The sequence below is a fragment of the Schistocerca americana genome, chromosome 4 (assembly GCF_021461395.2).
Source record: "Schistocerca americana isolate TAMUIC-IGC-003095 chromosome 4, iqSchAmer2.1, whole genome shotgun sequence".
NCBI lineage: Eukaryota > Metazoa > Arthropoda > Insecta > Orthoptera > Acrididae > Schistocerca > Schistocerca americana.
In genome coordinates this window covers 480,752,200-480,880,693 of record NC_060122.1, presented here as the reverse complement: position 1 = coordinate 480,880,693, position 128,494 = coordinate 480,752,200, and the positions used below count along the sequence as shown (strand labels likewise).

The following is a 128,494-nucleotide window of genomic DNA, read 5'->3' as shown; positions in this document are numbered from 1 at the left end:
TGCCAAAGAAGTCAGCAGATGGTCATAAGAAGTTTAATTCTGCTGTGATTATTAACATCTTAATAGTAAAACAGTAACTGATGTGTACCTCATACCCAATATCACAAAATGGGAGAGTGCTGGTTTAAGGAGTGGTTACCATCAGCTGCAGGTGCTTCCAGAGGATCTACCAAAGACAGCAGTCATACTCCCCTAAAGTCATTATCAATACTGAAGATTGCTATTTGGGTTGAAGAATGTACCCAGTGCTTGCTGGATGGAGAACTGAGAGAATTAAAACCTTGGCAATGCTTAGTGTACCTCGACGACATAACTGCGTTCTTGAGGGATATGAAAGAGCTCTGCATCCTTCACTGAGTACAGATATGTGTCATTTTATCTTTGAGGAGACAAGGTAAATAGGTCCTGTAATTAGCAAAGAAGAGCTGTGAACAGATCCAAAGTTGGTACAGGCAGTTCAGAATTTTCCAGTTCCTAGGATGGGTAAAGAGTTACAACTGACTTTAGGGTTCTCAAATTATTATAGGAAATTTTCTGAAGGTATTTGTAGATATTGCACAGCCAGTCTCACAAATGATAAAATGTGTGAAATTCGAGTAGACAAAAGAGTGCCAAGCTGCGTTTGGGGGACAAAAGAAAGCTTTGACATCAAGCCCAGTGTTAATTTTCTCAGATAAAAAGGGGTTTGTGCTGTATGTGGCACTTCCAGTCAAGCATTACAGAGTGAAGAACATCCTGTGGCTTATGCATACTGACAGTGGAATAATGTAGAAAATAACTATTCCAAGATAGAGAAAGAGATGCTCTGTTTAATATATAGTGTCACGCGTTTTTGGTATTATTTATATGGAAAGAGTTCAAAGTAATGAACCACCATGCAGTTCTAAAGTGATTGTTTGGGTTGAAGAACACTTCTGGCAGTCTTACAACGTGGGCATTGAGCTTGAGTGAATTTGACTATGAAGTTGCACATAAGCCAAATAAGAAGCATATAAATGCAGATTTGTGAAGCAGAAAAGTGGCAGTAATGTAGGTGCTGGGACATGGCCTTTGTGAGCATGCATGATGCAACCACAGTTCAGCATGTGTGACGGCCTGTTATACAAGAGAATTAGATTGGGACCACATGCAGTGTTGCCAGCTAAGTTCAGAAAGAAGTGTTAATGGAAACACATGACCACTTCCTACCTGGGAATGGTGGTCAGAGGACAATGAACTGAGGAGCAGCAAAACGGTACTGGTGGTAGGGGAGGACATAGGGTGTAGACCAATATGTAAGGAATTGTGAGCAGTGTGCACGGAAAGCAGACGTGAGCTGTAAGTGAATACCATTACAAAGGATTCCAGGAGTAACAAAACCATTTCAAAATGTAGGGATGGATGTATTAGGTAAATTTAACCAATCTCCATAGGGAAACCGTTTCGTTTTAGTGGTTATTGACCACTTTACGCGGTAGATGGAAATGATCGCAATCCCAAATCAACAAGCAGTGAAGGAGGTGCAAGTTGTGGTTAACAACTGGTTCTTCAAATTGGTGTACATGAGATGGAGGGGACAACTTTCACATCGAGCGTGATGAAACAGCTGGGTCACTTACTATGCATTCGGAAATTAAGAACTAATCCACTGCATACACAAACCAATGGGAGAACAATGGTAAGTTGCTGAGTTACTATATGTACTTTTAGGAGAATTGCTGGACTACAAATTTGTCATTTGTCATGGCAGTGCACAACTCGAATGTTCACACTGGTACTGGACTATCCTCTTATAAGGAAGTGTATGTTAATGTGTTACCCTCACCAATTGAAGTGATCAGACCAAAGATTGGTTTTGATAAACACCTTTGGAAAAAATAAATCTATCGTGAGGGGTAACTCCCTACTTTATCAGCAGCATGTCAACTTTCTATTGGTGACAGTACGTCACTTGGAGGTGTACATAGGCATCAGGTACTGAACCTTTTTTTCGGGGCTGGAGCAATCACTTCTGCAAGAAGCGTGTCTCCACCATAAGTATGGCTGATGGCCTTGGTTAATCTATATTCAAATGATAAGTGATCAATTAACTATCGAAATGATATCAAGCAGAATTCGGCTATTATACATTTATTTTACAAAGATCTACACACATGGTGAAGTTCCCTTTAAAAAATAACAAGAAATACATGAAGCATTAAACTGTCTCAGTTACAAGTATCCACATATGGTGGGTCCACAAGGTACAGAGAAACAGAGTAAAAGAGGCGTCGCTTCCAGAGATCGCGATTGAATGGAATTTAAATTATGTGACAGAAATAATTCCGTTACCCGTGGTATTAAGGAGAGGTTGGATGTGCACCAGAATTAATTGCACACCAGGGGAGTCAATCAGCAAGTCAGTGGTAACTCAAGATACCTGTAACAAACATTGCGTCCCGAAATGCGAAAGAATTTAAATTTAAAGTTAAAAGTCGTGACTACTGGTGTGAAAGACTCTAAATTGGTCACAAAGTCCCTAAACTTCACACGACACCAATCTCTCCACGGTTTGAAGGACGTTCACAGGTCCAGTGACTGTTTGCACAAAAAGAGGCAGTTTAGCGATCTATCGTCACAAACCTTTAACACTGAATGGAAATTAGAGAAGGGAGGATGAGAGTTATATATATTATGCAGTGGCATAAGCGATGGTTATTGCTAATCTGCTATGAAACGACAATACAATACCATGCAGAAAGAATTTTAAAGATTTAATTACAATGAAAGAGCAAAAAGTTACAATGATTATGAGACAGAATTTATTGTTCTGTACGTAAAGAAGCACTCTGAGCTAACGTTACAGGCATGGAACGTGAAGAAATTGGTAGTACAGTTAGTAAAGTTTGCTAAGTCGCACGCTTTATTCCAGTTCTCAGTTGCAACAGTTTTTGTTGGAACTGTATGAAGAGTATGAAGACGTTATATACTATGACATACGTTGGCTATGTCAAGGGACATGTCTGGAACGATGTTTCGACTTTGAAACCCGCTATTGTCGAATCTATGAAGGAAAAAGGAGTGAAGGAACGAAAATTAGAACATCTGGAATGAACTGCAGGATTCTCATTTTAAATGGACTCCCCACAGTAAGGCACTGAAAGGTCAGACACAACTTCTTTCTAATCTGATGGGGATGCATTTACAAAGAAATTCGTGTTGTGGAAGGGACACATTCTGAAACAGTCCAGTTCACTAAGCTAAATGGCACTAAAGAGAACGTGACGTTAGAAGAATTCATTGTGGCCATGAAAGAACTACCAGGATGGCTTCCTAATCGTTTTGAGGACACTACCAAACTTACATCTGTTCTCGATACGGTTTTCCGTTTCAGGTGAAAGCGCCCCTGTGCAAGTGCAGATGTAACTTATTGATATGCTACGTAATTCTCGTTTTAAACACAAATTCCTTTAACATCACAACTGTCCATGGCGTCTACATTGCTTTTCTCAGGTAGATTTCCACGTCTCCATAAAGAGGTTGCAAAATTGCCGCAGTATCTCGATCAACATATGTGTGTGAAAGAAAGTTTTTCGATCATGAAACTGGAAAAGTCACAATTATGTAGGAACTTGTACAAAAATCTGTGAAATTGTTTGTGTCTGTCCGTAAGCCAACATTTTTACCAGATAAAAAATATATTAGGTCTTCAGTGTGCCGAAAATAATTAAATAATACTGAAAAATTGTTTTGACTGTGAACCATGTTGTTGATGAATGTGAAATATAAAAACCACTCTTTAAATGCAGCGCGCTCGCTGTCTGTCCCCTCCTTGCGCTCAGCTGTGGGGGAAATGTGACAGGACACAGCTCGTGAGCTAAATTCTTGGCAACCCCTGCCTTAGGCTATCAACTTATTCAGCAATCTTTGGCTATTTTCGTGGACACAATTTTTATTTCATTTCTGTTGTATCGATGAATGAAGGTGCATCGAATAATAAAAGACTCGAGGAAGCAACACAGTTTATTTCTCCACAAGAGAATACCGAAACAGAAATATACATAATTTCGGTGGTTGGGCTGAGTGCTGCAACTGGGACAGCGATTGGCAAAGTCTGTGGATAAATCTACAGGTTCACTGGCATGTGTTCATACCTGGAACGTCTCACTTCAGAACAGCCTCATCATTCTGGCATTATCACCATGAATGAGACAGCAGGCTTGGGGTAGCAAGATACACGCACACACACACACACACACACACACACACACACACACACACACACACACGCACGCACACACACACACACACACACACACACACACACACACACACACATACAGACACACATGCATACATACACACAAACACCATCAAGAGCAGGCTGCAACGTGTGTATCATCACTTTCACAGATAGTACAGTGCATCTTTCCCTGGTGCCCACGCTCCTGCTGTGTGTGTTTGCCCTGCCCCTCCAGATTCATGTGTACTATTCAGACAAAGTGCTATCCACAACGAAACTGTTCATAAAATAAACGCCCACACTGAGCCCTCCAGTCCGCGACAAGACATTCAGATTAACCATGGATAAGCTGTACACAGCCACGTTGTTGTTGTTGTTGTTGTTGTTGTGGTCTTCAGTCCTGAGACTGGTTTGATGCAGTTCTCCATGCTACTCTATTCTGTGCAAGCTTCTTTATCTCCCAGTACCTGCTGCAACCTACATCCTTCTGAATCTGCTTAGTGTATTCGTCTCTTGGTTTCCCTCTACGATTTTTACCCTCCACACTGCCCTCCAATACTAAATTGGTGATCCCTTGATGCATCAGAACATGTCCTACCAACCGATCCCTTCTTCTAGTCAAGTTGTGCCACTAACTTCTCTTCTCCCCAACCCTATTCAACACTTCTTCATTAGTTATGTGATCTACCCATTTAATCTTCAGCATTCTTCTGTAGCACCACATTTCGAAAGATTCTATTCTCTTCTTGTCCAAACTGGTTATCGTCCATGTTTCACTTCCATACATGGCTACACTCCATACAAATACTTTCAGAAACGACTTCCTGACACTTAAATCTATACTCGATGTTAACAAATTTCTCTTCTTCAGAAATGCTTTCCTTGCTATTGCCAGTCTACATTTTATACCCTCTCTACTTCGACCATCATCAGTTATTTTGCTCACCAAATAGCAAAAGTCCTTTACTACTTTAAGTGTCTCATTTCATAATCTAATTCCCTCCGCATCACCCGACTTAATTCGACTACATTCCATTATCTTCGTTTCGCTTTTGTTGATGTTCATCTTATATCCTCCTTTCAAGACACTATCCATTCCGTTCAACTGCTCTGCCAAGTCCTTTGCTGTCTCCGTCAGAATTACAATGTCATCGGCGAACCTCAAAGTTTTTATTTCTTTCCCATGGATTTTAACACCTACTCCGAATTTTTCTTTTGTTTCCTTCACTGCTTGCTCAATATACAGATTGAATAACATCGGGGAGAGGCTACAACCCTGTCTCACTCCCTTCCCAACCACTGCTTCCCTTTGATGTCCCTCGACTCTTATAACTGCCATCTGGTTTCTGTACAAATTGTAAATAGCCTCTCGCTCCCTATATTTTACCCTTGCCACCTTCAGAATTTGAAAGAGAGTATTCCAGTCAACATTGTCAAAAGCTTTCTCTAAGTCTACAAATGCTAGAAACGTAGGTTTTACTTTCCTTAATCTGGCTTCTAAGATAAGTCGTAGGGTCAGTATTGCCTCATGTGTTCCAATATTTCTACGGAATCCAAACTGATCTTCCCCGAGGTCGGCTTCTACTAGTTTTCCCATTCGCCAGTGAAGAATTCGCGTTAGTATTTTGCAGCCGTGGCTTATTAAATTGATAGTTCGGTAATTTTCACATCTGCCAACACCTGCTTTCTTTGGGATTGGAATTATTATATTCTTCTTGAAGTCTGAGGGTATTGCGCCTGTCTCATACATCTTGCTCACCAGATGGTAGAGTTTTGTCAGGGCTGGCTCTCCCAAGGCTGTCAGTAGTTCTAATGGAATGTTGTCTACTCCCGGGGCTTTGTTTTGACTCAGGTCTTTCAGTGCTCTGTCGAACTCTTCACGCAGTATCATATCTCCCATTTCATCTTCATCTACATCCTCTTCCACTTCCAAAATATTGTCCTCAAGTACATCTCACTTGTATAGACCCTCTATATACTCCTTCCACCTTTCTGCTTTCCCTTCTTTGCTTAGAACTGGGTTTCCATCTGAGCTCTTGATATTCATACAAGTGGTTCTCTTTTTTCCAAAGGTCTGTTTAATTTTCCTGTAGGCAGTATCTATCTGACCCCTAGTGAGATAAGCCTCTACATCCTTCCAATTGTCCTCTAGCCATCCCTGCTTAGCCATTTTGCACTTCCTGTCGATCTCATTTTTGAGACGTTTGTATTCTTTTTTGCCTGCTTCATTTACTGCATTGTTGTATTTTCTCCTGTTATCAGTTAAATTCAATATTTCTTCTGTTACCCACGGATTTCTACTAGCCTTCGTCTTTTTACCTACTTGATTCTCTGCTGCCTTCACTACTTCATCCCTCAAAGCTACCCATTCTTCTTCTACTGTATTTCTTTCCCCCATTCTTGTCAATTGTTCCCTTATGCTCTCCCTGAAACTCTCTACAAGTTCTGGTTCTTTCAGTTTATCCAGGTTCCATCTCCTTAAATTCCCACCTTTTTGCAGCCATATTGGATATATATGAGTTATTACAAGTGATATCGTCAGGCAGTCTGATAGTCCTTGGTCCTCACCCATTCACCTCATACTCTAAAAGGACCGCAGTGACTGCCGGGCTCTTAACACCTGCATAATCACAGATGGTTATGTAGTCCATAATTTTCAGGACGTTACTCTTAATCTAGCAGGTATTGGACTGTAGAAATGCTTGTCTGCAGATTCCTATGAATCAAGAAACTATATCAGTGATAGTTATTACCACCCCTTTTTGGACTTAATGAATTCATTTACATGTCCTACAAATTCAATAACGCCATGCAGGCTTGGCAGAGATTCATAGACCAAATTTTTTTCGTTTTTCTTTAGCTGTGCTTACGTAGACAAAGCTTTAGTCTTCTCGATTACTCAACACGAACATGAACAGTTTCTCAAACTAGTTTTCGCTGTGGTAAATGAATTCAGCGTTGTAGTTAATGATGGTAATTGTCAGCTGTAACAATCAGAAGTTACATTCCTAGGCCATTCAATGAGCAGTGATGGCATATGACCTACAACACAACAGACAGAGCTCATTAGTCAACTCCCACAGCCATGGAACTTTCAAGAATTATGCCAATTTCTCAATGTGCTTAATTTTTGTTGCATACACCTACCTCACACAGCTGCCATCTAGGAACCACTGCCGAATGTGGTAGGAGGCAAGCACTCAGTGAACAAGGAAGATATTGAATGGACCCCACAAATGCAACAGACATTTAAGCAAATTAAAAGACTGCCTTTCTCAGGCACTGCACACTGCACATCTGTCATTCACTTATGATGTGAGCAATTCCACAGTTGGAGTGATTCTCCAACAGTCAGTGGCAAGAATACAACAACCACTTGTATTCCAGGAAGTTGACCAACTGCCAGCACAAGTGGTTGGCGTATGACAAGGAATTGTTGGAAGTATATGAAGCAGTATGTCATTTCAGAGACAATGTTGGGGCAGGTCTCTGACCATCGTCAGCCCCTGGCAGATTTCATTCCTAATCCACCGAAAGATTGCTGTCCGTGTCGGTTTCGCCATTTAGATTATATTGCGCAGTTTACAACTGATATTTGACATTTGCATGTCACAGACTGTCTCTTTCAGATCAACACTCAGTGGATACTGGTTATGAGAAACTGGCAGAAGTACAACTGCAGGATACGCAAATTCCTACATGACACAACAAACAGTTTGCACGTAGAATGCTTCATCATTCCCGGCTCATCAACACAAGTTTTGTGTGAAGTTTCACAGAATCGTATTCGACAACTCGTACCTCTCAGCAGGAGAAGAGTCGTCTTTGATAAATTACATGGATTGTCCCATCTATGGGTCCATAGAAAAACAAGACTTGTCACAGACCGCTTCGTGTGGCCAAATTTCAAAACATTCTGAAACTTGGACACTAGCATTCAAGCCTTTTCTGCTTGCCAACACTCTAAGACAGGGTGGCACGAACAGCCACAGCACAGCTGTTACTGAACACCCTAAGGGCCGCTTTCAGCCTGTGCATCTAAACCTCATCAGTCCCTTCCCTGAATCAGCTGGTTTTTGTTTCATCTTTTCAGTAATTGACAGTGTAACTCGTTGGTTAAGGGCACCTGACATCATGGTGAAAACCATGGCGAAGGCATTTGTCTGTTTGTGGTGTTCCAAGTTCGGCTTTCCTGTCTCCATAACGACTGATCAAGGCAGACAGTTTGAATCAGCACTTTTTATCGAACTCTGTCATGTGTGCACCGTTCAGCCCTTCTGAGCCTCAGCACACCAGCCTCAAAGTAGTAGCCTCATGGAACACTGGCACTGCACACTCAAAACAGCCTTCAAGTGCCACAAGGGTGAGTGGATGGGGGCCCTACCATGGGTACTTTTAGGTGTGCATTCAGCGTATAAGGAAGTTCTCCACTTGTCCCTAGAAGAAATTCTATAAGAGGAACCACTAACTGTCTCGGTGGATTTCATAGAGCCATCTGAACCACCCATAGATAAAGAACTTCCTATTGTAACGAGTTTACTGCAGGATATGAGTGGGCGATTGGTTCTCTGCTGGGTTGGGGAAGAAAGGAGCCAGTCAGCTGACAGAACGCTTTATTGATGTACATGATCAGACATGGTTCAGCACATCTGAAACAGACATACTGCAGACTGTGGGAGGTGATCCTCAGACACTGGAAGACTGGGCTGGGTGTGTCGACGCAGGCGTTTCCAATGGACGATAGTGGTGGCCTGGCTACTACAGGATGCTAGCGGATGGCGGCTGATAGCTGTGGGATGATGGTGTGGCAGTGAGGTGATGTCCTTGTGCCTGGGTTGGATATGCGGGCAGTGGTTGTTGCTTCATGGCCCAGTACATGCAGTGTCATAAATGGTCCAACTGTAACAAGTCACTGACGGGCTGTTCCTGGTGGTTTAAATCCCAAATCCCATTTCCGCACGATAACAATTACACAAGGCTCCCTGCATCGAGACTGCATCGAAACATCTGCTGTGGAGTCGATGGCCTGGCGTGTTGTGATCTATAGGTCGGTGGAACAGTTGGCTAGAATCCACACGATGTCCTTCACGCGGAATTGCCAGCTGTTGAAGCGATGCCTACAGATGCTGCTGAGCTGGCAGGGCATTGACCGGTAACTGCGACCTCGCTTTGATTGCCGGGCTGTGGTACCAGCTGCTAGTGTTTGAGCAGTTGCATTTCTCCCCTCCATAGATTAATCCAGTCTTCTAACAGAGACACTTTCACATATATCATTATTTCTTCATGGTTTCAATAAGAGTATGGCGTATTCATCTTCCTGTTTTATTTTACACTATATACAATATCTCAGTCTCACGATGCTTAAGCACTCTATTGCTATGACCGTCTTTGTTTTTTTTCACCTCTTTTTCTTTCACACTTCATTATTGTTCACTGTGGTTGGGTCACTTCTTCACTGGTACCAGCAAGACTATTGTGGACCAGTAGGTTGAAGGAAGGTAAGGGCGGGTTTTTGGGAGCTCTGCCCCTCAAATGACAGCACACAGTACTTATTATGCTCAAAATTACATATATGGCTGATATGCTAGGCCCTAGGTTTATGAGCTGGTTGCTTCATTCACTCTGATGTTTTCTTATATGATCGAGTATATGTTACATCGTCACACGACCGATTTTTGCTGCTCTCATCTGGTCCACGGCAGCCAGAAGAGTTGGGTCTAACGTGGTGTTCAGGAAAGTCAGTGTTTTCTTGAGCAGGATTTCGAAAGACAAATCCGGTAGGTAAATTAACGAATAGCTGGTGTTTAGATTTGTTGTTCAGGTAATGGTGGGAGGTAACTGGAAACAGGGACTTGAAATGTCACGTTGTCCACTCATTAGCAATCCCTGGCCTTGTACCTTTATGCACTGGGCATTGCAGAAATGTCCTTGTTCATAGTAGGTGGCAATGACTCGTATCGTCTTCTGTATTAAGTGTAGCCAGTGTGACCCTATCTTCTGGAAAATTTCGGTTTCCCTTGTCATGAGCTCCCAGTGGCAGTTAGTTGCAGGCTTCTCAGAGTTAAACAGAATACATTTACATGACTCACGTATGGTGTGTATTCGCTTTGTGGAGGATACACTCTGCCCACTTCTGCACTGTAGCAGTTATTCGGAGGTGAGCAGAGCATGGAACTTTCTATTGGGTGATATGAGTACTATTTCATGTACCCGTAGACACACGAATTTCCGTAGGGATTCCTAAGCTACTGGACAGGCATGGATGGCAAAGCACTCGAATCAGCCATCTTTATGGGTCAATAGTATCTGTATCCGCACCTGTGAACTGGTTTCGCTATCCTCTGCTTTCCTTTAACTGCTACTGGTCTAAACCTGATCTCCCATCTATGGGAAGAAGAAATTCCCCTTCAGCTTACTTGTCCCTCTCACGCTCGAAAAGCGTCCTCAAATTCATTATCTTTATGGACTAAATTGCCCTATGAAACATCCGTTATAAATTATCTGGCGATACTGGAAATGTCCAAATGATACCGAAACTGCTTTATTAAGCAGATCCTCTGCTGCTACTTCTAATTGCTGGTAGCTGCTGCGTAAATATAAGGTGGAGAAGTATGTTAATGGCATTGCCTCAAACTGTCTAACGTCTCTGTAATATTAGGTATAGGGTATGCATTGGTGACTGTTCAGCGGTTTACAAGTAGATATCTGTAAACGCAGCATACAACTGGAGCTGACCATAGGCTAGTATTTTCTTCTATGATTCCATCCTGAAGCTGTTGGTCACTGAGTTGCACCATTACTTGTTGCAAATAGTAGGGAATACAGTATGGTTTCTTCTATACTGGCGGCTCATTCTCAGTGGGACTTCTGCGTTGTACCAGAGGAGTAGCTGGTAGTGGTCCAGGTGGGTTAAACAATCCTGCATATTCTTCTTATAGCTTCACCATATCTACTTTGTCTGCCTGTCGCCCTCTCTCCCTCTCTCTCAATCTCTCTCTCTCTCTCACACACACACACTCGCGCGCGACACTTTACCCTCAGTCAAGTTAAATCGACAGACTGCCCAGCTTTTGATATTCTACATTTAAACCCCTTTCTAATTAATCCACTAAAACCTTAAAGCTAGCGACCAGGGTTGCTTTTGATAGCCTCGCCCCCCCTGAACCAAAATTATTTATACTGACGGGTACTATCTGGCTACCGACTAACTCTTGCACGTACGGCAAACTCTGCCATACAAACATTGCACTTGATCCGGTACCTCGTTCTCTGGCAATGGTTCTACCACACACTCACAATATTAACATGCAGATGAGCACCTACGTTCATCCAGATCGGCATTCCTGTACCTTTCGGTATAGTATCCCACGAGTCGAGTCTCAGAGACTGTGTTTGCAGTTAACTAGCACGTCTTTGGTGTTCCTCACGGCAGTTTGGCTCTTTCAGCCGTAAAACTGGGACGGAACAATGTCCCATCCAGTTGCACTGCTGCAGATAGACTGTTGCTTGATGTTCACTCAGGAAGTCCAGACCCAGAATGACGTCGCAGCTAACGTCCACGGAAGGCAGAACTTCCACAATTAATCAGAAGTCTCTCCCTCCCGTTCGGACACCCAAAAACGAGGAACCGAGACAATTCACATTTCTATCACAATTCACATTTCTATACCCGCACCACTTAAGGGGAGCTGGAGGTAGTCAAATCCAAAAAATTACGATTTTTTTGTTTTGCTACCGAAAATTAATTGGAACATTCCTCTTTAATGTAAACTTTGAATTATTGTTCTACTCGCCCTGAAAGTGGAGTTATTACCATTTTCCCCCACGCCTGCAGAGGAAATGAGCGGGCGCTGAATGCATCTAACACCCTCTCGTGACTTCCTGGCGAACTGCTTGGGATTTTCTCCGCTTGTTACGCATACAGCGCCTTATGTTACGCATACAGCGAGTGTGCAAGGGTTGGCTACATTGTTTTCTGTGACAAATGAAGCGCTAAGAGCGCGGAACATCGTCTCTTTGCTGTTTACCGTTTCGAATTAGTTCAGTGTTGCGCCTATTGTTGGTAGTATTATACTTCTTGTGTAAAGCGTTGTTCTGGTTACGATGCCACGTTTTAGTAACCGTGTATATAAGAAGAGGAAGAACGTAGGGAAAAGAAAATTAACACTAATACCAAGTTGCGATACTACAATTACTGAAACGGTGTGTTCTTCTGCTAAGCAACACATGGCCGGCCATAGCCCTGTGACATCTTCTAGCAAAAAGCTGACTGGTGGAAGTGACAGATTTTGTGAATATGTTAGTGACAGTGATGATATTTTTCATGACTTAGCACAGCCAGAATTGTTACACAAATGTCTACACGGAAAGACGCAGAATCCTAATGAGAGCGTAAACAATTTTATTTGGAAAGTGATTCCTAAAAGGGTGTTTGTAAGCACAAAAACACTGCACTTTGGCATTTATGATGCAATAGCAACCTATAACTAAGGGAACAGTGTGAAGTGTGAAGTTCTGAAGGCATTAGGATTTACAGCTGGGGTGAACACTGTACGAGCACCAAGAAATATTGACAGAGAAAGGATAAGAGGAGCAGAAAGAAGAGAAAGGCATATGAAGTACGATGGAACAACAGGCCAGAAAAGAAGGCAGAAGAGGAAGCTTTTTGAGGATGAAGAAGAAGACCCTGATAATCCATCCTATAGTGCAGGAATGTATTGAGAAACTTTGATAGCCATTTCCCGTAAATTAGAATTTTTCGAATATAAGAAACATTTTCTCAAAATCCACTCAAGCTAGAGAGATGAAATTTTTGTACAGTACTCCTAGTGGTCAAACTTACATTGTAACACAGCCATTTGGCAATATGTTCAGTAGTTTCATTTCAGTTTAATTATAAAGCAATTATTTGTAAAAAAAATTGGGTCATTAATAAAAAAATAATTGGAAGGAAACTAGAAAAGATACTCCAAAATCCCTCTGTCATAACCGCAATACTAAACCACTCTATATGTAAAAAAAATTTAAAATTTTTCTATTTGGTAGTTTATTCATAAATGTTCCTCAAACTTAGTGATTTTAACATGGGCAGCATAGGCACCTCCGGCTCCCCTTAACATACAGCGTAGTGTGTTCGGATTCAATGTACTCAAGATACTCTCGCTAGCCATGGATACCTGCAATCCTCCGTCCAGCAACAATTTACATGACATTCCCTTTACATAGCCGGATAGAAAAACTCTGTCTCTGATATTGCGCCGGAGTGTCCCATAGTCTAAATTACAGTGAGTATTGTACAGTGTCCTCTTATTCCCGTGTACTGTTTAACGCAGGGATGCAAGTGTTTGTTGAGTCCATTGTCCATACGCCTGTGGACATATTTGAACAGAGTGCCCCGCTTGCTTGCACCTCTGACATTGTGGTTTCGTACAGAAACATTGAATGTGGTCTGGGCCACCACATCTATAACATCTTATCTCTACAGTAAACATTTTTGATCTAGTTACAGAATCAGTTTCAGTCACAGCTACCGCAGTTGCCACTACCTCGTCCAGGGTTCTTGGAAACTCCATTCGCACTTTCCGTCACATTTCGGACGGCAGGCCCCGCAAAAACGCAACAAGCGCCCACTGTTCGCCTCCTGCAAAATGGCTTTACTGGAACGATAACTATTCGTTAATAAATGGATATTGACACTGATTTGCCTGATGGAGTCCACAAAACCTTCTACTGATTCCCCCTGCTTCTGCACTATTCTATCACTTGAACCTTATCCCACAGTGACGCAGGGTCAGCCATTGTTAATCGGATTTGGCATGTTAATGTCTAAGGGGTGGCCGTATGCCCTTCCTGCCGCCACCCCGTACCCCCTGGGACGGAATTAGTGCACCCCAACTGTCTGCGTCGAGTGTAATCCATGGAATAGTGCAAATGTGTTCAGATGTCTGTGACCTGTATAACTGAGGCGGAACATGGGGACCAGCCCAGTATTCACCTAGCGGGATGTGGAAAACCGCCTAGAAACCACATCCAAGCTGATCGGCACATCGGGCCTCGTCGTTAATCCGCTGGGTGGATTCGATCCAGGAAGCAGCGCGTTACCGCTCGCGGCTATTTTGGCGGGTTCCCCTGCTTCTGCACTATACCATTAAGCTATTCATGACAATTCCACGATGTATTCTTCTTCCTACAACGATCAACTAACCCTACCTGAAAGTTTGTGAAGGACTGAGCGTCCTGCAATTTCTCATTGTACATTACGTGTGTTCTGGCAGTCCTTACCAATTTCATATCAGCTATACTTAACAATAGCTCATCACTCTATTTACCTAATTTCGTGGCAGTATGCAAATTATCAACGAATAAAAAAATATCTTCCCCAGATTTACCGGAGAATGGTGTCAGCAATGAGGCCATACCAGCATCAAGTCTAGGTGAAGACATGCCCAAAGATGCACCGATTCACTTCTCTACACAAAACTTCATTATCAGCTCTAACCTTATCTACTACATTTTGTAGATGCTGAATTGTCTCCTGGGGTTGTTGCTTTCTCACAGACAGCCATTTCGCTTCTGTACAAGTGTATAGAATAACCAAAACAGAGAGGAAAGGACGAACACAACGAGTCCAAAATAACACACTTGTTTCTGACACTTGCTTGAAAACTTATGTTGAGCGCCATTACTGCTACACCTCCTTCCCTTCTAGGATCCGTTGGACGACCTTCCCAGATCCAGTAGGTATCCTGACACCATTATTGTAATCAAATTTATAGCAGGGTAGGAATGGGCGAGTGGTTCTCTGCTGGAGGTTGGCGATGGAGCAGGCAAAGAAGGCAGCCAATCAGTTTATAGAACACTTTATTGATGAACAAGAACAGACATGGTTCAGACATGTGAAATAGACAGACTGCAGACGTTGGGAGGTTATCCTCAGACCTCTGTGTGGTGTGCCGAGGCAGGCGTTTCTCTTATAAGGAAGCGGCGGCCTGGCTACCACAACATTCTTTTGGATGGCGGCTGACAGCCAGCAGCGTAGCGTTGTGGCAGTGAGGTCATGCCCCGGACTGGACACTCACTCGTTGGTTCACATCATGGCGGAGTCAGTGTCATAGATACAGCAATGACTGACACAGGCTGTGCGTCATCAGTCTGGTACTGGTGGTTTAAATCCCATTCTAAATGCTGACAGCTGCAGAAGACCCGCAGTGTCGACGCCGAATCGAAACATCTGGAATGGAGTCAATAGCGCGGTGTGGCGTAATTGGTAGGTCGGTCGATCATGTGGCGGGATTCCATGTGACGTTCGTCACGTGGAAGTGCTGGCTGCGGAAGCCATGCCTGCTGACGCTCCTGAGCTGGCAGGTCAGTGGCTGGTAATTGCAGCCTGGTTACAGTTGCTGGGCTGCAGTCCCAGCTGTCGGTGTCTGGGCCATTACACTATCGTCATCCGGAAGATGAAGTATCACACTGCTCATCTCAAAATACTAATTCTGCAACTAATTCTGTTCACACAAAATCTCCATCCATACCATCAAGGTCTAAAGGACTGCATTACATAATGCTGAGGGTTGATACTGTCTGCCCAACCTGGCAACTGCCGTACTCTGGCCAAGACGGAATGATCAGGCAGACCAAAAACAAGCTTGATATCCTACTTCAGAAATTTGGCGACTTGCGCGCCAGTGATGAGGATGAAATGATGATGAGGACAACATAAAACCCAGTCCACGACCAGAGAAAATCTCCAACCCGGTCGGGAATCGAATACGGGCCTGCTTGCATGGGAGGCGAGCAAGTTACCACCCAGCTAAGCAGGCGGACTATTGAACAATTTATTAGCAGCTATGAGCAGCGGGGCAGTATTATCCGGAGCCTACCCGCAGTCCTGAAGCTATTGGCCTCCTTGGCATTTGTTCGAAACTATCTTTGGAAACAGTTTAGTAAGTGTTATACTTAAAGATTGTTAATTCTGACTGGTGTGAGCTGGCCAGGAATTCGGTTTCTTTATGCCTTCAGTGACCCCTCTGGAACTGTGTGTCTCAATCTGGAGGTTTCTGTATGTGCCAATCCAGTATTTTGCAATTTTAATCTTGTACTTGAAATCATGGTTTGTTATTATTGGGTATTTGATACCACTGATTGTAAGTTCTGTTTGTTGTAGATGTCATGGCCCTTCCTGGGGCAAGTTATTGGATTTGGCCTGTAACTTAAGTTGTGTACACACAGCCTAAAGTTATGCACATGTGGACCATGTGTGTGTGCATACTTGTATTTGCACACTCTTTTACTCCATGTTGAGGAGCCATTCGGGTTATTGGGTGTACAGTTTAACTGACCACCTGCCGTTTGGTACGTATCCCAATTACAGTGTCTATTACCCCTAAGAGGCCCCAGTAAAGGTATACTTTGACCTTTTAAATCTTGTTTGAATTATTATGTAATTATTCTTTTAAATGATCTTATATATTGCTTCTTTATACTTCTGGGAAGGCAACTTTCAATGTTATGAGTGGGTTGCTCTCATACTGAAGTTTTAATAGTTGAATCTTTCATTGCCCATTTAAGTATTACTGTGTATGTTAATTTTTATCAAAATTATTTTGCTATTTGTTGTTTGGTATATGTTGACAGCCTTGTATCAGCAGTAGTTGACATGTTGCTGTTCTGCTGGTCCGTGCCAGGATGCATTTTTCTTCTGCTTCAGTGGCTTTCCCGTCATCACACGAGGCCTGAGTGTTAGCAGGTTGTGTGCGATTCCGTGGAGCTTCTGTCCTAGCCTCAAGTTGAGTAGGTTGTTGTAATTCTTTTTGCTTATCATGCCACAGCAGGGATGTCGCCAGATTAGGAAGTAATTGACTCAGTATTTCTGTTGTTTTAAGGCCCTCGTGGGCATGTGATGAAAGTCTTTGGGGAAACTGAGCACTGAGTTTCATGAAATCTTTAAAACAAATTGAGGGTTTAATCGTCATCATCATTTTAATTGTGTTTTAGGTGCCCGGCACTTTATTTACGTACTTAACGCGATTCATGTGGAACAGGCTTGTGGCCAATCAGTGGGGTACTACATGTGGGTAGCCTGCAGGCAACTTGGCTGTATCTTGTCTATTTAAGAGCAGAATAACCAGTGGAGATGTAAGCCTTTTATTTAATGTTTGTTGAACTTATATTCGAGCCCTGTTGTGGGTTTAGTCCACAGTTGTGATCTAATTGTTTGTAATTGTTATACATGGTGAATGTAATTTAAAAATCTTAACTATTTGTCTGTATTTGTACTTTGCAAAAATCTTGATAACTGTCAGCTGGCTCCTGATGGAATTGTTATTAAATAAAAATATTTGTTTGGGAATGATAAGTGACACATAAAGTTAGGCCACCATTCCACATGTTTTCCTTAAATTAATCCTGATCGTTGTTCTTTGTTTATCTCAATGGAGTAGGTAAAATCCCCAGAGTTCTGAATAGATATTTACAATGACCCTGATTACAAGTTTTGATTCTTATTCATATAGCCCTTCACAGTAGTTTGAAAACCGTGTTCATATTTTGTGCATTTGTTCCACCCTACACCCCCCCCCCAAAAAAAATTCTGTAACTAAGAACTGTGTGTGTATATATATAAAATGTAACTGAAAGACACTGGCTGTTAAAAACTGGTCATAGATTTCCAAGGACATAACATGCTGATGACATTCTGTTTGCAAGTATCTTTGTGTATTCACACTAGTTCAACTGAGAATCAATACTTATTGCTAGACACTCTGTATTTGTTGCACAGTTTTAGAGAGGTCCCATCTCTGTTTAATTTAATAGTATCTTTTTTCTCTTCAAACTGAAATTAATGACATTTGTTTTCTTTATATTCTATATCACTTTATTGCATATTGACCATCTGTAAAGTTCCTTGAGGGTTTCTGCTAGTATACCTCTTCTTTTATTAGTGACTATAACGTTGCTGTCATCAGCAAAGAGAATGTTCTCTCCATGACTCACACTACCGGGAAGTCATTAATGTGTATCAGAAACAGTATTGGCCCCAACATGACACCCTGAGGAACACCTATATTAAGGTATTTTCCTTCCGGTAAGTGGTTTACTAAAAGTTTATATTCACTAAGGTATGTGCTATCTCTACTCACTACAGTCTGTCTGCTAGGAATTACCAGAAACACTCACAAGCTATGCTTCTTCTTCCCAAAGCTGCAAGCATATTAGTGGAATCTCGCAGTCAACCTTATAAAAAGCCTAAGAAAGATCTCTCATTGTTGAGAGCTTCAAGTACCACTGATATGTATTCTACTACGATTCTCTACTTCTACCCATTTGGAAATCAAACTGTGATTCACTTAAGTGGCTGTAATTATTTAAGTATTTCATTAATCTGTCTTTCATAATTAATACTGTTGTTTTTGAAAACAATAAAACAGTGACATGGGCTGGTGGTTTTCTATGTCCTCTGCATTACATTTCTTTAGCAAAGGTACAAGCCTTGTCTGTTTTAAATCTTCTGGAAATTTCCATGATATGAATAGTTAACTTATTATGTTTCTTAAAGGAGCTTGTATGCCAACACCCTTGCCACAGTGGTAACTCTGGTTCCCATCAGATCATTGAAGTTGAGCACTGTTGGGCTGGGCTAGCACTTGGATGGGTGACCATCTGGTCTGCTGAATGCTGTAGGCAAGTGGGGTGCACTCAGCCCTTGTGAGGCAAACTGAGGAGCTACTTGATTGAGAAGTAGTGGCTCCAGTCTCATAAACTGACATATGGCTGGGAGAGTGGTGTGCTGACCACATGCCTGTCTATATCTGCATCCAGTGATGCCTGTGAGCTGAAGATGGCACAGTGGCTGGTGGTGCCATTGGGCCTTCATGGCCTGTTTGGGCGGAGTTTAATTTTAAAGGACCTTGTGTATTCCATATGCATTGTTTCTGCACCCACACTGGTACTTCATTTACAGACTTTTTATGTTGTATGTTTTGTACAGTTTTACTGACTTAATCCTCAGTGCTTGCTAACATCATCATTGTACTTAGTGCTTAATTATCTAAAGGTAATATGTTAATTTTTGAGAATTTCAATTGTTATCTCTCTGCAATACTTGAAAAATGTTCATTCACATAACATGTGTGGATTATCCCCCTCCCTTACCAGTGTGTTATCCTAGCTCTGTTTGTCTCTCCTTGTTTCCTTTTTAATGACTTCCCAGATTGATTTGCTTTTATTGTCATTGTATATTATGTTGCCATTACATGACTTTTTTGCAGCAATCAGCACTTTCCTATAAATCTTTTTGTATCTGCCATAGAAATTTGAGAGCTCTGGCTCCTTACGAGTCTTTTCCAGGATACTGAGGTACTTAAAGGTTTCGGAGGACTTTTTAGTGCCTGCTGTTATCCATTTGTTTTTGTGAGATACTGATATTGTTATTGGTACTTTCGGAAATACCTTTCTGAAGTTTAATTTAAATAATGTGGAGAATTTCTGATTTACTTCGGTTTTTCTATACACTTCATCCCAACTTTGGTTCCATGGTTCCCTTGAAAAATTTTATATTTTGATTTCTGATAACTATCTTTTTTATGCCAGGAGTTTAGCGGTTCTTTCCATACCAAATTTTATTGTTGTTATTTGGCATAAAAGGTCTGATAGTCGAAGTTCTTTTCCGACTACACCACGCTTTTCGCTGTTCATATTTGTGGTCATGTGTTAGATCATTATAGTAACCCCTGATGCACTATTGACCAGAAGGGACATACCAGAATTCTTCTTCCTAACGTTTTGCTCATTTATAGGCTTTCCAGTCTAGGCTGAAGTATGTTGCAGATTTTCTGCTCCTATTTTTACCCTCTATATATAACTCTGACAGTGGTAGATATTTGTTTTCAGAGTTGATACTAAAACTATTTGATCCAGTTCTCTGACTCCCTGCCTTCCTACTGACTAATAGTTCCCAATCACGCTTCTACCCTCTATCTCACTTGCTCCTGATCAGTTGCTTACTTGTTTCCTCCAGCTGCACCTAAGTGCACAGATTTTCCAATTCTGCTCCTCAATGAAAATATTTCTGCTGCATACTCGGCAGTTCCAGGAGAGAGCCTCTTCTCTTTTCTCAATGTTCTCCCCAATGCATCTCCTTCAGTGAAAATATTTCCTCAATGGCAACAAATTCCCCTACTCACTACCCTATAACGGCTCTCGCAATTCTCACTTCCAGTCAGTACCGAAATAAGAATTGAATCCAATTTTAAAGAATGTATTAAGTTTATTAAGGACGCGAGTTAGGATATCTGTAAAGAAAACCTATGCTTAAGTATTTTGTGCTGTAGCTACTGTTTTGGACTAATTTATGAAAATGAAGATAGAAGAATAAGATAGTACAGTATGGTAGTTCATTTACTTTAGAGAAATCACGCTACCAAGATTGTTTGGTTAGGGTTTACAACTTGGAAAAATTACGTCTAGATCGTGTCTGTGTAAATAATATGACATGTTTAGATATGATTTAGAAACGTTTAATCACACTTTGATAGTGCGAGTAAATGCTACCGAAAATATAATCTGCCGTGTTTTAAAGACATTTAAACTATTAACGAAATTTAAATAGAACTTTCGATGTTTGTGTATCAGGCAAAATCTACCTTCGACTATCAGGTTTTCAAATAGCGAGGTTTTTTTTTTTTTTAAGAAAAAGCACAACAGGTATGCTAAATATTTACTTATGCAACAAGAACATACACTACAGGAAGTATATAAAAAACTTTCAATGAAAGACTATTTACTTGTAAATAAGAACTTTTTTGGAAGAAATATACCTTTGTATCTCACTCGGTGGATATCTTAGAAGTCTGTTCCTCATTTCACTTTCAGCAATATAAGTTGTACTCTTTGGTTCCTGAAAAACCACACTCTCAGAAATCGCGATATATTCGGAAACAAACAGCAGTTTAATTTTTCGTTTTGTAATCAGACTGATGTCACCAAATAGAAGACACTCACTCATGAGAAAAATCGCTGCTATAAGTAAATAACGTTCAATGTTGCAAAACACACTTTTATTAAATTGATAAGAAAGTCCCAGAATCTATTACAAACGTGAAAGTAAAAAAAAATATTAGAGTACAACAAGATGCAAATCTACTACCTTCAACTCTGTAACTCCATCCTACGGCTCAGTGCATGGCGGTGCATTCATGCAACTTTGGACTTTTATATTTCATCTTACGTTGTCCTGAAAGCTGATACCACTGGCATGTCAGTGACTGACATTTCATTACAAAAAGTTGTACTAAGAGTGACGTGTTTCTAATAAGTCTTCAATGCACTGTTACGCTGAAACGGCATACTTTCATAACACGTAACTTATAGTACGCAAACAACGAAACACTATTTGTGGAAACCACATTCCGTGCGGTGGCCGATGGGTGCGATCATAAATGGAAAATGCCTTAACAGTCGCTCCCTCCAACCACCGCACCGGGTGTAAACTCGGTAGTCGCAAACACTATATGAATACAATACGGAGTCTCCAAAGTCCTACATTTACCGACTGCTATCGAGTTTAGTGATCGAATCGAGTGTTATGCGAGGCCCACGAGAAGGACAGGCCGGAGCCGTACGTCACAGCACATGACACTGCAGTTCTTACTAGCGCCGGCGGGAAGCGAGTAAGTATTTCAGACCATTTTAATAATTCTTAGCCTGCACGTTGAAATGCATACAGGCTCTTGACGGCACACGACCAAGTTAAGACCTTTATTGGATACCTTCTCCATTGTACAAGGTGATTCAAAAAGAATACCACAACTTTAAAAATGTGTATTTAATGAAAGAAACATAATATAACCTTCTGTTATACATCATTACAAAGAGTATTTAAGAAGGTTTTTTTTCACTCAAAAACAAGTTCAGGAATGTTCAATATGGCCCCCTCCAGACACACGAGCAATATCAACCCGATACTCCAACTCGTTCCACACTCTCTGTAGCATATCAGGCGTAACAGTTTGGATAGCTGCTGTTATTTCTCGTTTCAAATCATCAATGGTGGCTGGGAGAGGTGGCCGAAACACCATATCCTCAACATACCCCCATAAGAAAAAATCGCAGGGGGTAAGATCAGGGCTTCTTGGAGGTCAGTGATGAAGTGCTCTGTCACGGGCTGCCTGGCGGCCGATCCATCGCCTTGGGTAGTTGACGTTCAGGTTTGATAACTAACCTTTTTTGTAAGACTCTCCATACAGTTGATTGTGGAATTTGCAGCTCTCTGCTAGCTCTGCGAGTCGATTTTCCTGGGCTGCGAACAAATGCTTGCTGGATGCGTGCTACATTTTCATCACTCGTTCTCGGCCGTCCAGAACTTTTCCCTTTGCACAGACACCCATTCTCTGTAAACTGTTTATACCAACGTTTAATACACCACCTATCAGGAGGTTTAACACCATACTTCGTTCGAAATGCACGCTGAACAACTGTCGTCGATTCACTTCTGCCGTACTCAATAACACAAAAAGCTTTCTGTTGAGCGGTCGCCATCTTAGCATCAACTGACGCTGAAACGCCTAGTCAACAGCGCCTCAAGCGAACAAATGTACAACTAAATGAAACTTTATAGCTCCCTTAATTCGCTGACAGATAGGGCTTAGCTCTGCCTTTTGTCGTTGCACAGTTTTAAATTCCTAAAGTTGTGGTATTCTTTTTGAATCACCCTGTATATTGATTTCCCATGGCCCCTGCACGGAGCCGAGCGTTCGTGAAGTGCGGCGGACAAGCCGACTAATGTGACGTCACAAGTTCGTTGCAGGGCCCGTATTTCTCGTGAGCCCCGAGTTTTACGAAAGGTACGTTATAGCAAGAGTCGAGTGAAAAGAACATCTTCCTGCTCAACTGTCTGTCCAAAAAGGAATATCAGTCTGACAGTCGCCCAAAAGCCCAGCACACAGTCACTTGGTCAGTGGGCCTAAAAGTTGGTGCATGTGTAGAGCCCTTTAGATTAAGTTCAAATGGTTCAAATGGCTCTGAGAACTATGCGACTTAACTTCTGAGGTGATCAGTCGCCTAGAACTTAAAAATAATTAAACTTAACTAACCCAAGGACATCACACACATGCATGCCCGAAGCAGGATTCGAACCTGGGACCGTAGCGGTCTCTCGGCTCCAGGCTGTAGCGCACGGCCACTCCGGCCGGCTTAGATTAAGTACCTCGATGAGAACAGAGTTAACATAAGAAAGTTTAAGTGCGCACTGACAGAAAAAACTTATATCGTGAAGTGTTTAAAAAGTTCGAGTGATCTTCTGACTAAATTAGAGCCCTCTGCGGTTATAATTAACGACAATACTTCATTTCTTATCATCAAGGTATAACTGAGCCTAATAAAATCTTATAGAAAGGAAACTATAATACAATAACTGACAGAAAAATCAACCGGTTAGGAACTTACTGCAGCTAAGTTCGAATCGCTTTTAAAAAAATGTATAATTTGAAGGTAACGCTGAACACTGGTAAACTTTTGAGATGGCAAAGGCTGCGATCTTCAGGTTACCGTTTAGGCCGTCCGCATACGAAACGACTGAAAAGGAACGCAAAGGGAAACTGGTTGCCGACTAGCTGGCAACCCAGTTCCGCACACGAGGCGGCTCAGAAATGAGAAACTGTAGCTACTGTGTACGAGCGTGAAGCAAAGGGAGTATTCTTTGTTGCACTCGAGCAAGATTTGGTTGCACGCAGCATCTCGAACACAGATTCAAGTTCAGAGGAAGATGTGGTTCTTTGTTATTATTATTACAAACGAATAAGATAACGAAGAAATTTCTGGATTCAGCCATACCGGTACATCCAAAGAAATGTAAACTGCAGTTTTTATGTAGCACCCAAGGAGCTGTAACAGACAGGTTCGGAATTCACAGCTTTTCACAGAACGACGAATTAGTGTTACAGTGATTTGGCGCAGTTGATTTCTTTAGCCATAACCATAACATGTCGTTACTTTAATTCTGAAAACTCATATATACCGAAACTTCCTGGCAGATTAAAACTGTGTGCCCGACCGAGACTCGAACTCGGGACCTTTGCCTTTCGCAGGCAAGTGCTCTACCAACTGAGCTACCGAAGCACGACTCACGCCCGGTACTCACAGCTTTACTTCTGCCAGTACCTCGTCTCCTACCTTCCAAACTTTACAGAAGCTCTCCTGCGAACCTTGCAGAACTAGCACTCCTGAGAGAAAGGATACTGCGGAGACATGGCTTAGCCACAGCCTGGGGGATGTTTCCAGAACGAGATTTTCACTCTGCAGCGGAGTGTGCGCTGATATGAAACTTCCTGGCAGGTTAAAACTGTGTGCCCGACCGAGACTCGAACTCGGGTCCTTTGCCTTTCGCGGGCAAGTGCTCTACCAACTGAGCTACCGAAGCACGACTCACGCCCGGTACTCACAGCTTTACTTCTGCCAGTACCTCGTCTCCTACCTCCCAAACTTTACAGAAGCTCTCCTGCGAACCTTGCAGAACTAGCACTCCTGAGAGAAAGGATACTGCGGAGACATGGCTTAGCCACAGCCTGGGGGATGTTTCCAGAATGAGATTTTCACTCTGCAGCGGAGTGTGCGCTGATATGAAACTTCCTGGCAGATTAAAACTGTGTGCCCGACCGAGACTCGAACTCGGGACCTTTGCCTTTCGCGGGCAAGTGCTCTACCAACTGAGCTACCGAAGGACGACTCACGCCCGGTACTCACAGCTTTACTTCTGGCAGTACCTCGTCTCCTACCTTCCAAACTTTACAGAAGCTCTCCTGCGAACCTTGCAGAACTAGCACTCCTGAAAGAAAGGATACTGCGGAGACATGGCTTTGCCACAGCCTGAGATTTATGTACAAGGAAATGTGGTAATGATCTTTTGTGTTCGTTAAATCTTTTGCGTGTGGACACCGCTGTATTTACACTTATCAGAGATTTCCTGCTTTTTTACTGTTCGTTTCCACATGTCAACGTCATTTTACAGATTGACAAAGGCTGCTAGTGACACAAAAGAATGCTATCCGTATGAATTACAAGTTTTTATACATCTGCTTTCATTTTCGTGCTGGAAATTTTATTTTAAACAATAGATATAAAGTCATATGAAATTCTTTTCCCACGTCATACCCCATTTTCTCCGTCAAAACTCCCCTACAGTAGCCTGGGGGCTGTAATTGGGTAAAATGAAATGATTTTCGACTTCTCGCGCAAAGCTAATATTCACAACCTGCATGTTCATCTTCAAATTAAACCATGCAGGGCCGTGTCCGAAGACAGGTCGCAACTCTGGTCTCTTGGCAACGCGGGCGCGGAGTCGCTGGCAAAGCGTTGCAAGAGTCACTATGCAGTCGCGTCGCCTGCGGTTACCTATTCGACTACACGGGAAGTGATTCACTGCCGACCCGTTACCAGCGCACATAGGTAGCAATTTGCATTCGAGTCGTTCCGTGTGCGGAGGGTCTTAACTTTGCAACTTTAGTAATGTAGAACCTCTTTGGAAAGAGATTAAAGAATACGCTTCTGCAGACTAAGATATTCAAGCTATCGGCATACTGAAGTAGATCACGAAGCTCTTTCAGATGACGCTTTCGAATGCTTGAGGCATTCAGTGAGGCATATTTTTATATAAAAAAGTGCTTCGTGGATGCTGTTGTCTACATCTACATCGTCTTCTCATAAATGTAGTAGGTGACTGTTCCAGCCATGGAAATATTTCAGAGATTAGACTTACAACACGTTTACATGTACAGAGTGAACATAAAGCCTGGGAACACTTTCAATTATTTAGTGCACAAGAACTAAACATTGTACAGAAGTCATACATATTGCAATCTGAAGAGAGACTCTGAAAGTTTTTTTTACAAACATTCGATATGTGAACCATGAGTGACCCGGCAGACGTCAATGTTGTTGTTGTTGTGGTCTTCAGTCCTGAGACTGGTTTGATGCAGCTCTCCATGCTACTCTATCCTGTGCAAGCTTCTTCATCTCCCAGTACCTACTGCAACCTACATCCTTCTGAATCTGCTTAGCGTATTGATCTCTTGGTCTCCCTCTACGATTTTTACCCTCCACGCTGCCCTCCAATGCTAAATTTGTGATCCCTTGATGCCTCAAAACATGTCCTACCAACCGATCCCTTCTTCTAGTCAAGTTGTGCCACAAACTTCTCTTCTCCCCAATCCTATTCAATACCTCCTCATTAGTTATGTGATCTACCCACCTTATCTTCAGCATTCTTCTGTAGCACCACATTTCGAAAGCTTCTATTCTCTTCTTGTCCAAACTGGTTATCGTCCATGTTTCACTTCCATACATGGCTACACTCCATACAAATACTTTCAGAAATGACTTCCTGACACTTAAATCTATACTTGATGGTAACAAATTTCTCTTCTTCAGAAACGATTTCCTTGTCATTGCCAGTCTACATTTTATATCCTCTCTACATCGACCATCATCCGTTATTTTACTCCCTAAATAGCAAAACTCCTTTACTACTTTAAGTGTCTCATTACCTAATCTAATCCCCTCAGCATCACCCGATTTAATTTGACTACATTCCATTATCCTCGTTTTGCTTTTGTTGATGTTCATCTTATATCCTCCTTTCAAGACACTGTCCATTCCGTACAACTGCTCTTCCAAGTCCTTTGCTGTCTCTGACAAAATTACAATGTTATCGGCAAACCTCAAAGTTTTTACTTCTTCTCCATGAATTTTAATACCAATACGGTAATCGAATTCTTGCCATACCCGTCCTACCATGGCATCGTCGACTGTGGCAGTCGCTTCCCGCTTCTCTCCCGGAGCTCTGCTACATCACGTGGTAGATTTTTAATGAGTCCCCACAGAAAAAAATTACGGAGTGAGATCTGGCGATCGGGGAGGCCATAACTCGCCATGTTTGCGTCTAGCGTTGACTATCGGCAAATTACCAAATTACGCTGTGGCGGTATACATGAAAGAAAACTTTCAGGGTTTCTCTTCAAATTCCATATGTATGATATCTGTACAATGTTTGGTTCTCGTGCAACAAATAATTGAAAGTGTTGCCGGACTTTATGTACACCCTGTAAGTAATGCTTTCATTGGCTTCAGTATTTGATAATTCGATGCAATCTCTACGATACGCTAGTTAGCATTTTTGTACTGAAAATGAGTACCGATTAGGAAACCTAATTTAGGATTACGTGCTATATTTTTAAAGCTATAAAGGTAATGTATTGTTAAATTGTATTTTCGAGTCTTTCAAGAATACATTAATCGTAATTGTAGTTCATTAAACGACATTTTACGTAATACGAATCAGTCAAGGGTTTTATTCACATGTTCTTTTCTTCTCTTGTCCCACAACATTATCGACAGAGGCTATTTGCTTTACATTGTTAACAAAGCTCACCTACAAACCGTTGGTTTATAACCTGGAACAAACGATGGAGTCCGCTGAGCAGTACACTGTAGCAACGAGAATACTCCTGAATTCCGACAGCTACTGATTTCAATTAAGGTGAGTGGTGATCTAGCTCTGTTAGTGATGTTTTTAAGATACAGTTGTGTATGGCTTCAACCGATTTCTATATAATTATCATGCATGCTATAATGTTTAACCCATCCTTACAACGCAAATGTCAGCTTCAGCGGCTAACATTTAGCATGATGTAGATCAGTCTTTCCCCACCGTTTTGTAACGTTTTACTGTGTGACATGGCCCTATGGGTATGTTGCGTAACTTTCTTTTATCCAGAAAAGCTAAACTTCATAACACGACGAATTTCACTTTTAAACGTATTTGTAGTAAATTTCGAGATAGTCAACATAAATCAGCGTTTGCAATAGTGAATGATTCTATGTGAAACTTCTTCGTAATTCTAGCTATGTTCAGAACCTGGGCAGTGATCATCTCCCCCTTACCCACTTAATGAAAACCAGAGTAAGAACACGTTGATCACTTGATCAGTTTCAGTATATATACAGCCGAACTATGTGAGGCGCAAAAATTATTAAACTAATTAAACTACTTTAGAGGAATCTATAAACAGTTTCCATTCCTGCTTTTTATATTCAATTCCCAATTCATTCATTAAACCGAACACTGTATCCCCTTCTTCTTTGACACACAGAAAAAGTCTCCTCTCTTTTCCGATATACATGAATGTTTGTACCTGTTGCCAGCAAGTTCTTCCCTTTGATACGTCTGTTTCTTCTGCCATCTTCTGCAGCAGCTGCTCTATAAAGTAAAACTTACTAGTTGGACGATTCCATTCTGAAGCGCTTTGCTCTTTAAGAGAGTGTTACGCTAGACGCGTTTCGCTTTAATTGACAAAACATCAACAGTGTTTGTTGCCGTTTACTGTTCCTTTCTACCTACATTGAAGTCAACAGGTTTCTCCCTCATTGCAAGCATAGGTTTCGTAGTCTAAAAAGCTTGGATTCAACTTCAGCCTTTGCGGTTTCCTGAACCTACTCATTCTTTTACTAGGTTTGGTATCTCCGTACTCCACTTTTGCAAAAGTGCTATCTTTGTAGAAATTTGTTTACCCTCATGTAGTTTTCGCTAATGACTAAATACTGCTCGAATTAGACCCACTGTGTCTTTCTAAATGGTTAATTACATACTTTGCTTCTGCAGACTTATTTAACTAGTCATTAAAACTTTTGTTACAAAGCATGTGAATGGCGTTCTTCGTGTAGTCATGGGTGCTGAATACATCAGGTTTTCACTGTCGGGCAGTTTTCTTCTGTCACGCCACCCTCTATCGATCGAAATCCTTGTGAACGCTGTATAAGCTTATTCTTCTAAAGGTTTATTTAAATATCCTACAGATTTAATTATTGAATAATAATTAAAATATGGGCAAAGAGTTACTAGACATGGTCCTCAGTTCAGAAATCTACCTCCAGGAAACGAAGGTGGTTTTGCAGAACTGCCGAGGAGTCAAACATGAAGAATCACGTAGGCCTACTTTTTTTGTAACTTGCATTTCAGTATTGAGGGCTCTGACAGCTGTTAGAAGAGATTGCTTATGGTTCTAAGTTCGTGAATGATTGTGGTTTGTGTTCTGTGCTAATTCCGAAGAAATTCCTAGTACTTGTGTTTATATTTGTGGAGAGTTAACTTTGAAACAGTGAAAACTGAAACACGATTTTCTTGTGAAGAAGTATAAGAATTTCATTTCGGATGTGTTGGTGAATAGTCAACATAAATCTTTTTGCACTTTATTTATCGAGTCTTGGTCAACATTTTCTGATTTTTTCAAGAAATTCAGTCATCATTAAATTCCCCCATCCGAAGAGTTAAAGTTTCTCTGTCCAAAATGAGGTGTGTGCATGGCAGAAGCCCTGTAGTCTGCAAATATTATCTGAAATAACAGAAAACCAACATTTTCTTGCTATATAAGATATTGCACACGGATTAATAGCAATTTTTTGAAATTTAAAAAAAAATAAGAAAATGGCGGAACTTTAAAACAAAGATGTAGTTTTGTGGTACGTGTTTGGTCACGTTTTGTTTTACAATATCTAACGAGTAAATTAAAATTAAAAAATATCCTATTACTCATTTGAGAGATGCTCGAGGAGTAATTCAGCCAATTTCAGAAAGATTACGTATAATTAATTTACCCGCAACCCATTCCGTCAGCTTGAGATACAGTGTATCGACGTCTCAGCTTTGTTTTATGCAAAAAAAGGGACCAAAACACATGATGTCTTTGTTTCAGACGTCCGCCATTGTATAATTTTTTCAAGTTAAAAAAACTGTTATTACTCAGTGCGCAATATCCTCAATGTTATGATTTTTTTTTTAAATTTCAGATAATATTTGCAGATTCAGGACTTCGTCATTTGGACAGAGCAACTTTAACTCCTCGGATGGGGGATTTAACAGTGACTGAATTTCGTAAAAAAAATCGAAAATGTTGTCCAAGATTCAATAAATAATTTGCAAAAGGATTTACGTTGATTGTTTCATTAGGGCTATCTGCGGGGAATGTACCCTTAACGTCAACTGTCAGAAGAACGACGTGATATGTAAGTTAACTTCAGGAAGAAATGGTGGTAGCATATAGATTTGCATGGGGGCGGGGGCTTTACATTCATTTATGGAACACGGGAAGAATGACTCCCTAAACGGCTTTGTGAGCAGTGCAATTAGTTTCATCTTGTAATATATTCCTATACTCCGTTCATCATAAGAATAAACATAATGTAAACAAACACAAACGCGATGGATCGTCAAAAATTCGAAGCTACGTTGTTTCTTTGCTCGTCTCTTTTTACTTCAGAACGGGAACTGCTTTCACCATTGCAGGTTAGTTGGACCGCTGTCTGGCCAGTGCTGTCGCAGTTAAATGCGACTGTAGAGCCATTGTTTCGCATTATCGCTTGGTCCATGTGCGTGTAACACAGCATAAAACGTATTCTTATGATCGACTTGGCTGTACTGGTCACAGCTCCACGTCAAACGAACTCTATTGAGATTGAAACAAATGCGGAAGAATACATGGCGTAATGTTTACATCAGGTTTACTCTAATGATGAAGAGAATATAGATTCATCACTTATATTTGGTTGTTGGAACTTGCTGAATAGGCTTTCACAAGGTAGTGACATACTGCGAAACGAAATGGCAGTGGGCTTGATTTCCGGGAGATATATTCTCTGGGACCGATTATGTAACTTTTTAGGTTAGCTGTTGATACGCACAAGACCTCTGCCACATGTGCGTTGTGAATCGAAACTCAACCAGGGAAGTTACGGTGCTTGTTCAGGGATATTTTCTCGTATTTTGATCTTGTAAGGGGAGGGTCTGATATATGAGCCACCTATTTTGACCAAGTTTTGGAAGGACTCTCTCTTTTTTTTTTTTTTTTTTTTTTTTTTTTTTTTTTTTTTTTTTTTTTGTCATCAGTCTACTGACTGGTGTGATGCGGCCCGCCACGAATTCCTTTCCTGTGCTAACCTCTTCATCTCAGAGTAGCACTTGCAACCTACGTCCTCAATTATTTGCTTAACGTATTCCAATCTCTGTCTTCCTCTACAGTTTTTGCCTTCTACAGCTCCATCTAGTACCATGGAAGTCATTCCCTCATGTCTTAGCAGATATCCTATCATCCTGTGCCTTCTTCTTATCAGTGTTTTCCACATATTCCTTTCCTCTCCGATTCTGCGTAGAACCTCCTCATTCCTTACTCTCTATATGCAAAATAAAAACACACGTGTTTTGCTAGACATTCCCTACTTTTTCCAAAAAAAATAAAAAAAGATCGGTGTCAAAATTGATGTCGGAAAAGCATCTTTTCAATGCTGTAGATCGAAAGATTTTCTAAAAGCACACATTTCTTAGTAATATAATATGGGGTCCAAAGTTAGTAGTATTCGAGTTATTAAAGTTGCTGTGTTTTCATGCTGTAGCTTGGGCACCTCTCATTCTACTTGTCTATCAGAGCGAGGTCCGCGGTCGAGCGGCCACAAAAAAAAAATAAAAAAGTTAAAAAGAATGGTCATGGCGTTAGACTACCAGACTGGTGGTCCGTGTTTGACTCTTGATCGCGGTGGCTTTTTTCCATACGACATTTTTTTCGGTGTATCTGATGATATTCTATTATTCGTAATACTTGTCTTTGGCTTTTTTTAAGTAAAACATGCTGAGGTGTGAGTAATAATCAAATAAGTATATTAATGTAATGACAGCTATTTTTATCTTGATGCATATCAAAAAAATACTCCTAAAGTATATTTATTGCCTTATCGTAATTGATCCTGTATTTGCGAGCGTTCTCGTAATCATCGAGATGAAACTCATCATAGAAACAGGCAAAACAAATATTTCTCGCAACACACGAACGAAATCTCGCTGCATTGACATGTTTTCAAGTACTGTACATCGTTCGTGGAAAACATATCACATTCACGTTCCTAAACACAGATCTTTCAGATATCAGTTTGGATGCATAAAAGCGTATCTTGAAAGACAGGCGTGGACAACTGGTTGTCATTAACTCTGACCTCGATTTTTTTTTCAAAAACTAGGGAATGTCTAACAAAAAGTCGAAAAACGTGTCTCTTTACTTTCAATACAGAACATTGTTGCAAATGTTGATCAAGATCGGCGACCCACGTGTCGGATCCTCCTCTTGATGAGGACTCGTCTTCTCCAGTCGTAATTGCATTTCGTTTGATTCCTTAACCCAATTTATCTTTGTGTCTAAAAATACAGGGTGGTTATAATTAAACGTTCGCTATTTGAGATGGCCACCATGAAGAACGAGTGATCTTAGCACTGGGAAACTTCGAGGAAACGTTTGTAAGTACATTCGGAAGAAAAATAAAGAATAAACCATTGAAAGAAAAACATCTTAATTTCCACATGAGAGGATACCATTTGTTAATTGCGTACTATGTTTTCGTTCCAGATTACAAATGTTGCTCAGTGCGACAACCATCTGCATCAACAGCCTACCGCTACCATTTCAGAACTGTTCGCAGCACCTTTCGTGCGGTGGAAAATGGAATATTGAACTGCAGTGACACAGCTCATGCACTGCTTGAATATTGCACATTACGTGCAGCGTTCTAAGCCGTAGCAACAGGAACTACAACAGTTCGTGACACAACTGACCGTTGCCCTCTCTTAGGTGCAATTCCAAATCTCCAGTTAATTCCAACTTCCGAATCACATTCTTCAACCGTCGCTGCGAAAAAAGACCTCTCCGTGTTCCTGTAATGCGTCGATGCTCGTGAAAAGTAGCAGCACTGATACTGTTGCTTTCATAAAACAGCTTTAACCTCTGCTCATCTTTTCCAGACCCATCTTGACTGTCTGCAACTGTAACGCAAACTGATGCTTGTGTTTCAAACGTACGTCGCCATAACAGTACCGGCCCCTAACAGCAAGTCATGACGCTAACTCTACTAACTGTGAAAATCCTGCAGTGCACAGTCTGAAAATTATTCCTATAAAGCTGCAATATTATGAAAAGGATAGTTGCCACTCACCATATAGCGGAGATGCTGAGTGACAGAGAGGCACAACAAAAAGACTGCCAGAAGTGAGCTTTCGGTCAACAAGGCCTTCGTCGGAGATGGACAACACACACACACACACACACACACACACACATACACAAACGAAACTCACACACGTGACCACAGCCTTTGGCTGCTGCTCACAGTCTGTCCCCAGCAGCCAGAGACTGTGTTCACATGTGTGTAAGTTTCATTCGTGTGTGTGTGTGTGTGTGTGTGTGTGTGTTTGTGTGTCTGTCCAACGAAGGCTTTGTTAGCTGAAAGTTCACTTTCTTTCTGTTGTGCCTATCTGCGCTTCAACATCTTCGCTATATGATGAGTAGCAGCTATCCTTTTCATAATATTGTTACAGTCCATCCTGGATCTACATCTACATCCATACTCAGCAAGCCACCTGACGGTGTGTGGCGGAGGGTACTCTGAGTACCTCTATCGGTTCTCCCTGCTATTCCAGTCTCGTTCGTGGAAAGAAAGATTGTCGGTATGCCTCTGTGTGGGCTCTAATCTCTCTGATTTTATCCTCATGGTCTCTTCGCAAGATATACGTAGGAGGGAGCAATATACTGCTTGACTCCTCGGTGAAGGTATGTTCTCGAAACGTCAACAAAAGCCCGTACCGAGCTACTGAGCGTCTCTCCTGCAAAGTCTTCCACTGGAGTTTATCTATCATCTCCGTAGCGCTTTCGCGATTACTAACTGATCCTGTAACGAAGCGCGCTGCTCTCCGTTGGATCTTCTCTATCTCTTCTATCAACCCTATCTGGTACGGATCCCACACTGGTGAACAATATTCAAGCAGTGGGCGAACAAGTGTACTGTAACCTACTTCCTTTGTTTTCGGATTGCATTTCCTTAGGATTCTTCCAATGAATCTCAGTCTGGCACCTGCTTTACCGACGATCAACGTTTTGTTTGATTCCTATAATGGTGGATACCTTTACGGGAAATAGTGTTGCGTCTACACTGGCTCAAATAGCTAATGTTTAATTATAACCATCTGCACAACAATGCAAATGTCGGCGGTGTACGCGATGTGTCTTATTTGGAAATAGACTTGTTCCACCCACTTGCGTTCATTCTGTTAACAACAGTAATGCTCACTTCACTGTTTGTCCTCAAGCTTGATTTATTGCTCGGTTGGGTCTTGGGTTTGTTTTTCCAGCAGCATTAGTTGTACGTTAACACTGATACACAGCAGTGCGAATAGGTTTATTAATGAAAAGTTGGTCGACGAATACCATGTCTATGGGTTCGGTGAAGGCAATGGCAAAATAACGCTACGCTGAATGATCAGTGTACTTTTACATGTGTCCAAGGATCTTTTTTGATAAATGTAAAAAAAAGATAAGTGTCATATGGCATTGTTGGCTGACAAATCCCACGGGATGGATTCAGCCGCCTACCGAAAAGAGTGTTTTACCTCCGTGCGCATTGGTCCTTTTCCTTGCGGGCATGTAAGAGTTGCTGTTAGTCTACCTTTATCCAGGATGGTTGCGGATTTCTGTTCTGGTTGCGGATCTCTGTTCTGGTTGCGGATCTCTGTTCAGTATAAAATGTCAAATCAGAACACCTTCAACCGTCTGTATTTCAATATAATTTTATGTTACTATCAGTTTCGGCGTTACATTGCGCCAGCTTCAGGCCCCTGACCGACGTGTAGGATGAATACCACCTCTTGTACAATCGAAAACGGGATAAAATCGAAGACTGCTTTGTAAAAACACGATCCCTTCGATTAACGGATCTACGGATACCAGTGACTGTACACACGTCGGTCAGGAGACCTGATGATTTACATCTACATCTACATGGATACTCTGCAAATCACATTTTAGTGCCTGGCAGAGGGTTCATCGAACCACCTTCACAATTCTCTATTATTCCAATCTCGTATAGCGCGCAGAAAGAATGAACACCTATATCTTTCCGTACGAGCTCTGATTTCCCTTATTTTATCGTGGTGATCGTTCCTCCCTATGTAGGTCGGTGTCAACAAAGTATTTTTGCATTCGGAGGAGAAAGTTGGTGGTTGGAATTTCGTAAGAAGATTCTGTCGCAACGAAAAACGCCTTTTTTAAAATGATGTCCAGCCCAAATCCTGTATCATTTCTGTGACACTCTCTCCCATATTTCGCGATAATACAAAACGTGCTGCCTTACTTTGAACTTTTTCGATGTACTCCGTCAGTCCTATCTGGTAAGGATCCCACAGCGCGCAGCAGTATTCTAAAAAGAGGATGGACAAGCGTAGTGTAGGCAGTCTCCTTATTAGGTCTGTTACATTTTCTAACTGTCCCGCCAATAAAACGCAGTCTTTGGTTAGCCTTCCCCACAACATTTTCTATGTGTTCCTTCCAATTTAAATTGTTCGTAATTGTTATACCTGCGTATTTAGTTGAATTTATGGCTTTTAGATTAGACTGATTTATCGTGTAACCGAAGTTTAACGAGTTCCTCTTAGCACTCATCTGGAGGACTTCACACTTTTCGGTATTTAGGGTCAACTGCCACTTTTCGCACCATTCAAATATCTTTTCTAAATCGTTTTGCAGTTTGTTTTGATCTTCTGATGACATCATTAGCCGATAAACGACAGCGTTATCTGGAAACAACCGAAGACGGCTGGTAAGATTGTCTCCCAAATCGTTTATATAGATAAGGAACAGCAAAGGGCCTATAACACTACCTTGGGGAACGCCAGAAATCACTTCTGTTTTACTCGATGACTTTCCGTCAGTTACTACGAACTGTGACCTCTCTGACAGGAAATCACAAATCCAGTCACATAACTGAGACGACATTCCACAAGCACGCAATTTCACTTCAAGCCGCTTGTGTGGTACCCTGTCAAAAGCCTTCCGGAAAACCAGAAATACGCAATCGATCTGAAATCCAAGATAACGCAATGTAGCGCCGAAACTGGTAGAAAAAATAAGACTGAAATATAGACCGTTGAAGGTGTTTTGATTTGACATTTTATGTGGCAGTTGTGTCGTATGTGTATTTGTGGAGGAGATGAGTATAATGGATGCGTGTACAGTTTAGTGCTATGTTCGTGTTATAAGAAGTCGTTGAGAGAACGGAGAGAGTGAATGCAGTGCTGGCACGTAGCCTACCACTCTCGAATAGCACCAAGGGAACCGCCAGGCTTAACGTGCACGTTCTACGAATGGATCGTAGTTAACAGTGTCACATATCTTCACTTCATGAGACACTGCGTAGAGTTTTGGAACTTAATTCAAGCCATTGGCGCAAAGATTGGTGATGAGGAACTTCATGCCATCACCTGTTCTCCTCTAGTCCGCCAAATAATCCCTGAACAGCTCCCAAAATTTCCATCAGATTACCTTCCATTTGGAAAGTGAGTGCACTCAGCGACTGTTATGTGACTTATAAATTATAGAGTGCAGCTATCAGTCACCCTTTTTTTAGATTTTATTACGCAAATCCAGATTTCGGCTAGTAGCTAGCCATTCTCAATGCTAAAAATACAAGAAGTGCGTAGTCAGATGATATAATAAAAAGTTACAACTAATGGCATAGCTTATATGACTTGTATATTACATACCACTATTTTCTATTCTCAATGCATATCCTGTATAAGTCCCTGTAGTTCGGGCGTCAGTCACAGTTCTTTGAATACTATTGTATAAGAAGGTAGGCTGTGTGGAGAACACCTCGGTTGGTTGTATGGCGCCCTCTATAAGAATTACGTATATAATATTTAGGGGAAGTAAAACACTTCAGATTTACATGGAAAATTCTTTACATTTCTGTCCGACTTATTTCATATTTGCCAGTAAGTATAGAAAATATATATAAGAAAATTTCGAGGTTCACTCCTTCTGAGTCAGTTGTTTTATTCTTTAAACATCTAAGTAACGTCAGATGGGTGAAACCTTTCTTTAAAAATTATTCATATGCTATATGCTATATGCAACTATTAGAGTTGATCTGATTTAAATGTCTTTAGGAGTGTACTCTAGTATCCGTGATTACATCAAATTAATGACGTAACACCGAAGCGGCATAAGTATTTACGGCATTTGACATATTCTTTGAATTGAGATTGATCTTCAGGACATTCGCGTACTTTCTTCCATCATCTGTTTCTTCTTCTAATTCGGAGTGTGATCAATGTGTTACTCCTGGAAAAATTATGAGATAGTTGTTTCCGCCTGCCAGTATTCTCTCAACGGATATCTTAGGTATTGTACCAAATTGTTGCAGCAACTCTTTAGTGGCATTGAATCTTGCACCTTGATGCACGTAGAGAAATTTTTATCTACTTTTAACAGGTTCTCGAGTTGCCCCTCATATTACATAGATTCCCCATATCGTCCATCCATGTGGCCAAGACTGCTTGAAAACATTAAAGCTTTTTATTGCCATATTTTATGCCAAATTATATTTTGTTGGAACTGAGATTGTTTATTTGACATTAATACATACATGATATGAGCAAAAGAAGACTTTTTGGATCGCTTTATTAGCTGTCGCTCGTGAATGCAATATCTTCAGTTTCAATGTTCGTTGCGCTTGTGCGCGACATAGTTTTAGTGTTCCACGATGGCATCTGGTGTTTCTAGAACGGAAATTAATGGTTTTTGCACCCACTTTATACATTTGGAGAAATTTTTTCACCATGCGGTTCCTAACTCTGGTGAACCCTCGTTTTAGCTCAGTACTCATTCACCTACGTTTATATGACTATTCCGCAATTCACTCTTGGGAGGGTTCGTCGAACCACTTTCACTACATCTGTCTGCCGTTCCATTCTCGAACAGCTCGATGGAAAAACGACACTTACATTTTTCCGTGCGCGCTCTGACTTCTCTTATTTTATTACGATGATCATTTCTCTCTATGTTGGTCGACGTCAGCAAAATATTTCAACACTCCGAAGAGAAATATAGAAAATTAAATTCCGCAAAAAGATCTCGCGCGTCGAAAAACGCCTATGTTTTAATGATTAACTCGCGTATTATATCTGTGACACTCTCTCCACTATTTCCCGACAGTATAAAACGAGCTGTCGTTTGATCTTCTTCAGTGTCCGTCAATCCTACCTGGTAAGGATCCCATACAGCACAGCAATACTCTACTAAGGACGGGCAGGCTTAGTGCAGGCAGTCTCCTTAGTGGACTTTTTGCGTCTTCTAAGCGTTCTGCCAATGAAACGCAGTGTTTTGGTTCGCTTTCCCCAGAACATTATCTGTGTGATCGTTCCAGTTTAAGTTGTTCGTTACTGTTATCCTTAGGAGAGCAGTTCAGTTGACAGACTTTACGTTTGTGTAACCGAAATTTAACGGATTCGTTTTAGTACTCATGTGGATGACCCCACATTTTTCTTTATGTGGAACCAGTTTCCACTTTTTACACTATGCAGATATCTTGTCTAAATCAGTTTGCAACTAGTTTTAATCTTCTGATGACCGCAAATGACATCATCATCTGCAAACAATATGAAAGTGCTGTTCAGATTATCTCATATATCGTTTACATAGATCAGGAACAGCAGAACGCCTGTAACACTTCCGCAAGGAAAGCCAGATATCACTTCCGTTTTACTCGATGACTTTCCATCAGTTACTACAAACTGTGAGCTTTCTGACAGGAAATCACGAATCCGCACTCGCAGTTGAGAGCGATACTTCTTGTCAAGCAGTTTGATCAGAAGTCGCATGCGAGGAACGGTACGAAAAGTCTTTTGGAAATCTGGAAGTATGAAATTAATTTGAGATCCCCCGTCGATAGCATTCATTACTTCCTGAGAATTAAGAGCTGGTTGTGTTGCATATGAACTATATTTTCTGAATCTGTGCTGACTGAGTCAGTCATTTTCTTCGATGTAATTCATAATGTTCGAACACAGTGTATGTTCCAGAATCCTACTGCAAATCTACGTCAGTCATATGGATCTGTAATTGGGTTGGGGTTGGGCTGTTTTGGGGAGGAGACCAGACAGCGAGGTCATCGGTCTCATCGGATTAGGGAAGGACGGGGAAGGAAGTCGGCCGTGCCCTTTCAAAGTAACCATCCCGGCATTTTCCTGAAGCGATTTAGGGAAATTACGGAAAACCTAAGTCAGGATGGCCGGACGCGGAATTGAACCGTCGTCCTCCCGAATGCGAGTCCAGTGTGCTAACCACTGCGCCACCTCGCTCGGTGGGTTTTTAATTCAGTTTTCTTTCTTGAGTATTGGTGTGACCTGCGCAACTTTCCAGTCTTCATGTGCAGATCTTTCGTCGAGGGCGCGGTTGTATATGTTTGCTAGTTATGGAGCTATTATATTAACGTACTCTGAAACGGTATCTAATTGGCGTACAGTCTGGAACGGAAGACTTGCCTGTATTAAGTGATTTGAGTTGCTTCGCTACACTAAGGATTACTCATGTTGGTAGCAGATCTTGATTCGAATTCTGGACTATTTGCTTCGTCTTCTTTGGTGAAGGAATTTCAGGAACCCGTATTTAGTAACTCCACTGTAGTCGCCGTGTCACTATCGTGCAGTGAAGGGATTAACTGTATCTTGCAGCTGATATACGTTACATGTGACCAGAATCTCTTTGGTTTTGCTATCAGATTTGGAGACAGAATTTAGATGTGGAAACTATTACAAGCATCTCGGACTGCAATCTGCCCTTAAATTCGAGCTCCTGTAACAGTTCGTAAATCTTGGGGATTTTACGTCCTTTTAAATCTGGTATGCTTTTCGTTGTTTCTTCAACAGTTTCTGAACTATTTTGTGTACAGCGGTTCAAATGGTCCAAATGGCTCTGAGCACTATGGGACTTAACTTCTGAGGTCATCAGTCCCCTAGAACTTAGAACTACTTAAACCTAAATAACATAAGGACATCACACACATCCATACCCGAGGCAGGATTCGAACCTGCGACCGTAGCGGTCGCGCGGTTCCAGACAGTAGCGCCTAGAACCGCTCGACCACTTCGGCCGGCTGTACAGCGGGGATCAGTTCTGTCATTAATTTATTTCCTATAAATTTCTGAATTGCTGTCGATGCTATGTGTTTGAATTTAAGCGTCATCTGGTATATGCTTACATATTTAGTTCGGAAGAAATGGAGACTGCGTCATAGGAAGGCGTCAAGTTATTATCTCTTTTATTTAAGCAGATCTATCCTGCATTTATATTTGATGAGTTTGGTTGTTACGATATTCATTTTCATTGCAATGGACTCGTGATCACTAACCACTGCATCTGTAATGCCGGCCCGTACTTGGTCGGCATTATTTGTTGCCAAGAGTTAAAGATATTTACACTTCGAGTGAGATCGTTTTCACAAATATTTACACTTCGAGTGAGCTCCTGAACTAATTGCTCAAAATAATTTTCGGAGGAAGGGCACTCAGTCTTCAGGCCACAAGTGGCCCATCGGGACCATACGACCGCCGTGTCATCCTCACTGAGGATGTGGATAGGAGGGGCGTGTGGTCACCACACAGCTCTCCCGGTCGTTATGATGGTTTTCTGTGACCGGAGCCGCTACTGTTTGGTCGAGTAGCTCCTCAGGTGGCACCACGAGGCAGAGTGCACCCCGGAAAATTACAACAGCGCATGGCGGCCCGGATGGTCACCCATCCAAGTGACAGCCACGTCCTACAGCGCTTAACTTCGATGATCTGACGGGAATTAGTGGATCCACTGCGGCAAGGCCGCTGCCTTTCGGAGGAAGCATTTAGTACAATTTCGGACGATATTTTATACCTACTACCGGCTATGAACACGTATTTTCATCCTTGTGTCATCAGTATCTTGTATTTCTTGTATCCTTTGCTCTTACTCCAGGACTCTGTATTTTAGTTGTCGGTGACCATAAACAGTCGGATATCCTAGAAAGGTCTCGTACTTATCTTGCTTACCCGGAAGACACCGGCGCGGTGGTTGGTGGGGGTAGCAGATTCAACAAAAGTCACAAGATAGTGTACGATGCTGAACATATAATCACTTGTTTCAAGTTCAGGCAGACAGGCGACTGCGGGTATACAGACGAAAGAACTCCAGAACACGGTGTTCCACAGCGCATCGTTTAATACCTTTAGATATAACATTCTGGAAACACTGGATCTGTACGCGGCTATAAGACTGCCCGAAAAATGGCATATAATTAACGATATTGCAAATTAAATCTCAGACAGAATCTTAATAGAATGCAATGAAAGGTGTCATCGTGGACTTCTTAGTGTGCCGCGTGTGCAAACGGAGAGTAAGACCACGCAGTGAATGCAAGTGAATTAGGAGTGTTAAGTTGAAAGGCAGCAGACAATCCAAGTACTTCAGAGTGCCTTTTCTCTGTCTGTGTTTTGCGTGGCTTTTTTTTTTCGTGCAGGAGAGGAAGATAATGCTGGGAACCGACGTTGAATGTGTTCTATTTTAATTTTTATTACATTTTATATTCAGCACACCATGCACCTTTAATCACATTTCCTAAACATGGATGATCGCTGGACTGAATGATTGTGTGTGTTATTGCAAGCGCATGCAACTTGGTGTCGGGTGGACTTCCTTGACTCAGCTTTGCGTTTGAAGCGTGGGTTCAGTTTAATTTTGAAAGCTGGCTTGAGGTGCCACTCGGGCGGGATGTTATCTTCGTCGGCGTCCTTAATGGGCAGCCTCGCAATTGGTTCCTTCAGACCCACGCACAGGGATACGTTTTTTAAAATTTTAGACGTTGAAACAATGGAAAATTTTGAGCAAGAAGAAAGAGGCGTTGCCTCTCCTGTCTTCTAATTGGAAGAAGCCATGGTACTTCTGTAAAATTCGTCTTGTTGAGTGATCATTTCGCCCCTCCGTTTTTTCGGTCTCTGGGCATGGAGAAGAGGCGGGTTGGATTTGGTACAGGGTTAGTCAGTCGCAGAACAGTAGAAGAAGAGTCGCTGAATTAGTGGCTGGTTATTGGTGTTGCTTCGGTGCGGACTTTAGAAGGCAATTGTGGATGAGAGTTAGCTCAGATTTCTCGAAGTGGAAACTTCTGTAACTTTAAGTCATCTGTTAGATGCATTATGTTCTCACGAGTGATGATTTTACCAGAATTTAACTAGGTTCAGATGGGACCTAATTTGTTCCTCATCCAGTCACGATTCACATCATGCCGTGATCCTGATTGAGTTTCATGTTTCTTTCCACTGCGAATCACAACCCAATTTTGACGGCTCAGTTTTTGCTAGAAAATCGTGAATATTATCTTCGGTTATTCTGTGAATATTTGAGTCTTTGCATGTGAGCACATGAGCGCCCATGTTGCGTCTCTGATTAAACATACACCACGATGAATAATGATGATTAATAGTTTATCCTTACGGAATCTTGGTGTTAGGATCTGATGCATATCCCAGTTTGATGAATGTCAGGAGTACGCTCCACTTTGTGAATAAATGTTCTTTAAGCAGCAATTTAGGTCGTTGAACTTTTCCCCAACGTGCAAATCGAATCGCCTTCCCTTTTCCTGTGCTCACAAACCTCATGTACCCTGTAACAGAAAGTTACTAGGAAGTACTTAATAAAGTTCAATCCCGATCGCTCGATGTGAAGTCCGGTACTTAGATTTCTGTGGCGAGTTTTCCTTGTGATAGAACGTCGGGCTAAATTCATTTAGTATTTATGGGACTTCAGACAACTTGGCATTCAGGGGAAGCTAGAGGATGTTAAGCGCAGCTTTGTTCAACAGGAAGCTCGCGGCTACGAAAAGTCCACGTTATGTGGCGAACGAACGTTCCACCGAAGAACCAGTTACCAACATTCAAACGTTTTAGTAATCAATGAGCATCTTCAACGCTACAAAAACGAAAAAAAGATGTTATTACCGTATCTGACATAGTTCAAACTTTTAAGTTTAGGTAACTGCAGATTTGTGTCGTACTTCAAGAATTGTAGCTAGAACACACCTGCTGTGCGAATATAACTTGTAACTTAACAATGTAGCATAACGTTCCGGTATGCGGAAGAAGGGCTCTAGTCTTTTAGAGTCTGACCCACACCTGACCACATAGAAGTGGAAACAGTAATACAATACAGGCAACAAGCTGTGGTGCGTGGACTTGATGTATACTCCAAGGCCACAACCTCCGGCAGCCCTGATGGGGACATATCCATATCTCCTCGTATTTTCTATTCTTTCGCCCTGTTACTGTCTTTTAGTTAGATGTCTTCAACTTTCCTGCATAGTTTATATCTTTCATATTAAGTAGTAATAGGCTGCAAAAAAAGCCTAAAGAATTATTACTGTAGCACTAAACAGAGTCATATATACAAATTATGAATGGCTGTGAAAATAATGTATCATTTCATTATTGTAATTATGATTATTAGTTGTTTAATTAATGGAATGTAGGGTACATCATAGTACCTAGACGGCGGGCCATAAAGGTCATGCGGTAAACAAATAAAGTTAAGTAATATCAAACTTAGAACAGCGTAATAGCATTTTTATCACTTACTTACCTCTGTTTTCAATCGATGTTCAAGTGGCCTATCACTTTCTGAATATTATTTTCCAACCCCAATGTTAATCGATTTCGCTCTGGAGTGAGTGCTGGAAGATTTTCAAGGTGAATCATATGCTGTCCAGGCTGACCTCAGAACAAACGTCGTATTCCTCACAGTTGTTATGAATCTAGTACACTGCACAGTTTCTTGTTGTGGCAAGTTTTCTATCTACACTACCCGAAAAATAATGAATACACCTGGGAAGACGACGTCGATTTTGATCCAATGACGGGATATGCCACCTAGGGGATAGTAGATGCTCTGATTGATAATGGTTTCAGCATCCTGCGCCAACAGATAGTTTAGAGACAGCTACTAAAGCGCCATCTGTGGCTAGAAGGCTCAGTCGTGTGAAGCAAGCAGGCAATCATGCCACGGAGTCTCGCTCGGGCTTCCTACAGCCAACTGAGCGAATTTTAAAGGAATCAAATTGTTGCCTTCCGAGTGGCGGGGTGGCCCTTGCGGAGAACTGCCACACAAGTCGAATGTGCTGCGTCAATTGTGCAACGGTGCTGGTATCAGCGGTCACGTGAACTTCTCACATCCGTAGACGAGGTTCTGGACGTCCACTCAGCACAGACGCCCGTCAGGATCGCCTAATTGTAAGGGCAGCAGTTCCAGATCGTACAGCTATCACAGCGCAGATGAGAGGCTGGTGAGTCCAGACGTGTCAACACGAACTGTTGCGAACTGCTGTAGTTACTAGCAGTGGGACTATGAGCGTGGACATCTTTAGCCCACCATCCACTCACGCCGCTGCATCGACGTGCACGATTCGACTGATGCTGTCAGAGGATCACTTGGAAGGTGGAATGGAGCGCTGTGGTGTTCAGTGATAAAGCAGATTCTGCCTGCACCCAAGTGATGCTTGTCAGCGCTCACGACGTAGACCTGGTAAGCGCTGCCTCGTAGAATGCATTCGTCCCAGACACACTGGCATCAACTCAGCCCTTACGGTCTGTGGTACGATAAGCTACAACTCTCGTTCACCTTTGGTGCTTCCTGAGCAGCGCTTGGTACGGTGAGAATGTTGTTAGGCCAGTTCTTTTATAACCATTCAAGAAATACTGGAACTAATTCAAAATGAAGTACGTTTTGTGTCACATTGTAATACATACTACTGGAAATGTGAGTGTGACTAGAACCTTGAACTAATAGCGCCCGATGTGATGTAATACACAATTCGAAGTAAGCAACAAGCGCGGGTGCGTGTATGAGTGAAGCTTTTCAATGTATTAATAATAATAGTTGAAATCGACCTTCATGGCTGTATGGACTTAGTTTCCATTGCAAAATAAATAAAGTAAGCTATCCAGTTACCGTTTGTGACCTATTTCGCCTGTAGTTAAGAGTTTCACGAGAGATAAAAATTTCCAAAGTATTCTACCAATACTAAGGCTCTGAGGCATTGGGCCGTACTTACGAAATGTCTTTTAACCTGGACAGGAAAAGGTCTTGTATTTGATTTGCACATTTGCCTTTAAGTTAAAAATTAATACACATTTGCTGTGAAATACTAAAACCCGGACGGGCAAACGTAGCTGGTGTCGTTCCTCATGCCAGAGACGAATTGCAAAAGAATAAAGCAGACAGAAGGCCTGGGCAAGCTGGAGCTGAAGTAGTAAGAAGTTCGTCTCATTCCAGGTATGCACCTGATTTGGACGTCTTGCAGTGGCTAATATGTAAACACTAATAACAGTAGGTATAACCACGACAAGCGTGGACAGATTCAAGAAACAGGTGAACCACACACCTACATTTCAGCTTGCCAGCATTGCCAGACGTCGCAGTGGTTGAAAGACTGGATTTGCATTTGGGATTACAAGGAGGTGTTTACTCGGCCAACCAGATTTCCGTTTTCCGTAGATTCCAAAATCGATTAAGGCAAATGCTGGGGTATTTCCTTTCAAACGGGCGCGTTTGATTTCCAGCACCATCCTTCCCAGTCCAAACTTGTGTTTCATTTCTAATGACCTAAACTTAGGTCAAAATCTAATCTTTCGTATTTTCTATCAACTTTTCGATTGTCTGTATAGTACCTACGATAAGAGGTAGTGATGATTCTCATTGAAAAAAAAAAAAAATGGCGACAGAGCATACAGGAACAGCACAATGGCTTCTTCTGAGATAATTTTATCATTGTTCATTAACATACGTCACCTTATATTAGCACTTTATGTTTACAGCAAGTTTTGTAAATAAACCTTTAGACTGATTTGTATCATGACCCCCATGACCACGTTCAGAGAAATTGTACGGTCTGGACCCGGAACGATTCTGTTATTGTTTGCAGACCGTTTTTAGTTTAAGCACGACTCATGTAACCCATCCTCAGCCACGTTCGGCTGTCCTCGGCCGCCTTCGACCCCATTCGACAATTAAAACTCTTCAGGGCAGCAATAATGCATCGTTGAAAAATAGGAGAAATAATCATGAAAAACCTTCACATGAAGCATAAATGTGTGTGGATAGAGATATATGAATGTGTTCAAGGTTTCATACTTGTGCCCAAGCATCCGCAGCATTATCACGTAATGTATTCTGGTCTCAAAGCAGGGTCTACTTACTGAAAAGTACATGAAACCTGATACTGCATTACATGTTTTAGCACGATTCTAACTGAATTGTAATTAGGTGCCGATGAAGAAATAGTTAAATAAACCACGTACTGACAAATTGGAGAAAAATAGCGCAATATGTCGCATTGCTGCAACAAATAGCCTACTATTTGAATTTCTCAGACTTGCGTTCTTGAAATCGCCGACGGCTACCTTTCTTTTGAAGTTCATTAGCTCTAGGTTAAGCGAGAGTGCTATTGAAAAAAGGTAGAGAAAATAAATAAATATATATATATATATATATATATATATATATATATATATATATATATATATATATATGTGTGTGTGTGTGTGTGTGTTCGATCTTATTCATGATGTTTGCATATTAACCCGCTAGACTTCAGCAGTCAAGCAAATCTTGTTCGTCACAAAACATAGCTGTTAACTCATTCGTTCACTAACATACAGGATGATATTCTGTGCAACTCCTCACTTAGGCAAGAAGTATTCATTGTATAAAAGAAAGTAATTAGAAACAGAGATGGTTTTCACACACGTACATGTGCAAGCTGCTATTTAAACAATTGCTAATATTAACCACAACCTTGAGGTGCATTTATTCACTCACAACACTTATTGTCAACAGTCCATTACAGTTTGAGAGTAATAGAGATTTTCACAAATGCAATACCAGAAGAAAAAATGTATCGCACTTCCCTCTAGTGAATTTAATTGTGACACAAAAATGAATGCAATGTAAACTCTTAGATAATCTGCTCATTGAAGTAAAATGCCTGACAGTCAGCAGACGTATTTTCAAACGTAGATTTAAGGTGTGTCTCTTTAACAACTCCTCCTTCACCGTAAAGGACTTCTTGGATAGAAATAACCAGCAATTTATACAGTCAACAACCTGTAATTGCTCAGAATGTAGCCATGTATCAGTTGAACAAAAAATTTCAGAAACAGTCAGACAATCTTTTGTTCAACTGACACAGTCGACTTCATAACGTTAACAGTGAATATGATATACGGAACATGGAACTAACGAAATATATTGGAACACGAATGTAAGTGAACGAGACATGTTTTTGTGTTTAATACAGTTTCTTATAAATTTTACAGTTGCAGCCGTACGTGAGATTAATTTGGGTGCAGTGCATGAGAATAAAAATCTAAATATTCCCATATAAAGCAAAGAAATGAACTCTCAAAAGAATACCTTATTTAAACATGAAATTTGCTAACCGTTGCAGCGAAAGCTCGAGAGTTGCTTTTGATACCTTATCAGAAAGGTCAACAACTGATCAAAAAGCCCATTTGGCGCATTTTATGACTAAAGGAATATTCATTGTTGATTAATTTATTAGTGAAGAGACTGGATGGGACGCGGTAGAAGGGGAATATACAACCTAGTGAGTTGGAGACAGTATTCACATACGCAGATGAAGGCAGTTCTCTTGGATTTTTCTGAAACAAGTGTAGATAGATTTATCGAAGAAGTAGGATCTACATGTAAAATGTGTTAATACTACACATATATTTGTACAACAAAATTTTATTTTGTTTTTGTTTGATGCTACAGCGATTAATGCACCTTAGTCATAAACAAAAGCCGAAAAATTCTGTAATAAACTTATTGAAATAAATTATCCATGTAAATCAGATTAAAAAAGGTCATGTTTTAAAGTTTACAAACGAGTAAAGGCAAATAGGCAAACTCTCAACCGTGATTTGAAAGTAACCACAAAGCAAAATCAGTATTAATCATGAGGTTTAAAATAAACATTTTAAAGACAGCAACATGGGAATAAAAATGTTCTTATAAAAACAGTACAACCAGTAAGCTCTACCAATCACTAAATTTTTAATAAAATATATCTTCATCTGTTGTTAAAAATCCTTACAACATAACTATGTTAGATTTGTCTTTCCAAGGCAATCAACAAATGTGTAACGAGGGACGGTTACATACTATCACAGTTTAGCCACCAGAAGGTTATTAGCATTAATAATGGAAGAATAAGGAACCGCGATACCCATTTTAGCACAAGAGGATGTGGCAGTAAAGGCCCAAGACATACTGTTGAAACACTATACTGGAGATTATTGCCGTCGTGTTCCTTGTATACGTTTGTGTCTGTGGGGAGGGAGAATAAGAGAACGTTGCTACGGTTTATTAAGGGTTATGATTTCAAAAATTACAAAGCAATCATTGCTTGTACAGTCTTGTGCGAAAGGCTGTCCGAACCGCAAGTATCTCTCGGTATCGGAGGAACATAAGGGTAAAAAAGATTAATTCGAACCGACTGGAGCATAGAACTTGTGCTTTGGAGTGTCGCGTTTGTGCTTGAACGGCGAGTCTTTAGTGTCGAGCAAACTCGCGGGGCAAGGACCTGTGTTCCTTGGAACGTATTCGTTTTTGTATGACGAGGCGATTATGGTGGATGAAGAGTCGCCGAGGCTGATGTGCGACGTATTGGACCTCCTGGTGACACGCTCGTTTCGCACCACTGTAGAGCTGTTGCCATTGCTGATGAAGTTTCCATAGGCCCTGGCTTCGCTTTGCCCGTGGAACATGCCTCCACCCACGGATAAGTTATCTTGTCGGACGATTCGTTCTGTGCGGGACAGCTGGTTCTGGTGCTGCTGCTGCTGCTGCTGTTGGTTGTAGGTCGAGGAGCGTCGCACAGCTCCGTGCTGCTGGTGCTGGTGATCGACACTGATTACCGAAGAGACATTGTCGCGTGTCTGCTGGCCCTGCCGGTGCAGGGCACTCAGGCTTCGCCTGTCCTGGCTCTGTGACGAGTTGCTGATAAACTGGCCTGTTTCGTGCAGGTTGCTGATGCTCTTTCTTTGTGCGGACGCTGCAGTGGAGATGGTGTGCAGGGCTTCCGTCGACGTTGTCATGCTCTTCCGGTGGAGCACGGCGTTGCTCAAGTCTGCTGACGTGGATGAGATTATGCTCTTGCGGTGATGGCCAGTCTTGGCGACGGCCGCATCCCCGGGTGACTTCCCGGCGGGTGACGAGCCGCTGATGGCCTCCATGAACTCACTGCTGCTAGCGTGAGTTCTTGAACCTCCGCGTGTGGTCTCACTCACAGACGAATGCTGTTGGCTCTGGAGTGTACGTTCACTGGTGGACGATACTGATTCCTGGGTCATGCGCGAAGAGCTAGTCTTTTCTATGTGTGTCGCACTTTCGGATTTTGACACCTGAGAAGCGTTTACCTTCGACAAGTGTGTCGCACTCTCAGATCTTGACACCTGCGAAGCATTTGCCTTTGACACATGTGTCGCACTCTCGGATCTGGAAATTTGTGAAGCATTTTGCTTTGACACGTGCGTTGCGCTTTCGGATGTCGAAATTTTCCTGTTATCCGACACGTGTTGGGCCGAATGTTGCTGTACTTTATCAACTGACGATGTTAGTAGAGTACTCTTAGAGCTCGCCTCCTGCTGTGTTACCTTCGTCTGTGAAGTCTTTGCTTCTTGGCCTCTCATAGTTTCGGTACATTCTCTCGTAACTGTAACAACTGTACCGTCGGCTAACGTCTTCTTTTCTGTCGTAGTAGACTTTTTAGTGTCCTGAATGGTCTTTCCACCATCAACGACATCCGATACACGTTTTTCTGTTTTATAGTTAGCTCTGTTGGTCGTAGTTATAATAATATTTTCATCTCCGAGCGAAATCTGAGAATCCATATGCCGTCTTTTATTGATTGTAGCTCTAGATGACGCCGATTCTCGTCTCTGGCCTTGGAAAGTATCTTTACTTGTCGTTTTCAAGTCCATTGTGCCACTTCCCACAGAAAGCGTGTCAGCATGTTTCTTGACTTCGGCTCTCTCACCTTTTACGACTGTGTACTGCGATTTCTGGGTTGTTCTACCCTGGAACTCTCCACCAACTTTTAGATTGTCTTGAGGTTTTCGGATGGAAGGACGCTCTCCAGCCCCTGGTTTGAAATCGTCTTTCGATCTTGGACTTCCTTCAAAAGAACCTTCCAACTTAAGGTTATCTTGGTATTTTTTAACTTCTGCCCTGTCTCCTTTAACTGGTTTGAAATCATCGCTTGAGCGTTTATCAGTAAAGTCTCCCTCTATACGGAGGTTATCCTCATACCTCTTAATATCAGCACGCTCTCCCTTTACTACAGTGTAATCGTCTCGCGATCGGTGGATGTCAATGCGCCCTTCAACTTTGAGATTGTCAGTATGCTTCTTAACTTCTGCGCGGTCTCCTGTAGTAGGCTTAAAAGCATCACGCGTTGTGGGGGAAGCTTCAAAAGTTCCTTCGACCTTGAGATTGTCTCGATGAACTACAACTTCAGCCCTCTCACCTTTAACAACATTGTAGTCATCACGTGTACGTTTACTCTCAAACTTCCCTTCAACTTTGAGATTGTCAGTATGCTTTTTAATTTCCGTCCTCTCCCCTTTCACAACAGCATAATCGTCTCTGCTCCTTCGTTCTTCGAACGACCCCTCCATTCGGAGATTGTCAGTATGTTTCACAATATCGGCCCTTTCGCCACGTACAATGGTATACTCGTCCTTAGATTTCCTTCGGCTTTCAAACTCCCCTTCAGGCTTCAGATTATCCACAGGTTTCTTAACGTCATATCTTTCACCTTTGGTTGGTTTGAATTCATCTTTGGATCTAGGTGAACCCTCAAAGGGACCTTCTGGTTTCAGGTTATCCTTTGGCTTCTTCACATCAGCTCTCTGTCCAGGGCCAAATTTCTGTCGCTCTGGGCGATCAAAGTCTCCTTCAAGTTTCAAATTATCAGGATGTTTCACAATTTTAGGTCTTTCGACAGGACCATATTTCTTTTGCTCTGGCCGCTCAAACTCGCCTTCTGGTCGGAGATTGTCCTTTGGCTTCTTCACCTCAGCCCGATCACCAGGTCCCACCTTTTGTGGCACACGTCGTTCAAAGTCACCCTCGAGTTTGAGATTATCAGGATGTCTGACAGGAGAGGGTCTCTCTCCAGGCCCATACCTTACTTGCTCAGGACGCTCAAACTCACCTTCAGGTTTCAGATTATCCTTCGGTTTCTTAACTTCAGCTCTCTCACCAGGACCAACTTTCTTTGGTTCAGGACGATCAAACTCGCCTTCCAGTTTCAAATTATCAGGATGCCTCACGATTTCTGGCCTCTCACCAGGACCATATCCCTTCTTCTCAGGTCGCTCAAATTCACCTTCAGGCCGCAAATTATCCCTTGGCTTCTTGACTTCGGCCCTCTCACCAGGTCCCACCTTCTGTGGCACTCTTCTCTCAAAGTCGCCTTCGAGTTTGAGGTTGTCAGGATGCCTAACAGGTGAGGGTCTCTCTCCAGGCCCATATCTTTCCCGTTCAGGACGTTCAAACTCTCCTTCAGGTTTAAGATTATCCTTCGGTTTCTTAACTTCAGCTCTCTCACCAGGACCAACTTTCTTTGGTTCAGGACGATCAAACTCGCCTTCCAGTTTCAAATTATCAGGATGCCTCACGATTTCTGGCCTCTCACCAGGACCATATCCCTTCTTCTCAGGTCGCTCAAATTCACCTTCAGGCCGCAAATTATCCCTTGGCTTCTTGACTTCGGCCCTCTCACCAGGTCCCACCTTCTGTGGCACTCTTCTCTCAAAGTCGCCTTCGAGTTTGAGGTTGTCAGGATGCCTAACAGGTGAGGGTCTCTCTCCAGGCCCATATCTTTCCCGTTCAGGACGTTCAAACTCTCCTTCAGGTTTAAGATTATCCTTAGGCTTCTTAACTTCAGCCCTCTCTCCTGGACCTACTTTCTTCGGTTCAGGACGATCAAACTCGCCTTCCAGTTTCAAATTATCAGGATGTCTAACGATTTCTGGCCTCTCGCCAGGGCCATACTTTTTATGCTCTGGCCGCTCAAACTCCCCTTCTGGTCGCAGATTGTCCTTTGGCCTCTTCACTTCGGCTCTCTCGCCAGGACCTACCTTCTGTGGCACTGGGCGCTCAAAGTCGCCCTCAAGCTTGAGGTTGTCGGGATGCCTGACAGGTGAGGGACGTACCCCAGGCCCATAGCGTTCTGGTTCAGGCCGTTCAAAGTCGCCCTCGGGCCTAAGATTGTCCTTGGGTCTTTTAACATCGGCTCTTTCTCCTCTCACGGGTTTGAACTCCTCCTTCGACCGTGGAGAGCCTTCAAACTCACCTTCTGGTCTTAGGTTATCTGTAGGCCGTTTTACATCAGCACGCTCTCCCCTTGTTGGTTTGTAATCAACTCTATTTTTAGGTGTGCCCTCAAATTCACCCTCAGGTCGGAGATTGTCTTGTGGTCTTCGTACTTCTGCACGTTCTCCTCTTACCACCACATAGTCATCCCTCCTGGTGTCAATGAACTCTCCTTCCATCCGAAGATTATCCTCATAGCGCTTGATCTCAACTCGCTCAATGTTGACTGCTTGATAGTCATCTCTGGATCGGCGTGTTTCCATCGTGCCTTCAACCCTCAGATTGTCTGTTCTCTTAACGATGTCATGACGCTCTCCTCTCACCACTTGATAGTCGTCTCTGGTGCGAGAGTCGACAAAATCACCTTCTACCTTCAAGTTATCGGCGTGCCTCACCACTGGTGCTCTCTCACCCCTTGTTGGTGTGTAGTCATCACGCGACCTTGGTCCTCCAAACTCTCCTTCTGGCCTCAGATTGTCATTGTGCTTGACAACGGGAGCTCGCTCACCTGGCCCATATCGTGGTTTCTCTGGTACCTCGAAATCTCCCTCCATCTTCAGATTGTCCTTGGGCTTTCTGACCTCTGCCCTCTCTCCAGGACCAACCTTCTGTGGTGTTGGCCGTTCAAAGTCGCCTTCAAGCTTCAAATTGTCAGGATGCCTGACAGGTTCCGTTCTCTCTCCAGGTCCATACCTCACAGGCTCTGGCCTTTCAAAGTCTCCCTCAGGACGTAGGTTATCCTTTGGCTTCTTGACATCTGCCCTTTCTCCCCTGGTTGGCTTGAAGTCGTCCCTAGATCGTGGAGTACCTTCAAACTCGCCTTCGGGTCTCAGGTTGTCTGTTGGCTTTCGCACATCTGCACGATCTCCTCTCGTTGGCCTGAAGTCGTCCCTTGAGCGTGGTGTGCCTTCGAACTCACCCTCAGGTCGCAGGTTGTCTTCAGGCTTCTTGACTGGAGCTCGCTCACCAGGTCCTACCTTCTGTGGAGTTGGTCGTTCGAAGTCTCCCTCGAGCTTCAAGTTGTCTGGGTGCCTGACCGGTTCAGCTCTCTCCCCTGGACCATATGGCGCTGGCTGGCGCTTCTCAAATTCTCCCTCAGGGCGCAGATTGTCTTTAGGTTTCTTCACATCAGCTCTCTCACCTCTTGTTGGCTTGAACTCGTCTCTGGATCTCGGAGTTCCTTCAAAGTCTCCCTCAGGCCTGAGATTGTCGGTTGGCCTCTTCACATCAGCACGCTCTCCTCTTGTGGGCTTGAAGTCATCTCTGGAACGAGGTGAGGCGTCAAAATCACCCTCAGGCCGCAAGTTGTCTTTGGGCTTCTTCACATCTGCTCGTTCTCCTGGCCCAACCCTCTGTGGCTCAGGCCTTTCGAAATCGCCCTCCAGCCTCAGATTGTCAGGGTGTTTCACTGGTGTAGCTCGTTCTCCTGGACCATACCTCACTGGCTCTGGTCTCTCAAAGTCGCCCTCAGGCCGTAAATTGTCCTTGGGCTTTTTGACATCGGCCCTTTCACCTCTTGTTGGCTTGAAGTCGTCCCTTGACCGTGGAGACGTGTCAAACTCGCCTTCTGGTCGGAGATTGTCCTTTGGTTTCTTGACTTCAGCCCTCTCACCAGGTCCCACCTTCTGTGGCACTGGGCGCTCAAAGTCTCCCTCAAGCTTGAGGTTGTCAGGATGCCTGACAGGTGTTGGTCTCTCTCCAGGCCCATACCTTTCCCGTTCAGGGCGTTCAAACTCTCCCTCAGGTTTAAGATTATCCTTAGGCTTCTTAACTTCAGCCCTCTCCCCAGGACCAACTTTCTTTGGTTCAGGACGATCAAACTCGCCTTCCAGTTTCAAATTATCAGGATGTCTCACGATTTCTGGCCTCTCACCAGGGCCATACCTCTTATGCTCTGGCCGTTCAAACTCCCCTTCTGGTCGCAGATTGTCCTTTGGCCTCTTCACTTCGGCTCTCTCGCCAGGACCTACCTTCTGTGGCACTGGGCGCTCAAAGTCGCCCTCAAGCTTGAGGTTGTCGGGATGCCTGACAGGTGAGGGACGTTCCCCAGGCCCATAGCGTTCTGGTTCAGGCCGTTCAAAGTCGCCCTCAGGCCTAAGATTGTCCTTGGGTCTTTTAACATCGGCTCTCTCTCCCCTCATGGGTTTGAACTCCTCCCTGGATCGTGGAGTGCCTTCAAACTCGCCTTCTGGACGTAGGTTGTCTGTCGGTCGTTTCACATCTGCGCGCTCTCCTCTCGTTGGCTTGTAGTCATCTCTGTTTCTAGGTGTGCCCTCAAAGTCTCCTTCAGGTCGGAGATTGTCTTGCGGTCTTCGTACTTCTGCACGTTCTCCTCTTACCACCACATAGTCATCCCTCCTGGTGTCAATGAACTCTCCTTCCATCCGAAGATTGTCCTCATAGCGCTTGATCTCAACTCGCTCAATGTTGACTGCTTGATAGTCGTCTCTGGATCGGCGTGTTTCCATCGTGCCTTCAACCCTCAGATTGTCTGTTCTCTTAACGATGTCATGCCGCTCTCCTCTCACCACTTGATAGTCGTCTCTGGTGCGAGAGTCGACAAAATCACCTTCTACCTTCAAGTTATCGGCGTGCCTCACCACTGGTGCTCTCTCACCCCTTGTTGGTGTGTAGTCATCACGCGACCTTGGTCCTCCAAACTCTCCTTCTGGCCTCAGATTGTCATTGTGCTTGACAACGGGAGCTCGCTCACCTGGCCCATATCGTGGTTTCTCTGGTACCTCGAAATCTCCCTCCATCTTCAGATTGTCCTTGGGCTTTCTGACCTCTGCCCTCTCTCCAGGACCAACCTTCTGTGGTGTTGGCCGTTCAAAGTCGCCTTCAAGCTTCAAATTGTCAGGATGCCTGACAGGTTCCGTTCTCTCTCCAGGTCCATACCTCACAGGCTCTGGCCTTTCAAAGTCTCCCTCAGGACGTAGGTTATCCTTTGGCTTCTTGACATCTGCCCTTTCTCCCCTGGTTGGCTTGAAGTCGTCCCTAGATCGTGGAGTACCTTCAAACTCGCCTTCGGGTCTCAGGTTGTCTGTTGGCTTTCGCACATCTGCACGATCTCCTCTCGTTGGCCTGAAGTCGTCCCTTGAGCGTGGTGTGCCTTCGAACTCACCCTCAGGTCGCAGGTTGTCTTCAGGCTTCTTGACTGGAGCTCGCTCACCAGGTCCTACCTTCTGTGGAGTTGGTCGTTCGAAGTCTCCCTCGAGCTTCAAGTTGTCTGGGTGCCTGACCGGTTCAGCTCTCTCCCCTGGACCATATGGCGCTGGCTGGCGCTTCTCGAATTCTCCCTCAGGGCGCAGATTGTCTTTAGGTTTCTTCACATCAGCTCTCTCGCCTCTTGTTGGCTTGAACTCGTCTCTGGATCTCGGAGTTCCTTCAAAGTCTCCCTCAGGCCTGAGATTGTCGGTTGGCCTCTTCACATCAGCACGCTCTCCTCTTGTGGGCTTGAAGTCATCTCTGGAACGAGGTGAGGCGTCAAAATCACCCTCAGGCCGCAAGTTGTCTTTGGGCTTCTTCACATCTGCTCGTTCTCCTGGCCCAACCCTCTGTGGCTCAGGCCTTTCGAAATCGCCCTCCAGCCTCAGATTGTCAGGGTGTTTCACTGGTGTAGCTCGTTCTCCTGGACCATACCTCACTGGCTCTGGTCTCTCAAAGTCGCCCTCAGGCCGTAAATTGTCCTTGGGCTTTTTGACATCGGCCCTTTCACCTCTTGTTGGCTTGAAGTCGTCCCTTGACCGTGGAGACGTGTCAAACTCGCCTTCTGGTCGGAGATTGTCCTTTGGTTTCTTGACTTCGGCCCTCTCACCAGGTCCCACCTTCTGTGGCACTGGGCGCTCAAAGTCTCCCTCAAGCTTGAGGTTGTCAGGATGCCTGACAGGTGTTGGTCTCTCTCCAGGCCCATACCTTTCCCGTTCAGGGCGTTCAAACTCTCCCTCAGGTTTAAGATTATCCTTAGGCTTCTTAACTTCAGCCCTCTCCCCAGGACCAACTTTCTTTGGTTCAGGACGATCAAACTCGCCTTCCAGTTTCAAATTATCAGGATGTCTCACGATTTCTGGCCTCTCACCAGGGCCATACCTCTTATGCTCTGGCCGTTCAAACTCCCCTTCTGGTCGCAGATTGTCCTTTGGCCTCTTCACTTCGGCTCTCTCGCCAGGACCTACCTTCTGTGGCACTGGGCGCTCAAAGTCGCCCTCAAGCTTGAGGTTGTCGGGATGCCTGACAGGTGAGGGACGTTCCCCAGGCCCATAGCGTTCTGGTTCAGGCCGTTCAAAGTCGCCCTCAGGCCTAAGATTGTCCTTGGGTCTTTTAACATCGGCTCTCTCTCCCCTCATGGGTTTGAACTCCTCCCTGGATCGTGGAGTGCCTTCAAACTCGCCTTCTGGACGTAGGTTGTCTGTCGGTCGTTTCACATCTGCGCGCTCTCCTCTCGTTGGCTTGTAGTCATCTCTGTTTCTAGGTGTGCCCTCAAAGTCTCCTTCAGGTCGGAGATTGTCTTGCGGTCTTCGTACTTCTGCACGTTCTCCTCTTACCACCACATAGTCATCCCTCCTGGTGTCAATGAACTCTCCTTCCATCCGAAGATTGTCCTCATAGCGCTTGATCTCAACTCGCTCAATGTTGACTGCTTGATAGTCGTCTCTGGATCGGCGTGTTTCCATCGTGCCTTCAACCCTCAGATTGTCTGTTCTCTTAACGATGTCATGCCGCTCTCCTCTCACCACTTGATAGTCGTCTCTGGTGCGAGAGTCGACAAAATCACCTTCTACCTTCAAGTTATCGGCGTGCCTCACCACTGGTGCTCTCTCACCCCTTGTTGGTGTGTAGTCATCACGCGACCTTGGTCCTCCAAACTCTCCTTCTGGCCTCAGATTGTCATTGTGCTTGACAACGGGAGCTCGCTCACCTGGCCCATATCGTGGTTTCTCTGGTACCTCGAAATCTCCCTCCATCTTCAGATTGTCCTTGGGCTTTCTGACCTCTGCCCTCTCTCCAGGACCAACCTTCTGTGGTGTTGGCCGTTCAAAGTCGCCTTCAAGCTTCAAATTGTCAGGATGCCTGACAGGTTCCGTTCTCTCTCCAGGTCCATACCTCACAGGCTCTGGCCTTTCAAAGTCTCCCTCAGGACGTAGGTTATCCTTTGGCTTCTTGACATCTGCCCTTTCTCCCCTGGTTGGCTTGAAGTCGTCCCTAGATCGTGGAGTACCTTCAAACTCGCCTTCGGGTCTCAGGTTGTCTGTTGGCTTTCGCACATCTGCACGATCTCCTCTCGTTGGCCTGAAGTCGTCCCTTGAGCGTGGTGTGCCTTCGAACTCACCCTCAGGTCGCAGGTTGTCTTCAGGCTTCTTGACTGGAGCTCGCTCACCAGGTCCTACCTTCTGTGGAGTTGGTCGTTCGAAGTCTCCCTCGAGCTTCAAGTTGTCTGGGTGCCTGACCGGTTCAGCTCTCTCCCCTGGACCATATGGCGCTGGCTGGCGCTTCTCGAATTCTCCCTCAGGGCGCAGATTGTCTTTAGGTTTCTTCACATCAGCTCTCTCGCCTCTTGTTGGCTTGAACTCGTCTCTGGATCTCGGAGTTCCTTCAAAGTCTCCCTCAGGCCTGAGATTGTCGGTTGGCCTCTTCACATCAGCACGCTCTCCTCTTGTGGGCTTGAAGTCATCTCTGGAACGAGGTGAGGCGTCAAAATCACCCTCAGGCCGCAAGTTGTCTTTGGGCTTCTTCACATCTGCTCGTTCTCCTGGCCCAACCCTCTGTGGCTCAGGCCTTTCGAAATCGCCCTCCAGCCTCAGATTGTCAGGGTGTTTCACTGGTGTAGCTCGTTCTCCTGGACCATACCTCACTGGCTCTGGTCTCTCAAAGTCGCCCTCAGGCCGTAAATTGTCCTTGGGCTTTTTGACATCGGCCCTTTCACCTCTTGTTGGCTTGAAGTCGTCCCTTGACCGTGGAGACGTGTCAAACTCGCCTTCTGGTCGGAGATTGTCCTTTGGTTTCTTGACTTCGGCCCTCTCACCAGGTCCCACCTTCTGTGGCACTGGGCGCTCAAAGTCTCCCTCAAGCTTGAGGTTGTCAGGATGCCTGACAGGTGTTGGTCTCTCTCCAGGCCCATACCTTTCCCGTTCAGGGCGTTCAAACTCTCCCTCAGGTTTAAGATTATCCTTAGGCTTCTTAACTTCAGCCCTCTCCCCAGGACCAACTTTCTTTGGTTCAGGACGATCAAACTCGCCTTCCAGTTTCAAATTATCAGGATGTCTCACGATTTCTGGCCTCTCACCAGGGCCATACCTCTTATGCTCTGGCCGTTCAAACTCCCCTTCTGGTCGCAGATTGTCCTTTGGCCTCTTCACTTCGGCTCTCTCGCCAGGACCTACCTTCTGTGGCACTGGGCGCTCAAAGTCGCCCTCAAGCTTGAGGTTGTCGGGATGCCTGACAGGTGAGGGACGTTCCCCAGGCCCATAGCGTTCTGGTTCAGGCCGTTCAAAGTCGCCCTCAGGCCTAAGATTGTCCTTGGGTCTTTTAACATCGGCTCTCTCTCCCCTCATGGGTTTGAACTCCTCCCTGGATCGTGGAGTGCCTTCAAACTCGCCTTCTGGACGTAGGTTGTCTGTCGGTCGTTTCACATCTGCGCGCTCTCCTCTCGTTGGCTTGTAGTCATCTCTGTTTCTAGGTGTGCCCTCAAAGTCTCCTTCAGGTCGGAGATTGTCTTGCGGTCTTCGTACTTCTGCACGTTCTCCTCTTACCACCACATAGTCATCCCTCCTGGTGTCAATGAACTCTCCTTCCATCCGAAGATTGTCCTCATAGCGCTTGATCTCAACTCGCTCAATGTTGACTGCTTGATAGTCGTCTCTGGATCGGCGTGTTTCCATCGTGCCTTCAACCCTCAGATTGTCTGTTCTCTTAACGATGTCATGCCGCTCTCCTCTCACCACTTGATAGTCGTCTCTAGTGCGAGAGTCGACAAAATCACCTTCTACCTTCAAGTTATCGGCGTGCCTCACCACTGGTGCTCTCTCACCCCTTGTTGGTGTGTAGTCATCACGCGACCTTGGTCCTCCAAACTCTCCTTCTGGCCTCAGATTGTCATTGTGCTTGACAACGGGAGCTCGCTCACCTGGCCCATATCGTGGTTTCTCTGGTACCTCGAAATCTCCCTCCATCTTCAGATTGTCCTTGGGCTTTCTGACCTCTGCCCTCTCTCCAGGACCAACCTTCTGTGGTGTTGGCCGTTCAAAGTCGCCTTCAAGCTTCAAATTGTCAGGATGCCTGACAGGTTCCGTTCTCTCTCCAGGTCCATACCTCACAGGCTCTGGCCTTTCAAAGTCTCCCTCAGGACGTAGGTTATCCTTTGGCTTCTTGACATCTGCCCTTTCTCCCCTGGTTGGCTTGAAGTCGTCCCTAGATCGTGGAGTACCTTCAAACTCGCCTTCGGGTCTCAGGTTGTCTGTTGGCTTTCGCACATCTGCACGATCTCCTCTCGTTGGCCTGAAGTCGTCCCTTGAGCGTGGTGTGCCTTCGAACTCACCCTCAGGTCGCAGGTTGTCTTCAGGCTTCTTGACTGGAGCTCGCTCACCAGGTCCTACCTTCTGTGGAGTTGGTCGTTCGAAGTCTCCCTCGAGCTTCAAGTTGTCTGGGTGCCTGACCGGTTCAGCTCTCTCCCCTGGACCATATGGCGCTGGCTGGCGCTTCTCGAATTCTCCCTCAGGGCGCAGATTGTCTTTAGGTTTCTTCACATCAGCTCTCTCGCCTCTTGTTGGCTTGAACTCGTCTCTGGATCTCGGAGTTCCTTCAAAGTCTCCCTCAGGCCTGAGATTGTCAGTTGGCCTCTTCACATCAGCACGCTCTCCTCTTGTGGGCTTGAAGTCATCTCTGGAACGAGGTGAGGCATCAAAATCACCCTCAGGCCGCAAGTTGTCTTTGGGCTTCTTCACATCTGCTCGTTCTCCTGGCCCAACCCTCTGTGGCTCAGGCCTTTCGAAATCGCCCTCCAGCCTCAGATTGTCAGGGTGTTTCACTGGTGTAGCTCGTTCTCCTGGACCATACCTCACTGGCTCTGGTCTCTCAAAGTCGCCCTCAGGCCGTAAATTGTCCTTGGGCTTTTTGACATCGGCCCTTTCACCTCTTGTTGGCTTGAAGTCGTCCCTTGACCGTGGAGACGTGTCAAACTCGCCTTCTGGTCGGAGATTGTCCTTTGGTTTCTTGACTTCGGCCCTCTCACCAGGTCCCACCTTCTGTGGCACTGGGCGCTCAAAGTCTCCCTCAAGCTTGAGGTTGTCAGGATGCCTGACAGGTGTTGGTCTCTCTCCAGGCCCATACCTTTCCCGTTCAGGGCGTTCAAACTCTCCCTCAGGTTTAAGATTATCCTTAGGCTTCTTAACTTCAGCCCTCTCCCCAGGACCAACTTTCTTTGGTTCAGGACGATCAAACTCGCCTTCCAGTTTCAAATTATCAGGATGTCTCACGATTTCTGGCCTCTCGCCAGGGCCATACCTCTTATGCTCTGGCCGTTCAAACTCCCCTTCTGGTCGCAGATTGTCCTTTGGCCTCTTCACTTCGGCTCTCTCGCCAGGACCTACCTTCTGTGGCACTGGGCGCTCAAAGTCGCCCTCAAGCTTGAGGTTGTCGGGATGCCTGACAGGTGAGGGACGTTCCCCAGGCCCATAGCGTTCTGGTTCAGGCCGTTCAAAGTCGCCCTCAGGCCTAAGATTGTCCTTGGGTCTTTTAACATCGGCTCTCTCTCCTCTCACAGGTTTGAATTCCTCCTTTGATCTGGGTGTCATGTCGAATTCTCCCTCTGGTTTGAGGTTATCCTTTGGTTTTTTCACTTCAGCTCTGTCGCCTTTGGTTGGGTGGTAGTCGTCTCTGGACCTTGGAGTTCCTTCAAATTTTCCCTCAGGTTTTAGGTTGTCCTTAGGTTTTCGTACCTCTTCTCTTTCACCAGTTGTTGGCTTATAATCGTCCTTTGACCGTGGGGTGCCTTCAAATGTTCCCTCTGTTTTTAAGTTGTCTTTTGGTTTCTTTACCTTCGCCCTCTCACCTTTTCCTGGTTTGTAATCGTCTCGTGATCTTGGAGTACCGTCAAAAGTTCCTTCTGGCCGAAGATTGTCTTCTGGTCTCTTTACGTCAGCTCGCTCTCCTCGTGTAACTTTGTAGTCGTCTCTACTCACAGGGGTGCCGCTGAACGTTCCTTCTAGTATCAAATTGTCTTTGTGATGTTTTTGTACTTGTCTAGCTTCGGTGATCATTTGTTTTTTAAATTCAGACCCACTTGTTGTTTCGAAGAATTGTTCCCCATCCTGTTTTGTCCATGTCCTTCTGCGTGTTGGGCTCTCTCTACGACCCACCTTCTCGGTAAAGTCTACCTGAGTAGATGATTCGAATGACATATCTCCTTCGACTAACAGATTGTCCTGATGTCTTTTTATAACGGGCCTTTCAAACGTTAGCGGTTTGAAGTCTTCTTTTTGTTGGGAGGTCCCCTGAAATCAATAGAAATTAAAATTAAGTTTATCTTCACATCCTGAAAGTAGTGATGGTAATGATGATTATGATAACGATGACGATGATGATGATGATGATGATGATGATGATCGTGATGTTTGTGTGACAAGGTTTAACGTCTTTCCTTCACCATATTTTAATATTATTCATTATTTTTTGTGTATTGTTAATGATTTGAAACTCTGTTGCAAGAAATTTTGTATGTTTTTATATTTGACAAACAATAGACTGTTGAGAAACTGGATAAGGCAGTATTCTTGCTTTTACATTTTTACACAGATGTATTATCACACAATTAACATATCTAACGACACTAGAATGACTGATGTCAGTGTTTCAAAATAAAATTATAACACTCGAAGAACATGACTTTAGTTCTGCAATGTTTTGTGATTATTTTTTCTGTTATGTTACTTCGGTGGTAGACCTCTTTGGTGGAACGTGGGCAAGGTCGTTGACGACATCTGCTTGTACATGTACATCAATTCCGTGCAAATCACTGCAAATAGCATGACATAAAGGACTTTTTATTGTTCCATGTACTACAGATTTTTTCCTTTCTGTTCACGAATAGATTCTGAAAAAAAAGATTCTTTTTACGATTGTCTAAAGTCGGAAGAAAAATTAGAACTTAACGTGCAATCGTTGACTGGACATACCTGAACGCCAGTCGCTCTGATGAGGTCGAGCCCAGAGTCTTAATCACTGGGTCACTCGCTCGGCACGCTTAGCTTGCGGTTATTAGTCTAATTTGATCTTTACAGTTTCTATAGTGGATGTTAACACATGTGAATGGGGGCTTTTTGGTCGTATACTGCTAGTGTACAGCTCTCAGGTTTCCAGACGAGTGAGTGTCATACTCGTGATCTTCTGGCGAAGTATCAATATATTACGAATGTCCTCATATTTTTCCCCCCGGAGGGGCGGAGGGAGGGGGGAGTGGCGCCTCCCAGTCTGGGTGGTGGCAGGTGTTATATCTTGTGCCGCCTGCAGCCGTCTGAATAACATGGGGAATAAGCTACAACCCTGTGTTCCTCCCTTCATAGCTAGTCCTCTTTACGTTTCCTTCGACCCTTTTTGTTGCAGGATGGTTTGTATACAAGTTGTGAATAAACTTTATTCTCAATGACTTCGAATTCTAAAGAATTTCCCCAACGGTCACGGAAGTTATTAATAATACACACATCAAAAAAGTTTTGCAGCACTCCGGTTCCAGGAGCTCCTGAAGACAGACGTTGACTGTGGATATTGTATCAAAGACACAGTCGCTTTGACTGTTCAGAGATGTCACTAAATCCGCCCAAAGATCTAAACAAACATGCATGAGCAGCGCCTGTTAGACGGAGGGGATCCGACAGCCCATCAGTTCCAGTCATTCCACCAGGAAGGAGGTACACGACTCCTGTTGTGTGCCTAGACAGTCAATACGGCGGTTTCGTAGCGTCCTCATTGCTACTTTGTGCTAGGAAGAGCTTTCAACACGGGAAGTGTCCAGACGTCTCGGAGTGAACCAAAGCGATGTTGTTCGGACGTGGAGGAGATACAGAGAGACAGGAACTGTCGATGACATACCTTGCTCAGGCCGCCCAAGGGCTACTACTGCAGTGGATGACCGCTACCGGCGGGTTATGGCTCGGAGGAACCCTGACACCAACGCCACGATGTTGAATAATGCTTTTCGTGAAGTCACAGGATGTCGTATTGCGACTCAAACTGAGCACAATAGGATGCATGATGCACAACTTCACTCCCAACGTCCATGACGAGGTCCACCTTTGCAACAATGACACCATGCAGCGCGGTACAGATGGATCCAACAACATGCTGAACGGACCGCTCAGGATTGGCATCACGTTCTCTTCACCGCTGAGTATCGCATATGCGTTCAATCAGACAATCGTCTGAGACGTATTTGGAGGCTGAACGTCTTAGACACACTGTCCATCAAGTGCAGCAAGGTGGAGGGTCCCTGCTGTTTAGGGGTGGCATTATGTGGGGCCGACGTACGCCGCTGGTGGTCATGGAAGGCGCTTTAACGGCTGTACGATACGTGAATGCCATCCAACGACCCATAGTGCAACAACATCAGCAGCATATTGGCGAGGCATTCGTCTTCACTGACGACAATTCGCGCCCCCATCATGGACATCTTGTGAATGATTTCCTTCAGGATAACGACGTCGCTCGACTGGAGTGGCGAATGTTCTCCAGACATGAACCCTATGGAACACGCCAAGGATAGATTGAAAAGGGCTGTTTATGGACGACATGACCCACCAACTACTCTGAGGGATCTACGCCGAACTGCCGTTGAGGAATGGGACAATCTGGACCAACAGTGCGTTGGTGAACTTGTGGATAGTATGCCACGGCGAATACAGCCATGCAACAATGCAAGAGGACGTGCTACTGGGTACTAGAGGTACCGGTGTGTACAGCAATCTGGACCACCACCTCTGAAGGTCTCGCTGTATGGTAGTACAACATGCAATGTGTGGCTTTCATAAGCAATAAAAAGGACGGAAATGATGTTTATGTTGATCTCTATTCCAATTTTCTGTACAGGTTCCGGAACTCTCGGAACCGAGGTGATGCAAAACTTTTGGTGGTTGACGAATACTGATGCTGCTTCACGGTTAATGTTGGGTACAAAATCCGTAAGTCTGGAGTTCAATACTGATTTAGATTTATGATTTTTTCCGTCAGATGGCGCTGTTTTCATGCCTGGCAACAATCTGTCAGTATGAAAAATGAGAAGGCGCACCATAGTTCTGAGTTCTTGTTAAATTGTGTGTTTGCCTTATAACAGGCTGCGTGAATCAGTTCAGATGTCGAAAGAAGGCGAGGGCGTACCACCCCCATACCTAGCTAAGCACTGCGTTATTCACACCAGCTTTACCTCTTATCCCGTCAGCAGACGGCGACTTAGGCCGAGGACCATCCTACGATCAGAGCTCCAAGATACTGAATGGGTTAAATGGTTTACAAAACTTTAATATTTACGGCTGGTGATAAAGGACTTGAAGATGCGCATAAGGCACTTGTGAATGCAGAGCAGAGGTAGATCTAGGGGCTACATCTGCTTCTACACTTACGCCTACGAGGTGTAAACGGTAGCTGTTTACAACGTACCGCAGTTCTGTTGAGGAAGTCGGGACAGCTTGACGTAGAACTGTGGTGTATCAAGATGGGAAACAACCTCAAATTGGCCCATAGAAGCCACTTAAACTACAGTGCCTGCGCGAGAATTTGACTTAATCGACGTGAATATTAAAAATCCTGTGTCCATGCACATACAAAATGTAAATATGACATGTGTCTAAAATTTTATCTGAAAATACTGTGAATTTTAACACCATAAAAATGGCATTTAAGTAGTTTACTATGAAACGACTGTGCTTTTAAGCGTTACGCTTAGATCGAATAGTACACGTAATTAGTTTCTGCATACGTTTTGTAGAAGTCTTTTCTCTTTCATTATCCTCACAAGAAAGTTTAAATTAATCCCTTAGAGAGGGAGACGATACTGAAAATGTCCGATAGCGCGCATGCGCTGGCGTGTATGCGGATTTGTAGGCTAATGTGAGACGGTTTCGCAGGTTGGTAGACCACAAGTATCGTATATCAAACTGTTCAGATACAGTGCTACGTTGCAAACATTTTTCGTTTACGCTGCAGACACTCAGCAAGCCACATTACAGTGTGTGCTGTAGGGTACCTCTGTTACCAGTATCATTTCCCTGCTTCTTCGTTCCATTGTGAGAAGAACGATTGTCTATCATCATTGGCATGAGCTATAATTTTGCTCATTTTCTGTTTGTTGTCATTTCGCGAGACATATGTGGCAGGTTCTCTGAACGTACTCTCTCGGAATATCAACAGTAACATTCTCCGTGCTGCACAGTGCCTCTGTTCTGGCGACTGCCATTGAACCTTATTGAGCATCGCGTTGACCAAATGATCCTGCGACGAAGTGCCGCTCTTCGGTGAATCTTCTCTCTCTCTTTTATTGAGGGGAGACGTTCGTGAAAAACACATATTATTCGAAAGGTGCATCAAATTCACAATTCTGAAGACACGGCTGTGAAATTTTGTACCAAGCTTTACATGAAATTAACGTATTTCCTGTTAAGTTGCTGGTATTATATATATTTAACTTTTTCAATGAAATTTATCAATTTTATTTAAAAAATAACATGTGTACCTTTTCATAGAAACTATTCAAGAGATTTCTTCAAAACTTTCTCTGTTTTATCTCACTGCATTTCAAGAGATTTCTACAAAACTTTCTCCGTTTAATCTCTTTGCGTATACTAAACTTCTCTATGAGTTTTTTTATATATCGGACAGGAGGATTTTAATATTTTTTTAAAAATTATAATTCTGTAAGTACAGTATAAAATTTATGCAAAATTCCCATATCCCAGCTTACACTCAGAATATCAAAATTTACTCCTGGGACAGCATTTATTCGGTTAATAGAAATAAGTGTTCAAAATTACATAATTCTAGCCGTCGTAGATTCTGAGAAAAAGGTACATAAACCTTATAAAACATAATTTTCAGGAAATCCGATTTAAAGTTTAACCTGACGTTGTTTTTCTTATGTCATTCTTCAGAATCTCCCAGATTTGTCTCAGGGTCCTCTTTCCCTTCAAGGATTCTCTTCTGGTTTCTTGTTTTTAGCCTTATTTCCTTTACCAGGTGTTCAGTTGACTTTTCAGCTGCAGAGAGGCGCTGTAAATCTATTCCTCTCAAGATGTCTTGAGTGAAATTTGCTATTTTAAAGCCCATTCTTTCTAATAGCTTCATCGTCCTTACGTACCCTCCATTAAATGCAAGAATCGAACACGTGCGTTAATCTTCGTCGGTAACACAAGACAAAACGAGAATTATTTCTTCAAAAACAAAGCAGCTGGTCTGTTATTGTTTCTAACAAACGGAACAGAGGCACAGATGATTATCAAACTAAAGAGCATATACCACAGTCTTTTACATGTATCCTATGCAAGTTTGCTTGTAAGCAATCCACGGAATCATTGCTCACCGAGCTACACTCCTGGAAATTGAAATAAGAACACCGTGAATTCATTGTCCCAGGAAGGGGAAACTTTATTGACACATTCCTGGGGTCAGATACGTCACATGATCACACTGACAGAACCGCAGGCACATAGACACAGGCAACAGAGCATGCACAATGTCGGCACTAGTACAGTGTATATCCACCTTTCGCAGCAATGCAGGCTGCTATTCTCCCATGGAGACGATCGTAGAGATGCTGGATGTAGTCCTGTGGAACGGCTTGCCATGCCATTTCCACCTGGCGCCTCAGTTGGACCAGCGTTCGTGCTGGACGTGCAGACCGCGTGAGACGACGCTTCATCCAGTCCCAAACATGCTCAATGGGGGACAGATCCGGAGATCTTGCTGGCCAGGGTAGTTGACTTACACCTTCTAGAGCACGTTGGGTGGCACGGGATATATGCGGACGTGCATTGTCCTGTTGGAACAGCACGTTCCCTTGCCGGTCTAGGAATGGTAGAACGATGGGTTCGATGACGGTTTGGATGTACCATGCACTATTCAGTGTCCCCTCGACGATCACCAGTGGTGTACGGCCAGTGTAGGAGATCGCTCCCCACACCATGATGCCGGGTGTTGGCCCTGTGTGCCTCGGTCGTATGCAGTCCTGATTGTGGCGCTCACCTGCACGGCGTCAAACACGGATACGACCATCATTGGCACCAAGGCAGAAGCGACTCTCATCGCTGAAGACGACACGTCTCCATTCGTCCCTCCATTCACGCCTGTCGCGACACCACTGGAGGCGGGCTGCACGATGTTGGGGCGTGAGCGGAAGACGGCCTAACGGTGTGCGGGACCGTAGCCCAGCTTCATGGAGACGGTTGCGAATGGTCCTCGCCGATACCCCAGGAGCAACAGCGTCCCTAATTTGCTGGGAAGTGGCGGTGCGGTCCCCTACGGCACTGCGTAGGATCCTACGGTCTTGGCGTGCATCCGTGCGTCGCTGCGGTCCGGTCCCAGGTCGACGGGCACGTGCACCTTCCGCCGACCACTGGCAACAACATCGATGTACTGTGGAGACCTCACGCCCCACGTGTTGAGCAATTCGGCGGTACGTCCACACGGCCTCCCGCATGCCCACTATACGCCCTCGCTGAAAGTCCGTCAACTGCACATACGGTTCACGTCCACGCTGTCGCGGCATGCTACCAGTGTTAAAGACTGCGATGGAGCTCCGTATGCCACGGCAAACTGGCTGACACTGACGGCGGCGGTGCACAAATGCTGCGCAGCTAGCGCCATTCGACGGCCAACACCGCGGTTCCTGGTGTGTCCGCTGTGCCGTGCGTGTGATCATTGCTTGTACAGCCCTCTCGCAGTGTCCGGAGCAAGTATGGTGGGTCTGACACACCGGTGTCAATGTGTTCTTTTTTCCATTTCCAGGAGTGTAGTAGTGAAGCGCTATTTTAAAAAGTGGGCGTGGCAGGAGCGTCGCGTCACAAATTTAATTATGTTTCAGCCGTTTTATCGTTGAAACTTTAGGAACTTATTGCCCATGAGTTCTACTAATATATAAAAAATAAACTGAAAATCGAAATTTTCGGTCAATTTCGTGAACGTCGCCCTTAATCCTGTTTGGTAAGGGCCCCAGAATGGTGAAAACTACGTACCAGTCAGTCCAGCAAGTGTTTTATAAGGCACTTTCTTCGTTTGTAATTTATGTTTCCTTGAGATTCTTTCATTGAAACTCAACCTGGAATCTACTTTGGCTACAACTAACTTTATGTGGTCGTTTCACTTTTCAGAGGGCTAGTCCTAGGTATTTTACGATTGTTTTTGTCTCCAGTGATTTTTGACCAATAAGGCAATCGAACAGTAATGAATCTCTTTCTCTATTTACGCATAATATGTTACTTTATGTTCAGGGCCAGCTGCCAGTCCCTGCTCAATCATTTATCCCCCGTAGGTCTTCATGTAGCGAAATGCGGAAAGACATACGAAAGATCGTCGATTACACTATTGGCGACAAATCATTGAATACAGTAACCACCGTGAAATGCCTAGGAATAAACTCCCAGAGCGAGGTGAAGTGAAATATTTTTCCTGGTCTTTATCCCGTATCTTCACGGGGTCTGAATGTTGATATGGATTTTGCAATGTTACAGTCAGATTCACGACCGATGGCGGTTCGCGCTGATCTAGGCAAGAACGGGAATTGTGTTGTTGCCGGTTCCAAGCAACAGCTCCGGTACGCATGTAATATTCGCGCAAACTGAGTTTACACTCCAGGTGATGGCTGATGGGAGCGACTGTAAATGGAAACTGCCTTTACGGTCGCTCCTATCGTCCACTGCACCGAGTGTCAACTTAGTCTGCGCGAATATATTGCAGGTCCTTCGCGCTAGAAGAAAGCTTGTATATTGCAAATTGTATCTTTTGCTTGCTTCTGTAGAATTTGTTGCTTGCCACTACAAGCAGCGATGACAACTCGAAACAAATCGAATAAAGATTCGCTAAATAGCTCGCTACAATCACGCTTAAATTTCGCAGTGGCTGCAACATTCACAGCAGAGTCCTCAGAACACTACTGAACGCTCATTAGCTGTCGAAGGGTGCGTGACGTAGGTTCGCAGAACAAACCTCGCCCGCCATTGTTCGTAACTCCAACTATAGTGGTGTAGACTGGCCGGATGCCCTTCATGTTGCTACCCCATCTGTCTGTGTCTAGTCTTATCTCACGCGAAAGTATGAAACCATTTTCGAAATGTTTTCGGATCGTGCAACTGAGGCGGGACATGGTTTCCACATCAGTATTCATTTATTCGAATGTGAGAAACCGCCTAAAGACCACATCCTGGTTGGCCAGCACACTGGCCCACGTCACTAATACGCGGGACGGATTCGATACGCTGCCGGCGCGCCTCTCCGAGTCACGGAAGCGGTGTGCTAATGTGGGCTGTCTAGCGGAGGTTAGCGACCTAAGTGGAATGAGCACATACAAGAAATAGTAGGAAGAGATCGTTAAGGAAATGTAGTACATCCACGAAAGAAGCCTCTTACAAAACACTTCTTGGACCAATTTCAGCGAACTTCTCATCAGTCTGAGATACTTACTACGCAGGATTAAGAGACGAGATAGAGAAGATACAACGAAGAGCGACACGTTTCGCCACCACGGAATCGTTTAGTCGGCGTGAGAGCGTTACGGAGATGCTCAACAAGTTCAAGTGGTAGATGCTACAGGAGAGGTGTTGTGTATCAAGGACAGGGTTACTCATTACTCTTATCCTCGAGGACTTCTATCCATAAGCCAAGGGCAGACACATTAAATGCGCGATACCTACGCTGGTGGTCTCTTAAACGTGCTTGAATGGAGAACGTAGTTCGGATCTTATGCCATATTGCGGGCCGTAATTCGTTGTATTGTGTGAAACTACTTATGCTACTACACCACTGGCCATTAAAATTGCACAACCAAGAAGAAATGCAGATGATAAACGGGTATTCATTGGACTAATATATTATATTAGAACTGACATGTGATTAGATTTTCACGCAATTTGGGTGCATAGATCCTGAGAAATCAGTACCCAGAACAACCACCTCTGGCCGTAATAACGGCCTTGATACGCCTGGGCATTGAATCAAACAGAGCATGGATGGCGTGTACAGGTACAGCTGCCCATGTTCATCAAGAGTAGTGACTGGCGTATTGTGACGATCCAGTTGCTCGGAACCATTGACCAGATGTTTTCCATTGGTTAGAGATCTGGAGAATGTGCCGGCCAGGGCAGCAGTCGAACATTTTCTGTATCCAGAAAGGCCCGTACAGGACCTGCAACATGCGGTCGCGCATTATCCTGCTGAAATGTAAGGTTTCGCAGGGATCGAATGACGGGTAGAGCCACGGGTCGTAACACATCTGAAATGTAACGTCCACTGTTCAAAGTGCCGTCAGTGCGAACAAGAGGTGACCGAGACGTGTAACCAATGGCACCCGATACCATCACGTCGGCTGATACGCCAGTATGGCGATGACGAATACACGCTTCCAATGTGCGTTCACCGCGATGTCGCCAAACACGGATGCGACCATCATGATGCTGAAACAGAACCTGGATTCATCCGAAAAAATGACGTTTTGCCTTTCGAGCACCCAGGTTCGGCGTTGAGTACACCATCGCAGGCGCTCCTGTCTGTGATACAGCGTCAAGGGTAACTGCAGCCATGGTCTCCGAGCTGATAGTCCATGCTGCTGCAAACGTCGTCGAACTATTCGTGCTGATGGTTGTTGTCTTGCAAACGTCCCCGTCTGTTGACTCAGGGATCGAGACGTGGTTGCACGATCCGTTACAGCCATGCGGATAAGATGCCTGTCGTCTCGACTGCTAGTGATACGAGGCCGTTGGGATCCGGCATGGGGTTCCGTATTACCCTCCTGAACTCACCGATTCCACATTCTGCTAACAGTTATTGGATCTTGACCAACGCGAGCAGCAATGTCGCGATACGGTAAACCGCAATCGCGATAGGCTACAATCCGACCATTATCAAAGTCGGAAACGCGATGGTACGCATTTCTGCTCCTTACACGAGGCATCACAACAACGTTTCACCAGACAACGCCGGTCAACTGCTGTTTCTGTATGAGAAATCGGTTGGAAAGTTTCCTCATGTCAGCACGTTGTAGGTGTCGCCATCGGCGCCAACCTTTTGTGAATGCTCTGAAAAGATAATCATTTGCATATCACAGCATCTTCTTCCTGTCGGTTAAATTTCGCGTCTGTAGTACGTCATCTTCGTGGTGTAGCAATTTTAATGGCCAGTAGTGTATATCTATGCGACCTGCTGGTGGGAGCGAGAAGTTACCCACTCCGCAAATAACAGGTGGTTATTCAGCAGGGACAGAGTGTGTGGGAAAGCTATGAGAGTAGGCCGCGTTGTCCTGGAGCGTCCATAGATAGCAGGGAATCCCACGTTAGATTTGCGCCGAGACGAGCAACTTCTAGTATTAATATTTAATGTATAAATTATTGAGAAACTCTTCTGACAACGGTAAAGATTTTATCTACACTGATTTCTATATACCTACAGTTTCAATTACTCAGAACTGACCTTCAAAGATTAATAACACAATTAATTTTATGTTACGAATGTTTGGCGGACTTAACTGACCACCCACGAAGGCAGCCTGCCTGGCCAAATGGGAAAGAGTTAGGATAGCCCAGTACCGGGTCTATGACCATGTGTGCACTGCGAGCGCTTGTTTCGTTCACTTAAAAGTGGGTCAAGTTTAACTTTGGCTTGGGAAACATTTATACCTGGTCTAGCACTGCCATCTACATAGTGAATACGTATAAACCGCGTGTGCTAATTCTCGCTCAAGAACATGATTTGAAGTTTTATGCTGACTAGTCTGACGATTAGAACGGAATAAAGATTCCGTCCACTGTTTTGTGAATGTAATGGTGCTCGAAAGGCTATAATCAGACTCCGCGGTGTAATTATTGATTTAAGACTGGCTCTTAGATGGTGTTGACAGTGAAAACGCAGATTCCTCATTTTGGTTTGAATTAATAAATGAGGTGGCATCCCATGTATCCGGACTTTATTGTAACACATCGGAGCAGAATTCTTGAAAGCAATTCCAAAATTCATAGTCTATAGAGCGCACGGTAGGAGTCACGGCCTACGGAGAAGAAATTCAGTGGGAACATCGAGACAGCTTTAGAAGTGACGAGGTGAGCAAGTCTTTGCCTGCTGATGTAGGGAAGAATCAGGTTAAATCTGCTAGACACTACCTTCGCAGTTCGTACGACGTAGCCTTCCACTTGCAACCTTTCGCAAACTTCAACTTGCTTGGTTAGTGTGTTCATGTTATAGTGCGTCATGCATTTATTTGATAGAGAGGAAACGCTACAGTAGGCCTACCTCAAATTGTCCTCCTCCAACGGTGAGGTTGTCACTGCGCCTGCGCACGGCCGTCGTCCTCTCGACCACGTCGTGCTGCTGGTACTCGGCGCGAGCCGTCGTCTCGGTGATCATCTCGCCCTCCAGTTTCGTCCACGTGTTGCGCCGGATGAGCCTCGGTCGCTCCGTACGTTCTCCAGTGAATTCGCTGCGGGCCGTGGTCTCGGCTGTAACAGCGTGTATCCGGAGTCAGAATTAAGTCTCAGATTAGCCTTGCTGGAAACCTTCAAGTAGGCCTATCAAAAACTACGAGGGTCATTCAGTAATTAAAGATACAAATTGGTCTGGTGAAAAAAGCATGTATTTTTACAACAGATTACTTTTTCAATTTTTTTAGCCGGCCGGTGTGGCCGAGCGGTTCTAGGCGCTACAGTCTGGAACCGAGTGACCGCTATGGTCGCAGGTTCGAATCCTACCTCGGGCATGCATGTGTGTCACGTCCTTAGGTTAGTCAGGTTTAAGTAGTTCTAAGTTCTTGGGGACTGATGACCTCAGAAGTTGAGTCCCATGGTGCTCAGAGCCATTTTTTTCTACTTTTCAACATAATCCCCTTCAACATTTATGCACTTGCTCCAACGGGCTACAAGCTGTTTTATTCCGGCTGCAAGGAACTCTTTATCTTGATGTTTGAACCAATTTCCCACAAACTTTTTCGCGTCTTCGTTGTCCTGTAGCCCCTTCCCACGTAATGCCTCCTTCAGTGCATCAAACATATGGAAATCATTAAGTGCTTAATCAGGACTGTAAGAGGGATGAGACAGTACTTTCCAGCCCATTTTGTCGATGGTTTCACGGGTTAGTTAAGCAATATGAGGATCTGTGTTGTCTTGTTGGAGAAACACACATTTCCTCCGAGATCCACGACGTCTCTCTCTCATGGCTGGCTTCACCTTGTTTAAAAGCAAATCCAAGTAGAATTGGCTGTTCATTGTACATTGCTCTTCAAGATAATCACAAAACATTGGACCTTCAGCATCCCAAAACACCGTCAACATGACTTTTCCTGCTGATGATTGGGTTTTGAATTTTTTCTTGACAGGCGAGTTGGTGTGCTTCCACTCCATGTTTCGTCTTTTTGATTCTGGCTCACAACGGTGAAGCCAAGTTCCATCACAAGTTAAAATTTTGTTGAGGAAGTGCTCACATTCTCTTTCTTAACGTTCCTTTAGTTCTATGCACACTCTCAACCTTGTTTCCTTGTGTATCCGCATCAACTCCTTTGGGACCCATCTTGCACATGTTTGCGGTACTTCAGCTTGTTACAGATAATGTTATGAACGGTACCAGTCTTAACTTGAACCTTATCATTTCCTCAGTCACATGGCGGTCTGCACGAATAATGTCATCAATTCGACTTCCAAGTGAAGGAGCTGAAACTAAACTGGTCGGCCAGAACGGTGTTCGTCAGTCACTGAGTCGCGACCATTTTTGAACTGCTCTACCTACTTGTAACAATTTGCACAATTCATACAACATTCACCATAAACTTTAGACGATCTACAGTATATATTCACTGGTTTCTCGCCTTCAGCAAGTAAAAAACGAATAACAACGTTGTTCAAATAATGTAGACGTTTCAAGCGGACTCTCCATCTTGAAATGTAGTTTTGAGGTTGTAAACAAAACAATATTGACACATCAGCTGATCAGGGCTCATTCCAGTGATGCCAACTTAAGGCCATAAAAGTACCATATTTGCCCTACTAACAGGTTCTCCCCAGACCGATTTGTCTCTTTAATTATTGAATGAACCTTGTAGTATATACTTAATTACAGAGGGTTCTAGAAATATTTCATTGTTTATTTTACAGAAAGTGTGCCCCCATCCGAGGATTCTCAGATCCACAACACTCGTGGACTTGCCTGTATTCGTTGATTGTCCAGGGTTGTAAGTCCACAGCTTCATTTTTTGACGGAGATGTTTTTAACCTTTTTTAAGTTTTATAAATAATGACAATTATAAGAGTCGAAGGGCATTAGAGGGAAGCAGTGCTCGAGAAGGTAGTGAGACAAGGTTGTATCCTATCCGAATGTTATTCTACCTCTACAATGAGTCAGAGAAAAATCTGGACAAGGAATTTAAGTTCAGGGAGAAAAATTAAAAACTTAGAGGTTTGCCGATGACATTGTAATTCTGTCAAGAGACAACAAAGGACTTGAATGGACAGTGCCTTGAAAGGAGGGTATAAGATGAGGGTTAACAAAGCGGAAACATGTCTGATGGAATGTCGTCGAATTAAATCAGACAGTGCTGATGGAACTGGACTAGGAAGTGGAACACCAACATTAGTAGATGATTTTTGCTAGCTGGGCAATAAAATAACTGATGATGGCCGAGTAGAAAGCATATAAAACGTAGACTGGCAATGGCAAGAAATGAGTTTCTGAAGACGAGAGATTTATAAGTGTTAGGAAGTCTTTTCTGAAGGTATTTGCCAGGAGTGTAGCCATGTATGGAATTGAAAGTGGACGATAAACAGTTTAGCCAAGAAGAAAATACAAGCTTTTGAAATGTGGTAATAGAGAAGAGTGCTGAATATTAGACGGGTGGATCGTGTATTTAATGAGAAGGTACTGAGTATGATTGGGGAGAAAGGAAATCTGTGTCTTAGCTTGACGAAAAGAAGGGATCGGTTGATAGGACACAATCTGAGCCATCTGGTAATCGTCAATTTACTACTGGAGGTGAAGTGTTGGAGACAAAAATTGCAGTGGGAGACAAAGAGACGAGTGCTGTTAAGCAGGTCGAAATGGATTTGGGTTCAGTAGTTATTCGGAGTTGTAAAGGCTTCCACACAGGACAGAGTAGCATGGATAGGTGCATAAAACCCGTCTTCAGACTGAACACCACACAAAAAATATATTTTGGACCTGGATTCGTCGGTGTTGCCAAGATATTATTCCGTAAAATCGAAAAATCTGAATCGGAGGCCTAACTGACTCAATATTAAATATGTCCAAACATCTGTAAGTCTTCAGTTGAGACTCCCTCTCTTATTATGGTGGCTTGTGACGTCATTCCCGTGGCATCAAAAAGCCCTATGTCAAAATTACGACCTATCTTACAGTTCAAATTAAGATTCATATAATTTTAAGGTATCCTGCTGGTCAATTACATGGATGATGCAGTACATCCAATTGACATTCGGAATCCCCACAGCCGCGTGGTCTACAGCGCCTTGCCATGGTTCGCGCGGCTCCCCCCGTCGGAGGTTCGAGTCTTCCCTCGGGCATGGCTGTGTTTATTGTCCTTTGCGTAAGTCAGTTTCAGTTGGATTAAGTAGTGTGTAAGCCTAGGGACCGATGACCTCAGCAGTTTGGTCCCAAAGGAACTTATCACAAAATCCCTCACAAACTGTCGTTATGTTCGCAGGAAAATCAAGTTCATAATATACTGACTGAGCGAAGTGAACCGGGGAAAACAGAGCGGGGAGTGGGGGCTGAGTGAGTGGGTAGAAGGGGTGATGACATGGAAACACTAAAAGCACTACAACAATTCCAAATAGAATGCTACTGTGATGTACCCTTTAAGATGAAAAGAAGACGCACCACAAAAGAGTTATGTAAATTGGTCACAAATTGACATTCATGTAGATATCTACGGAAAATGGAAAATTGTAATCTTTGGCGGCCCATGAATGAATGTGTGACGCTGCAGCGTAATTTCGACGGGCAGCTGGCAAGGATAATAAACAGGAGACACGTCGATACCAGCATAAGGTCTTTGAGAATTTCATTCCGTGTACTCAGCTGGGCAGTAACTATGCCTCGCAGACAAGAGCGAGAATAATATACGCATATGCCAGTTTTTGAGAAAGGACGTGTTTCAGGGCTCTACTGCTTGTCTTTGTGCTTGCCAAAGCTTATTTTGACGAGCAAAGGTAGTCGGATCTCTTCCCCACTGAGAACGTCTGGAGCTTTATGGGTAGCGCCCTCCAACCAACTCGAGATATTGAGTGTCTAACGCGCCAGTCATACAGAATTGGGCACGATATCCTTCATGAGGACATCCAACAACTCTATCGATCAATGACAACCTGAATAACTTCTTGCATAAGGGCCAGAGTTGGACCAACGTGTTATTGGCTAGCTCAATATGTGAAGGTCTTTCTCTTGAATAAATCATCCAATTGTAATCATCTGTTTGTCTGTACAGCACATCTACTACCGATTTCCGTCTCTTTCGTGGTACGTCGCCTTTTTTATTTTTATTTATTTATTATCGTAGAGTGTATATCAAACGATTCCATTTGATCAAAGGATTACGAAAATGAAATTGGATTTTGTGTAGGAAAAGTATTACGATCATTACCGATGTATGTTTACCATTGTTGTAATTAGTTAACAGTAATGAAAACATCGAATGTTATGTAAAACTAGCTGTCATAATCGAGGTACAGTATTGTGATTTCGTGCTTCGATTGAAGTACATCAGCTACCTCAAAAGAATTTTCTAAAAAAATGTCAAAATTGAGATGGGCAATGCTCTCTTATAAGGCTTTGCAGGATTAGTTGTTGAAAGCTATCCCCCACAAAACCTATTATGTCACTGCGGGTACGAGGTGGTTCTGACTTTCAGTATATGTTAGGAAAGCTGGGGATAACTTCGAAAAGAAAAACCAAGTAAAAAACTTGAGCTACACAAAGAAAGCTGATAAGTACACACAAGTAAAAAGATCGACATCCCAAGGGATGTATAATTTCAAGCAGTTTCATGTAGTGGGGTTGAAAGTGATTTCTGTTACATCAGGATCAACTTTGACACAGAATTGTAGATTTTAGTTTTCGAAGCAGTTTTCATGTGAAGCAATCTATCTATAAGACATCGTGTGGTCGCAGTCGATCTCACATTTGTGAAAAGAGCGGCGAGTTCAGTAGAACTGTACTTCAATTAATCATGCGCGGATGGATGGTTCGGTTCTAGGCGGGATTCCGGGGGGTGTCACAGTTTGACGCTAGGAAATTAAAATATGTAAATATATAAATCCCTATCGTAAAATGTGAGGGAAGAGATGGTGAACACCATGATCATCCCCTGCTTCCCTCATGAACATGTGTATTTGGTTCTGACACCAATTTGTGTTTCAGTTTACTGTTGCTGCATATCTTCAAGCACCGAAAACTATAATGCTCGTAATTTAGGATCTCTCTCGCTGGCGTCAGTATTTTGTGGAGTCAAGGAACATGTTTTATGGTCACGTATTATCTCGTTTTTTTGAGAGCGAAGATTTCAACCACAAAAATCGACATGGATTCCACCAACCGATTCCTCGCTAAACTCAGCTCGCTCTATTCGTCTATGGGAGTCTCAGCGCCGTAGGCAACAGCACCCACGTTACTATGGCACCAGGTTTGCAATTAGATTCAGGACTTTCATGTAGATGGAAGTTAACAAACACGTTATCTGACGGGACAAAATCAACAGATGCAAGGGCAATCTGAAGAATACCCCAAGGAAGTATGACAGGGTCGTTACTGTTAATCACAACGCCAAAAGGATGTAGAGAAATGGAGAAAGACTTTCAGAGAGTCAAGACTGGTGCAAGGACGGGCAGTGTAACGCGAATGTAAATAAATGTGGCGAATTGTGCATAAATGTTCAGGGACTTTCATCCACGAAAGAAATGGTTTACGAAACACATGTAAGACATATTCTTGAGTATTACTCATCAGCAGAGAACCTGTACCAAGTTAGGTTAACAGAAGAGACAGAGAAGATCCAACAACGTGCTGTGTATTTCTTCACAGGAGCGTCTAATCGGCGCCAGAGCGTTACGGAGATGTGCAACAAATTGCATTCGCGCTCGCTACAAGAGAGTCGTTGTGCATCACGTTTACTATTTACTGCTGAAACTCTGCAGGGCATGCGTTCCAGGAAAAGTCGGGAAACATATTACTCTCCTCATATACGCACACTGTTTTAATCTGTCACGAAATTTCATCATTACCTACACTAACATGGAAATAGAGCATTACAGTTCGAACGCAATTTTGGCAAATTGTGAAGTATGTGGGATCGAAGTAAATAAACAGTTCTAATCTTTAATAAAAATTGTGAATGCGGTAGTTGTATCAGTGCACTCCGTCATTTCGGAGACGGCAAGCAATTAATGGATGGCTAACTTATGTCGTGGAGGTAATTCGGCCGTTACAGACGGGCCCCACGTCGGAACAGCTCTGAGGATACTTTCGCCGATAACTGATTAAAAGAAACTTACAGAAGAAGCACACGAAAGCTACAAAAACAAATCACAAGCAAAGATTTTCAACTGCATTGAGAATGACATTAGCTACAAACAAATTTTGGTGTAGAGGTTGCATCTGCGCCTGTGGGGACCAATAATATACATGTTATTTAACTGAAATTGTATTACTTTGTGACCTACATAAATATGTGTAAGAGACCAATAACGCTCATGTCAGAACTTAATTCCGTAATACCCTGAAGCATCACGCAGTGCTAGGGAGAACGATTATCAGTCCCCAAGTACAGAATGCCAGAAAGCCTACTAATACGAATTGGCTACAGGTAATGTCTACTGGCAGAAGCAGATCTCGGGGAAGAGCAGTTTGAGTTTAGGTGAAATGGAAGAACATGCAAGGCAGTACTGGCTCTAAGACTTATTTCAGAGGAGGGGTTAAAACAAATGCAAAACTACATTTATAAAATTTGTAGATTTAGAAAAATATTTACGGAAATACGATATTTTGAGATTCTGGGGTAAACATGGACAAAATACAGGGAGGCAAAGGTTATGTGCAACTAGCACAGAAACCAGGTTGTCGTAATCAGAGTCGAAGAACATGAAAGGTTAGCAGTAATGCAGCAGCGAATATGACAGAGTTGCAGTCTATTCCTTATGTTACTCAATCCGTACTTGGAGCAAGCAGTAAAGGAAAATATAGAGAAATCTGGAAAATGAAGTGAAGTTCAGGAAGAAGAAATACAAGATCTATAATTTGCTGATAATATTGTAAGACTTGAAAGATCAATTAAACGGAATGGTAGTGTGTTTAAAAGAGGTTATGTGATGAACTTCAACAAAAGTAAAACTAAGATAATGAACTGTACTTGAATTACGCCAGATGATGCTGAGGGAAGCAGACTAAGAAATGGGACACGAAAAATAGTAGACGAGTATAATTATTCGAGCAGCAATATGGTCCAAGTGAAGAGGGTATAAGATGCAGACTGGTAATAGCAAAAGAAACGTTTCTGAAAAAGAGAAGTTTTAAATACTGAATATCAATTTCAGTGTTTGGACGCCTATTCTGAAAGTTATCGACTGGAATGAAGTCTTATTTGGAAATGAAACGAGGACGACAGACAAGACAGTAAGAAAATAATAAAAGCTTTTGAAATGTGCTATTGTAGAGGAATGATGAAGATGAGGTAGGTACATCAGATGACTAATGAAAATGTGTAGAAAGGCAGAAAAGAAGTTTACTGTACAACCCGACCAAAAGAAAGCCTTCAAATGAATTCGCAGTTCCGAATGACTACCATCAGCTGTAGAATAGAATGACGACAGTGAAAATTTGTGCCAGACCGGGACTCGAACCCGGATTTCCCACTTACCGCGAGCAGTCGCATTACCATTTTGTTCGTTATTGTTTGTTTCGTTTGTTCGGGGCGGACGTCCCATGACGCTTGTTCAAGTTCATCGTTGATCCATTAACTCAGTTTTTTTATTATTATTACAGCGGGCAACTAACTCTCTGACCGAACACGCTGAGCTACCGTACCGGCGTACCATTTGGCTATCCGTGCACGATTCACGGTCCTCCCAAACTTCCACATGTCGCCAACCATGCGTCTACGACCTGTACTCGTACACCCATTATGTATATTCCCCGTATAGGTCAGACGTCGTACTTGAAAGTCGCTTACGCGGCGTGTATCCATGTCCAAAAGAACTTTGCATCGTCATCAGAATAACACAGGCACTGCAACATCATAAAAGAAGGGCCTGGGATATCAAGGAATCGTCAGTTGGTGACGCAAGGAAGGGGAGGGGGGATAAATATTGTAGACGGAGACCAAAGCTTGGCTACAGTAGGCAGGTCCAAATGGATGTGGGTTTCAATAGCGATGCTGAGATGAAGAAATATACACAGTATGAATTAGTTCTGTGAGCCGCATCAAAACAGTCTTCGAACTGAAGAACAACACAACAACAAAAACAAGCAGTAGAATCGAATATCGGACCAATAGAAATATTACATTTAGAAGAAACTGACCAGGTACAATAATGAAAATGTGGAAAGTATAATATTTCACAACCAGAGAAGACGAAAAGGAAGTAGAAAAGTGAACAAAAGTGTTAGCTTGAAATGGTCATGTTCGATTTCCTTCTCAGTGCTTGTGTTCTTGTCTTTCTTCTTTCAAAATTAATACTTTTTGTCAGGATTCAGCAAACTACAGACAAGGAAGTGTCTGAGATCCATTGACAGTCCATCGCACAGTCTCCAAGGGGCAATTAAGCTAAGTTATAGAAGACTTAATCATAATGGCAGATCGGTAGATCACGATACCTCCAGGAGGTGTTTAAATCAAGTTGGCCTCTTCGCTTTTCATGAAAAAAATTAGTTCAATGTTTTACTTACATGTAAAATCACCTTCCGTTCTGAGATGGTCTTCATGACGCTTTACTTCGGCTCTTTCTCCACGAACGACCTGGAACTCTTCGTGTAAAGTGGTCTGGCCGATAAACTCCCCCTCCATCTTCAAGTGGTCCTCATGTCGGCGCACTTCAGCTCGTTCGCCCCTCACAGCGGTGTACTCGTTCCGTCTTTCCACTGTGAATTCACCTTCAGGTTTCAAATTATCCGACGGCTTACGCACCACAGCTCGGTCACCTTTAACCACTGTGTATTCATTTCTTCTCTCACCCACAAAATCACCTTCAGGTTTTAAGTTATCCTCCGGTTTCTTAGTAGGCGCCCTTTCGCCTTTTGTCGCTGTGAAGTCGTCACGTTTCTTTCCAGTAAAATCGCCTTCTGGTTTCAGGTTGTCTTGTGGTTTTTTCACAGGTGCTCTCTCTCCTTTAGTTGGACTGAATTCGTCCCTCTTTCTTCCTAGAAATTCACCCTCTGACTTTAGATTGTCTTCTGGCTTTTTGACAGGCATCCTTTCTCCCTTAGTTGGTGTGTAATCGTCTCGTTTTGTACCAGTGAAGTCACCCTCTGGCTTTAGGTTATCTTCTGGCTTTTTGACTGGCATCCTATCTCCTTTAGTCGGAGTATAATCGTCTCTTTTCCTACCCGTGAATTCACCCTCAGGTCTTAAATTGTCTTGAGGCCGTTTTACGTCAGCCCTTTCTCCAGGACCGAATTTCGCTTTTTCTGGACGGTCGAAGTCTCCTTCCAGTCGCAAGTTATCCGGATGTTTAACGATGGGAGCTCTGTCTCCTGGCCTGTACAGCACTCCATCAGGCCTGTCGAAATCACCTTCAAGTTTTAGGTTATCTGGGTGCTTAACTACGTCAGCACGTTCTCCTGGCCTTACGTCAGAGGGCTCTCGTTTCGCAAATTCACCCTCTGGTCTTAGATTGTCTTGAGGTTTCTTGACTGGAGCCCTTTCTCCTGGTCCAACTTGTACAGGTTCACGTTTGGCAAATTCTCCTTCTGGTTTCAGATTGTCCTGTGGTTTCTTAATTGGTGCCCTGTCTCCAGGTCCAACTTGTACAGGTTCACGTTTGGCAAACTCTCCCTCTGGTTTCAGATTATCTTGTGGCTTCTTTATTGGAGCTCGGTCTCCAGGTCCAACTTGTATAGGTTCGCGTTTGGCAAACTCTCCCTCTGGTTTCAGGTTGTCTTGTGGTTTCTTTATTGGAGCTCTGTCGCCAGGTCCAACTTGAACATGTTCACGTTTGGCAAAGTCTCCCTCAGGTCTCAGATTATCTTGTGGCTTCTTTATTGGAGCTCGGTCTCCAGGCCCAACTTGTGCTGGTTCGCGTTTGGCAAACTCTCCCTCTGGTTTCAGATTGTCCTGTGGTTTCTTAATTGGTGCCCTGTCTCCAGGTCCAACTTGTACAGGTTCACGTTTGGCAAACTCTCCCTCTGGTTTCAGATTATCTTGTGGCTTCTTTATTGGAGCTCGGTCTCCAGGTCCAACTTGTACAGGTTCGCGCTTGGCAAACTCTCCCTCTGGTTTCAGGTTGTCTTGTGGTTTCTTTATTGGAGCTCTGTCGCCAGGTCCAACTTGAACAGGTTCACGTTTGGCAAAGTCGCCCTCAGGTCTCAGATTGTCCTGTGGTTTCTTTATTGGAGCTCTATCTCCAGGTCCAACTTGTACAGGCTCACGTTTGGCAAAGTCTCCCTCAGGTCTCAGATTGTCTTGTGGTTTCTTTACTGGGGCCCTTTCTCCTCTAGTTGCCCCATAGTCGTCTCTCTTCTCTGGACTATATTCGCCTTCAGGACGCAGGTTGTCCTCAGGCTTTCTGACAAGAGCCCTTTCTCCTTTTGTAACTGTGTACTCCTCACGTAGATGGCTCTGGCCTTGGAATTCTCCTTCTAGCCTCAGGTTGTCAGTGTGGCGGACGACATCTGCTCTTTCGCCTCTCACCTCGCGGAAGTCTTCCCTTATGTGGCTCTGTCCCTGGAAGTCGCCTTCGAGTCTTAGGTTGTCAGTTCTACGCACCACCTCCGCTCGCTCCCCGCGAACTTGCTTGAACTCTTCGTGGATATGGCTTTGTCCCTGGAAGTCTCCCTCGAGGCGAAGGTGATCTCCGTGCTTGACTACCGGAGCACGTTCGCCCCGAACCTCACGAAACTCCTCCCTTAGGTGGCTATGTCCCTGGAATTCGCCTTCGAGCCTCAGGTTGTCAGAGTGACGCACAACTTCAGCGCGTTCTCCACGGACTTCTTTGAACTCTTCGTGCAGATGACTTTGTCCTTGGAACTCCCCCTCCAGACGCAGATGGTCACCATGTTTCACCACTGGAGCACGCTCACCACGAACGGGTTTGAACTCTTCTCTGAGATGGCTCTGACCTTGAAACTCTCCCTCCAGACGAAGATGGTCACCATGCTTCACAACTGGAGCACGTTCACCACGCACTGCGCGGAACTCTTCGTGAAGGTGACTTTGACCTTCGAACTGCCCATCGAGATGCAGGTGGTCCTCGTATGTGTACCTGAAAAAGAGACCATATGGATGTTACGACCTGTTACGGTTCTCCCTCTACGAAAACTCAATTTTGACTGCAGGCTTCAACACACAGCAAAGTAGAGAAATCATCACAAACGCTTATTTTATTACGAACTACATTGTTTCGACACTTACTCATATACAGCTAAGAATCATAATCAAACACGCAAAGAAATATTAATATTGTGAACATATGGTGATATACTGTAGTTGGAAGTTTAATTTACAGAGGCTAATAAATAACATGCTTCTGGATTTTTGATTGACTTTATAATACCATTCTCACAGCTGTGCTACGAATGCCTCCATTTTCGCTTCATTAAAACAGATTTGATACTTTTCTTTTATCGTTTATGGTACTTTCTATTTGTTCCATTTCTAGTGATGGCAATTCCAGAGGCGTTATGTGCGAGTACAGGTATTGCACATTGTTTGGTCCATGACGTATTATATTCGGTTATGCGGAGAAAATCGTTTCAGATACCTGCAGATTCACACCGAGAAAGGTGTTAAAAGAAAATTGTTAAATGAAGAAAATAAGTAAACTTCATTCGTAAGCAGTGGGATAAAGAATCGAAATGACATGTAAATGAAATACGAATGGGAAGAAGTTATTCCAGCAAATCAAACGCATGGCCATCGAAGGAAATTTATGCAATTTGCGAGAATTGTGAAGCAAGACAGCAGGGCGTACTGGGAGAGTGGAAAGTTATTGAGGAAGCAAACTCTTTACAGAATGCTAAAATCAGCTCGTCAGAGCTGGCACGTAATAGATAAAATGGAGACCGTGAACCAAAACAACGCTAGGGGTGACATTACGAGACATAATATATGCAAAAATTGTGAGATACATAAATACTCCACGAACTGACTTTCACTGTGATAATAAGAGCAGCAGCAGAGGAGGGTCAATGTATGACATGAAAGCACTGCTGGGCTTTGATTTAGGAAAGAGAAAGTCGGACCTAAAAGATCAAATAAAAGGAAGAAATACTCTCTTTTCGGGATAGGTGTCAGTTAGAAATATTCCTATACACAGATGTATTACGTAGCAGGTGTATGAGAGAGAAAATTTGAAAAAAATTAGGAACAATAAACAAATGAAGTGGTCAGACTGAATAAAACATTAACGCTAGCAGCCTTTTCGCCACAACGCCGTTAGAGACGGGGCAATAACCTATTTGAACAAGAATAATAACGGCTATCAACAATGACCTTAGATTTTTGTATATTGCAGAAACCGCATTACGATACCTGGGTGGAGAATGAAATCTCGCTAATTTCGAGAACGAAACCTTAGTCTGAACCGTGTTATCTCAATCAGCCTAACATCGGTGTGATAAAAAGACATACCAAATTGCACAGAATCTCGTAATATTATTTAGAGATGACGGGAAAGTGTGTTAACGAGGTTCGATGGAGTAATAGAAATATTTGAACGATATCTTGACGAAGAGAGAGAAAGGAATGTTTGAGCAGTAGGTTTATTTATCACGTACTGAGGAACAGCCAGAAGCAGATGCAAATAGTAGCAGAACAAAAAGCAAAGGAATATTTATAAATTCTATTCAAAATAAAGGGATGCTTCAAGTTCTTTGATCCTGTAAGTATAGATCTCCATAAAGGCACAGAAGGCAGTTCTGTAGAGGACGACGCATGTTACAAGGAGGGATATATAGGGGAGCGAAAAAGTATGTCGATGTGGAAGGACAGCGCCAGTACTCTATAAAGAACAGAAGAAATATATGCAGTTATTAATTAGAGAAAAAATTGAAGGGATATTGCCAGTAGTAACGGCACTTGTAAGATAAACGAATTGGAAGTGCGAAAAACGAAAAGAAAATGAATAAGTCATAAGTGTAGAGAAGTTGTTTAAATATAATTCCGAGAAATAAGGAACAAATATATAAAGAAGTTGTAAATGGGGACATATTAAGCGCAGAATAAACAGCAGATAACTCAGTGGAAGTTTGTATGAATAGAGAAATTCCGTAGCAATTCGATAAAGGAAAATTTTGTATAGAAAGAATCTGTGGTCCCATACTGAACATGGATTTTCAGAATATTTGTAAATTTAAGGTGAAAAAATTGTTTCTAATAGCAATAGAATTACTAGTGAGGTACTCAGGACGATGAAGAAAGATTAGCATTGCCTCCACACTCAACGAAGCAGCGTGATATGTACCGTTTGATTTCAGTTAAAGCTGTACTCTCACACAACTGAATAAGGCGTGGATATTGAGCAGGAGCCTGACCACTATATGGCGAGGATGATGGATTACACGTTTTATTCGCTGACTGGAATAGTGCACAGAGGAACTGAAAGAAAAAAATCGAAGAAGTACTAGCGGATGATCAGGTTCGTTTCCGTAGCAAATTTTGACGTTGCTCTTATCCGAAAAAGAAGTAAGAAATGTATAGAGATTAGAACTTCCTTAAGATCGAAACAATGTTAGGTAGAACAGATAACAAAGTAAGGTAAGGAAATTGTTAAAGGTCTATATGATAGGTACTGTGGTGTCACCGCCAGACACCACACTTGCTAGATGGTAGCCTTTAAATCGGCCGCGGTCCATTAGTATACGTCGGACCCGCGTGTCGCCACTGTCAGTGATTGCAGACCGAGCGCCACCACACGGCAGGTCTAGAGAGACGTACTAGCACTCGCCCCAGTTGTACGGACGACTTAGCTAGGAAAGGTTCACTGACAATTACGCTCTCATTTGCCGAGACGATAGTTAGCATAGCCTTCAGCTACGTCATTTGCTACGACCTAGCAAGGCGCCATAGCATTTGATAATTAATATTGTGAAGCTTGTACAGTAACGAGAGATGTTCACCAATTGTGGATTAAAGTTAAGTATTCTACCAGTACCTCCTGTTTTGCTAGTCTTATTTCGCTGACCTGTTCCAGACCTCACGCCAGTCTGCGTGTAATTAAACGCGTGCATTTCGGCCTCCTCTAGCAACACGGTGTTGGCTCTTCTGCCAACACTTCAGGTACAGGTTTATAACTTCTTTTAACTGACGTATTACACGCGCCATCTCGCCAGTTTCCGTAAGGGTTCGAGCTCGGTGTGTATCTGCGCTGAAGGAGAGCTGGGTTCCAATCCCGATCCGGTACAAATTTTCAGCTTGCCCCTTTGGTAAAAATCAGTGGCCACTGGCAGCTAACATCTTTAATTCCTATGTGTCTAGATTAGGAAGTGTTTTATATTGAGCACGACTAATGCAATGTAAATATAAAAGAAGTGTGGCATAGGAGAGGTTCAAATGTGTGTGAAATCTTATGGGACTTAACTGCTGAGGTCATCAGTCCCTAAGCTTACACACTACTTAACCTAAATTATCCTAAGGACAAACACATACACCCATGCCCGAGGGAGGACTCGAACCTCCGCCGGGACCAGCCGCACAGCCCATAACTGCAGCGCCCTAGACCGCTCGGCTTATCCCGCGCGGCCATAGGAGAGGTTTGCAGTAGGCAGAAGAAAGCAGAGCAGTGGTGGGGCTTACCTCTGCTGCCTCTCGGCGTGCTTCTCGTCGTAGTCGTGGCGGTAGGAGGAGACGGCGGTGATGGAGCCGTCGGGCAGCTCGAGCTGCGTGTGGAGGCGCACGGGGCGCGGGCGCTGCGCGGCGCCCGGCGGGTGGGCCGGGAAGTCGGCGTGCAGGTGCGAGGCGCGAGGCAGCTCGGCGCCCGGCTCCAGCGCCAGCGGCGGCCCGTCGTCCGTCACCGGCCGGTTCAGGCATCGGTGCCGCCTGTAACACATCCGGCAATCTCACACACTGTGCTCGCAACCAGCTCGGCGCTCAGCGGAACGAGGATCACGCGCGTGCCATAAAATCACCGCTAAATTTCCACCCTACGTGTTTCAAATAAGCACATCGCAAAAAAAAAGAAAAAAACCCTGTCACATCCAGTAGACACCACACTAATTCTGCCTAATACGCCTATAGACTAGGGGTGGGAAAAACCTGCGGGTTAAAACACAGTACCGATATTTTAGTTCTACGAGAATTGCCCAAAAAGTAACGCACCGGAATTATTATTATTATTTTTTTTTCCCATCCGAAAGCAACGCTACGAATGCGAAACGTTACGTGTGTATTATCTGACGTCACCTGAAGTCTAAGGAGCATCTGCTGTCGACAGAAGTACAGTTATCAGAATTATATTTTAATACCTTCAGCTGCTGACGGGCGTTGATATGTATCAACGGGGACAGGTGAAATAGTGTGCCCCGATCGGGACTCGAACCCGAGACCTCCTGCTCACATGGCAGACGCTCTATCCATTTTTAAGCTCATTTTGATCGTTATTGTTCGTTGTATTTGGTCGGGGCGGACGTCCCGTGACATCCGTAGCACATGTTCAGCGGTGATCCATTCACACAGTTTTTTTATCACGGAGGGGTCCAACTGAGCTACCGAGGGCACAGAGGATAGTGCGACTGCAGGGACTATCTCGCACACGCCTCCCGCGAGACGCACATTTTCGCCTTGTACCGCGTGATCAAAAAGTCAGTATAAATTTGAAAACTGAATAAATCGCGGTATAATGTAGATAGAGAGGTACAAATTGACACACATGCTTGGAATGACATGGGGTTTTATTAGAACCAAAAAATACAAAAGTTCAAAAAATGTCCGACAGATGGCGCTTCATCTGATCAGAATAGCATAACAAAGTAAGACAAAACAAAGATGATGTTCTTTACAGGAAATGCTCAATATGTCCACCATCATTCCTCAACAATAGCTGTAGTCGAGGAATAATGTTGTGAACAGCACTGTAAAGCATGTCCGGAGTTATGGTGAGCCATTGGCGTCGGATGTTGTCTTTCAGCATCCCTAGAGATGTCGGTCGATCACGATACACTTGCGACTTCAAGTAACCCCAAAGCCAATAATCGCACCGAATGAGGTCTGGGGACCTGGGAGGCCAAGCATGACGAAACTAGCGGCTGAGCACTCGATCATGACCAAACGACGCGCGCAAGAGATCTTTCACGTGTCTAGCAATTTTTTTTTTTTTTTGTTCTAATAAAACCCCATGTCATTCCAAGCATGTGTGTCAATTTTTACCTCTCTATCTACAATATTCCGTGGTTTATTAAGTTTTCAAATGTATACTGACTTTTTGATCACCCAGTATGTCCACACACTACATTCGTAGTGTTCCTACCCAACATACTCATTACTCGTGGAAGACATTCTTACCAAGTCCCGTAAGAGTTCGGATAATACACTCCTGGAAATGGAAAAAGGAACACATTGACACCGGTGTGTCAGACCCACCATACTTGCTCCGGACACTGCGAGAGGGCTGTACAAGCAATGATCACACGCACGGCACAGCGGACACACCAGGAACCGCGGTGTTGGCCGTCGAATGGCGCTAGCTGCGCAGCATTTGTGCACCGCCACCGTCAGTGTCAGCCAGTTTGCCGTGGCATACGGAGCTCCATCGCAGTCTTTAACACTGGTAGCATGCCGCGACAGCGTGGACGTGAACCGTATGTGCAGTTGACGGACTTTGAGCGAGGGCGTATAGTGGGCATGCGGGAGGCCGGGTGGACGTACCGCCGAATTGCTCAACACGTGGGGCGTGAGGTCTCCACAGTACATCGATGTTGTCGCCAGTGGTCGGCGGAAGGTGCACGTGCCCGTCGACCTGGGACCGGACCGCAGCGACGCACGGATGCACGCAGTGCCGTAGGGGACCGCACCGCCACTTCCCAGCAAATTAGGGACACTGTTGCTCCTGGGGTATCGGCGAGGACCATTCGCAACCGTCTCCATGAAGCTGGGCTACGGTCCCGCACACCGTTAGGCCGTCTTCCGCTCACGCCCCAACATCGTGCAGCCCGCCTCCAGTGGTGTCGCGACAGGCGTGAATGGAGGGACGAATGGAGACGTGTCGTCTTCAGCGATGAGAGTCGCTTCTGCCTTGGTGCCAATGATGGTCGTATGCGTGTTTGGCGCCGTGCAGCTGAGCGCCACAATCAGGACTGCATACGACCGAGGCACACAGGGCCAACACCCGGCATCATGGTGTGGGGAGCGATCTCCTACACTGGCCGTACACCACTGGTGATCGTCGAGGGGACACTGAATAGTGCACGGTACATCCAAACCGTCATCGAACCCATCGTTCTACCATTCCTAGACCGGCAAGGGAACTTGCTGTTCCAACAGGACAATGCACGTCCGCATGTATCCCGTGCCACCCAACGTGCTCTAGAAGGTGTAAGTCAACTACCCTGTCCAGCAAGATCTCCGGATCTGTCCCCCATTGAGCATGTTTGGGACTGGATGAAGCGTCGTCTCACGCGGTCTGCACGTCCAGCACGAACGCTGGCCCAACTGAGGCGCCAGGTGGAAATGGCATGGCAAGCCGTTCCACAGGACTACATCCAGCATCTCTACGATCGTCTCCATGGGAGAATAGCAGCCTGCATTGCTGCGAAAGGTGGATATACACTGTACTAGTGCCGACATTGTGCATGCTCTGTTGCCTGTGTCTATGTGCCTGTGGTTCTGTCAGTGTGATCATGTGATGTATCTGACCCCAGGAATGTGTCAATAAAGTTTCCCCTTCCTGGGACAATGAATTCACGGTGTTCTTATTTCAATTTCCAGGAGTGTATGTGTGCATCCGCACAGAAGATGAAGGTCATGGCCGATATTGCCAGAACTATATGCTTATATGGATATGATGTCTGTTCTGTCGGACATGTCCGAAAGAACAGACACCATATTCATATAAGTATGAAGTACAGTTAGTCGCTGGGAACGGAGGGTGAGGTCATCAGAAGGTGGTTCATCGGAGAGCCACTACTTGCAGCGATCGGGGAGACCATCCACGGCTGTCGAGCTGACATACTGCAGCGAGCTGATGTCATTCGTGAGAACAGACGCATTACGACTCGGCAGTTCGTGCTGAACCTGTCAATCAGCATAGGGAGAGTGGATGCAATTATTCTCACTCTTGGATATTCAAAAGTGTGTGCAAGGCGGCTCCCGCGGTGTCTAACGGTGGATCACAAATCGCACAGAAAAAATGTTTGTCTCGATTTGTTGCAATGTTTTGAAGCCTTCTGGTCCCGAATTGTGATAGTTGATGATACCTGGGTCCACATTTTGAGCCCGAAACAAAACGACAGTCGATGGAATGACGGCATTCCCGCTACCCACAGATGAAAAAATTCAAAGCAACTGCTTCCGCCGGTAAGGTTATGATCACCGGGTTCTGGGACTGTGAAGGTATGATCTCATTGATGTGATGGCAAGAGGCAGTACCATTAATTCAGAAGCATTTGTCAACACATTAACAAAACTCAAGACGCGCTTCTGGCGACTTCGGCGCCACAGCAACCCAGGAGATATTTTGCTGCAACACGATAACGCACGGCCCTAACAAGTCTGAGGGCTGTTTAACACACTGCAAAACAGGATTGGACAGTTTTACCCCATCCACCCTACAGCCCTGACCTAACCCCCTCTGATTTCCACTTGTTTGGGCCATTAAAGGATGCCATTCATGGAAGACATTTTGAGGACGATGAGGAGGTGATTCACACAGTGAAGCACTGGCTTCGCCACCAGGACATGGATTGGTAGTGACAGGGCATACACTCCTTTGTTTCTCTGGAGGAAGGCCATAGAACGGGATGGAGATTACGTGCAAAAATAGGGTGTGTAGATGAAACACCATTCTTTCGTGTGTGTAACTCTGATTATGTTCAATAAAGAATTGTTGGAGGAAAAAAAGGTGGTGCATTACTTTCTGGGCAACCCTCGTAAATAACCGGTTTTTCGGTGTTTCTTTGTCCCATCTACAACACCTTTTTGAATTTTTTGCTTATAACCAGGTAAGAAAAATCTAAAGCAGAATTAGTAAACATAACGTTTCGAAACTCCTTCACCAAAGCAGACAAAGTAAATGTTCCAGAATTCGAATCAAGAGCAGCTGCCAACATGAATAACTTACAAGGGACATGCTCAATCACACCCCCTCAGATTTAGTGGTAAGATTGCCCAGTGGATATCCAGTCAAAAACTGAATACAGATCAAGCATCAAACAGATAGAAGGTGTCCTCAGCTGTGGAAAAAAGAAGCAAAATAGAAACAGCGAAGGTCCAAGATGACCATGTGCAACATCGAGCGACCTTGAATGACTGTTGCATCGTGAGCCGGTAGTTCGGCGTTTTCGGGCAGAGGGTTAGCTGCCATCTGTAATAAAAATAAAATAAAAACTCAGTGAATGGACAAATGATGAACTTGAACGGGTGTCATGGGACGTCCCGAACAAATGCAAAGAACAATAATGAGCAAAATGAGGTCTATCAATTAAAAAAAAAAGGTAGTCACGGTGTTGGACTGCGAAGCAGGAGATCGGGGTTCCAATCTCCCTCGTGCCCCACCTTTTCTTCACAAAATAATGAAATGTCCGCCCTGTCACTTATATGCCTGTTCGCTGTATTCAGATTTGTGTCTGTATCGTCGTGTAACGTTCGTTCGCAACAACGACGTCTAACGAAGAGATCTCCAGATGTACGTTCCCCCTATTTGTTCTACACAGGTACCACACGTTATGCTCCTTGCGCTACGTTTTCAAAGTTTTGGCTTTTGAATTCTTTCGTTTTGACATAGTTCACACCCGTTTATTTGCTGTTTTCATTTTTGTGAGAGGTCTGTGCGGCATCTCGCCTGCTCTCACTGTTCATCACATTTATTTGCAACTGTAATATATTCTTTCCACATGACTCATATTCTGTAACCAGTGTATAGTATGACAACTGCCAAGACTACAGAGGGAGGTTCGACACATCAACGACCGGACAGACAGTTCATAAATTTGTGGAAAAGAAATGGGACACGAGGGAGATTTGAACCCGGGTCTCCCACTTCGCACTCCAACACCGCGACCACACAACCACGGCGCCGTGAGTGTGGAGAGTCGCTCGATGTGGCACGTCTTGAGACTGGACCGTTTACTGTTTCTATTTTGCTTCTTTTTTTAGAGTTTAGTACACACCTTCTTGTTTTCATGCTTAAACTGTGTTCAGCTTCTGACGGGCTATCCACTGGGTCATTTTACCGCAAATCTGAAAAGGGGGGGGGGGGGCGAAGGGGAATTTCTGTTGTTAGAAGTAGATATTCTCGGAGTAGTGAAGCAACTCAGATCACTCAATAAGAGAAAGTCTTCCGGCCCAGATTCTATACCAACTAAACTCTTTTCAGAGTATGCCGATGCACTGGCTCCATACCTAACAATCATACACAACCGCTCGCGCGACGAAAGATCCGCACCCAAAGACTGGAAAATTGCACAGGTCACACCGATATTCAAGAAAGGCAATAGGAGTAATCCACTAAATTACGGGCCCATATCATTAACGTCGGTATTTATCAGGATTTTGGAACATATATTGTGTTCGAACATTGTGAATTACCTCGCAGAGAACGGTCTATTGAGACACAGTCAACGCGAATTTAGAAAACATCGATCTTGTGAAACACAACTAGCTCTTTACTCAAAATAAGGGTTGAATGCTATCGAGAAAAGACTTCAAACTTATTCTGTATTTCTTGAGTTCCAGCAGGCTTTTGACGGCGTACCTCACAAGCAGCTTGTAATCATATTGCGTGCTTATAGTATATCGTCTCAGTTATGTGACTGGACTCGTGATTTCCTGTGAGTGAGGTCACAGTTCACAGTAATTGACGGAAAGTCATCGAGTAAAACAGAAGTGATTTCTGGCGTTCCCCAAGGTAGTGTTATAGGCTGTTCCTTGTCCATACAAACTGCCAATTTAAGCAGTCGTGTTAGGTTATTTGCAGATGATGCTGTCGTTTATCGTCTTGTAAAGGCATCAGATGATCAAAACCAATTGCAAAACGATTTAGATAAGATATCTGTGTGGTGCGAAAATTGGCAATTGACCCTAAATAATGAAAAGTGTGAGGTCATCCACATGAGTGCTAAAACGAATCCGTTGAACTACGGTTACACGGTAAATCAATCAACTCTAAAGGTCGTAATTTCAACTAAACACCTAGGAATTACAATTACGGACAACTTAAATTGGTAGGAACGCACAGAAAATGTTGTGGGAAGGGCGAACCAAGGACTGCATTATTGGCAGAGCACTTACAAGATGAACAGATCTATTAAAGAAATTGCCTACACTACGCTTGTCCGTCCTGTTTTGGAGTACTGCTGCGCGGTGTGGAATCGTTACCAGATAGGGCTAACGGAATACATCGACAAAGTTCAGAGAAGGGCACCACGTATTGTGTTATCGAGAAATTGGGGAGAGAGTCACGGTCATGATGCAATATTTGGGGTGGACATCATTAAAACACAGGCGTTTCTCGTTGCGGTGGGCGTCTTCTCACGAAATTTCAATCACCGACTTCCTCCACCGAATGCGAAAATATTTTGTTGATTCCGACCTACATAGGGAGAAACAATTATCATAAAAAATAAGGGAAATAGGAGCTCGCATGGAAAGATAGAGGTCTTCATATTTTCCGCGCGTTGTTCTAGAGTGCAATAACAGAGAATTATTATGAAAGTGGTTGAAATGTTCAGATGTGTGTGAAATCTTATGGGACTTAACTGCTAAGGTCATCAGTCCCTAAGCTTACACACTACTTAACCTAAATTATCCTAAGGACAAACACACACACCCATGCCCGAGGGAGGACTCGAACCTCCGCCGGGACCAGCCGCAGAAGGTGGTTCGATGAACCCTCTGCGAGGCACTTAAGTGTGATTTGCTGAGTAGCCATACAGATGTAGAACCGACGTATCAATTTTCTGTAACAGCTGTGCTAAAATTTTTGGTTTTTAAATAAAACACTTGTTTTTTAGAAAAGGTGTAATGTTTATTCGTGAAATTTCCATTGAATTAAATATTGCATTATTATAAAAAATTGGAAAGCGATCAGTGCTATTTTAATAACAACGCCAGCAGTTAGAAACGAGAAACAAATATATGATGTAAGAATCGGTACAGCACTGCGGAGACAATAAGCAGCTGTTGCCATGAGGCGTGGTCTATTAGACGGTACATGTGTGGGTTCATACATAGTTTGGAAATATTTTACTAAGTGTGGTAGAAACGAGATACAGTGCTCCATTTGCTTTAAAAGATTTAAAACGGGAGGAGGCACGTCAGACTTAAGACATCATACAAGCTGAAAATGTCTACTACGTTCTCTGGAAGGGAATGTAGATTTGACTCATTTACCTATAATTTTTTTAATTTTCTAACCTACCTGCGCGATTGAGAGATCTAGCATTTCACGCTCCGATCAGTAGATTGCCAGTTTTGGTTCTCCTGATACACCCCTGCGTAGTCGCCGCCCTTATAGACGTGCTGTAAATTTAGGATAATGATTGAACCTTTAATTTTGTGGTAGCTTTAGGTATGCATGACAGTCATCATCCGGTGAATTTTCTCTCCGGCAGTCGCTGCGTACATCTCCATCTTCACTATCTTTGCTGGAGACACTGAGACAGATTTCTGCTACAGCCTCAACCCCATGTCGATCTAGATCACCATCAGAATCTTTCAGTCTTTGTTCGAAGTCTACGTTATTACTGGAAATAACAGCAATAAAAGAGCGAAAGTCAGTAATTTCAGACACCGGTTACTTTGAAAGGTTTTAACAATCAACTGGAGTCAAAAAAGATTTAACGGAAAACCGGTTGTTTCAGCGTTAAGCGCCATCACTGCTATAGACTTCATGATGACCTCAGTTCGAGGATGAGAGTCAACTTCTTTATTCAGGTACGGTGTATCGAGATGAAGACCCTCACTGATGATTACATACTGTAAAGGTACCAAACTGGGACATGGCGATCACACCACCCCCTTTCCCTACCATCACAGAACTACTGGAAGCATATCTCAGGTGATCTGCAACATATCCACCCCGTAGCACCAACCACATAATCGCCGTCTACACTTCCTGACAAAAAAGTGAAGCATCTACATCTATATGATTACTCTGCAATCCACAATTAAGTGCCTGGCAGAGCGTTCATCAAACAACCTCGACGATTCCACTCTCCAACGACGCGCGTAAAAAACGAGCATTTAAATCTTTCTGTGCGAGTCTGATTTCTCGTGTTTTATCGTGATAAACATTTCTCCCTATGTAGATGGGTGACAGCAGAATATTTTCTCGATTGGAGGAGAAAGTTGACGATTGAAATGTCAGGAGGAGATCCTGCTGCAACGAAAAACGCCTTTGTTTTAATAAGTGCCATCCCAATTCACGTCATTTCCGTGGCGCTCTCTCCCATACTTCGTGATGATAATGCAAAATCAGCTACCCTTCTTTGAACTTTTTCGATGTCCGCCTTCAGTATCATCTAATGCGGATCCCACACCGTAGAAGAATACTCCTGAAGAGAGTGGACAAGCGTAGTGTAAAGAGTGTCTTCAGTAGACCTATTGCATTTTCTAAGTGTTCTGCCAATACATCGCAGTCTTTGGTTTGCTTTCCCCATAACGGTATCTATGTGATTGTACCAGTTTAAGTTGTTCGTAATTATCATCCCTAAGTATTTAGTTGGATTTACAGCATTTAGTTTTGTGTGTTTTATCCTGTAACTGAAATTTAGGGGATTCCTTTTGGTACTCATGTGGACGAATTCACAATTTTCATTCATTAGAGCCAATTGTTACTTTTCGCACTATATATATATATATATATATATATATATATATATATATATATATATATATATATATCTTGTTTAAATCGTTTTGTCATTAGTTTTGCTCATCTGATGACTTAAGCGGTAAATGACACCATCACCCGCGAACAATCTAATAGGTCTGCTTAGATTTTCTCCTATGTCGTTAATGTATACCAGGAACAGCAAAGGGCCTGTAGGACTTCCTTGGGGAACGCCAGATATTACTTTTGTTTTGTTCGATGAATTTTCGGCTGTTGCTATGAACTATGACCTTTCTGACAGAAAATAACGAATCTAATCGCACAACTATGGCGATACTCCATAGCCACGCAGTTTGAATAAGTCATGGTCGGGTGTAAATGTAACTTCGTACACATACACACCATCGGTGGGTATGTAAATGATTAGAGTTGCAATTCTCTGTGACAGGGAGAACGGCCACGAGAGATCATTACTTTTGTTCGTGTTCAGTGTTGTTACCAGGACTGGAAAGGTATATAAGAGGCGCAAACAGCATCAGATGTTGGGTGATCATTGTGAAGGATACAGAGATGTCGCGTATTTGTTTGAGACAGCTTTATCATCACCTCACAGAATTTGAAAGAGGCCTCATTGTATGTCCCCTCTGTGCCGGCTAGTCGAATCGTGCAATATCCAGGTCAGTGGAGCATTCGGGTGTGACAGTTTCCCGATGTTGGACTGCTTGAGAACGTGAGGACTCATCGACAAAGTTCTGGTTGACCGTGTCTGATCACAAAGGAGGACCACCAAATTGTGCACCAAGCCCATGGTAATCCCTTCACAACTGTACCTGCCATCTGAAAACATGTAATGGATTCCCTGCAACATTCTGTACCACCCCGCATCATTCGTTGAAGACCAGCAGCAGCTGGACTAGGGAATTACCGCCCGACACGCAGGCTGCCGTTCATGCCACAACATAACCGGCTGCGTTTGGAGCGGTGTCGCGACCGGGAAGCGTGGATTGCTGATGGGTGGCGTCGCACTGTGTTCAGCGATGAATCACGGCTCTGCACTACTCCAGGTGACCATTATCGGCGAGTAGAACTGCGCTCTGGGAAGAGATCCCATTCTTCCAATATTCTGGAGAGGAACAACGGTGTTAGGCTTGATGCTGGTGTCAGGGTGCGGGGAGCCCACGGCTGGTGGTGATCGAGGGATCTCTGTCAGCAAAGCGGAATGTCACTGACATCCTACTTCCTCACGTATTACTTCTCATGCGACAGTGACATTGTGCCAATTTCCAACATAACAGTGCTCGTTCACACATGGCACATGTACCTATGAACTGTCTGCTTGAGGTTGAGGTACTCCCGTGGCTAACAAGATCCCCATACCTGCCGCTGATAGAACATGTGTGGGACCAACTCGGACGTCAACTTCACCCCAGTTCCAATACCCACAATTCCAAGAGCTAGTTACAACAGTTGTGGGTCAGCTTGCCTCAGGACAGGATACAATGGCTTTATGACAACGTTCCCAACCGAATCAGTGCATGCATCCATGCCATAGAGGGCGTACCGTCATACTGATAAATAGGCTAATACTGCCAAGTTCTTTGTAAATTTGACTCGATATTTTAATCAGTTAAGTAACTTCACATAACTTCTCAACATGTGAAGTTTGATTTCGCTTCCTCATCCTCTTCTGGGTGCATCACTTCTCCTGTCGGGGAGTGTATGCATTCATAGCACAGCAAGAAAAAATTAACTTTATTGTATTTTGATCACACTGTTTTAATTGTTTTGACTGTATTAAAATATTTGTGTATTCTTTAATATCAGTGGGCTGAAGAGCAGCAATAAAACTGCTGCCAGCCCCACCGCACTGACTGCCCACCCCCCCCCCCCCCCTCCTAAATAAAGAAAACAAAGGATACATACCAAGAAACCTAGCGAGAAGATAATCCTGGAACGCTCTCCAGTATTCAGACTCAAAAACTCAAAAAAAAGTTTTCTTAATTTGTTGACGCTGAAGAACTATCCATGAAACCAGTCTTGAGATATACCGGTCCTACCAATCATAGGGCTTGTCTGTGGGTCCAATGAAGTGACGAGTGACTCAAACATCGGGCAGCATTGATGAAAGTTTTTCTAATTCGTTCGAGTTATACAAAAATGTAGAATGCTTCACATCCTCTGATTCTTATTCTAAATTAAAGAAGATAACCAATGTCTACAACATATTAGATTGGCCAGCTTGTGACTCATACGCAAAAGAATGAATTGGGTTTTCTAGTGATGATTTCGTTTATAAGGCCCTTCTTAATAATTAGGGTTCTGGGTAACAACTAGAGAAACTCGTTGCCCGATAGAAACCACCTGTAGCTTTCTGTTGCAAATCTATGTTGTCGCCTCGTATTACCGTATTACCTTGCAGAAACAAGGCACAGGGGTCGGGCTATCGGATTGCTAGTAGCCTGTCTACATTGTGCTGTGTTAGCTGCAGCTGACACAAAGAGACGCTGCGCTGTCTTCTCGCACCACACGCCCGAGTACGCTTTGTTTGCAAATTCCAGTCCCACTCGAACTGTTGCGAGTTACGGAAACTCAGCGGCAGTCCGGGCACCCAAAAAGATCTGATGCAGACATAACATCTATCCACAGGCGAAGATAATGTATTCTCTGTCATCTCCACATTTTACAAGTAAATCAGGATATTGGTGGTTGGTGAATTCTTGCACAGCTGTGAATGTGGAATTCTCATCCGTCTGGCACTGTCGCCAGACTTGCAGCTTCTCGTAATATTTGTCATACATCGTTTTATCTCGTTTCGTTGCCTTGATCTTCTCCTATTCGCCTTCTGCCTCTGCCTGCCTTTCTCCGCTCCCATCCTATACCAACTAATCCAGCTACCATGCCTTATTCTCTTCTTAAAGCACGTTCGAACACAGCAAGTCAACCGGTCAACAATATCCCAGTACCCAATTTCCTATCTTTTTATCTCCTATGCTGGTACTCTGCTACTCCATGACACCGATTTCTCATTTCTCACGTACCCTTTGGCCATATCCATCCTTTCCACCGGAGCCTCGACCAACTCCCACTTAACCATCATCCATCAAACCAGACCCGAGATATACCAGTCCTACGAATCATAGAGCTTGTTCGCAGGTCTAGTTAAGTGGCGAATGACTCAGAGATAGGACTAGTGCTCTTACTCTTAATTGTCTACAGTGCTGGTGCTCCCATAGGAGACGAAGGAGCACACATACACATACACACACACACACACACACACACACACACACACACACACACACACACATATATATATATATATATATATATATATATATATATATATATATATATATATCAGGCCGCTGTGGCCGAGCAGTTCTAGGTTCTTAAGTCTGGAACCGCGCTGCTGCTACGGTCGCAGGTTCGAATCCTGCCTCGAGCATGGATATGTGTGATGTCCTTAGGTTAGTTAGGTTTAAGTAGCTAGGGGACTGATGAACTCAGATGTTAAGTCCCATAGTGCTTAGAGCCATTTGAACCATTTTGAACCACACATACACACACAGGAAAAACAATTTCAGAAAAACTGGTTGATTTATTTAAGAAAAACACCTTCACAAGTTGAGCAAGTCAGTATTGCCTTGGTCCACCTCTTGCCCTAATGCAAGCAGTTGTATGGCGTGACGTTGACTGACGGAGTTGCTCGATGCGCTCCTGAGGGGCATTGTGCCAAATTCTGCCCAACTTGCGCGTTTGATCGTCAAAATCCCGAGCTGGTAGGAAGGCCCCGCCCATAATACTCCAAAAGTACTCAATTGGGGAGAGATCCGGCGACTTTGCTGGCCAAGTTGGGGTTTGGCAAGCCCGGTGACAAGCTGCAGAAACTCGCCGTATGCGGGCGGGCGTTATCTTTGAGCCATGCCAGCTTTGCAGCTACCGATATTCGTTCAGAGATGCTAACTTTTCGGCGCTTGTGAGCCGGTCACGAGGTGGCGCGGCGGTGAGTGGATCGACGGGCGAGCGCAAGAGGTTTTTTGGAGGTGAGTGGAAGACGGTGCGATTGCCCGAGGAGGGGAGGTAACCCGGTCGGCGAAGAGGTGTTTTGAAAAGGATCGTACAGGTGAAAGTTGTAACGGCTGTGTCCTGAGGTGGTCTGCGCAGCCAAGCAGTTGGTGACCGTTCACCGATTACGTGTTACTGGGAGACTGTACTGGTGACCTGCTTCTCTGATGCTGTTGGACGATTATTTCGGTGACCTGCTAAGGTGACGTCATTCTAGTTATGTCTTTCACTGGCCATGCACTTTCTGCCTTCCGTATTACACGTGTACTTCACCTGAACCAAATTATTAGCGGCCGGACGCTGTGGCCGAGCGGTTCAGGGCGCCTCATTCCGGAACCACGCGGCTACTACGGTCGCAGGCTCGAATCCTGCTTCGGGCATGGATATGTGTGATGTCCTTAGGTTAGTTAGGTTTAAGTAGTTCTAAGTCTAGGGGACTGATGACCTCAGATGTTCTCTTAGTGCTTAGAGCCATTTGAAGCTATTAGCGAGTGCTCAATTATGAAAATCTGTTAGTAATCCATGTTGTGGTCGGACGCTACGCAATTTGTTGCACCATTCAGATCGAACTGTTGTTGCTTGGTGTCTAGCAGCGTCGGCATTCTGCCCTACCATCCAAGCCCTGAGGCTTATTGTGTATAATGTTTTAAAACTGAGGGTACAGTTTGTTCCAGACTATATTGTGGATCTGGAACTATATGATGTACCACAGTACGCTAACTCCCTGAGACACTTGTGTGGAAGCTTGATTATCGTAAGGATAAAATTATCGTAAGGATAAAATTATCGTAAGGATAAAATATCATTTGGTGTTTTTTGGGGGCATCACGTGTGGAAGTGAGCTCATTCGGTTACTTAAAATATTTCAACCCTGCTTCTTGTTTAATTGTGACCTCTAAGCTAAATTTAGCAGTCACAGTTTGTTTTAACTCTTGCGATACTTCTACCATGCCTTTTTATTTAAAGTTGTTTTAAATGCTTGATTTTGGTTTTATTAACATAGCACTGTTTGAGACGTTTGGTTGTAGCGTATTGCTGCGTCAGCACACGCGATTTGTTGGACTATAATTGTTGACAGTTTGTTCTACATCTGTGCCTGTGTGGTGGGTCTGAGCTACACCTTCAGGTTCTCGCTTGTTCTTGCATCTGACAAAATTCCGTTAAGGTCCAGGTGCACCCAAAGCACCTGCACTGTACTTTGCGCCCTCGGTTGGCCCGATGAATCGGGCCCGAGCGACAGAAAGAGGAGTGGCCCGTATTGGCTACTCCGCAGGACGTTCATGTCAGCACTTGGCCGATGCCGTGAGCTGGGAACTATTTGTAAGAAGTGTCTGATGTATATTATTGCCTGCCTCGTTGGGAGTCCGTATGTGAGGTTACTGTTTCTTCGAAACGAATATATTTGGACAAGGTTTTAAAACTGTCTGTAAGTGAGCTTAACGATAGCCCTTTGGGCGTGCAGTGCATTCTATTTTTTTATTAAAAAGGTATTACCTTTCTCATTTGAAAAGTTGTTATACTTTCTCTGGTATTTAAAGCCAACTGATGGGCTTCATGTACAAATGGTCTCCCACTTGAAGTTTATGATAATTATTATTTCTGTTAATTGACTTCAACGAATATTGTGCACAACGAAAGGTGATTTATCCCCTGCTCTAAGGTCCAGTCCTTCCACTTAGTCCTTTGGGAGATTTATGATACGCCGAGGTAAAACCGGTATCAATCTTGCTTAATTATGAGCCTAGGATGGCTTGTTATGAAGGGCACCAAAGGGGGGGGGGGGGGGTACGATATTGTCGACTTACCGCTGTGATGTTAGGGTGCCGCCCGCGGACAACAACCAAAGGGGTCCTGCTACGAAAAGAAGTTTCACCCCAGACCATCACTCCTGGCTGTCGCGTGGTATGGCAGGCGACCGTCAGGTTGGTATCCCACCATTGTCAGGAGCGTCTCTAGACAAGTCTTCGATCTGGAATCTCATTGTCCTGAATGATGAATTCGCGCTTTGAATTGAGCCTCGAAGATCAGTCATCCACTGTATTAAATCGGCGCCCAAAATCTGTTGGATTCTTTTCGAACCGAAACAAATATCATTGAGAAATTTGTTTTCGGGTATGATTTTGGTCAGCATTCAGCAAGTGAAACATCCAATTTTCACGTTAAGTTTCTCGCAGTTAATGATTCAGATATAACTCTTTTTCGATACAAATATGGCTTCAGTTATTTCATACATACTTATTCGCCAGCCATCTACATCATATTGTGCTACACTATGTGATGAAAAGTATCCGGACACCTGGCTGAAAAAGAATTACAAGTTCGTGGCGCCGTCCATCGATAATCCAGGAACTCCATAAGGTGTTGGCCCGCCCTTAGCCTTGATGACATCTTCCACTCTCGCGGGCGTACGTTGATCAGATGCTGGAAGGTTTCTTGGGGAATGGCAGCCCATTCTTCACGGAGTGCTACACTTAATCACGAAGTCGGAGTTCTAAAACATTCCAAAGATGTCCTATAGAATTCAGGTCAGAACTCTGTGCAGGCCAGTCGATTACAGGGATGTTATTATCTTGTAACCACTCCGCTACGGGCCGTGTGTTATGAACAGGTGCTCGATCGTGTCGAAAGATGCATTCGCCATCCCCGAACTGCTCTTCAACAGTGGGAAGCAAGTAGGTGCTTAAAACCTCAATGCAGGCGTGTGCTGTGATAGTGCCACGTAAAATAACAAGGGGTGAAAGCCCCCTCCATGAAAAACACGAACACACCATAGCACCACTGCCTCCGAATTTTACTGTTGGCACTAAACACGCTGGCAGATGACGTTCACAGGCCATTCGCCATTCCCACACCCTGCCGTCTGATCATCACATTGTGTACCGTGATTCGTCACTCCACACAACGTTTTTCCACTGCTCAATCGTACAATGTTTACGCTCCTTACACCAAGCGAGGCGCCGTTTGGCATTTACCGGGGTGATGTGTGGCTTATGAGCAGCCGCTCGACCATGAAATCCAAGTTTTCTCACCTTCCGCCTAACTGTCCCCCATAGTACTTGCAGTGGATCCTGATGCAGTTTGGAATTCCTGTGTGATGGTCTGGATAGATGTCTGCCTATTGCACATTACGACCCTCTTCAACTGTCGACGGTTTCTGTCAGTCAACAGACGAGGTCGGCCTGTACGCTTTTGTGCTGTATGTGTCCCTTCACCATTTCCACTTCACTATCATATCGGAAACAGTGGACCTAGGGATGTTTAGGAGTGTGGAAGTCTCGCGTACAGACGTATGACACAAGTGACACCCAATCCGTGAGTTCCGCGGAGCGCCCCATTCTGCTCTCTCACGATGTCTAATGACTACTGAGGTCGCTGATATGGAGTACCTGGCAGTAGGTGGCAGTACAATGCACCTCATATGAAAAACGTATGTTTTTGCGGGTGTCCGGATACTTTTGATCACACAGTGTATCTATTGATGATTTCATAAGTGTGTACAGTTTCGGGACGTCCTTCAAGAGAAGTATGTCTTTTTGAATTCATTCGCTATTTGGTAACTATTGGAAATGAAGGAGTACGCTCTTTATAAACCTTCTTCAACTCTGGAAGAATGTATCTTGGCTATAAAGCATGTAAGACAGTGAATTTTGAGACGGCACATCATTAAGTTTATTCATCTTAACGAAAACATGGTTCAAATGGCTCTGAGCACTATGGGACTTAACATCTGAGGTCATCAGTCCCCTAGAACTACTTAAACCTAACTAACCTAAGGACAACACACACATCCATGCCCAAGGCAGGAATCGAACCTGCGACCGTAACGGTCGCGCGGTTCCAGACTGAAGCCCCTAGAACCGCTCGGCCACACCGGTCGGCTCTTAACGAAATACATACAACAAAACTCGTAATGGCTTAAAGGCATAAATGAACAGATCAAGCAACATAGAAATAAAATGAGAACATCGAAACAAGAATGAATGAAAATAGAATGCTCAAAATAATAATAAATTATTGGCCAATAGGGAATAAATAAATAGCTACATCAAGTGAGGTGAAGAGAAACAGAAATTACCTCAGACAATACTTGCACTGAACAAGAGGATGCAATGGGCAAATGGATAACACTTGAAAAAAGAAGAAGGAAAAAGTGTTATACAGATCAAGTGGATACACGATTTATGCTATAACACGTACCAAAGCAGTAAAAATTAAATTTCGATGTTATCATCACTTTCTCCGTGTCAAGTTGATAAATTATCTTCTTGCTCTAGTAATCTAAATATCAGCAATGCTTCAGATTTCGGATGTGAATACCAAAAGGGGAGCCGGCCGTATTGGACGAGCGTTTCTAGGCGCTTCAGTTCGGAACCACGCTGCTGCTACGGTCGCAGGTTCGAATCCTGCCTCGGGCATGGATGTGTGTGAAGTCCTTAGGTTAGTTAGATTTAAGTAGTTTTAAGTCTAGCGGACTGATGACCTCAGATGTTAAGTCCCATAGTGCTCGGAGCCATTTGAACCATTTTTAAACGAAAATAGGGTAACATCGCAAAGAGAAGGAACTGCTTCTAAAGCTAGAAGAAAAGAATTAGTACGCTACGAGAGCCTTTGTGTACGAGACTGTGTGGGATGAACCATAAGCACTAGGGATAAATGTAGTTAGCATATCCCCATAACATTACTTTCGTAAAAGAGGCGGTTGGGTTTGTCTTTATCAACTGCACATATCCTGACAGGCATGATCAATGAGTTTCCACATTTTGAGAGTAAACGGTCGTGTTACGGCTATCTCCATTATAAGCAGACACATGAATGGAAGCACTAAACACCTGTTAAACCATATCCAGCTAACCAGGCAAAGACTATCCTTGAGTGGAGAAACTCACTTCAAAAAATGGTTCAAATGTCTCTGAGCACTATGGGACTCAACTGCTGAGGTCATTAGTCCCCTAGAACTTAGAACTAGTTAAACCTAACTAACCTAAGGACATCACAAACATCCATGCCCGAGGCAGGATTCGAACCTGCGACCGTAGCGGTCTTGCGGTTCCAGACTGCAGCGCCTTTAACCGCACAGCCACTTCGGCCGGCAAACTCACTTCATTTTCACCTGCAATGTGTTAAGTAATCTCGGCGTTAGACTCGTTTTATAATAATCTCGCTGGAAGATAGATCGCGCTTCTAATGTTCAGTGATTCATGAAGTCCGATAAGCGCTGCTATTCATCGTAGGAACCTATCGTAAGCAGCTTAAAGGGAATGACACCCGCCAGCGAGAGTCGTTGGCGCCGTCACCCGACAGGTGTCCGGTGATCGATTGGACAGCCTGTGCTGTCGGTAACGATGTTTACGATTGACAGCTATTCCGTTGCTAGGTGTAGGAATGAGGCCAATGACGCGGGGTTCGTTACCGGCGAGTTGTGTGCTTGGACACTTCTCGACTAAGAATATGTTCATCTTTTATTTGTTTGAAGGATGGCATACTGTGGAAAGACCGCAGTTACATTTTGAAATTACGATAATATTTCTAAAAGCAGCTTTTACATTTTAATGGCTGAAACATTTCGGCTGTTTTCTATGATTTCAAACCATATGACTGTGTAATAAAAGAGACTGATCGTTATCAGAGTGCCTTACTACACGCTGGACCATGTTGACACCATCTGTCTCTAGATGTATTCTTTTTAATGTTATAGTGCTCTAAAGCGAAAAATTATTTTAAGCGTCGCATATCAGGAGTGATATTTTCACAGCGGAATGAAAATACCCGCCGGCCGCTGTGACCGAGCGGTTGTAGGCGCTCCAGTCCGGAACCGCGCTGCTGCTACGGTCGCAGGTTCGAATCCTGCCTGGGGAATGGATGTGTGTGATGTCCTTAGGTAAGTTAGGCTTAAGTAGTTCTAAGTCTGGGGGGCTGATGACCTCAGATGTTAAGTCCCATAGTGCTTGGAACCATTTTTTGAAAATACCTCCTTCTATTACCAAATTGACAGTTCCTTGATGCCACAGGATGCGTCCATCAATCGATCCTTTCTTTTGGTCAAGTAGAAAAGAATTACCTTCTGTTAAAACGCTTGCTTGGACTGAGAAGAAATACGAACACGGATGTTTGTATGGACTTGCATCAGCTGTCTTAGATCTTATCTCTAGCATGTTTTACGATGATTAAGCTTGTCAAAAACATAACAGTACGCAGATCAGCATTTGTTACGATTTTTACACGTCTGTATTCGCGAATAATGTCATTTGTGCTCTTTTTTTAATACGTCGGTGCACGTTTCAACCGGTGGTCCGGTGCGATGAACATCGGTGATACTTGTTCTACCCGATTTAAACTATTCACTCCACTTATACAAGTTTACTTCTACACTTTTTTTCATACTGTTTCAACATCCTCTATTAAATTTGGGAAGGATAACATCTTCGAGTATAAAAAATCTTAATCACTTATTTGATGTACATGTTTACAGAGAAATTGACAGTTTGGGGAAAAAGGCTATGTTTGCTTTTATTTCTTTCAAAAAACTGACTGAATTTGTCCCCTAGATTGTTAACTTGAGCCACAGACCGTTTCATCTACTACTGTTCAGTAATTTCCTTTTGATACTGTCTGTATAACTAATTATGGAAAGTCCCTAATACACCTTTGAGTGATTTCCAGAATATTATGAATGTCGTTTGTGATTTCTGATTCCATGTCCTAAAGTTATTCGCTGCATGAGACTGTGGCTTTAAAAAGTTGAAAGCGAGGCCGGAGGGCGTGAATATGTATTCTTATACGACTGGCTATGTGATGATTGGAGTCTTAAATGTGAAAAGCGGGATTAACAAGTCAAATCAGTCGATGGTTTCAATAGTATCTCGTACTAAACTGCGTATTCTTCTCTGAGAAATGATGAAGGAAGGGACAAAGAAAGATAAGCGTTTAAAGTCCCATCGACGATGTTATCACTACCAGCTGAGCACATGTTCGGATTCGATAATGATGACGTAGGAAACAAGCCGTTGCATTTTCAAAAAAATCTGTGTCGCCATTCGGTTCAACTGCTTAGTGGAAAACTATGGAAAATCTAAATCTGGATGTCCAGACGCCACCTCCTTTGATACACACAAAAGAATGAATATAATCAAGGACGCAAACTTGAGGCTTTGAATAACATTTTTACCCTCATACTACGCATAATTATAAGAGATTAGTTAATCAATGGAACTGATGATATTCAGTCTCCTATAAAAATTTGATATCAGTATTCCCTGGCGATTTCTTTACAAAAGTGCGAACGAGACAATGCATTAACAAGTTTCATGCGTTGTACGGATGTGACAGCTGAACATAGAGTATTAATTTCTGAGCCTGTGTAGATTAAGCCCCGTACACCTGTATCTAGGACTGTAGATAATTGTGTAGGTTGAAGCCAGTATGATCTACGAGTATAAATGCCTTGTCACACACGCACAGGTGGATTCTGGGCTGCCGGCTGCGGTGGCCGAGCGGTTCTAGGCGCTACAGTCTGGAGCCGCGCAACCCCTTACGGTCGCAGGTTCGAATCCTGCTTCGGGCATGGATGTGTGTGATGTCCTTAGGTTAGTTAGGTTTAAATAGTTCTAAGTTCTAGGGGACTGATGACCTTAGAAGTTAAGTCCCATAGTGCTGAGAGCCATTTGAACCATTTGACTCTGGGCTGATCCTCGAGTGTAAACATTGTTCTGTTGAAATAAATAAATAAGTAACACTATTTATATTTCTCAATAAGGTAATACATTTCACTGGAATATGAGAACATTCACCGTCCGCGTAACATGAAACGCGAGAGGAGGGTAGGATCCACCTCCGATAGTTGCGTGATGCTTTTGCTTCTGCTGCGAGAAGTTCGTCGTCCTCAAACTTGGTGGTCCCGAATTTCGACGTTGGCAAGACCTTAACGTAAGTCGTAACGCGGCCCGGACGAGAATATTGTGTAACGATCTTCTCAACTGAACTATCGCAAGTAAATAACGATGTACCTATCCCTGCATTAAAAATAATGTAATGATGCTGTTAACGTTTCTATGGCGATTTTAGCAATTAACACAATTAATTGATCATTACTGAAGCGATACGCTTTGCCTATTATCAGTCGCTAGTGCGCTGGGCCACAAAAGAGACAGGTGCTGTCAACTGCAAGCAAACTACCTACGGAGAGTGATTCATACTGCCCGCCGAGTTTATAATCTGTGAGAAAATGAAGTGAATTGAAAGAAACGACAGGGAAAGTGGCAATCTACAGTTTCTGACTGGTTTTGTCCAAGATACAGAATCCAAGGAGTAGTTGTGACATCAGGCTTAATAAAATATCAAAAAATTAGAAATAACTCGCTTACCTCTGCAGTTTGTGGTTTGAATGGAAGATAGATAAGATTTTAATGGTGGTGGTTGTTGGGATATTTAAGGGGGACTAAACAGCTAAGGTCATCAGTCCCCCAGTAAGATTTTAACGACCCGTCGATAGCGAAATCATTATGGAGATAGAACGCCTTCGGAGTTTCAGAAGCATGGAGGGAGGAAATAATAACTCCGAAATTCGTCATAATGGACGTCCATTAATTAAGTGAATGTTTAAAATTTGGACCTCCATTCCATGTTGTTGAGATTTCGTGAGGTGTGGTTGGACCCTCTACCTGTCCTCCTCACGTGAGGTTTACCCCGTACTCCGATTTGTTTTAATCATTGTTTAAAACACTCTAACAAAACCATGTTTCGTTTAGAAAGTGTACTGAGGAGTGTCTTTAACACTATTTTGAACATGCCAACCCTGTGTAGTATTCGGGCGGGCAGATAGACAGACAAGGACAGCCTGGCAAAAAGGCTCCACAGAAATAGTACTAACTGTTTTGACGGATCCCTAAAAAACTGACCTTTTATTGCTACTCGAATATTAAACACATTAAACGTCATTGCACCTTTACTTACTTTGCAGATGGAAGTCAACTTTGTTTTTACCTTCCTTTGATCCATATGATTAGGTAGCTTATCAATCTCTTTGATTTACATGATCACTAAGAGAGATCTTGTTGGTGAACTTCAGCATAGTTTCCTTTAACAAAAGATTAAATTCTTTCTGACACTTGGTTTTCGACTTGTCGGCATGCCGCTAAACATATGAATTGTAAAAGTTTTGATACAACTTCTAGTTAAACACAGTAGCATCGTCTTTAAATGCGTTGCAGAATATCACGACTCACTGACTCACTGACTGACACGCAAAATTTCGACCAGCGCGGTAGTGGACTCCCTGAATGAAGTCTTACACATGTGCGGCGCTTGTTTCATATTGGAGAATCCCGGACATGCACACATGCAAAGCGTTCCATTCAGAGAGGTCATAAAGACTGGTGGGCGCTTTAATATTGTCTGTTATAATAACGTATATTCTGTGAATTACAAAGTTGACGTGAGATTTTCATTGCCGCCCCCACTACGGCCTCAAAAAAGATCTTTTTTAATTGGCTTTCGGGACGCGCCTATAAGCCATCTAGTCGAACCTAGGAACCGCGCAGCTGGCGGAGCGGACATAATGAGAAGGTGAGATTTAGCTGGGCCTCTCTCCCAACATTTCATGCACGTCTCCCTAAATAATGTAGAGAGCCCACGGAAAAATAACGATGGCGGGACAGAGATTTAAACCCGGTTTCTCCCTAACAGGAGTGCGTTTTGGCTTAGAGAAAGCTGTAGACAGTACGATGTGGAATAATGTGTGGTGAATACTGATGTCGTGGGTGATGCTTGAATACTTGAAGTACTGGTCCCCTATTACGGAGAAACTAATTTCAATCGTCTTTCAGCGACACTGGTTTAGATTTTCCGTGGTTTCTTTTTTCTCTAAATTGCTCAAGGTAGAAGTAGGGGTCATTTGTTCTAAAAGTTCCCGATCGATTCGTTCTCCCTTCCTCGTCTGAATGGACTAATATAATTCGAAGTCTCTTTTGAAGACGGTGTCTACGACCATTTAACTCTTGACTAACCTTCGTTCTTTGGAATACTGGCGACAACGGGATGTGATACAGGGACAAATGCCACGTTACAATAGAAATAAAGAAAATGGTGGACCATGAACGCAATGCACATACAAAATAAATCACATCATATCCACACCTGCTTAGCCAGTTAAATACCAATAAAAAAGAGACAGGAGTAACTGAGGAGCGGCAGGAAAGACCGCAAAACGTGTTTAAAAGCATAACGTTTGGAGAAGCTGAAGAAGCTTAATAATTCTGCTTAAATGAAAAAAAAAACGCACACACACACACACACACACACACACACACACACACACACACACACACACACACAGCGGAACAAAACTTCCTTCAACTGAATAAACGTGCTAGATACGAAAATTGACTTAGGAAATATTTCAGAAACAGTACATTTCGAAATTGTATAGGTAAAAGATGTGGAGAAAAGTGCTGTGAGAAAGCTGGAAGCTGCCTGAAAACGACTGACTGACAATAAAGCATTAAGTTTCACAATTATCAGAACAATTAAACAGCAAGCTCACGAGTGGCACGTGGGAGTGCTGTAGTGGATATTTGCTGCAAGCATTTTACGTGTTTAGAAGCTTGCGTGCTCTCACAGTAACTGGTTCCAGCTATAATTTTGTGTCTTTTCGCATGGTTCAAATGGTTCAAACGGCTCTGAGCACTATGGGACTCAACTGCTGTGGTCATCAGTCCCCTAGAACTTAGAACTACTTAAACCTAACTAGCCTAAGGACATCACACACACTCATGCCCGAGGCAGGATTCGAACCTGCGACCGTAGCAGCAGCGCGGCTCCGGACTGGAGCGCCTAGAACCGCACGGCCACCGCGGCCGGCTTTCACATGGTGACGGCGAACAAAAACATATATGTTGTGTGAGATAAAACTTTACCTGATTATCGTTGAAAAAATGTTCAGTGAAAATAAAGTAGCAGACTCTTCATTTATGGTATTTTTCGTACGTGCAACGATAGCGCCAGATTCATGTAAACAGTGTTAGTTCCTTTATGAAACAATAATATTCGCTGCTTATAATCTTAATGCAGATGGGCTCTTTAGAGTTTTGATTGGAGGTAGGTATGAGCACAGCCTGTTTGAGGTTATTTGGTAGCAGACAAGCTATTGTTCTGCTGTAAGTATGATGCAAATAGCGCCATTTGTCCTAAACAAATGGAATATAAGATCCCTCTTAAAATGCCAGGATCTCAATAAAAATAAATCGTCTTGCATGGAAATTTCCGGGCTTGTGTGTAAGCTACACTTTATGGTCAGCAGTGACAAGTTAAAGTCATGAGTCGGTCTGAAACTCCTTTCTTTCGTGTGCAGTTTTCCACCACCTAAATTATAGCATCACGTATCGACAGATATGAATGCTTGGGAAACGGAATCATATTGGAGAGAGATGGGATTAAAAACCGTGCCTACCCCGTTTCTGATTTACGATTTCCATTGTTCCCATCGATAATTGTGGACATATGCCGGAATATTTCGTTAGACAGACTACTGTTTCTTCCTTCCCTCGCCGTTTATCCCCAGCTACTATTTATTTCTAAAGAACATATCGTTGTCGAGAACTTGAGAATTAGCCTTCCGTTCCTGATACAAACGTGCCTCTGGGAACATGGTGAAACATTCGTTTTGTTTCTTCTGCTACTCTAAACTACTAACAGAAGGTACCGCGTGCCTTTAGCAGGAAAGAAGTACGTGACGTTGAAATGGGTTATATCTCAAGAAACTGTCAGCTCAGGGGTGAGGTCTATGAGAGCAGAGAGCAGTATTAACAGATTAAAGTTTTGTACCTCTTATTTGCTACAGTACTGCCTATGAAAGTCAGAGATTCAAGGCCAAACGCCGGAGCGGTACACTGTCCCAACTTGTCACCGAAGTTTGTACTTTGCACCATGAACTCCAGAGTGAGAGATGTTGCTGCGATACCATACTGTCCGAAGCGCTAATGTTGCTTGGTTAACACAAAAGCTGGTGTGGTACTAATAACAGTTGTGATATGCTGCCAAAATAAAGCTTTGCCGAAGAAGTGACAAAATTAAGCTCCTATGTAGCTCGCGAGATGTGTTTGGATAACTCAGTTGGTAGACAAATGCATCCATAAGACTGAGATCCTGCACATAGCTCCCAGCGTTTCATGATTTTAACCTATCGTAAGGGTTGTGATGCCTTGTTTCCATCTTAGCATTAAACACGTGTGGATCGCAAGATCTCGTGTTGAACGGTCGGCATTACAGCTACCTGTCCTTGTTGACAGTAGAACCGTAGCAGGAAAGACTCTTTAATATCACTAATATCTTGAGCTTTTGCTTACCATGAATAACGCCCGACAAGGTATGCCTGGACTAGAACTCAAGAAAGCATTCATGCAAGCAGTGTTGCACTGATACAGCGTGAGTAGCGCTCTTGAACAGATTGTGTTCGGTTGGAGTTATTTGGTCGTTCAATATTTGTTCTGGCAATCTTCTGTGTGGTCCAATGTTGTTGCTGATGCCGCAACGGCACCTTAACTCACAGTGGGAAGAGAGGGGGCGCATCTACACTAGATGACTGTCAATTACGTGTTATCTCTTCTGTGCGATCAAAAATCTCAATTGTTTTCGAATTTGCATGATACGGAAATGGGAAATTTGTCCGACATTTAACTTAGTGACGCTGCGAAAGTAACAAGAACCCCACTCAGGCTGCACAACGAGTGGGAGCAATGGTGGTGGTGGTGGTGGTTAGTGTTTAACGTCCCGTCGACAACGAGGTCATTAGAGACGGAGCGCAAGTTCGGGTTACGGAAGGATTGGGAAGGAAATCGGCCGTGCCCTTTCAAAGGAACCATCCCGGCATTTGCCTGAAACGATTTAGGGAAATCACGGAAAACCTAAATCAGGATGGCTGGAGACGGGATTGAACCGTCGTCCTCCCGAATGCGAGTCCAGTGTGCTAACCACTGCGCCACCTCGCTCGGTGGAGCAAAGGTCATTAACTCGTCATAGGGATTAGCACCGTGTTTGACCCTCGTTTCCGATGCAAGTGGAGCGGTCATTGCATTACGCTTCACGCACAATTGTAAAACACTTGTAGAGTAACGAACGGTATTTCACATACGTTCGTTCGATTATAACGGTTGTCTAGGCTATCGACGTATGCCGACGACACATTATGATGAGCGTCTCCTAGAACTGGCGTCTGCAGCGAGCAGCTCACACGTAAGTTACGTAAAAATGACATGCATATGACGACTCTTCAACGCATTGCTTATTTATCTAAATGGGGCATAATGTGACCCACCTAAGCTGAGTAGACCCTTTACAGGCCCTTCGACCCCATAGTGCTAGAGGTCTGATCATCAGAATCAAACTCAGAACTTCTGCGTTAGTAGCCAGCAGTGCTGTTTACAGAACCCATAGGCAGCCATGAGGCATGTTATTTGCGATGGCGAAATAGGTAAATACGAGGAATGGTAGGCTTTCTTCAGCTAAGTCGCCAACTGTTGGCGTGAATGATGGAAGCGAACTGTCCAAGTAGCAAATACGGCTGATGATAAACGTTCTGGCCAATGAGTCAGTATTTCTGAAACGAAGAGCTTTCTTTATGAGCCACTGTGGTAGAAGCGTATCACGAAAGCACTAACGTCACCGTCATGAGTAACTGACTTTGAGAGATCTATGCGCCTTTGATGTCCGAGATGAACGTCTACAAAGATGGAACTTTTAAGCAAAACATCTTTATACTGGAATAGTTCACGATTCAGTTATAAAAGATGGTTAATAGACTTCTGCCAACCGGCGAACGATCTACCCGACTGGAGGCCCTAGTCACACGACATTTTTTTTTAGTAAATCGAAGAAGCAGTGAAGGAAACAAAAAAAAAAAAAATTAAAGAGTGGGATTAAAATTCATGATGAAAGGATATCAGTGATGAGATTCACTGATGAGATTGGTGTCCTTAGTGAAAGTGAAGACGAATTACAGGACCTGTTGAATGTTATTCTAATGAGTATGGAATGTGGATTAAGAGTAAATCGAAGAAAGACGAAAGTAATTAGATGTAACAGAAATGAGAACAGAGAGAAATTTAGCGTCAGAAGTGAGGATGACGAAGTAGACGAAGTTAAGGAATTCTGCTACCCAGGACATACGGAGCAAGGAGGGCATAGGCATTAATTTGAGGAAGAAGTTTCTGTGAATGTACGTTTGGAGCACAGAGTTGTATGGTAGCGAGACATGGACTGTGGTAAAACTGGAACACAAGAAAATCGAAACATTTAAGATGCGGTGCTACAGAAGAATGTTGAAAATTAGATGGACTGATCAGGGAAGGAATTAGAAGGTCCTCGACAGAATCGGCGAGGAGAGGAACCTGTGGAAAACACTGAAAGAAAAAGAAGGGATGGGATGGTAGGACATCTTTTAAGACATGGGGTAATAACTTCCGTGGTACAAGAGGGTAAAAACTGTAGAGGAAGAATATACCACTCCGTCTTCAGGCCGCAAGTGGCCCATTGGGACCATCCGACCGCCGTATCATCCTCAGTTGAGGATGCGGATATGAGGGGCATGTGGTCAGCACACCGCTCTCCCAGACGTTATGATGGGTTTTCCTTGACCGAAGCCGCTACTATTCGGTCGAGTAGATCCTAAATTGGCATCACGAGACTGAGTGCACCCCAAAAAGTGGCAACAGCGCATAGCAGCTGGATGGTCACCCATCCAAGTGCCAACCTCGCCCGACAGCGCTTAACTTCGGTGATCTCACGGGAACCGGTGTATCCACTATGGCAAGGCCGTTGCCTAGAGGAAGAATACAGCCAACAAATAATTGAGGACGTATGGGGCAAGTGCTACTCGTGAGATGGAAAGGTTGGCACAGGAGAGGAATTCGTGGCGGACCGGGACAAACCAGCCAGAAGACTGATGACTCAAACAAGCGCCGGAAAGCGTCAGCGAACATTTCGTCTCCAACACAAAAATTGTTTCCCACGGCGTCATCTGTCACCCCAAGACTTTTTTTTTTAACTGCGTTCATACTCAGATGCAGAGACCAGTACTTCACACTGCGCCACATCCTCGGTTGGGTTTTCTCACATACCCTCGAACGGTTGCGGACAGCACGGCTCCCGAAAACCCCTGGAGACGGGCTAGCGCCAGACTTGAGTCAAGTCTAGTGTCTACGCGTGTTGCTATCAGCGGTTACGTCAACTACTAGCGCTCGAACTGAGGAATGTGAATGTGGCAGGAGACTCGGAGGCGAGACAGACGGTCACCGGTGGCAGCTGGAAGCGGTGCCGGCAGTGCGTAGCGTGCGGCGCGGAGGCGGGTGCGGTGGGTGCGCAGTGTACACACCGGAGAGTGACGGCGAGCAGGTAGGAAGCGGCGGCGACGGAGGCGCGCCAGGGCGCGGCGCGCATCGCCAGCCCAGCGGCGCCCAGCTCACCGGCGGCCGCGCCGTCCCGACGCCCGCATGCCGGCCTGTCGCCTGCCCACTGGCCGGGCCCCGGCCGCCGCCGCGCCACGCCGGCGCTCGCGCCTCGGCCGCCGGCACGCATTGATCGCCGGCCGCCTGCGCCGCCCCCGCCGCCGCAGCGCGCACTACGAACGAGTGCCGGCGCACTAAAAATACCGACGCTCACCGGCAATCACACGCGGCCCTCGTGGAGACTTGACCCTTCTCCTTCCGTATGCAGCGCTGCCTCCGTCTTCCGTAATGCGCCGTCGATGAAGATGCCTCAATTGATCTCAGCGGCACAACGTCACCGATCTCTTCTCCCACGTCTGAGCAACTGACATCTATCTGTCAACATCCGCCCCTTATCCATGATGAGAATTCCCGAGCGAGTTGTATTTCCACTGGCCGCTTGCCAGACCGAGCGAGATGTCACAGTATTTAAGGGGGCACGTCCGTGTAAAACACACGGCATTTACGCTGGCCGGCCGGAGTGGCCGAGCGGTTCTAGGCGCTACAGTCTGGAACCGCGTGACCGCTGCGGTCGCAGGTTCGAATCCTGCCTCGGGCATGGATGTGTGTGATGTCCTTAGGTTAGTTAGGTTTAAGTAGTTCTAAGTTCTAGGGGACTGATGATCTCAGAAGTCCCATAGTGCTCAGAGCCATTTACACTGAAGCGCCGAAGAAATTGTTTTAGGCATGCGTATTCAATTACAGACATAGCGGGTGATCAAAAAGTATAAATTTGAAAACTTAATAAACCACGGAATAATATAGATAGAGAGGTAAAAATTGACACACATGCTTGGAATGCCATGGGGTTTTATTAGAACAAAAAAAAAAGTATTACTAGACGCGTGAAAGATCTCTTGCGCGCGTCGTTTGGTGATGATCGTGTGCTCAGTCGCCACTTTCGTCATGCTTGGCCTTCCAGGTCCCCAGACCTCAGTCCGGCTTTGGGGTTACCTGAAGTCGCAAGTGTATCGTGATCGACCGACATCTCTAGGGATGCTGAAAGACAACATCCGAGGTCCTGCAAGAACGGGATCAACGACGATTGAAGAGTCGTTCAACGTCACAGAAGTGCAACCCTTCCGCAAATTGCTGTGGATTTCAGTGCTGGGCAATGAGCAAGTGGCAGCGTGCGAACCATTCAACGAAACGTCATCAGTATGGCTTTTGGAGCACTACAGAGTGCGTCCACGAATTTTCTTCTGAGTTTGAACACTTTGCCTGGCCACCGAACATTCCACACATGAACATTATTGAGCATATCTAGGATGCCTTGCAACGTGCTGTTCAGAAGAGATCTCCATCCCCTCGTACTCTTATGGATTTAGGACAGCCTTGCAGGATTCATGGTATCAGTTCCCTCCAGTACCACTTCAGGCATTAGTCGAGTCCATGCCACGTCTAGTTGCGGCACTTGTGCGTGCTCGCGGAGGCCCTACACGATATTAGGCAGGTTTACAAGTTTCATTGGCTCTTCACTGTATCTGTCAACATGCGCCCCTTATCCACGATAAGAATTTTCGAGCGAGCCGTATTTCCAACGGCCGCTTGTCAGACCGAGCGAGATGTCACAGTATTTAAGGGGGCACGTTCATGAAGAACATACAGCTAAAAAAAAAAGCACCAAATCCACAATTTTGAAGATACGGCAATGACATTTTGTACTATACTTTGCATGAAATTAACACATTTACTATTAAGTTCTTTTGATTATATGCATTTAACTTTCATGACTTATATATTCTTAACTTATATGAAATTTAAAAATTCCATTTAAAAAAATAATTTATATACCTTTTCCTCAGAAACTATTTAAAAGATTTCTACAAAGTTTTCTCTGTTTAATCTCTTTCCATAGAGTAAGCTTCAGTATAACGAATAGGAGGATTTTAATATTTTGTAAATTATAGTTCTGTTAGTATAATATTCGTACAAAATTCCAAGCACTCTGCCCCATATATCAGCTTCCTTTTAGAATTACAAAATTTACTCTTGAGACAACATTTATTGGTTGTGTAAAAAAAGTGTACAAAATTTCATAATTCTATCTTCATAGATTGAACTTAATTAAAAACATAATTTTCAGGAAATGCAATTTAAAGTTCAACGTGAAGATTTTTCTTTTGTCTTCCCTTCAGAAGGCCCCAGCTTTGTACTCAGTATCCTCTTTTCCCTTTCTTTACCAGTTCTTCAACTGACTTTTGACCTGCAGAGAAGCGCTGTAAATCTATTTTTCTCAAAATGTCTTGAGCAAAATTTCCTATCTTAAAGCTCGCTCTGTGTAATACCTTCATCCTCTCTACTTTCCTATCAGTAATTAGAATAATTGTATCATAAATTGCAATTCTGATAACTATTGTTGTTGTTGTTGTGGTCTTCAGTCCTGAGACTGGTTTGATGCAGCTCTCTATGCTACTCTATCGTGTGCAAGCTTCTTCATTTCCCAGTACTTACTGCAACCTACATCCTTCTGAATTTGCTTAGTGTATTCATCTCTTGGTCTCCCTCTACGATTTTTACCCTCCACGTTGCCCTACAATGCTAACTTTGTGATCCCTTGATGCCTAAGAACATGTCCTACCAACCGGTCCCTTCTTCTTGTCAAGTTGTGCCACAAACTCCTCTTCTCCCCCGTTCTATTCAGTACCTTCTCATTAGCTGATAACTATAGCAAATGAAAATGTGCCGAAACAAGAATTGCTTCCTCAGAAAAAAAGCATCTGGTTTGTTATTCTTTCTAAGATGCGTAACAGAGTCACAGATGATCTATAAGTACAAAACCACAGAGTATGTATCGCAGCCTTCTAGATGTATATTTTGCAAGTTTGTTCGGAAATAATAATCCACGGATCAGTTGCTCACGGAGCTAGTATTGAAGCGTTGCTTCAAAAAGTGAACATGGCTTGAAGATCGCATTACACATTTAATTATTTTTCAGGCTCTTCGGATGCGATTCCATTATTAAAATTTTTGGAGCTTAATGTCCATGTGTTCTACGAATAAATAAAAAAATTAAAAATCGACGTTTTGGGTCAATTTCATGAACGTCCCCCCTAAAGATAATGGGCTCGCATTGCGAACGAGTGGGGTTTAATTAGGGATGTAATGGAGGAGATTTCACCGGGACCGAAGTTGGACTCGGAGGTAGTATCTCCGTAATTATCATTCCTGAATAATAACATCGCTGCACAAAATTGGCAGTATACTTATAAATTTTACAAAATTAGTCTCAAAGAGTAGTAGGTTACAAGTGGTTTTGCAAAAAATTTAAGAGAAGTGAGTCACAAGTCAACCACAAGAGAGAAAGATGTGAAAATACAATGAAAATAATAAAAGACTTCTGCTAAAATTTGAAGAAAATTATCACATATTCAAAATAAAGGCGGAAAAGGAACTGTTATGAAATGACCAAGTAACTATGACTAAGCAGTCATTGTTTACACTATTTGATTATACGAAGGGTAACTCAGTAAGTAATGCAAAAAACTTTTTTTCTCGGCCAAGTTCGGTTGAAAAAATGCGGAATTTGTTGTGGGACATCGTATAATATCCGCGCTTCAGCCCCTACTGTTTCATGAAGTTGCAATATGTGCCGACGCTATAATTGGCTTCCAAAATGGCGTCCGTAACGTAGGTGCTTTCCAAACAGGGCTGTGATTGAGCTTCTTTTGTCGAAAAAGACCAGAACATGGCAGATATTCAGAGGCGCTTGCAGAATATCTACTGAGACCTGACAGTGAACAAAAGCACGGTGAGTCGTTGGGCGAGGCGTCTGTCATCATCGCAACAAGGTCGCGCAAGCCTGTCCGATATTTCCTGGAACTCTGAATGGATTATTAGGTTTGGTGTCATTCCCCATGGTGCAACGATAAACTCTGACTTATATTATGCTACCACCAGGAAACTGAAAAACGTTTTCAGTGTGTTCGTTGGCACAGAAATGCAAACGCAAGATCTCGCACAAGTCTAAGCAGCCGAAAGCAGCTCACAAAATTTCAATGGACTGTTCTTCCTCATTCACCCTACAGCCTGGAACTCGCACCTTCCGACTTCCATTTGCCCCAATGAAAGATGCACTCCGCGCGGAGCACTGGAGATGCCTTGCTAAAAAGGTGAAACACGTATGGGTGGACAAATAAAATTAGAAACAATGTTATTGATGCAATAAGACGTTGGCTCCGACGTCGATCTGTAGAGTGGTACCATGCCGGAATACAGGACCTCCCAGTAATGTGACGTAAGGCCGTCGCGTTGAACGGAGATGATATAGAAAAACAGAGTTTTTCAGCGTGAGAGTGGGGAATAACATGGTGTATTGTAATCCTGAATAAAATCAACCTGCTTTCATAAAAAAATGTGTTGGATTACTTATCGAATGTCTCTCGCATAAGCACAAAATTACGTCTCATACTGCCCGATAAAAACAACACTATTAAACTGGTGACACTTATAGAAACAAATGGCATTCTAGACAGCGAGAATGGCAGCTGAAATGTTATGTTACGAAGGTGGAGGCTTTCAACCGGATTTCCACATGAGGAAAAGCTGCAAGGTTTTCAAGTAATGAATAAGATGCTTCCTGTAAGTACATTTCCATTTCATTACAAGAAACTTCCATGAACAGTTTTTAAAACTATAACCAATATATGATAACGAAAAAACCATGTAATATTCCAACGTAGGCAATGGAGATGCCTTGTTAAAAGGTGAGACACGTATGAGTGGACAAATGAAATAAAAAACCATGTGCAGCATGGGAAAGGCGTTCTATAAAATACTACACTTTATGCGCAGATGACGCTAAAAATAGCCATCTCAATGAACTTGTTAAAATAAGTTTTATCGACGGTGGCAGTGGTGGTCGCTTGACTCTCTCTACCCTTCCGTATGCAGCAAAATATCTGAAGAGGTGCTTTGTCTTGTTAGCTTATTAATTTAGTGTATCTACGCAAAAAGAGGAAGAACTAAAGGAAGATAAGGCGAAAAATGTGGAGAAAGAAACATGAGTGGCGAAAATTGAATTAAATGAATAAAAGCCGGCCGGTGTGGCCGTGCGGTTCTAGGCGCTTCAGTTTGGATCCCGCGTGACCGCTACGGTCGCAGGTTCGAATCCTGCCTCGTGCATGTATGTGCGTGATGTCCTTAGGTTAGTTAGGTTTAAGTAGTTCTAAGTTCTAGGGGACTGATGACCACAGAGTTAAGTCCCATAGTGCTCAGAGCCATTTGAACCATTTTTTGAATAAAAAATTGTGCGAGAGGCTGAGATAATGTAGGGAGCAAGAGAATGTACATCGCAACACAGCTTATATGAAATAACAGGTAACAAAGAAGGAAGAAGCAGTTCATTTAAATAAGAAAATTTGAGAGATGTGATGACAAATAAATGATTTTGTGGGAGCATAATATTCTTCTGCAAGTTCGAGGGAAGTCGGTTTTCAAGAAATTCTATTTACTTAAAATCAGTGTTATGTAACTCATCTCTGCCGGTTATGCGTAGCGTGTTGCATAGTTGTAAGGCGGTTACTGTGCGTCGAGTTCTCTCCCGTTTTCGTCCCTTTGCCGTTTTATCTCGAAGCTTAGGCAATAAAAACAGATTACGAATATCATCAAATGATTAATGCTACACTTGTTCTCGAAAGTACTGCACAAAAGCTTGTTCACGTCCGTGAAAAAGCCAGGCAATGTGTGCAGTAACCTGTCTACAGTTACTGCCAACTAATAGATGTCCTGTCACTAAGGAAACAGAATGGACGTACAAGACGGTTCACAACTGATTTGCCGAAACTGTCAACATCTCATGGCCGGTGTATTTATGAAATTATTTGTGAAATTATGTTAGTAACACTAGGAGCTATGGAACACTGGCTGCACAAAGGAGACAAAGATAATGTAAAAAATACATTTTTAATTATGTTGTTTACTGAAACAAACGCAAATTTTACTATTTGTTTTTCTTGTTCCCGAATATGAGAGTGTCTAATTAGAAAATATTGTGCTTTTAGGTTGAAATAATATTGTGCAGGGACCTACGTTAAAAACAATGTAAGTGGATATTACTGCCGGAAGTGCGAGAATTGTTCGATAAATAATGCTCCAACATCTTTTTATAGCAGTTAATACAAGAGATGTATGAGAAAATAATGATTCTGATTTTTTTTCTCTGCCAGAGATTTTATTTTTTTCAAACAACAGCAAGTAGTTCTCTTCGGCAACTATACACCAGCGGAATCGTTGTTCCCATCTTGGTAGCAGCGATGAAAGGCTTCAACTGGTGGGGCCCTTAATAAATCGATCACATTCATTTGAATGTTCTCTAGAGTCCCAAAATGATGTCCTTTTACATTTTTCAATTGCGGTAAAATACGAAACCACAAGGACCCAGATCAGGTGAACAGGGGGTCTGTGAAACAGCAAGAATGTCTTTGGAGGTCGAAAACTCCGTGATGGAAGCGGCCGTGTAACATGGAGCGTTATCGTGATGCAGCATCCACTTGTCTACAATCTCCGGTCTCACTCTATTCAATTTTTCCTGAGTGTTTCAATGACATCTTTCTAAAACAATTGATTGGCAATTTGTCCTGGACGAACAAATTCTTTATGAACGATGCTCCTACTGTCAAAAAAGCAATTCAGCGTTGTTTTGCTCTATGGTTTGCTCCTCTTCACTTTGCCGCTTTGTCTCATCATCGTACTCAAAAATCCAGCATTCGTCACCTGTAATCACACGACTGAAGCATCCGTAGTCACTGGCATTTCTCTCAAGAGCAACGCGCACGTTTCTTCGATTGTCCTTCTGGTCAGTTGCGGGGTTTCTCGGCATCATTTTGGCACAAACCTTTCGCATGTGCAAATCTTTGGTCAAAATTTGATGTATGGTGAAACTGTTTAGCAGATCACGTATGATCCTTACTTTTAAAACTCAGTCTGATCTCACGGAAGCATGCACACATTCGACGTTTCCATCGGATTTTGAAGTTGACGGTCTCCCTGACTGAGGTTCCTCTTTAGCGTTTTCTCGGCCTTCCAAAAATAATTTGTGCCAATGAAAAACTTGTAGTCTCGATAAGAAGTATTACCTGTTTCAACTTTTCAAAAGTCATACTCGCGGACTACCCAAGCTTATCAGCAGACGTGATGGTGTAACGTAAGTTCCGTTTTTTCCGTTTTCATACCGCACAACAAAAACATAACTTCACTGATGGTGCTCTCAAAAATTTCTTGATAGCTGTACGGAGCTGAAACTCGGACTGAGCATCTGGAAGGAACGAACACACCAGTCAACTCAATTAGAGTAACACAGCGTTGTGAGATCGTGTTGTCAGTCTCATTACTTTTCTCATACCTCGTATATAGGTAAACGTTTTTTAGACGCTTCAAATTTGCTATTTTTTCTGCGCGTGTGCGAAGTTTCGAACAATTCCGACAGATGGCAGAGCCGTTATGAACCACTAAAATGGCGTCTACGCAAGACACTCTTTACAAGCAACGTACTGTGGTGAGTTCTTGGTTGTGTAAAAGGAACCTTGGTGAACATTCATAAACTTTTGTTCACAATGTGTGATTGCGATGCAGAGAGCTGAAGCGCCAAGAACTACAGAAAGTGAGCTCCATGATTGGCCACGTTCTGGATGCCCTGTCACAGCCACTGTTGTGGATTGGCAAGAGGGCCAACCCACTAATGTAAGAGGAAGCCGAAAGGCACGTGTTTAAGCTCACGCAGGCTGGCGTGAGGTCTGGAACAGGACAAGGAAATGAGAACTTAGAAAAAAGGAGGTAACTGGTAGAATACTTAACTTTAATCCATTGATGTTGAACGTAGCTCTTGTCTGTATATTATTTACAATATCAATAGTCACTGAATAATGGCGCCTTGCTAGGTCGTAGCAAATGACGTAGCTGAAGGCTATGCTAACTATCGTCTCGACAAATGAGAACGTATTTTGTAAGTGAACCATCGCTAGCAAAGTCGGTTGTACAAGTGCTAGGAAATCTCTCTAGACCTGCCGTGTGGCGGCGCTCGGTCTGCAATCACTGATAGTGGCGACACGCGGGTCCGACGTATACTAACGGACCGCGGCCGATTTAAAGGCTACCGTCTAGCAAGTGTGGTGTCTGGCGGTGACACCACAGCCACCCCTCCCGGCATCGCGCGGATGACATTAATCGTACAGATTGGCTCATCACAATTCGACTACGGGCTCTACAGCAGTCGCCGACCATAAGAAGTGCGTCTGCAATGATTGAGACTCTCGGATATTCAAAGGCGTGCTTAAGTTAGATCTCATGATTGCTCACAACGGACTACAATAAATAAAAGCTATTTCATCTGTAACGGTGGAGCACTTTGAGGCCATTGGAGAGGCCTTTCTGTCATGGCTCGTTACAGGTGAAGAAACTCGGGTGCATCGCTTTGATCCGGAGACAAATAGGCCATCACTGGAGTGACATAGTCCGCATCTAGCTAAAAGAAATAAAAAAATTCAGGGCAGCCTCCTTCTGGCAAAGTCATGATGACAGCATTATGGAATAGTGACGGTGTCACTCTCGTGGATGTGTTGCCAAGAGAGTCAGAAACTAACTCAGATGCTTATGTGAAAATCGTGAACAAAGTGAAGAATCGTTTCCTGTATATTCGGTGTGACAAAAATCCAAAGGAAATGTTGCAGGACGACAATGCAGGCCCACACTCAAGTCTGAGAATCCGAGAACTCATCGTAAAACTGGATTAGATATCATTGCCTCCTCCTGCCTATAGTACAGACCTGGTGCCCTCGGACGTCTGTTTGGGTCTGTTTGAAGATGGCTACTTTGGACGATGATTATTCTCGAGGAAACTAGGATAAGTAGTTGTACCAAGTCTCACCTCTTTCCTCCTCGTTCGTCACCAACAACTAAACACGTCACTGCCGTTTAAAGATACGATAAGGAAGCATACTGGTTATTTACCTAACGAACACAGCGTTTTCTTTACATCTTCATAGATGTCCATGAGGAAAATGTGGCCAGTTTTGGGCTCCGAGCTAGGACAGATCAGTTTTTCCGTGCGGAAGCCGGAAGTTCTGGGTAACAACATGAAAACTAACAGACAACGCGCAATAGACAGGTACCGACTTTTCGGATGTATAGAACAGGCTGGCTTGGAATGTAATTTCTGTCTGATAAATGACAAATGAGGTGGCCTGCAAATCTTAGAATAATTCTCAAGCATACAAGGGAGGCAAGATATCTGGAACGATTCGAGTAGATAGTAGCAGTGTCTGTCCAGGAAGCTTCCTGCTTTACCGTCGCAGCCGTATCCTAGAAATGGGGTTCGCGTGACGAAGCGTCTAGTGCGACTGACCTCGCAGTCTGTCCAGGAATAGCTGCGATTAATACCCTACTGTCCAGATTCTGGCCCCCGTGGGCGGAGCGAAGGGGAAGGGGGTAGATGCTTATCTCCCAACACTGCATAAATTGTCCTGAAATTGTAGCCTTTCTGCTGTTCGTGTAGCCATTTGATAATATGGTACAGTCGTCTGTACGACTCTTCTTGGCGGTGAAAAGGACAAACATTTAATGGGCACGATTATTGTAAAAAGCACTTCTTTCCATTTTAGGTCCACGTGACAAAATTCTCTATCTAATGTCTGTGGAGTCATAACATGTTAGCTACACAGTTAATAATCATAAATAGCGTGTTCTTTGTATTCGAGCGTATCGTCAGACGCACAAAGAAATATCGTGTTCTTATATTGAAAGATGCACCTCCAATTCATGACATATGAAGGGAGAAAGAAACTGCCATTCTTTTGGATCAACTTCGTAATGTAGAGACATTTTCTGTATTTATTTACATGTTAAAATGACATTCATACCTGAAAAATTATGTAAAACAGCCACAAACTTTGAGGTAGTTGCAACGGCATCCAAAAATGGGCTGTGAAGTCCCTTACTTATTGAGGATATTATTGTTATTACGAAGATACTGGACTACTTAGAAAAAGTAAGAAGTAACAGGAGTTTAAGAAGTAACAGGATCGAATAATAAAAATTAAAACGTAAACTAAATTTCATGCCTCTACCTTTCTTGCATGACAACGCTTGCTACCCGACTCCACTCCCTTCATGCCCTGGGCGTTATTCCATACCAGTAATTAACGAGCAAGAGATTGCCTCACCGCTCCTCCGGGCGTTAATGTCTACTTCCGGAACCACAACAGCTACATTTCACTAAAACAGTTGCTGAACAGTCATTGCGAGCCTCAGTGCTCCCAGTTTCAACCTTCCTACCGAGGTAAAATACTGCGCGGTAATGAGATTCGAATGCGTGAGCTCCAGATAGCAATCAGACCACCTCACCGAATAGCCACCGAACTCAATATCAAATGGAAGCAACGTTAATCTGCTGCTAGATGTGTGTACGACCCCGTTCTCCTCATAATTCTTCAGCGATATGCTCCTTCGGCAATAGTAACAGCATTCTAACACGTGACACACACCCTCCATCGTATCTTAAGTACTCCTGTTAACGAATTACTATTTGAAAGTTCTTGGTAGATTTAAGCTATTTGCCGGACGGGGACTCGAATCCGAAACCTTGCCTTTCTCTGTTGCCGTCCGAGCTATCCAAACACGATTCGTCACGCGCCCTCACAGCTTTACCTCTACGATTACCATTCTCTTACCGTCAACGCATCCTTCGCTGTAGAGTAAAACATTCACTCTGTAAACACTCCCTTAGGTTGTGGCTAACAAGCTATTTCTCCGCAATATCCTCTCTTCCAGAAGTGCTAGTCCCGCAGGTTCAATTTGATCCTTCGATACCACCAGTTGGATTTCAGCCATGGCGTGATGAGTAAAGTCATCCCTTAACGAGCTGAAGCTTCTAGTCGTTCAGAGATTAAACATTATCTATGGTTGTCCTAGTAAGGAACGAATGCATTTATAAGTCTTATGTTGTAGCGAGAGAGGGAAGATCAGGAATCGATAGTTAAATTCTGACAAAATATAGGTGCAATTGAAGAACATTATAGAAGCCATGTGAGTTTGATGAAGTTTCGCCTGAGCGGTCATACGACGGACCCATGTGGATGGTGTGTGACAGTTTGTGGCGGCCAACCAGGTGCAGTACGAGGCCTGACAGATTGAGACTCAGTCTCTCTCTTATAGTTATGTCGACATATTATTTCTGTTAGGAGTCCCCTGTAAGATATTCCATGCGCGAATCCGGCGTTTATGAATGGAAAGCAATAGTGTGTCGGTATCATCTTTCGCGATTTTTCGCTATGTGTATTGGTACCGCCTTTTGTCTTTTTGTAATAATTTCAGTTTTCGCATTTACATTTTATTATAGAAATTGTAAGTTGAGATTTATAGCTCAACTGATGTTTTCGATACCAATTACGGATGATTTGCACCAGTTTTTTCCTTTTTTGGATTTTGAGTTTAATGTTGTCTCGTGTTTCTATAGTTGTTTCGTTTTGTGTACTTTACTATTGTCGTGATTTCGCGATTGTTTTTCTAGATTTAATTTGTCTCCGCTCCAAACTCTCATTTTCCCACGGTTGTCACGTTAGCTTCAGTATTCATTATAAAGAATTTGTACGATTCTATATTTAATTTGTAGATTTTGGTGCCATGAGAACGTGTGATGTTATTGGTCGACATTTTGAAATCCATTTGTGTAGCTTCTTGGGGCTTGATACGACGTCATTGGTCAAAGGTGACTGGTGGTATTGAATGTCCTGGTTTATCCAGTCTCGCAAGGGACGGAGTACAACTTCTGTGATGTTTGGGAAGCAGGAGAAAGGTACAGCGAAGGTAAAGCTGTGAGGGCGGGCTGTGAGTCGTGTGGATACTCGTGTGTGGATACCTCAGACGGTAAGAACTTTTCCGGCGAAAAGCGATGTTATGGGTTTGAGTCCCGGTGCAAGACCATTTTAATCTGCCAAGAAGTTTAAATCATCGCAACTCCTCCGCAGAGTGAAAGATTCATTCTAAAATTATCATTTGCTGATAAGAGACAAAGCAATTCGCCAGAAGGCATTACTAGCATATCTGATGACACACTGGCCGGCGTGATGTGAATCGTCCGTTTTGTGATCT

The 128,494-nt window shown here is 43.8% G+C and overlaps 1 protein-coding gene and 1 pseudogene across 1 annotated transcript; both read right to left on the bottom strand.

Annotated features, from left to right (window-relative positions):
* Positions 1-47,856: 47,856 nt before the first annotated feature.
* LOC124613564 lies at positions 47,857-116,501 on the bottom strand. Its single transcript, XM_047142278.1, has 5 exons — positions 116,299-116,501; positions 87,686-87,928; positions 81,625-84,155; positions 72,979-73,184; positions 47,857-61,997 (listed from the first exon to the last, which is right to left on the bottom strand). Exons 1-5 carry the CDS (start codon positions 116,499-116,501, stop codon positions 48,612-48,614), a joined length of 16,569 nt encoding a protein of 5,522 aa, XP_046998234.1. The 3' UTR covers positions 47,857-48,611.
* Positions 115,631-115,747, bottom strand: LOC124614630 (annotated as a pseudogene).
* Positions 116,502-128,494: the final 11,993 nt, after the last annotated feature.

What these genes read in the sequence shown, in the direction of transcription:
- LOC124613564 (XM_047142278.1), bottom strand. Translation starts at nt 116,501, where the DNA reads ATGCGTGCCGGCGGCCGAGGCGCGAGCGCCGGCGTGGCGCGGCGGCGG. An exon ending in CACGCCGAGAGGCAGCAGAG is followed by an intron (nt 84,156 to 87,685) that starts GTAAGCCCCACC and finishes TCTCTTTTTCAG; the next exon opens with GTACACATACGAGGACCACC. An exon ending in TTGGAGGAGGACAATTTGAG is followed by an intron (nt 61,998 to 72,978) that starts GTAGGCCTACTG and finishes TATTGATTTCAG; the next exon opens with GGGACCTCCCAACAAAAAGA.